The sequence below is a fragment of the Dipteris shenzhenensis genome, chromosome 18 (genome assembly GCF_047967505.1).
Source record: "Dipteris shenzhenensis isolate YYH24624 ecotype China chromosome 18, Dip_SZ_1.0, whole genome shotgun sequence".
NCBI classification, from domain to species: Eukaryota; Viridiplantae; Streptophyta; class Polypodiopsida; order Gleicheniales; family Dipteridaceae; genus Dipteris; species Dipteris shenzhenensis.
The window spans coordinates 53,294,921-53,424,647 of NC_141613.1; the positions used below are offsets into that span (position 1 = coordinate 53,294,921).

Consider the following 129,727-nt stretch of genomic DNA (forward strand, 5'->3'; position numbering starts at 1 on the left):
AAGGGACCATAGGATTTAGGGGCAAACTTAGCTACAGGGTGTGTCTCAACACTCTTAAGTATGCGCTTCTCAATACGTAACATAACTAGGTCACCTTCAGAAAATACAACTTTCTTTCTACCCTTGTTTGCACATGCAGTATACACAGCTTGAGCATGCTCGATATTCTTTTTGATAGTAGCCAAAATGCAAGAGAAATCTTTAGTAAATCGATCAATAGCCTCTACTTGGTGCTTAAGGTGGGTCAATGGAGTAGAAATGGTCTTTCCATAGACAATTTGGAATGGAGATTTGCTTGTAGCAGAGTGCTTAGTGTTGTTGTAGGCAAATTGTAATATGTGTATAAATTTGTCCCAGTTGCTTGGCTGACTAGACACGTAAGCACGTAACATGTCACAAATAGTTTTTCGTGTGACCTCAATTTGGCCATTAGACTCGAGATGAAAAGGAGTGGAAAAATCTAACTTTGTACCAAGATTGTTAAAGAGTGCGGTCCAAAAGTTACTACAAAATTTACTATCTTGGTTTGACATGATTACTTTTGGAAGGCCATGGTGTATAAAGATGTGCTTGATGAACAAATGAGTAGCCTGAACTGCAAGGTCTTCTTACAAGGATTAAAGTAAGCCTGCTTACTAAATCTATCAATGATAGTCCAAATCATATCAAAACCTGAGCTAGTTGTAGGAAATCCAGTAATAAAGTCCATAGAAATCTGCTCCCATGGGCCATCAGGAATTGGTAAAGGCATAAGTAAACCTTGATATTTTCCCTTGTAACTCTTGACTTTTCTTATAGTTTTTCATGTAAGAAGAAAGTTAAGGACATGACATCCTAGTTGAACTCATTGAACCTATAACTTTACCACATGAGATAGGGAAAATTTTAGATAGACAAGAAAGTAAAACAAGACATATAGTATATTAAGAATGTTTGGTTAAGTGGAAAGATAGACCTGAATAAAGTTTAACATGGGAAAGGGTAAACAATCTCTAGAGAAGGTGTCCCAATTTTGTCTTCGAGGATGTAAACCATTCTTAAGGGGAAGGGAATGTTAGGCTGGCCATAATTGTGCAAGCCCATCAATTGGTTATGGTGAGGTGGGAAACTAGAGGGCTTGTATTAACGGGGGCTTGGTCTAAGGTTAATCATAGGGTTAAGCATTAATAATGAGGTGCAAAGGGTCCAGTAGGACACATGGCTTTAATGGAAGGGTCCTCTAGGACACATGGCACCAAATGAGCAAGCCAAGTGGCAAGCATTGGGCATGAGGGAGGTTTTTAGAGATCCATACATTTGAGAAGAATATGAATGGAGAGAACTTGAGTAAGACTATGATTGGTGGCAACTTGTAGAGAAGCCCTCGTTTTCTTTTGATCTAATGCTAGCAAGGGAATTGAGGAAGTCTTGTGAGGTGAGGAGCATTGTAGGAGCACACACTCAACGCCTTAGAAAGGAGTGGTTATTTTGAAAGCTTGAGGGGGGGATTGGGGTTTTGGATTCATAGGCAAGGACCACGGCATGGGTTATTTAAGTGGTTGGATGTGGTGGATGCTCCTAGGGCTTATTTGATGAGGTGGTGGCAAGGTCGGCAATTGGGAGCTTGACAAGCATTGAAAAGTGCTGTCTCACTTTTGTGTGGGGATTAAGGGGTTACTTAGAGATTGCAAAATTGTTGTTCAGGGCCTAGAAGAAGTTAGTTCCCTTGTTGCTATGGAAAGGGAGGTCCATAGGGGATGGCATATGTGGTTTAGAGCAAAGGGGCGAGGGAGCACTTTGCCTCATTGTTGGGGTAGAAAGCTAAGAAACTGGAACAATAAGGGGCCAAAGAAGTGGCTACAATTATGGGATGGGAGAAAAGTAGATTGGAAAAGCATTTCAATTTCAGTTGAAGAGTCATACAAGGGTTAGTTCGAGGAGTTGACGATGCAAGTTGGGGTTGCTAACGAGCATGGTTAATGATGCCAAAGGTTGGATTAAGCAATGGTTAATGCATCGTTGTGTAGAGCGTTAATGGTAGTGTTTTATAGCAGGGGTGTATAGATTGGTGATGCTGGGCAAAGAGATGATTGGGAGGTTGAACACACAACGGGGACCTTGGATTCCTTAGGCGTTTTGTGGAAACCATGGCAATTGTTTTAGGCTCCAAAATTGAGGAGGTTTCATGTTGAAGATGATGGGGAATGGGCATTGATACAAGGTTGCTCTTTGCAAGGGAACAAAGAGGACAATAGTTGTGAAGTCAGTTGAGAGGGGTCCCAAAAGACATCCCTTGCTCTTTCACCATGCATTCTTGACTATGCACAATCCCTGCATGGGGTGGCTTGGGGCGGGTTTAGACGAAGATGTGACCGCTTCACCTCTTGGCAACCCTTTGTTGCCTAGAAAGGGTTGCTTGATTGAGGTTTGCCAATCGTTGCATTCACATGTCTTGCTCACCAACCAATGTCTAGCCAACCACATGTGCCACTTGTGTTGTTCACCACGTTCGCTGTTGGCTTGTGATTGGTTCTACACAGAGCGTCGAGGGGTGGGTAAGGGTGCTAGGTTGGAAGCAATCTCCCCATATGAGGCTGTGAGGTGTGTATCCATGCCATGGATGTTGCTGCTCCAGGTTCTCAATGGTGATTTTCCAGCTACATGAATTTGATGGGCTGTTGTGAGTCTAAACCCGGCTTGACACTTGTGTTGAGGTTTCCTCATGTTAAGGTGTCTTTTGAGGTGGATAGGGTTAGTGGTATGGTGTGCGGAGGGGCAATGAGGACTTGAGGACTTTTTTTAAAACCAAACAATCATCTCCCTGGCTCGTTCTCTCTCTCTCTCTCTCTCTCTTGCTCGCGCGCTCTTGCGTTGGTTGTGATTGCTTCTCCCGTCCGCATTTGCACCAGGATTCATTCTTCCATTCATCATCCCCTGCTTCTTCTTCACCAGTTCGCATTCGCACTCTCTTGGTATGAGATCGATTTTCTCATACGGCAATTCTGCTCTTGGTGTCAAGATCTGTTACAACATCCATCTGTATCAGCTGCCCACCCGCATCTGCAATGCTCCCCAGGTGATTTTGGAGTTTGTATGTTCTCTAGTCAATTCTGCTTGTTGGCAATCCCCCTGAGTACGTGCACATGGAAGATCGGTTCTGGCTTCATGTTAGATACATCTCGATCCAAGTTCCGGCTTTGGTAGGCGTCTTAAGACATGTTTCTCAATGTCAATGACAGAATGATAGCGAGATAGCACGGAGGACGGTACAGGATGGAAAATTTTCCGTCGAGCAAGAGGCTAAGCGCCCATGCTAACCCGGTGTCTCTGAGAAGTTTCGACTCCACTCGGCTTTTTTCGACTCCCAGGCCATCTGCTGATACCCAGTTAGCCACTCAGTCATTTCCCGAAAAGAAACAAAGTACAGATCTCGATCCGGAAGTGTATAGCGCGGGACAAAGTCTTGCCTCCATTCTGAACAACCCGCATTTGGGGAAGGCAGGTGTTTACAGTTCTGATACGTCATGGGGTGCATGGTTTTCCTCTTCTTCTGCCGATATTGCAGAGGCCATTCCAGTAACACCTTTGAAGCTTATTCCCGAAGTGAACCGAGCAGATTTTCAAACATACTTGGACTCCATTTCGGAATCTTACGGTCGCTTTGCGGATGTGCGGGAGCATTCTAACTGGGAACGTAGCAATCAAGTGACTGGAGCTGTTGCAAATGACAAAGAGGAGGGCGAGGCGGTATCAGAGAGTGAAGGGCTTGTAGCTTGTCTTCGTGAGATCCCCTCTCTCTATTTTAATGAGGATTTTGCTTTGGAAGATGGATCGACTTTTCAGGCAGCATGTCCGTACTCCTCGATTCCTCAGAATATGATGCTACAAGAAAAGTTGTCTCACTACTTGGACATCATTGAAGTCCATCTCGTGAAAGAAATTGCGGCTCGTTCAGAGTCCTTTTACGAAGCACAGGGTCAGCTTGAAGGCTTGAACAGCGACATTCTAAGGGCTTGTGAGCGGATCGGGGAACTCAAAGCTGTAGTGAGGCTTTCAGACGTGCATGTTGTGGAGACTGCACAACGCATCCAGCGTCTGGGCCAGCAGCGTGATAGTCTACTCTCTCTGCATCAGAAGCTCAAACTCATGTCCTACGTCAATCAAGCCCTCAGTGACCTTCCTTCGGTGAGCTTAAGCATCTTCTGAACCGTGCCTGTCGATTTAGGCATGTTTAGTTGTCCCAATCCTCCTCTTTTCAAACTTTGGCATAGGGATTGTATCACTACATTCCTTTTATGTCACCTTAGTATCTCACCATTCCGTCCTTGAAGTATTCAATATTATTCCAGATGTCATTCAGATTTTCGGCAATTTTGTGCAATCTTTTTCTTTCCCTTTTTTTGTTTGTGAATGGGGAGTACTTTGAACGAGCAGCTGGTTTGCTTAGGGAGGATTTCCCGTTACAATTGATTGAACTGAAAGTTTGTCATATTCACAGCTTGTGGCAGCGGCAGATTGCGGAGGTGCCCTCGATATGATTGACGTCTTACAGCACTTGCTGGTGCGTGGAAACTTATTGATTTCTTATTTGTCATGGGTGCTGGTACTAGGCAATAGTTTGTAAGCAGGTGGTTCCTGCTGTCTGCCCTTCTAGCAGATGGCTGGGATAAGTCACATTTCAAAGTTGAAATGGAGACAGGATGGCCAGACTAGTAAGAATCATCTTAACCTGAACTGAGTTATTATGACCTTGGTTAACCTTCGTTTTATCCGTTGTAAACCAAGCTAGTGCGTAAGACTATCCGTCTATTGGTAAAGGTTTTTGCATGTCTGCCCTTGCTCATAATATGGCAGGTTCTAGGCAGGTGGTAGAGTTAAGATCCTACCATACTTGAGTGGAGTTGTTACATTCATGAATCATGGCTATTGATTGATAAACAAGGCTAGGAAGAGTCATAGGGCTTAGGTTGGTTATAAGAAGAGAGACTTCTTCCCCAAAAAATTAGAACGATCTTTGTAGCTCAATGCCATGGGATATAGCTGGGGAAACTTTGATAATGTGGCAAAAGTTTACCTAGTGTCTGAATTGGTCAAAGCTTTATTTCTTGAAATGCTATAGCTTAATGATAATGGTTCGTTACATCCAAAAATGAGAACTTTATATATGCTTGCTATGCTCTGCTGCAAGCGTATATTTAGCTAACTGCTGTGCCATGTCCAGGATTTCGTTACGGTGCCCTAGGATTTTCTTTATGAAGGCACCTAGTAGGTGGGCCTGCATCCCCAGGAGGTTTTTCAGGCTGGTGAGTTGGCGACATTGCTGCTGTTTTTTCCCTCAGCAATAGAGAAGCGCATGTTCCTCATTTTCGATCTCCGCTGTGTGACAGATTTTACATAGCCTTGCATTCCGGGGGGTTATGGGTCTTGTTCTCCTGCCCTGCCCTTCTCCACCTCTAGTTCATGATCTCATCAATGTAGATCCCAAAGAGTGTCAGTGAAGGGGGGCATCCTTGCTTCACCCCAACTGTGCTCTCAACCAATTTGACAGACCTCTTGGGGCATGAACTCTCCTTGTGACTGACTCATAGCATCCTTGTTTCACTCCGATTGTGAAGAGAGTTTGAACTCACTGTATATCTTATCTACTGGTCTCTCCAACGAATAAAGAAATACCGAAAGGGGCACCAAGGGTTTGGGGCCAATCTGTGTCCTTGTTCTTGAACAGGAGCACTCTGGCTCCCAATTTGTGTTTGAGTTATTTGCTGAATATATTTAATGAGAAAGCATTGGCTGGTAATCTTGCATGTCCACATGTAAGTTCAAACTCACGTCCTCGTGACATACCCTCTTGAAACATGGCAAGTGACCTCGATTGCATCTGGATTTTACAAGGATATGCAATAATTGAAATACATGTGAATATATCATCAAAGAAGCATGTATTACAAACTGACATAGCATACATGATTGTTTAGAGCCTAGGATAGCAGTCCATATACATTGTACAAACCATCTCATAGTTACTAGTACATTGATCATACTAGTCCCCAAGGCAGATATACTGTCAGCAAGCAGTACCTTGGGTGAACATCCAATGTCACCAAGCAACCTCTAGATATATGAGCCTATCTGTACAAAAACAATTGAGGTACTACCTTTCTCTTGAGCATCAGGCAATGCTCCAAACCTACGCTATACTGGGCCTGAAGGAGCCACAACTGAAGTCGGCTCAAGTTGAAAAGCTTCTAGGTAGAGTTGTAACAAATGAGATGTATCTGCCAGATCATCCTCTTCCAGCGACTTTGCATGCAATGATGAATAGTTCCTTAATTCCACCAAGTAGCGACAGGAAACTCCACTCCTAATCTTCCTTTCCTTATGTGCCAAAATCTGCTCTGGAACTAGGATCTCATCCAGCTCCTCAACCTCTGGTTGCATATTAAAAGGCATATCCTCTGGTGCATCCCCCTTGAAAGGCTTAAGGAGGCTTACGTGGAAGGTACTATGAAGCCTCCAAGGCTCTGGTAGCTTCAGCCTGTAAGCTACATCACTGAACTTTTCTGAAATTTGAAAAGGCCCATAGTATCTCATACTGAGCTTGGGGAATAACTGGTCTTTGCCCCTCTTCTTTTTCAGCCTTGCCTTTTCAAAACGCAAAAGAACCCAATCACCTGCTTGAAATACTAGTTCACGACGGTGATGATCAGCTGCCTCTTTTGCTTTGCTTGAGTCTTTTGGAGAGCCTGCTTCACCTTCTGATATGCCACATCCATGTTTTCAATGTACTTATCAGCCTATAAATTTATATCCTTAGTATGCAAGATAGGTGGACTTCCCTTCCTCTTTCCACTATTTCAAAAGGAGCTTTCCCAGAGGAAGTATGCACAGTATTGTTGTAAGCAAACTCCACTAAGAGCAAAGACTGCTCCCATTGTGTCTTATGCTCAGACACATAACAATTCAGCAAGTCAAGAACGGTGGAATTTGCCTCTTCAGACTGCTATCTGTCTGAGGATGAAAAGAAGATGAAAACTTCAATGTAGTACCCATATTCTCAAAGAGTCCTCTCCAAAACAGACTTGTCATGCGTGGATCTCTGTCACCCTTCGCGCATAAGAAGCAGCTGCCTCTTGGTTTGCCATGTGGGAAAACCTTCCCCTTTGAATTTCTGCACGAGCAAGAGTTGGAGGACAATGAAGTCATGATGGCAAGGAGCTTGATGAAAGCGGACAACAAGCCCAAGATGCAAGAAGGAGGCTAAAGAGAGCCAAAGGATGTTGGGGAACTGAAGGGAAAGCATGAAGTGAACACAAAATGAGAATGCTTGCTTATAGAATGAAGAAAGGTGAGGTCCTTATGTAGGCACCTCTTACATGATCAGTGACATCATTGATGACCTTTGAGCTCCACAATCATCTCCTCAATCTGCTCCTAGATTCTCTCAATCATCTTATGTGGCATCTACCACCACCTAACAGTGCTTATGGGCACCTAACTGTGCCTCTAGCACACACACATAGAAACCAAGGTGTGCATGGGGCATACACCTTGAGATATCCCATCATACCCCCCCTCAAGGGAATGCCTCAGGCTATGTCAAGGATACATCTAGTCTCATAGTTTCTCATGCCATCTCATGGTGGTCAAGGATAAATCTATGGCTAGGTTCTCATGCTACTCAATGTCTGCAGGAGGTACCATGGAGCAAAACACATACACATGGCCTACATCATATGGTGACCAGAGGTGTTTACAAAGAACACAATAGTTTATTTTATTCATTTTGGAGGACTATCCAGGCTGAGTACCTTGACTCAACATAAAAAATGGAGATCTGGAGCATATATGGAGATGATTCAAAAAGCATAATCTTCATAGGATCCCTCATCTTGTGGAGGCACATCAACTGAAAGTAGATTGGCAGTTTCTGACTTTGTAGTTGCTTCCTTTTTGGCTCTACAAAACTTTTCATGGTGATTGTTTTTGCCACAGTGTTTGCCCATATGGATTGATCTTGAAGCAGTCTTTTGAGAGGTGATTAGTCTTCCCACAATGTTTGCAAGGTGAAACCTTGCCCTTCTGGATTTTTATGGCATAGGCTGTCATTGCCTCTCCGGAGTTCCATGTGCCTTTCTTCTTCTTGAAGAGCAAAAATAAGACCTTCAAGATTAGGATTAGGAAGATTTTTCAAAGTGGTAACAACATGATCATAATCTTCAGGCATACTCTTGAGCAACACTGCCATTGCATCATTTGTAGTGATTGGAGAGTTGATAGAAGCAAGTTGAGTCATGAGACTCCGCATATGATTGACATGGGCAGCCAAAGGAGTGCCACTAACCATCTTCAATTCAAAGAAAGCAATCTTAAGTGACAATTTTGAGATGTGAGAGCTAGCACCAAAAATAATGTCAAGCTTCTGCCAAGCTTATGAAGGAGACTCTAAGTCGGAGATGTGATGAATATAGTCATCTCCTAAAGTAAGAGCAATGATGCCATAGGCTTTCCCTCTCTAGCAGGATCTCTTGCCGGGCGTGTCGGAGCTGAGGATTCTCCAGCATTGGAGGCTGTTGAAGAAGAAGTTGAAGCCGGTTTGACAAGCCCCCAGAGGTTTTCCCTCATCAATGCAAACTTAACCTTCATCTGCCATGTGTGAAAGCCTTTACCATTGAACTTATCCATATTCAAGATGGTAGCCATGAGAGGGTCTACCCAGAATGGGCAATGTCTACTCTCTTATAAGGCTAGAAAGAGTTGAAGAGCTTCAAAATACAAGCATTTAGAGTAGCAAAGGCTTGCAACCAAATTCCATGCTACAAAACATAATGGAAATGATGTTTTCATTTGCATGCTTCATAGAGGTGGCTAAATGAAAGCATTCCAAGCAAGTCCAGGTGTAGCAACTTAAAGCAAAGCTGTAGCCACAGTTGTACTGATGCTATTCAACACTTTAAAACATCAGAAATGCTAAAGTAGCATCTAATGTAGCATCAAACACACAACCTTGTCAAAACTGTCCAAAACAGAGGTCTGAACTTGGAGGGCTTGTATCTCACTCTTCAAAGCAAAGAAAACAGGGCTTTCTGAAGCAAAAGAAAGCTCATATACTAGAGAAGATCCACTGAGGAGGAGAGGCGCAATTCCATGTCACGTCGCCATAGCTAGCTGCTTCAAAGTCGACTGGTTTTTCCTTGTTTTCTCCTTGAATATGCAGCCATTGCTGCTCAAATTCCAACACAAGATAGCCCAAGGTATGGAGAAGCTTCCCCTAAAAGGAATTAGAGAAAGATGGAGCTGAAATAGAGAAAACGCAGAAGAAAGGTTCGACGATTTTCTGGAAATGGCGACCAGCAGCGACGTTTCTTCAGTTCCTTGCAGGTGAAGGTTCGCCCATTCGAGAGGTATCTCCAGCAGGAAGGGCTTGGAGAATGGCGGAGAAACGAGGGAGAACAAGCTCTAGCAAGATTTGGGAAGAAAGGGAAGAAATGGTGAAGATGGAGAAGGAGAAGATGATGTGGCACAAATGGGCTCAAGGAGGATCAAAGTGCTCTGATACCATGTTGGGGAACTGAAGGGAAAGCATGAAGTGAACGCAAAATGAGAATGCTTGCTTATAGAATGAAGAAAGGTGAGGTCCTTATGTAGGCACCTCTTACATGATCACTGACATCACTGATGACCTCTGAGCTCCACAATCATCTCCTCAATCTGCTCCTAGATTCTCTCAATCATCTTATGTGGCATCTACCTCCACCTAACAGTGCTTATGGGCACCTAACTGTGCCTCTAGCACACACACATAGAAACCAAGGTGTGCCTGGGGCATACACTTTGAGATATCCCATCAAAGGAGTGCTCCAAAATACAAAGCAGTGACCTAGAGCAGCCCCGGGATGAATGAGAGGTAAAGAGCAGCCCCGAAAATGAGTGTGAAGGAGGCAGCTCTACAACAGCAACCCTTAAAAACAGCTTGCAAATGCAAGCAGCTTCTCGAAAATAGGCCTCCAAATCACCCGAGAATCTGCAACTGACGTGCGTGAAGGAGCAGCTCTGCTGCAGCGGCCTGGAAACCCTAAAAACGGGACAGAAGAGGATGGCCTCCATGCAGCACTGGCAGGGCTGGAACTGCTCAGAAACACCTCGAAAAGTTGGAAAAGGTGGCCAGAAGTGTGCTGCCACAGGGCAGCTATGCAGCAGCAGCAAGCTGGCAGGAGGAGGTGCTCCAAACGGGTGCAGACAGCATGGAAAAGGATGCAAAATGAGCACAAAAGGAGACGGCTATGGAGAGGCAGGCTATGGTGGAGCTGAATGGGCTCAACGGAGGGCAAATGGCTGCAGGATAGAGGTGAAAAAGAGCAGAGGGTTGAGGCGGCTGCAGAAGTAAATCTCACGGGCCTATGGGACAAGGTACAAAGTACACCAAAGGATGATCTCATACAAGCCCCAGTGGGCTGGAGCAAAGGGCGCACTAAGGTCCTTGCTGAGTGCTAAGACTGCTAAACTGAAAAGGTTAGGGTGTGGGGAAGTGATGCTCAAATGAAGACATGATTCATTCATGAAGTATGACATGATAAGTGAAGTGCACACATGAACTAGTACTAGAAGTCCTAGTACTACACACCAACACATCACATCACCACACTCTTTGGCTATGATATCTCCAACATCGTGTCCTTTGCACGGTTTCCAAGTTTTTTTGCCAACTCGAGAGAGAGAGAGTTTGCACGAGCCCTTGGGTCAAAGAAGATCAATGTCATCTGATCTCTCACTTTTCCCCACGCTCTTCAAAGCTCCATAGCATCCCCATTGGGCTGCTCATGGATCACATCAGGAATTAGTCTTGTAGATGGTTTAGGCTTCTTGCCTTTCTGCTCATCCCTATCATCCATTTTCCCCTTAAGCTTGCGTTTTGGGCAATCCCTTGCCACATGCCCCTCTTCCTTGCAGCGAAAGCATTTATTGGCCTCCATCAAAGCTTTTCTCTCCTCACATGACGACCAATTGGAGCTTGCCTATTACGCTTCTTCCCTTGGTTAAATGGAGCTGTGGAAGCATTTCGTGGCTTCCCTGCTTTCTTGAAGCTCTCAGACTTACTGCTTTTATATCGAGTGGTCTTTCCAAGCAACAATGCATCAGCTGTGGTAGCATTTTCAGTTAGCTGAGACATGTTGGTTACCCGTGTCTTTGTGTAGTAGTCTCTGATTTTCTTGGGCAGCCCACAACAATGTTTTTCAAGCTGCTCTGACAAAGGCACATGCCGATAAGAGCTAACCGGCAAGAGGGCTTCCCAAAACTTTTTATTATACTTTTTCAAGTTATGACAGTTGGCTGCATCCAACTTTCGTTGGGACTTACCATTTTCTGAGCTAAAACTCCCGAGCTTCCAAGCTTTTGGAAGTTTTAAAGGCTGAATATGTTGGCTTTATCATGGTTTTTACATGACAGCTTCACAATATTTTTTTAAGAAATAGGTAGGAATTTAACAAAAATCAAAAGGGGAACCAACACAAAAGGCATTGTAACTTGCAAACCATACCTTGGAACGAGGAGGTGGAAAAATAAAAAATGTTGATTTGTTCATGCTTAGCCCAATGATGGATTCAAATTTGAAATTTGAGAAGCCCCAACACTATTTCTTTGGTGAAATAGGGATGGGAGCTAACACAAAAAGCATCATAACTTGCAAACCGCACCTCAGAATGAGAAGGTGTAAAAAACAAAAATGCTCAAATTTTCATGCTCTATCTAACGATAGCTTCAAAATTGAAATTTGAGAGGCCCCAATCACTATTTTGCTGGTGAAGGGGGGGGGGGGGGCTGGGGGAGCTCACGCAAAAGGTATCATAACTTGCAAACCATACATCGAAATGAGGTGGTGTAAAAAGCAAAAATGCCAAAATTTTCATGCTCTATCCAATGGTGGATTAAAAATTGGAATTTAAGAATCCCAAAGCACTATTTACTGACAAAATATGGAGGAGAGATGAGAAAAAGGGATTATAACTTGCAAACTAGTCTTATGTTGGGTTAATTGGAGCTATACATGTGCATTTGTACGTGTTCATGGTTGTATGAGAATGAAAGTAAGTGAAGCGTTTTGTGCAATCTACAACAATATGTGTACATCTATGTTTTCATTTTGTTCTCTTTTCCTTGTTTTTCATGACCCTTCATTGACTCTTTAGAGTCCCTTATTGCATTAAGTGGAGCTACACATGTGCATTTGTACGTGTTCATGGTTGTATGAGAATGAAAGTAAGTGAAGCGTTTTGTGCAATCTACAACAATATGTGTACAGATGCAAACCTCGCCCATTCCTCAGACACTCTTGCATCAGTTGTTGTCACGAGGGCGTGAGCTTGAACTTACATGTGGACATGCAAGATCTCCCTTAGAGAAATTGTGCCTTGGGGGTGAACTTGGGGTTGGGCCCCAAAAAGGGAGCAAAACACCCTTAGAAATTCAAGTTAGTAATTGGAATGGTCCCCATAGACGGGGCAAGGGGCAAATGAACTTCAAGTTGATCCTTGGAGTTGACCTTGGGGGAAAATTAAATTGTGGGCTGCCACGTGGCTTGCCCATGCAAATGCATGGAAGGTCCCAAGAAGCACAACGTCACGTAAGGTAGAGGTGCCAATGGAAAGTTCACGGGAAGGAAAGGAGATGTATTTTGTGATCACAGGCTGTGTATGGACGGTGCGGCGACTGTTGGCATGGGCTGGTTGAAGGATTGAGAATTGCCTCATAAGACGTGCAAGAGGGGCTAAGGGATAGCGTATGCAGCTGTACGGCACACATGGGCTGACGAGGACAACACAAGGTGCACGGGCTGATGCACACGAGCTGAACGAGGCCCACTTGCTGATGGGATTGGTCCATACGTGTGATCATGGGCTGGCTGAGGCTGCAAGGGAGGTCCGTACTTGCATTCAAGGGGTGGCTGCTGATTGATGTGTTGGAGCATGAGCTGTCCATACATGCCCTTGGGTTGGTCAAGGTCGTGACTTTGGAGCTCAAGCTGAGTGATTGAGCACGGGATGATCACAAGGAGCTGCTCCAACTAGCTGTGAGCTATCTTGGAGAGCGGGCTAAGCGCACGCCCTGTGTCTTGCTTTATATATGAGCTGCGTTTGGAGAGGCCTAGTGGGCAAGGAGGTCCATTGTGGATGCTAGCAGTTCAAGTTCTGGTTTCCGAGGTTGTGGGCAGACCAGTTTTGCTTTCACCCATTGCTTGGGTATTTCAGTAAATCCGTGGACACCTGTGGCAGTAATGGCAGTTGTGTGACCCATCATGGCTGCTAGCAGCAACTCCAAGTCTTATGCAAGTCTTTGAACAGAGATGGATGCCTTTTGCCACTGGGGTATGAGAGCAAAGCCCAGCAGGGTTATTGCTTGGGATACTAAGGTCTACCAAGAGTGGGAAATGCATTGAATGCAAGAGAGTTTGAATTCACTGTGTATCTTATTTGCAGGTCTCTCCAATTAATAAAGAGATACCAAAGAGATACCAAAAGGGCGCCAAGGGTTTGGGCCAATCAGTGTCCTTGTTCTTGAGCAGGAGCACTCTAGCTCCCGATTTGTAATTGAGTTATTTGCTGAATATATTTAATGTGAAAGCATTGGCTGGTTAGTTGTCTAATACCGCCCTCTTGTTGGCCTTGAGGCTGGTTTCATGGTTCCGTTGCAGGACATCACCATCTTCTTTAAGGAGGTGAGCTTGTGATTGTCTCTAATGAAGTATTGCCTACTGTAATTGGATTACAGCAAGGAGAAACTCAGCAAATATGTCTCTAACAGATAGCGATTGGGATATGGAGGGGCAGTCCTCCCAAGACGAGCAAGAAGAGCAATCTATGCATGAGGGAGCATCCGAGGATGACCAAAACGTTGAGGCACAGCAAGCTGTAAATCCTTTTGGTGTGCGTGCCTCTCAGTCAAAAGGGTCAAAAGAGGTTGAGGAGGCAGAGGATGCTGATGCTATGTTTAAGAGTTTATGCAGGCTTCTTTGAGGTCTAAGGAGAGAAAGAGGCATTCTCATGCAGGAGAGCCCTGTGGGGTCCAAAAACAGTCACTTGGCGTGATGCTGTTGAATGGACAGCCCTCAGTAATGCCAAATGCACAGGGTGCTCCATTGCAGCAATCTTTCCCTGGTCAAGGTATGGATATGCATGGCCAAGGGAATAATTTCCAGAATGTAAATCAGGGGCAGCAAGCTTTTCCCCAACCCTCTTTGCATCCAAGGTATTTTGGTGGAGGTTCGGTGTGTCAGGCTATGGCTGGCCAAGCTGTAGATGTCCCTGGAATGCTTGGAAACTACCCAGTGGCATCTCAGCATGGTATGCAAGGAATGCAAGGGAATGTATCTGGGGGTATGCAGCCCGGAACGTCTAACATAATGTACAGCAATATTGGCATGCACCCAGGAATGCAAGGTGGAATCTCAGCGAGTTTTGGAGCTCCCATGGGTATGGCTGATATGGTTGGGGCTGGTTTGGCAAATCCTCTAATGGCAAAGCGGGACAAGCTGGAGCGAATGCTATGCATCCTACATTTTGCAGCCACCTGTTTATGACAATCTGACTCCCAAACAGAAGGTAAAGGATTACAAGGAATTTGGGGCAACAGTGAATTTTGAGACCTTTAATGGGGCTCAGTTGGCTTTAACTTTTATGCAACAGTTTGATGCACCCTTCTCAGGAGGGAACTTCACTGAGTCCTCTAAAATGCGAAAGGCAACCACCTTTCTGAAGGGAAATGCTTTACGGTGGTGGACGAATTTGTTAACAAAGCACCAACCAGTTGTGTTTAGTTCAAACAGGTGTTTTCAGCTACTTGGTTTACCACTACCTTCGAGGTGGATGTTATGACAGCATGGCACAAGTGGGTATGCAAGATCACCGAGCTAAAACCCTCGAGCTAAATTCTCCAAGCTACCATTTATAGGGACCTACCGAAGCATGTATTTCTCAAAGAAATGCCAATTCCAAACATGGATAATATAATTGTTTTGAGATCCTCCGGCACTATTGTAGTATTTAAATATGAGGAGCCTTCCACTTCCTCAAATTTGAGAAACCTAGAGAATATTTTCATAAGGGAGATATGTTGCAATAAGGGTCTCTAAAGAGTCAATGAAGGGTCATGAAAAACAAGGAAAAGAGAACAAAATGAATGAGGCGATGGGAGAGCAGCTGTAAAGAAGCGATGGTGGAGTGCGTGACAAGAGCAGATGGCAAGGAAAGGGAGAGGCTGTGGTGGGCAGCACCCTGCCCTTTATAGGGCAAAGGGGCAGCCTGGTCAGCCACAAGGCCCAGCACACAGCCCCAAAATAGGGGGGCGGGGAAGGGGCCAGCCAACCAGCTGGCACACAAAGCAAGGGGGCTGGGCCCCCACATAAATGCAGAGGGTACACAGCCCAAGAAGAGCTGCCCACAGCCCAATATGTAGGGCTTGGTGGGGGCGGTTCTGGGACAGACTGAGTCGTCCAGGAGGCCTGCTCCAGTCGGTCATCTCATAAGGATTTTGGGCCTATAAAAGAAGAGGCTAGGAGCCTCATAACACATCCAGCAGTCCAGCAAAACAAGGAGCAGCAGGAGCAGCAGTTCACTCACCCTCAGGCCTACATCCAGGAGGCATAGGAGTCTAAGGAAGGCTGCAGACTGAGCTCACATAGGGCTGGTGTCTTGGCTGTCTTCTAGGGCAGCAAGGAGTTGAGGTTAAAGGACGGAGAGTCTACATACGCTCTTGGTGGAGCACGTGGGCTCAAGTTCTAGAGATATCCGGCAGATAGTAGAAGTACGTGGTGGTAAGATCAAAGGACCACGCTCTGGTGGGACTTTGAATTTATCTCTCTTTGTATTGTGTCCATAGTTTTGGTCGGAAATATATTCTTTTGGTAGCTTCTATATCTGGCTTGATCATTGTGTATTGATGAGTCTGTAGATCTATTTGAAGCACATAAATTTAAGATGTTTGTGATTCCACACCCCACACACACACACAGTGTGAGCTCCTGGGCTATTCTATCAGTCTTCCGCTGTGCGTTCCTTTCGCTGGTCGACTAACAGTGGGGGCAAGAGGATTCCGTCATGTTGAATGCCAGGTAGGAATGGTCAGCGCCAAGTAGGAGGGGAGGGAATTGTAAAAACATGTACTCGCGAGACAAAGGTTATAGAAGCCATCATGTAGTCCATTGTACAATGTCGCCCCTCCATGTGCAAAACAAATGATCCCTTTGGATAATGGCCATATCTGAAGACCGTTATATATGATCAGGTTGTCTGCGATGTGGATACATGTGCTTACTCTACGGTGGCCATCATGACTACCACCGCGCTTATTGGAATCAAGATTTTTAGTTGGTTTGCTACCATGTGGGGAGGCTCAATATAATACAAAACACTCACGTCACCTTCAATAGGGTTCATCTCATCGTCCGCCAAGGAGGACTTATTGGTATAGTCTCGGCTAATTTGGTATCACGACCTTGAATATTCCTTCTATCCTAGAGGTACCTTATTCGAGGCTTGTTCTTCCCTGTTCTAGAAGCATTAGGTGCTTCTGTTCACGAGCTCCATCTTGGAGTTTCTTTGGAGCTGCAATTTGGTAGCTTATTGATTGGAGCATGGCCAATTTAGTGCTATCTAGCTATTGAACAATTGCCTTGAGTGGATCTTATAGAACCCTCACCTTCACAAATGATGTTGCAGCTTCCCTATCATTTGTAGCTAGTATGAACAACTGGTTTTGGAGAGTCACAATCCATTGGTATCGTTGGACTTAGATAGATCACACAAGATCGTTTAGGCTTGTGATGCGGTTAATACCAATCAAATGTGTGAAAGCCCTCAATCCATTTGTTGTCCTAATTAAAAGAGACAGTGCCTTGGAATCCTTGACCATCTAGTCTTTTACAATTGAATGTGTGGAATCACTCAATCCGTTGTTGTCTTAATGAAAAGAGATAGTGCCTTGAAATCCTTGAGCATCGAGTCTTTTACATTTGTAGGATCTGTGGCTATGATGACTTTGCGTGTGGCATCCACTTGATCCATGGGCTTCTTTTCCACTGCTTCACTAATCCCCCATATTACACATTGAACAAGATGGCTTTGAATATTTATCTTCCAAGTCGGATAGTTGGTTCCATCCAACACACCCACCTCACCAAAGTATGGAAAGGGATGTGGGACGCCATTGCGGATGTCATGTGCACGGATTGGTATCTGACGTGTACTAGGTACACAAGACTAGCTCAGGTTAGCCTGGGGAGGCTTAGAGCTAGGCAGGCTTGATTCTCGGGTTGAGTGGCAAGGGTACGAACTATTTATAGGTCTTCGCTATTTTTGGCGCTTGGGGCCCGAGTCTATAAAAGGGGCCCAGAGGTTCAGTTCTCAGTGTGTAGTTTGGAGCAAGTTTCGTTCCCAGGTGCCAGGTCTGTTCCTGGATTGAGTCGCGGATGCGCGCCTGCATCTTAGCGTAGCCCAAGGCCCAGTGGCAGATCCAGGGCTTCACAGCGCCACCCGGTGGTATGGGACACCAGGTGTCACCACAATGTAAATATCCTAAGTCAAAGTACAGTTGACCATTTATTTGATCATAATTAAAGAGTTTTATATGTGTTAATTATGATCAAAGAGTTATTTTAATGGTCAAAGGATTGACCACGGTCAAAGATACTTGACTCTAGTCAAGTAAACCTGACTTCGGTCAAGGAGACTTAGTTTATTACCAAGAGGGTTAACCCCGGTTAACCAAGATGTGCCAACTTCGGTTGGAGAGACTTGGCTATAATTAAGGCGCCTTGACCTTTGGTCAAAGCTCTTTAATTATAATCAAGAGTGTTGGCTCCGGTCAACCAGAGAATATATATATATATATATATTTATATATATATATTTGTTTAGATGTGCACATGTGTTTAGTGGGGACGCCCACCGTGACTAGGATTAGTCCACAGTGTGTTATTTGCATGCAAAGCGCTAACAATTAATGGGTACCATGGTGGTGCGCTTTAATTAATTGTTGCAGGTACTAGGAAGGATTATTTTTCCTAAGCGAAATGGGAGCCTGACAAGCATCTAGGAGGCGGTTCGTGTGACCGAGAGCTTTGAAGACTCCAGAATGGCCCTTAGTGGCATGTAATAGGATTTAATCTAGATTTTAGACAAGTGGCATGTTGCCAATTTGAATGGAGCTTGAAGCTCTTGTAAGAAAATGGATTATTCACGTTTTGTAATAGAGATTTTTACGAGATAGCTCTACGCTGAACTCCTGTAACAGATTTTTCTTGGATGAATAAAGACCTTCGGGGGGTCCAGCCCGACGATTTGTCCTGGGCCCTAGTGCATCTTCAGAGAGAGGAGTGAGGGAGAGCTTTTGAGAGCATAAATCGCATCGTTTAAAGAGGGGTGATAGCTGTCTTTCACCATCAGTCTGGTTTTATTGGTATCAGAGCTTGGCTCGCCTTCTTTTTGAAGGGGGTGACGATCTAAAGCTTGAAGCTGTAAGAACGACACGTCGGTAAAACTAAGGCCTGAATTACAAGAGTGGGTGTGAGCGTAGCGTGTAGCACAGGCGGCACTTCTCCTTCTTGGATGATTCGCTCGCTTGCAGACCTTGCCCCAAGCGATGACGAAGATTGAAGGCATCAACGCTTTTGTTCGTGGGCTGAATCTCTACCGATGAGTATTCGACTGATAATCCCTGCTAGAGGAGTCACTCGAAACAAGGAGTTTCCATGGGTGTTTGTACGGTGAACTACACGTAGGGTAGTCCGTGAGGGGACGCACCTGTTATCATACGAATTACGTATGCTTGGCGCCATCATGGAAATTACCTCTGCAAATCTTTCGTGAAGCAGGGCATATCTGACGGAATTAATTGGTAGGCTTGGGATCTCCTACGCAACAACGAACAAAATGCTTTTGTCCTGTCAGGAGGCGCGACACGCAACGCTGATTGCCCAAAGCTTCAACCTTTGGCTTTTGATGACGTGGCGCAAGAGCTGACGTGGCCAAGGAGCTACCAAGAGTACACGTGGCAGATACGTGGATGCTGACTCAGCAAATGACGTGGTGGTGCATATTTGTGACACGTGGCATATAGCTAGAGCTTGCTGATGTGGCAGACAATTGCAGGTCTGAGTGGATGCTGACGTGGCACACATGTGACCTGGTGCTGGCCTGACAGCTAACCTTGGTACAGTTAAATCTTGGTTGGTTGACCTGTGTTAGTGAAACCTTGGTCAAGTTAACTACAGCTAGTTAACTCTGGTTAGTTGAACCAGTACCCAGTTAGTTCGACCTTGGTCCAGTTAATCTGGCCTAACCAGACCAGTCTGGTTGGTATAACTAGACTGTGACCAGTCCAGTCAGTCTAGTTGCAGACTAACCAGACTAGAACCAGTCAGTCACACTCACGATTCAAGATACCGTTGGAGCTGGATGGTACTAGCAGTTGCAATATTAAGGTTAATAGTCAACTTGCAGATGTTTTGAAGATGGCTAGGCTGATAATATGGGATGAGGCACCCATGACTCACCGGTTTGCTTTCGAGGCACTAGACAGAACTTTACGAGATATCATGTCCAATGAGCAACTTTTTGGTGGGAAGGTGGTATTGTTGGGGGGGGATTTTAGGCAAGTCTTGCCAGTTCTTCCAAAGGCAGGACGAGAGGACATTATCAATGCTACCTTATGCCACTCAAGGATTTGGGGTCACACTACAATATTGAAGTTGACGCAAAATATGCGGGTCCTTCAGAATGGTGATAATTAACCAGCCGGTTACCTATCTGGTTACTGTCTCCAACCAAAAAAAAAAAAAAAAAAAGAAGACAGTTGCAGAGACTGTTTCTGCTAGCAATTTTCACCTGCTTGTCAGACTTTTACTGTCAGAAAAGCAGCAGAAAAACAGAGAAAGCAGAGAAAACAGAGAAAGTAGATCTCTACTATCAGAAAACAGCAGACCGTTTGGCCGGAGCGAAGTATTTCACTAAGATTGATTTGCGTACGGGTTATCATCAAATCCGTATCTATGCTAAACACATAGATAGGACCGCATTCCGAACTAGGTATGGTCATTACGAGTTCCTCGTATTACCTTTTGGTTTGACCAATGCTCCTGCTACTTTTCAGTAGATGATGAACGATTTGTTCAGGGATTTTCTGGGCAAATTTGTTGTAGTGTTCTTAGATGACATCTTGGTATATTGTCGAACGCTTGAGGATCACATAGGACACCTTCGGGTTATCTTAGTTGTTCTAAGACAGCATAAGCTCTATGCTTAGATGAGTAAATGTGACTTCTTTATGAAGGAGATCATTTACTCAGGACACAAGATTTCTTCTGAAGGTATTAGCATTGATCTGGATCGTATCTAGAAGGTTTTAGAATGGCCTATCCCTCAGACTGTGAAACAACTTCGTTCTTTCCTAGGATTTACGGTATTTCTTCGAAAGTCTGTGCGTGATTATTCACATATCACGGCACCCCTGACAAACATATTGAAAGGTCGTGGATGCAGGTCTACTCAGCCGATCCCTTGGAATGATGCAATGAACAAGGCTTTTGAAACCTTGAAGTTCTCTATCAAGGAAGCACCCGTTCTTGCATTACCCTATCCTACCCGGCCTTATGTTTTAGAGGCCGATGCGAGTGATTATGCGATTGGGGCAGCTCTATTCCAAGAGGGCAGACCTGTAGCTTTCGAGAGTAAGAAGCTAGACGACACTCAATATCGTGAGCCCACACTCGAGAAGCAACTTTATGCGGTAGTGTATGCCCTAAAGGTTTGGAGACACTACTTGTATGGTTCAAAGTTCCTTGTATTGACTGATCATCAGTCAATTAAGTATGTGTGTGATGGATCAGAATTGAGGGGAAGGAAAGCTAGATGGGTAGAATTAATGCAGGATTTTGATTTTGAAATCTGTTATCGTAAGGGTTCGTTGAATAGTGTGGCGGATGCCTTAAGTCGAGTTAAGTTTGTAAATGCTCTGTCATTTACGGAAATATCCTCAGACCTATTTCAATCCTTGAGAGGGCTATACATAACTGATAGTTATTTCAGTTCTTATTGGCAGAGAGTCCAGGATGGGAGCTCCATGGTTGACCAGGACTCAGGGATTGTGCCACCTATGGTACAGGCGGAATGGATGATTAGGAACGGCTTGCTGTTCCGGAATGAAAAGATTTGTGTGCCAGATGTTTCGGACCTTAAATCTAAGATTCTCTGGGAGTGTCATGATGCTCCTAGTGTTGGACATCCGGGTATACATAGGACTCTGTCTCTTGTGAAGCATACCTTTTATTGGCCTAAGATGCGTGCATTTATTGAGAACTATGTAGTAGGTTGCCGAGTTTGTCAGGTTACTAAGGCAGAACGCCTTAGAAGCGTGGGCTTATTACAGCCATTACAGATTCCAGGTAATAAATGGGAAAGTATTTCCATGGATTTTATTACTGGTTTGCCTCGAACGCGCAAGGGTCATGACTCCATTTGGGTCATAGTCGACCGTTTGACAAAAATGGCTAGATTCTTACCTACTAGAATAACTATTTCAGCTGTTCAGCTGGCTCACGAGTTTGTGGACCACTTGTTTAAGCTGTATGGTTTGCCCTCTGACATAGTTAGTGACAGGGACTCAAAGTTTACAAGTAACTTTTGGACACTTGTTTTTGAGAAGTTAGAAACTACTCTAAGTATGAGTTCCTCGGATCATGCACAATCCGATGGCAGTACAGAGAAGGTCAACCAGTTGGTTGAAGACATGCTTCGGGCATATGTATCTAAGAGACAGTCTTCATGGGAAGATTATCTACCTATGATTGAATTTGCTTACAACAGTGCAAAGCATTCTAGTACTGGTTACAGTCCTTTTATGCTTATGTACGGGTTTCAACCTAAGTCACCAGTTATGGTTGGATTAAAAGGGATTCAAAATGATGCTGCTAAGAACTTCTTGCTAGATATGCAGGAAACGTTGCAGTTTGCCAAGGAGTCTATTAGAAGTGCCCAAGATCGGGACAGATTTTATGCTAATAGACATCGTTCACCTAGAGAGTTCTCCAAAGGAACGATGGTATATTTGTGAATTCCCAAGGAATCCAACAGCCTAAGTACTGGTTTGGTTCCGAAGTTATCCCCCAGATACTGTGGTCCGTTCAAGGTTATTAAACAAATTGGACCAGTTGCATATAGACTAGAATTGCCTCCTAATGTTCAAGTACATCCAGTATTTCATGTCAGTAGACTGAAAGAGTTACTGGGTGCGGATGATCAACTTGTGTCTCCTCAAGAGATAATAGAAGTTACAGATTTGACTTTTATTCCACACAAACCTGAGAGTATTCTTGAATTTCAGGATAGACAGATTCATAATAGAACTATCACGGAATACAAGATCAAGTGGAAGGATCGTGTTGAGGAGGATGCAACACGGGAGACATTACAGAACCTCCAGAGGACATTCCTGGGTTTTTTGGGGAATGTTGGTATATTTGCGAATTCCGAAGGAATCCAAGAGCCTAAGTATTGGTTTGGTTTCGAAATTATCCCCAAGATACTGTGGTCTGTTCAAGGTCATTAAAAGAATTGGACCAGTTGCATATCGACTAGAATTGCCTCCTGATGTTAAGGTACATCTAGTCTTTCATGTCAGTAGACTGAAAGAAGTCTTGGGTGCAGATGATCAACTTGTTTCTCCTCATGGGATTATAGAAGTTACAGATTTGACTTTTATTCCTCACGAACCTGAGTGTATTCTTAAATTTCGTGAAAGACAGATTCAAAATAGAACTATCACGGAATACAAGATCAAGTGGAAGGATCGTGTTGAGGAGGATGCAACATGGGAGACATTACAAAACCTCCAAAGAACATTTGCGGGTTTTGTAGCGAACTCAGGAGTGAGTTCTTAGAGGAGGGGGAGTATGTCATGTGCACGGATTGGTATCTGACGTGTACTAGGTACACAGGACTAGCTCAGGTTAGCCTGGGGAGGCTTAGAGCTAGGCAGGCTTGATTCTCGGGTTGAGTGGCAAGGGTACGAACTATTTATAGGTCTTCGCTATTTTTGGCGCTGGGGCCCGAGTCTATAAAAGGGGCCCAGAGGTTCAGTTCTCAGTGTGCAGTTGGGAGCAAGTTTCGTTCCCAGGTGCCAGGTCTGTTCCTGGATTGAGTCGCGGACGCGCGCCTGCATCTTAGGGTAGCCCAAGGCCCAGTGGCAGATCCAGGGCTTCACAGCGCCACCCGGTGGTATGGGACACTAGGCTGGTTTGGATCTGATTGGAAGTTCGTGCCAGTAGCTCAGCTCGTGGCTGGGGGGGGACATCTCCTGATTCGGGATCACATCCCGTAGATGTCATGGTTGGGTGGTGAGCAGCCTGCTCAGATCTCACTTGGTGTGTGTTTGTTTTGCAGATCAGAGGTTTCAGGAGTGCTGGGATGTGTCAGCGGAACCATGATAACGACTTCAAGTAGAATTCCAATCCACAACACACTGCAAGCAATTTGACATAGGTAGCTGATCTGAAGTCCGCCTTCCTTTCTTCAAGCAAAGGCCTTTGTTCTCATTTGTCGGACTAAGTGTCTAATATTAGTCTTTTGTGCTTTTACACCATGCTAGAATAAAGAGACTAGTGTCTTACATCTAAACTGGTAGTGGAACCTAGGTTAACCAACAATCAAGGTCCTACGGCTAGTGAGATATGCATAAGTAAACTGAAAACAAACACATACGTCTAGAGAGTTTTAACAGCAAATAGCATAGCCAAAATACAAAATGTGTACCTCACCAAAATGGGCCAATTTCTTAAAGACATGCACCTTAATACACTTGAGATACTTGTAGCTTAAAATAAGGAACCAAGGGCTCAATTCTCCGTAGAGAGGGACATGTTCATGCTCAATAGTGTGTCGTCTGGTGCCCATTGTTATGGCTCAAGCCTTCTCTAAGGTGGGAGCAGCAGAGAATTGAAGTGAAGCCATCATTCACGTTGGCTTTGGGTGAAGCTTAGTGTGCTGCTTTTGGGTTTTCCTAGAGGTGCTACATTTAAGGTAATTGGTTGTCAATATGCCTATTATTAGTAGTTTAAAGGAATGCCATCTTTTTGGTAGCTTGTGCTTGCTAATACACTTTGATTTAAATGAGTAACTTGCACTTTCTTAATCTTTGATAAATAAGTAGCTTTGACTTGGAATAGTACTTGCTGGTTCTCCCTGTATTGCCTTAGCAGGGGGGAAGAGCACATTTTGTGCTTGTTACTTCTTGCATTGTGTGAGCCAAGTTATTCAAGTATTGCCTTCATATTGGGCGGGTATGGGCACTCCATCATGCACATGTCGTAAAGTGATGTGCTTGTGGCTAACAATCAAGGAGGAATTACACAACCTAGCTTAACTTGAGGAGGAATGAGAAGCATAAATCAAATGTAGATGATAACTTGCCCTAGTTTTCTGCAAAATGTGAATGACATTAGCCATAACAATAGTGATTAAGCTAATTGTTGTGAAAAGGAGGACTTGGATTCATAGTTTTTTCCATACGTTACCATACTGCATACGGGTACGGAAGTATGATTGGAGGATGGATGAGCTGTAATATAATAGCTAGATTCTCAATGAAGTTGTATGATAGCTCTAAAACAACATTGTAGGTAATATAGAGGTTTTTATATCATTGTAGCAAAACATTAATGCAGCTAAATAATGGAGGGATTTTGTTCTTATGTAGTAATAAAAGCTTTAGCTAAATTGTTTGTGGATGCATTTCGTTGATGATCTTATTGTTGGAGGTCAATGCACCATCTTCTATTACCCTTCAGGCTTCACCGTGCGTGTGTGTGCCCGCATGTTCAAAGGCATTTATGCCTCCGTTGGCCTTGCAGGTGAGAAGGATGCGGAGGTGGCACACAACCACCTGAGATGGTTATGTGGCATCATGGCCATGTGGACAGCAGTCCGAGGTGCTAATGTGGCCCACGTGACACGTCACTCAATGGAGCAGTACAGTGCTGACTAGCATTAAGTCCTAGCTGCTGACACCGCATTCAGCTACGTGGACTCTATGGTGTTGATGGCAGCATTACACAGCAGATGCTGACATGGCAGCAATTGCTGGTGTGATAGTTGGCTGGTGATGTGGCAGTTGGCCTGCCACGTGTCATATAGGGCTCAGTTGGCTGTCTGTTGGTTGGCTGGCTGGTCAGTTGGGGCTTTTTGTGCCGTGCCCATCTCATGAGCTATATAAGTGGGAGTCCCCCTCCCACTCGCATCACATCGTGGTGTCTCTTCCCTCTTCATCCCTTGACGAGAGCAAGACTCAAGAGTGTTCAAGCATAATCCACATTTGCATTTTGTTCCTTTCACGTCCCATCTGAGGGCTTGTGCAGGGAAGGCCACTCATATTTAGTAGAACAGCGTGGTTTCTAGGAATTGTACTTGTGGTGGAGCTCCATTTTTAGTCCGTTTGGGCTGTTTCTATACAGATCTTTCTTTCACGTGTAAACCATTCTCTTGGTGAAGGATCGCTTTTGCTGTTTTACATTATTTGCATGGTGAATCCTCTCACTAGGATTCACGTGGTATTAGAGCCAAGTCGATTCAACTGTGAAAGTTGACTTGAAGAAGATCACGGATCAGTCCGCATGCCTCTCCACACCTGAAGGAAGCTGATCTACATCAGCCCAATTGAAGACGTCAACCAAGGAAGGCCTAGGCTTGACAAGTGAAGTAGATTTGCATGAGATGGGACAACACCACGAGTTTAAGCAAGCAGAACCTTCCAGATCTAGTCAGCAATTTGGGAGAAGGAGCTGCAGAAAACAAGGGCAGCAAGCCCTAGATCCAGTTATCCATTTGAGTAGAGGAGTATTGAGTCTGCTATGTATTTGGACATTAGGTGTCCAGCCTTTTGTTTATGTTTTTTTAGCAAGCAGTAGAGCAGGAATGGCATCAACCAAGTACCTTCTCATCCCTAACTTCAGGAAGCGTTAAGTGTGATGTATCTAACTACCCCTATGGAATATCAAGTTGAAGAGTCTCCTTAATTCATGGAGTCTGTGGAAGGTGACAGATGGTACTTTCACAAAAACCTAGGCAAGGGAGATAGGTGCTAAAACAATACTATTGGATCTAACTTTGTTGCAAGCATGGAAGGAGCAAGATGCAAACACATTTACAGTGTATTAATACATACCACAAAGTACAATGTGATGCCATTGATCCATCCAGGAGATAGTGTCCATGGTGCTTGGACTATTTCGAAGAATTGGTACCAAACCAACAATTCACAAGGATCTTGAATCCATAGAGAGTGAGGAGGTCAAGGAGTTCCTCTACAAGATTAAGGTAGTGTAGGATGACTTAGTCCTCAACAAGATTAAGATAGTGTTCCTCAACACCAAGAACGTGGCAAAGCTTGTGCAAGGGTTCGTATTGGTTAGAGGAGCAGCCCAACCTTTCAGGAGCTTGGAGCCATGATCTTATGTCACATGCACCCCTGCACTTGGGTGCAAAGTGACACACTGGCTACATCGACAAGTGCGTAATAGTTCCCTAATAGGAGTTTTTGTCGTATGCTGTGACCCCTTTGTGAGCCCTTGTCCAGGGATAGTCAGGCACAAGCTACATAAGTTAGTCTCTCAGCCTTAGGTCAAGCAAGAAGATCAGTCCTTGTTCACTAGTACCCACTGGAGAACCGTAGGGTAGTGTTTCCGTCTTAGGTTTAGGGATAGGTTTAGGTCCAGCGTAGGATAGGAAGAGAATGGCAGGGGAAGGGCTGCCTTTATAGGCTACCCTGCACCCCTCCCTAGGCTGCCATTTATGGGGCCTAGGGCTGGAATTTATGGGGCCTAGGGCTGGCATTTATGGGGCCTAGCGCTGCCTTTATGGGGCCAAGGGACAAGCCAACCAGCCCCAAAAGCCCTATAAATAGGGGGCCTCCAGGCCCTCTTTCCTCATTCAGTTCTCCCAGCACTTCAGCCTCCTACAGCTCCTCCTCAGCCCCTCTGAACAGCCTAACATCCAGTAGAGGAAAGCGTGGATTCTAGGAATTGTACTTGTTGTGGATCTCCATTTTCAGCCTGATTGGCCTGTGTTTATACAGATTTACTTGCTCTCTTCAATATCGCTCTCTCATCATTCATGTGTGAACTATTCTTGGTGAAAGATTGCCATGCATGGTGAATTGTCTCACATTGGTATCTCAAGAGATTTGAACAAGTTGGATGAAAGGTTAAGGACGGGGAAGGAAACGACTGTGGCTAGCCAAGGACGTCTACAAATGGGTTGTCGGATTTCCAAGCTTGAAGCTCATTGTAGAAGCTCACTGCTTGACAAGTGTTTTAAGTGAAGTAAAGTAGCGGCAAGCTCTGGAAGGATAACCTAATATGGCTCATAGGAGTTCCCATAATCATCTTAAAGCACATAAGGCCCTTAAAGTCCTACATACGTTTTGATTGGTCTTACCAGCACTCGAATTTTATTTTCACTTTTGAGTGTATGCATTTGCCTGAAAATAAGCTCAAAAAGGTATACATGGAAGCCTTTGCTCTTGCCCATGCTTTTGTTTGATTGATTTTGCAATATGCTGCCTAACTTTGTGATCAAGATTCAAAACACGCATTTATCGAGACCTCACTAACGCACCATCGTGCTAGAAATGCGTATACTGATCATAGCTCGGTGATGGAAGGCTGTTGCTTATTCTTTGCTATTTGTGCAGGAGAGTGGTGAACTACTTGGCCTTCATTCCTTTCGCCACCTTGGCAATCGATTAACATTTTTCATGGATTCAGTAAATAGGTAAATGATGTGGACAATTTTAGCACTGTGCAGAAATGAATGATGGCTTTCATATGACTTTTATGTTGGTATGCGAAGGAGGTTCTGTTAGTCAAGTCCTCGTTGAAGGTTCTGCTTTGTCTGAGGGTATTGTTTGATTGTTTTGTAAGACACTTTGCCATTCTCGAAAGGTTGATGTGCCACTTCTGAAGGTGTTTTGTTGACAGCATGCTTGCTGCAGACTTTGTAAGGGTGGCAATTCATGGTACCAAGGACCTTGAGACTTCGGTGATCACAGAAAAATACAGAAATGGAGACCTTTTGTACATAACAAATGCCAAAGAGAACGTCGTGATTGAGGTATACTGTGATATGTGATTTGTCTTTCCCTGGCCTCTTGCTGAGTGGTTTTGAGAATAGCTTCTTTCTCCATCCCTGATCTGGTTCCTTTTTGGCATGGAGAGCATAACTTTGTTTTTTCCTTCAAGTTTAAGGTTTGCTGGTAGTTGTTATTAGCTGGAATTAAAGCTCATTAAGCACTTGGTGTGGTTTCCCCTTACCTTTCGGAACAGCTCAACCTTAAATGCAGTTGTTTTCTGAAAGCATGATCTATATGTGATTTCAGACCCGGCCAAGATTGTTTGAAGTTTCATATCCGTTAGTGCATGAATCTATTAACGGAATTTGCAGAGTTGCTTGCTGCAACAAGTTGTCTTATCCTCTATGCTACAAGTTGATGGCGAAATCTTATTTTGTGCTACCATCACTAATTGGTGTGATCCTTAGTCTTGAAAAATAAGATGAACATACACACACTCACACACACACTCTTTTTTTTGGTAATATCTAGTGCAGTATATTTATATGCTCATAAATTTACATGATGGGAGGTCTCCGAAATGGAGAGTATCCCAAAGATCAGAAACATAAAAAGAAAAGCTCTATGCAAGAAGCATCCATATCACCCTCATGGCAGGCATCATATAAGGATTGCCGCAATGAGGCTCGGAAAGATTCATATGACTTGTGAATCTGCCGACCCAAGTATGCCAAATTATGCTCACTCCAGATTGTCCAAAGAGCCCAATATCTCACCCAAGAGAGAAATAGTGAGTATTGAGACAAAGATCTCATAAATCTGCCAAAGAGTCAGAAATGTTTCCCAAATCTGTGACTCGGGAAACGGAGCTGAAGATTATCTGAAATTCTCCTGAGGAGGATCCTAGAACACGGGCAGTGCCAAAGCAAATGAAGAACAGTCTCTGAAGGAGCCTGACATCTTAAACATGTGGAAGGTGCAATGCGACGTTTAGCAAGTGTGACCCCCACTGACAATGTGCTTGTCATACATCTCCAAAGAAAAAGTCTTTGTTTCAATGGCATTTTACACTTCCATAACATCCTGAGATTCTTCCACCACCATGAGAGGGGCTTCCTTATATGCCACAGAGAATTAGCATATTGCTGAATCCATGGAGCAGGCTGAAGAAGCCTGTAGGCTTTGATGGAGGTTAAGGCAGGAAGAGGAACAGGATGAGTGCATGTAGCAGAGGGTTGCAATTGCCAATCGGTGTGTCAGCCACAGGAGGAATAGGTAGAAAAGGATGTAATAAATCAGCAATTTTCTTCCATATAGACCTATGATGCATTCCCAATGCATAGGAAGCAGTGGCCTGAGGAAAACATAAGACATAGCCCTGATCATCTACCACATCATGTATGTATCTAATTCCCAATTTCATGAGATTGTATGCCCGAACAGGTTCTTGTAAAGCGAGTGGAATGTCAAAGATGGCACTCCAATGAATACTTTCTTTCCTCATTGAGTTTGTCCCTGAGCAATTATCAGGAGCCCATTTGACCTTAGAAAGTTCTTGTTTCCAATCAAGTATTAGAGCAGTAGAGAAAGGACAGCCATGTATCTTCCCTACAAATTTCCCAATGAGAACCTCCCAATGATCAGTAGTCCAATGACCATAAGCACAAGTCCTCATGTTGACACACATGGATGCTAGCATACAAGTCCATGGCTGTTGCTGACGGAAAAAAGTATGCAGCATAGTCGCCTTCCTTGCAAGTACATGATATCTTATATTGAGGACGTTAAGTCCACCATGCATCCTAGGAGAGCACACCATTTTCATCTTCATCAGTCTCAATGCTTTCACAGCAGTTTTTGTCCTCCATAACATCTCCATAGCTTGAGACATAAAGGCTGAAATATCCCTGGAGGACCAATGCAGCAAAGGCAAATAGAACTGCACATAGGACATTAAAATGGACTGTACTATTCTGAGCCTGACATGAAGAGGCCAAGTAGAAATCTTCCAGTATTCTAGTTTATGTTGAAGTCTGTGGAAGATCCATTTTAGCTGCTGCTTCCTGGTGATATGCCATCCTATGGGATATCCCAAATGCTTGACTGCATCTTTGGAATGCACCACGTGACCTGGCCAAAGAATAGAATGCCAGTCACATTGTTCAGGGCAAGTAATTTAGATTTGTCAAAATTAACATGCAATCCTGCTGCCAAACCATACAATGAAAGAGTGGTCATAAGCATGTGAACTTCCGGGGAGAATTCTATGGCATAAAGAAGGAATCATCAGCATATGCTTGTGCCAAAAAAGATGCAGCCCCAGGGATTTTAAGACCAGTCATCTGTCTTGTGGTTGTAAGATGATCAAGATACATTAAGAGGGGATGGGTCGCAATGGCATAGAAGAGAGCACTAAGAGGGCAGCCTTGTCTAAGTGATCTACCCAATGTCCATGACCGGGATAGATGACCCCCAAGAATGCACTGAGAAGTAGAGCGAGAATAAAGCTAGTAAACTGCATTTGCTATCTTGGGACCAAAGCCCAACTTTGTCATGATTTGAGAGATAAAATCCCATTGAACAGTGTCAAATGCCTTAGTAATATCCACCTGCAATATAAGCACATCTTGATGCGAATACTTAGCATATTCAATTGCAGTCAAGGCATTGGATATATTGTCATGGATTTGTCTTCGCGGCACAAACCCATACTGATGAGGATGAAGTCCCGCATCCAGTATCTTGTGAAGCCTATGCACAATCATTTTGGCAATGAGTTTGTAAACTACAGGCATCAAAGTAATAGGCCTCCAATCTGACATATGGTCGCACAGATGTTTTTTGGGCACAAGTTTGACTATGCCATGCTTCCAAGAGTGCGGCAACTGATTTTCTTGCCAGGCAACATTGATCATTTGCAAGAGGACATCTTTCAAATCATCCCAAAAAGAAATATAAAGTTCCACCGTAAGGCCATCCCAGCCAGGGGACTTGTATTTGCTGAGGTGGAACAATGCATTATCAAGTTCTGTGTTAGTAAAAGGTCTCTCCAAGGTAAGAGCATCATCCATTTCCACTATTCCAGAAACATATTGGAGAAATTCAGTCCTAGCATCAGTCATTTGATTTGACGGGGAACCAGGAGCGGAGAACAATTTGTTGGAAATAATTTTGGCATTCATCTTGGAGATCAGAGAAAGAGTGCGTTCAAGAGCCATCTAGCTTCCTTACTCTTAGACATGAGTTTTTCTTTCGAGTAGCATGCAAGCCTTGGAAAAAGGCTTTTGATGAACAGCCCTTATCCATGAGGGGCTTCATTCTTGCCCAAGATGCCATTTGTGGAATTTCCTCTGATCATTAACAGTCAATTTAATCTGAGCATGTGAAAGGGAATCGTTTTCTGAATCTGAGAGAGGCCTTAACTGAGAAAATTCAGTCAATTGTTGTGCTGTCCTTTTTGCCCATTTAACCTCATTCCTCCATTCAGTCATATGCCAGTTGCCATACTCCCTAGTGACATTCTGCATACGAGAGACAAAACTGTCCCAAGCATAATTCATGTCCTCCTGGGCATGCAAAGGCAAGGGATGAATTGCAAGTCTGATCATTTGCTGGAAATGGTGATGTCGGAAATAAGCCTGATTAACATGCAATAATCTATTGGAAAGGGGTGGCAAATCATCCAGAGGCATGCCAAGCTGCAAATTCATCCACAATGGGGCATGATCTGACAAGCCCAATGAGAGATCTATAAGGAGATGAGGGCTAAAATCTGCAAATTGTTGTGGGTAAAACAAATACCATTTGTCAAGCCTTGCCCAGTATGTAGTAAGTGCATTATGATGAAAAGTATATCGAGGCACTGACCCTTGGAGAAGCAGCCATAAATCTTCAGCCTGCACAGAAAGAAGCATGCTATCCCATTTCTGCCTTTCCAATGATAGCATATGAGATCTTGAAGTGGTGTTATCTCTTGGCAGAGGGGAATTATTAAAATCTCCACAGATGAATGCATTGAATCTCCATGGATATCTGCATAAAGAATCCCATAATGAAGCCGTCATGGCAAAGGTATGGTAAGCATAGACTGATGCAAACTCAAGAATATCACCATTGACATTACATTGTATGACCAGCCATTTGCCACTGCTGTCATTGAAGGCTAACTGAGGTTCCAGCTCATGTCTAACCAGTATGCATACACCTGAGTAGGTAGTGGTACCAGCATAATATATATCATAACCGCCAAAATAACCATGATGACCAACCATGGAGTGTTGATTATGCTCTTGCAAACAAACAATATCTGGCTGCATTTTATGTACATAGTTCCATAAAAGCCTCCACTTGGAGACATTGCAGAGGCTCTGTACATTGTATGTAAAGCATGAAAGAGGTATATACAACAAAGTATCAGAATAAAACAAGACATCAGAGAGGCATGAAAGAGGTATATACAACAAAGTATCAGAATAAAACAAGACATCAGAGAGGCAAAGCCTCTGCCTGCATGGGCTGCATTCCTTCATGATCTATGAAAGACATAGCATTCTCCCCTTCTGCTGAATCACATATGGGGATGCCCTTCTTCAATACCCCCACCCAATTTTGAAGGACATGAGCTGAAGTAGAAGCCTGTCCTGGTGAGGGAGAAGAAGCATCCCATTGACGAGATTGAAGGGGGCGTTGCTTCAATACAACCACCTTCTTAGGTTGTTGAAAACCATCCTGATCAATCCCCGCGGATTCCTTCATCTTCTCTTTTCCTTTATCTTTTCCTTTTCCAGCAAGTGACTGTACCTGATTGATTGGTTTGGCATTCTTTGCTCCATTTCTATTTGCTGTCTTAGCTTGCAAATTCTCATTCTGTTCTCGTGTCTGGGGCGGCAAGGCATTGGGAGGGGGCTGATGCAGAACCATTGGGCATTAAGAGGCTAGATGCCCAAACTTGTGGCAGGCAAAACAAGCTCCTGCAAACACTCCTTACTTCAATTCAAAATACTTTTTTCCCAATCGCACTGCCTCAACTTCCACTGCAATGAAGGAGGGGTAGGTGTATCAGTGTCCCAGAGAATGCAGAACCTGTTACGGTTTCCCATGGGGCGTGGAGGACAAATGACCTGTCCCAAAGAAGCAGCCAGGCCAGGCAACTCTTCACGCATATAGTCCGGGAAGTTAACAACCTCAACCCATATAGGACAATGATGTCGTATAAGACTTTGATAATCCTTGTTTGGGGACCAGGGCATAGCATGTACCATCTGCTTTCTGTAAAACAGGGGAGAGAACTCAAGAAGCCTCTGCTTGCACGAAGCATGTGATAAATGCACCTCATAAAAGCCTGTGGAAGCAAAATACACTCCCTCTACAAAGCATCCTCCAAGGATGGACTTAATCCACTGCGCGACATCACTGGCCGCTGGGATTCTTCCTGGAAAGAAAATTATATTTATACGTGACCTCTGGAATCGGTTTGCTCCATTCCTGTCGTGACTGCTGAAAGTCATCCTTAAGGGTGTCAAACACGTACTGAGCTTCCATAGTAAGTTCATCATCTTTTGATGCAGGCTCTGATTGGCGGCGCTTAGCATCTGCGGGTCTTTCTTTTCGAGCATATGTACAAACATCCAAACCTGAAGCCATGATTGAAATACGACAAGACAAGAAGGAAAAAAAGAGCGTACAGACACAGGACACTACGGAGAAGCACAAAAACAACAAACGTGTATGGAGCTGCAGACGTGGTCTTCCTGAAATCTGTACGTAGATGCAGACGGGACTGTATGGAACTGCGAGCAGAACTGCACGGAGGTACGTCCACCTAACCTATACGAAATTTGCAACCTAGGTTTCTACGGACGTACGAATAGCGTGCGAACGCTGTACGGGGACTGTACATGTGTATGGACAGAAGGGGCAGGCTGTACGGAAACCTTGACGAGGCTGAACAGCAGAGGTCCACACTCGCACAAAACACTGCTCACACACACACACACACACACTTTTTTTTTTTTTGTAAAACCACATCTTAAATTATCAAAGACTATGTAATACAGAAGGTGAACTCCGTGATGGAGTCAACCTTTGAAAGTCAAAAGCAGTGGAAAAAAACATCCAAGACCAAAGTATTCAGATCTCCCTGTTGAATACAATCATAGAGTGACTGACGAAGGGATCCTCGAAAGAAATAAAATGGATCAAAGGAACCAGAGCCAAATGATAGATGAGTCCTCTGCAACCAAATGCTCCATAATGACCAGAAACGGACTCAGGCGAGGAACAAGGCAAACGAGCGAAGTCGGGGAGGGGTGCAACCAAAGATCCAATAGAAGCGGCCAAAAACCACCGAAGGAAATCGGAGCCGAAGACAGTGCGAAATCCGATGAATAAGATCCCTGGAGGTGGAGCACGACCATAATAAATGTGGGATGGTCTCCAATGAAGAAGCACAACGCTGACATCGAGAAGAAGCAATGCCGCGACGAGCCAAAGTAGTGCCCACCGGTAGAGCTCCAACCAAACAACACCAGAGGAAAAGGCGTTGTTTGAGCGGCAAAGAACTTTTCCAAAGAGATTCGAGAGTTCGTTGCCACCAAATCAAAGGCTTTGAAAGATGCCAGAGTCGATTACCATGATCATGAATCCATGGCACTCCAGAAGGGGAGCGCGGAAGGAGACACCAATCCTGTAGCCGATGAAGAGGCTGCAAAGAAGGGGCCGTCAAAAAAGGGGCAAGCATGAGACCAATAGCATGCCAGAGAGCGCGATGATTTAAACGGAGAGCATAAGTTTGGCAAGCGACAGGAAAGGAAAGGAAATAACCCTGCTGGTCGACCACATCTCCCACAAAATGAATACCTGTCTTCATTAGATTATAAGCCTTGATGGGATACCGCAAGGCTAAGAGAGGATACGATGGTGAAATCTTATATTTTTGTGTGGGAAACCCCAAAAAGAGGTAAAAACCCACCAATAAGTACAAAGGAAAAATTTACAAGTAAAGCCTCAGAGCAAAAGTCATGAAGCAGCCAAGTAAAAAGTTACAAGATCAAACTGGAGGAGAATCAAACACAACATCCTCTGGTTTAAGATTGTTGCTTTGTAAAAAGAGATGTAGTGAAGAAACTGCACTGTCAATAAAAACCACCTGTTTTTTGCCCTTGTGATTCTTCTTAATATAAGCCGTGTTAGAACATACCCAACAGAGGGTACACGCAGCGGAAGACTTATAGTAATGCCCAGGAGCTCACACAGTGTGCGGTGGGTGTGGAATCACAAACTTCTTAACTTAATGTGCATAAAATAGGTGTGCAGACTCATCAATAGACAATGAACCAACCAGATAGAGAAACCACCAAAATATATATTTCCGTCCAGTGTGTTCTTCTCCACCTTATTGCCTGTGAATCAGCCTAGGTGGGCAGCCCCTGCCAAGCTTTGTCTGCAGCACACAGGTCCCTGTTCCACTGCTCCAACCTACCTGCTTGTGAATGGCTGCTCCAGAAGGTATGATGATCTCAGCACCTTGCTGCCCTCGAAGACAGCCAAGGTCCAGCCTCTTCCTGGCAAAGTCTGCAGCACTTGTTGCATTCTTTCACCTCCTGTAGATAGGCCCAGAGAGTAGGCTCCCTGCTGCTCCTTTCTGCCCTCCTGGAACTGCTGGCTATGCTGGATGCTAAAATGAGGCAAGAGCCTCTCCTTTTATAGGCCTAGGGCCTTGCTGAAAAAACCGACCAGTCTGACCTGACTGGGCCGACTGGACAGACTAGGTTGGCTGGCCCAACCGACCTGGTTGGCTCAGCCCAACCAGCCCTATATAAGGGTCCTAGCCAGGCCCTTTTGGGCTGCTGCTAGGCTCCCCTTTTCTGCTGCTGCCGAACAGTGAGTTAGAAGAGAGGCCGACGGATCGAAGAGCGGATCCTAGGGCATCACATAAGCAAAAAAACCAGCCCCAGGAACATCAGCACGACTGACCAGTCGCTCCTTCACATCGGTTGAAGAACAGTGAGCATAATAGAACCCTTTGCCCAGAAAGACAAAGGAAGAAATACAACCGGACCCACGGCAACTTCAGTGTAATGACGAAGATGAGCTGCAGAGAGAATCCTGCCCATAAAATAAAGACAGACCCCAAACTGCTGAGCCTGGTGAAGACCAGAGACCAGAGGGGCAGAATCCAGAGAGCAAACAAGGGGAGAACCCGAAGTAGGAACTTTCGTGACTAAGGCCGCACATAGATGTCGAAGAAGATCCAACTGGAGTGAAGAAGAAGGACGATCCGCAACATCCAATTTGGCCGAACCATCCGCAACATCCAATTTGGCCGATTTGAAAGAACGCGAGGGAACCAAACCACCATGCTTCTGCTGAATAAAAACATGTGCAGGAGAAGGCAAGGCAGGAGGAGGGGCTGATGCTGAGAACACAAAGGAATCAGATGAGGGAGTGACAGGAAGAAAGGAGGAAGAAGTGTCATGAATAGGTGGAACAAGAAAAAGCTGTACAGAAGGAAAGAGAGGTACAGCCAGGTTAGGTACAGCCTGTACGGGCTGAAGAGAAACAGGAAATAGGGCAGATTATATGGACGAAGCGTTGGCAGCAGGCTGTATGGACGGAGCAAGACAAGGGAATCGTATGGGCGCATTAAATGCAGATTGCTGTACGGACAAAACAGGGACATGAGGTACGGAAAGAAGACGGGACAGAAACATGATGTGTAGGCGTAGGCCGTACAGAGGGCTGTACGGGCTGCAAGTCGACATGCTGAGAAGGTGCGGACGGTGAATCAGTAGGCTGTACGGACGGCGAATCAGCAGGCTGTACGGACGCTGGGGCTGGTACGGATGAAGAGACAGCAGAAACTGAAGATGGCGAGGTAGACATGGTATGGACAGGGAAGAGGGAGGCAGAGGAGCTCTCACCACACACACACACACCCCTCTCTCTCTCTCTCACACACACCTCTCTCTCTCTCACACACACACACACACACTTTTTTTAAAAGTAATATCCAGTGCTGTATTTATATGCTCATAAAGAAGCATCTATATCACCCTCATGGCAGGCATCATATAAGGATTGCCGCAATGAGGCTCGGAAAGATTCATATGACTTGTGAATCTGCCGACCCAAGTATGCCAAATTATGCTCACTCTAGTTTGTCCAAAGAGCCCAATATCTCACCCAAGAGAGAAATAGTAAGTATTGAGACAAAGACCTTATAAATTCGCCAAATAGCCAAAAATGTTTCCTAAAATTGTGACTCGGGAAACGGAGCCGAAGATGATCTGAAATTCTCTCGAGGAGGTTCCGAGAACACGGGCAGTGCCAAAGCAAATGAGGGACAGTCTCTGAAGGAGCCTGACATCTTAAACATGTGGAAGGTGCAATGCGACGTTTGGCAAGTGTGACTCCCACTGACAATGTGCCTGTCATGCATCTCCAAAGAAAAAGTCTTTGTTTCAAAGGCATTTTACACTTCCATAATATCCTGAGATTCTTCCACCACCATGAGAGGGGCTTCCTGATATGCCACAGAGTATTAGCATGTTGCTGAATCCATGGAGTAGGCTGAAGAAGCCTGTATGCTTTGATGGAGGTCAAGGCAGGCAGGGAAACATGATGAGAGCATGTAGCAGAGGGTTGCAATTGCCAATCAAATAGCCTGTTTGTGTCAGCCACAAGGGGAACAGGTAGAAAAGGATGTAACAAATCAGCAATTTTCTTCCATATCGACCTATGGTGCATTCCCAATGCGTAGGAAGCAGTAGCCTGAGGAAAAGATAAAACATAGCCTTGATTATCTATCTACCAATCATGTATATATCTGATTCCCAATTTCATGAGATTGTATGCCCGAACAGGTTCCTGTAAAGCAAGTGGAATGTCAAAGATGGCACTCCAATGAATACTTTCTTTCCTCATTGAGTTTGTCGCCGAGCAATTATCAGGAGCCCATTTGATCTTAGAAAGTACTTGTTTCCAATCAAGTATCAGAGCAGTAGAGAAAGGACAGCCAGGTATCTTCCCTACAAATCTCCCAATAACAACCTCCCAATGATCAGTAGTCCAATGTCCATATGCAGAAGTCCTCATGTTGACACACATGGATGCTATCATACAAGTCCATGGCTGTTGTTGGCGGAAAAAAGTATGGAGCATAGTCGCCTTCCTTGCAAGTACAGGATATCTTATATTGAGGATATTAAGTCCACCATGCATCCTAGGAGAGCACACCATTTCCATCTTCATCAGTCTCAATGCTTTCACATCAGTTTTTGTCCTCCATAACATCTCCATAGCTTGAGACATAAAGGCTGAAATATCTCTGGAGGACCAATGCAACAACGGCAAAAAGAAGTGGACATAGGACATTACAATGGACTGTACTATTCTGAGCCTGACATGAAGTGGCCAAGTAGAAATTTTCTAGTATTCCAGTTTATGTTGAAGTCTTTGGAAGATCCATTTTAACTGCTGCTTCCTGGTGATATGCCATCCTATAGGATATCCCAAATGCTTGACTACATCTTTGGAATGCACCACCTGACCTGGCCAGAGAATAGAATGCCAGTCACATTGTTTCAGGGGAAGCAATTTAGATTTGTCAAAATTAACATGCAATCACGCTGCCAATCCATACAATGATAGAGTGGTCATAAGCATGTGAACTTCTTGGGGAGAGTTCTGTGGCAAAAAGAAGGAATCATCAGCATATGCTTATGCTAAAAAAGATGCAGCCCCAAGGATTTTAAGACCAGTCATCTGTCCTGTGGTTGTAAGATGATCAAGATACATTAAGAGGGGATGGATCGCAATGGTCAAGATACATTAAGAGGGGATGGGTCGCAATGGCATAGAAGAGAGCACTAAGAGGGCAGCCTTGTCTAACTGATCTACCCAATGTCCATGACCGGGATAGATGACCCCCAAGAATGCACTGAGAAGTAGAGCGAGAATAAAGCCAGTAAACTGCATTTGCTATCTTTGGACCAAAGCCCAACTTTGTCATGATGTGAAAGATAAAATCCCATTGAACAGTGTCAAATGCCTTAGCAATATCTACCTGCAATATGAGCACATCTTGATGCGAGTACTTAGCATATTTAGTTGCAGTCAATGCATTGGAGATAGTGTCATGGATTTGTCTTCGCGGCACAAATCCATACTGATGAGGATGAAGGCCCGCATTCAGTATCCCGTGAAGCCTATACACAATCATTTTGGCAATGAGTTTGTAAACTACAGGCATCAAAGTAATAGGCCTCCAATCTGACATATGGTCACACAGGTGTTTTTTGGGCACAGGTTTGACTATGCCATGCTTCCAAGAGTGCGGTAACTGATTTTCTTGCCAGGCAACATTGATCATTTGCAAGAGGACATCTTTCAAATCATCCCAAAAAGAAATATAAAATTGCACCGTAAGGCCATCCCAGCCAGGGGACTTGTATTTGTTGAGGTGGAACAATGCATTATCAAGTTCTGTATCAGTAAAAGGTCTCTCCAGGGTAAGAGCATCATCCATTTCCACTATTTCAGAAACATATTGAAGGAATTCAGTCCTCGCATCAGTCATTTGATTTGACGGGGAACCAGGAGCAGAGAACAATTTCTGAAAATAATTTTGGCATTCATCTTGGAGATCAGAGAAAGAGTGCGTCCAAGAGCCATCTAGCTTCCTTATTTTTAGACATGAGTTTTTCTGTCGAGTAGCATGCAGGCCCTGGAAAAAGGCTTTTGATGAGCAGCCCTTATCCATGAGGGGCTTCATTCTTGCTCTAATATGCCCTTTGTGCAATTTCCTCTGATCATTAGTAGTCAATTTAATCCGAGCATGGGAAAGGGAATCATTTTCTGATTCAGAGAGAGGCCTTAAATGTGAAAATTCAGTCAATTGTTGTGCTGTCCTTTTTGCCCATTTAACCTCATTCCTCCATTTAGTCATATGCTAGTTTCCATACTCCCTAATGACATTCTGTATACGAGAGACAAAGCTGTCCCAAGCATAATTCATGTCCTCCTGGGCATGCAAAGGCAAGGGATGAATTGCAAGTCTGATCATTTGCTGGAAATAGTGATGTCGGAAATAAGCCTGATTAACATGTAATAATCGACTGGAAAAAGGTGGCAAATCATCCAGTGGCATACCAAGGTGCAGATTCATCCATATTGGGGCATGATCTGACAAGCCCAATGAGAAATCTATGAGGAGATGAGGGCTAAAATCTGCATATTGTTGTGGGTAAAACAAGTACCATCTGTCAAGCCTTGCCTAGTATGTAGTAAGTGCATTATGATGAAAAGTATATCCAGGCATTGACCCTTGGAGAAGCAGCCATAAATCTTCAGCCTGCACAGAAAGAAGCATGCTATTCCATTTCTGCCTTTCCGATGATAGCATATGAGATTTGGAAGTAGTGTTATATAACTCTTGGCAGAGGGGAATTATTAAAATCTCCACAGATGAATGCATTAGATCTCCATGGATATTTGCTTAAAGAATCCCATAAAGAAGCCCTGATGGCAGAGGTTTGGGAGGCATAGACTGATGCAAACTCAAGAATATCACCATTGACATTACATTGTATGACCATGCATCTGCCACTGCTGTCATTGAAGGCTTTTTGAGGCTTCAGCTCATGTCTAACCATTATGCATACACCTGAGTAGGTAGTGGTACTAGCATAGTATATGTCATAACCATCAAAATAATCATGATGACCAGCCTTAGAGTGTTGATTATGCTCTTGCAAACAAACAATATGTGGCTGCATTTTATGTACATAATTCCATAAAAGCCTCCACTTTGAAACATTGCAGAGGCTCTGTACATTGTATGTAAAGCACTTAAGTGTTTGATGCATGAAAGAGGTATATACAGTAAAGTATAAGTATAGAACAAGATGTCAGAGAGGCAAAGCCTCTACCTGCATGGGTCACACACACACACACACACACACACTTTTTTGGTAAAATCCATTGTATTTATATCCTCATAAATTTACAATATGGGAAGTCTCCCACACACTAGCAATGAACTCCGAAAGAGAGCCCAATAGAAGAACTCAGAAACAAGTAGAGAACACTTCAAGGCTAATAGCATCCAAATCCCTTGCAGCAAGACTGTCATGTAAGGATTGCTTGAGGGACATTCTGAAGAAAATATATGCCTGAGGAAACTGCTGACCCATCCTAGAATGCAGTCTCTGTGTCCAAATGGTCCATAATACCCAAAAGCGAGTCCAGTGAAAGAAAAGGAGTAATGGAGACATCTGAGATGAAAGGCATCCAAACATCCAGAAAAGTTTCCCAAATCTGATAGAAGGGAACCGAAGCCGCAGTAAATGAGAGACATGAGTGATCAATGTGCGAGAGTGCGGGCAAAACCATAATAAGTGAGGAACTGTCTCGCGGGGATGAGAGCAACGAGGGCAAAAAGGAGAAGCAATGCGGCGTGCTGCCAATTTCACCCCAATGGAAAAGGCTCCCACTATACATCTCCAAAAGAAAAGCCTCTGTTTCAATGGCAATTTGGCTTTCCAGATTTTCATGAGTCGGGATTGCCACCAAGATAAAGGCCTATCCAAATTCCAAAGAGTGTTGGCATGCTTGTCAATCCATGGCTGTGGAAGAAGAAATCTGTAAACCTTCGAGGAGGTCAGATTGTGTATTGAGAGCGTATGGGTAGCAGGAGGTATGGAAGTCAAATTCCAGTCCATTAATCTGTCCTGTGCAAATAGTGGAGGAACCGGAACAAATGGCTGCAACATAGTTGAAAGTGTTCTCCAAATGGATCTATGATGCAGACCCAAGGAGAATGTCCTGCAAGCTTGTGGAAATGAAAGTATATAGCCTTGTTGATCCACAACATCACCAACAAATCTTATGCCCAATTTCATGAGATTGTATGTTTTGATAGGTGCCTGTAAAGCGAGAGGCGATGCAAACACACACTCGCACACACTCGCACACACACTCTTTTTGTTTTGTGAAGTCTATGTAGCTTTAGCCCTTACATTACAAAGAGCAGTCCCCAGATAAGGAACATGCAATCACATCATCCGAAAATGGCATTTTGTGACAAGTATGATAATCTATCTGATCAGCACAGAGACAATCAAAGATCGATCTCCCAAAGTGACATTCGGAAGAAATGATACTTGGCTGGAATCAAATCACCAAATAATCTATGGTTTCTTTCTTTCCATAGAGTCTAGAGTCCCCAATCATGAACTCAAGTGAAAAAAAGATCCAAACCTTGCCTCTGGGGGTGGATCCCAAATAACCAAAACTGCTTGCCAAAGCACGCAGCAGCAAAATGTGCCTGGAGAAGTAGTTGCAGATAATGTAAAAAATCACAAGTCTTAGGCCAATGCTGAAAGAGGTGAGGCATAGATTCCCTCGGAGCCAGACGTCTGTGACAAGGAGTAGGAGCGATATGTCTGCGTGCCTAGAGTTTGCCAAATGGATTAACTGCATGCATAACCTGCCACAAAAAAACCTGTGGATGAAAAAGTTTGTAGTTCCAAATTTGCTGCAATCTTTCCTGCCACCACTTGGCATTATGATTTCATAGAACAAATATGATTTGCACGTTTTGACATCCAATGTGGAGGCAGCAATACCTTATGCAACTTGGCAACTATGACATCAGCCAGCAGTAATGGATGACTGTCTGGACCCTAGCAATTAAGGGCCCGATCCTTAAGGCGTTACGTGAGCTCAAGGTTAGGCATTGATAGAAAACATTAAGGCATTTGAGAAAGATTATGCCAAGGAGATCGATAATGCTATCCCAATGCATACTGTCTAACTGTTAAAGAAAAGATAGCAAAGTACCAACATCATGAATCACGTCTCCCACAACATGAATCCGTAGAAGATGATGCCATTCTTTAGCATGTAACCGCAGAAGCTTAGATTTTCAAAAGTTCACTTGTAGACCAGTAGCCAACCCATACAGGGATTAAGCACACATGAGTTGCGAAAGATCCTTCTTTGTATTCTTATGAGTGAAGAACGAATTATCAGCATATGCATACACAATAATCAGCTTTCTTCCATGGCCACACGATGATCTATGTATTGAAGCATTGGATGAGTGGCTATTGCATATAACAACGCATTGAGTGGGCATCGGATGAGTGGCTATTACATATAACAACGCACTGAACGATGGAGAGTCCATTGATAGAAAGATCCCTAGATAGAAAGCAAGCAGGTTTACTGTCACAAGATGGCCATGCTGCATTTTCCCCCCAAACTCCAACAAATGCTTGGTTTGCAAGATGTAATCCCATTGTGCAGAATCAAATGCTTTAGCAATGTCCACTTGTAGTAAAGTACATCTTGATGAGTGTACTTTGCATATTCAATCCCAACATAGGCATTGGCAATACTCTCCATGATATTTTTGTGAGGAATGAACCCGTATAGAGTAGGATATAGACCATATGCAGGAAACCTTTTGTTTGATTAACTACCATTTTAACAACTGTCTTATTAATGACAGGCATTTGTGTAATGGGTCTCCAATCAGCAAATGATTTACACAAGTTTTTTGAATAGTTTGACCAGCCCTTTTGTCTAACATCTGGTGTTTACTAAGTTTGCCAAACATGATTGATCATATGGAATAATGAAGAGTAGATGAAATGACATCTAAGTATGCAAGAAAGAACTCTACAATGAGACCATCCCAACCAGGAGACTTCCATTTGTCACATGATTTTATTGTATCAGTCAGTTCTCTTTCTTTGAAAGGTGCCTCAAGATGCATAGCTTGTGTAGGAGACATAATGGGACGGACATGCTGTAGAATCTCTTGTTGTGCTGACAGCATCTCATGTGAGTGGAAACCAAGATGCCTAAACTATTTCATAAAGTGACTCAGACAAGCCACAACCAACTGCAGCCATGAGACCACCAGGTGCTTTAACCTTGCAAATGTTTTCAGATTGTCTCTTACAGTGCAAACTTTAGCAAAAGTCTTAGACAAACAGCCCTTATCGAGGAAGGCCATTTGCTGGGCCTTAATTGTTGGAATCGGAGTCCTAGTGTGTGTGGTCCTAGTGTGCGTGATCCTAGAGTCCTAGGAGTGTCCTATAGTTGTGTGAGTGTGAAGAGTCTTGAGGCCACTTGTGCCACCTCATGTGGTAGGTGTGATTCCTTCCCTAGATTATAGGATCTAGATTCTCTTGTGTGTGACCTCATCTATGAGGTGTTTGTGTGGGAAGATAAGGCTTGCCCTGCCTATAAAAGAGGCTATGTACTTGCTGTGATAATCCAACGATCAATGTCAGCTATTGTGCCTCAGCTTTTGTCTCCAATCATGTGATGAGTGTCTCTCACCCTCTCCCCATTTTCAACAAATGGTATCAGAGCCTCGTTTCCTACTCCTTCCCGAGCCTCTCCTATGGAGACCTGCTCATCATACTCGTGGAGCTGCTGTCTGAGACCTGCGCCATACACAAAGAGGACGGCGTGACGACATAAACTAAAGAAAGAGCCAGCCATGTTCCTTCCTGACTCTCCCTTGTTGAAGTGCGCTCACTCTCTCCTCTTTCTGCCCGCTATCTTCCCTGATGCTGCGCCATTCTGCCCGCCATTTCCTCCTCATTCTGCTCACCACCTTCCTTCTCTTTTTGCTCGTCATGTGCTCGCACAACAGGCCTGATTTGTTGCTCCTACGCGTGCCATATAGCCTCTGATGCTTGCCTGCCGTTCGTATTGATGGGCCATACTGTCACAACTGCTGCATGAAGGAGCTGATCTATATCGACATGTGCTACTGATACTCACGCTGGATGTTGCGCCCCTTTATCTCTAGTTCCTGCCTGACATATCCTTTGAAGTTGCATCGCTTATCTGCAGCTGTTCATCGCGTATCTCTTGGGCTGATCTCCTGAGTACAAGTCGCGAGGTAGGCAAAGGTTTTCTATGTTGCTGCTGTGCGTTTGCATTCTTCCCACGCTTTCCTCTGCAAACTACCCAGTTCGTGATTACCTATTTTGCAAGCTGGAGTCTAGATTATGATCTAATGACGTTCCTCTTTCTCTATTTGGAGCTACGCTGTTGATCTTCTTCGTTCGCCTCTCCACATGAGCTCCTACCCAAGCCTCATCATTGACTACTCTTTAGCCTCAGCATCAGTGTACAAGAGCCCGTATCAGCCCGGACCTATGCCTCTCCATTTACCAGCAAACAGACCGTACAGCCGTACGGACTGTTGCGCCGTACAAACAGGCCTACTGTCCGTACAGCCGGCCTTGAAATATACGCTATATTCTGCCTACTCTCATGCTCACACTTTTCCAGCCCCTTTTTGAGCCCAAAACCCTAAATTGCGATTTTGAAGATTTTTGCCCCATTTTGGGTGAATTTGTTGGGGCTTTTATCGTCTGAAGCTTCCCTAGTATTGCTAGAACACTATGCTCTAGGAAATTTTGAAAAGCCCCAATTTTCTGCAAACCCTAATTTTGCAGCAACCCTAACCCTAAAATTTAGGGCTTTTCTGTTATGTGTCTTCCTTTGGCATAATTGAAGCTTCTACCATGTAAAATTTGGGCCTTTTTTGAAATCTGAGTAAACATTGTAAGGGATTTAGACACTGGCTGTAATAACAGTTAAGACCTTCCCACAGTTAAGACCTTCCCACCAATGGATAGCATAAAAAACTCCTCGTTCATCGAGAAATTCTCAGGGAGCAATTTCCCAACTTGGCAGACAAAACTCCAGCTTCTTCTTATGCGAGAAGGGTATGATCTGGAATGTGCTATGGCCTTGCTTGTATTGGTCATACAGTTGATTCCCATGTGCCCATGTGGAATTTTGATCTATGACTTGAACAACAATCTATTGTATGGTGCCATTAGAGACATTTGGAGGTTGTGACTCTAGAGTCGTGGAGTTATCAATATTGGTGACTTGTGATTCCTGGAGAGGTATGTTACTTGGCTCTTTTGCCCCTCTGCATGGCCCCCTAAATCAATGCTGTATGGTGAGAGGATTGAGGAGCATAAACTAAGGTAAACTCAAGTATCTCCCCTCGGACAAGACATTCCATAATGATCATTAGCCTTCCCTATCATTAAAAGCGACAATAGGCTGAAGGGCACGTTTTTCTAGAAAAAGCACACCCGAAAATGAATGGCCTACTTGACTCCTCTCGGGCCATTTCGGTTCGACATCATCGGGTTGAGCTCTGCTCGTTGGATGTGGTTCCACACCGTCCTTTTACAGCTGTACATGCCTCTGTGGATACTTCTTGGGAGATTATAGCGAGCATAGCAGCCTGGCATATCTGGAGATCCAGATGCACAGAGGCTATGGAGGGTACTCAGGTTCATCCCTCGCACACATTGGCTAGTATCTGGACAGACATCGTACACACTCTGATAGCCGTATGGCGGGTATGCAGGGGGACTCCCGTGCAGCCTCAGCTAGGAGGGCTTCTTTCTTCAGGGAATGGAAGGATTCTCCTTTCTTCTCTGAATCTACTACAGGGTTGAGATGGCACTTTCAGCCTCAGCCTTGGTTTCTTTCCACCTCACTCTGAGGGGGTTTTTTATTATCCTCATGATTTCATGATGTATTCCGCTTTGAGCTTGCTCTCGCGGGTTTTTGTTCTTACTTAATAGAAGTCTTTTTCATGGAAAATGAATGCTCTCTCATATGAAAAATTCATAACCAGCAACGTGCCCTTTCCGGGCTGCATACACATGCTGATTATTTTGTATTTGAATGCATCATATTGTAGCCTACTTAACATATACCAACGATCTAAATGTTCTCGGTAAGATCACCTAGCATTATGTTGAAAAGTTTAACTAGGAAGGTTTTCTTTCCAAAGGTCAGAAAGACGAAACTGGAGGAGAAGTCGAGCCTACTGCACCCGCTCCGAAGCTAGCATGTGCATGTGACCAGAAGCAATATCTCTGGGCTGCGGAGCATTATTGAAGTCTCTGCACAAAAAAACATTTTGCCTCCATGGTATTGCAGCATAGCCTGCTAGATTATTGCTCTATGATTTGATGATTGCAGCGCATAGATTGAAGCAAATTTATTTATTTCTCCTTGAAGGAGAGATTGCACCATCGACCTTCTCGGTCATTATAGGGCACAATTGGTTGAAGAGCATGCTTCACAAGCACGACTAGACTAGAGAAAGAAGTCTCCCCTCACACACACACGCGCGCGCACGTGCACACATCTGCACACATCTACATGTGCGTGCGAGTGTGTCTATAAAACAAACACACACTCATACACACATCTTTTGTAATAAGCATTATTTCATTTAAGAAAATATACATTCATAGATGTTTCAAAGAGAAACAATTACTAAAAGCAGTGATGAAACACTTCTAATTGGGCCATAGAAAGGTCTCCATGTGAAGCACATCTTGGAGAGACTGATACAAAGATGAACGGAGAAGTGATACACATCTAGCATAGGGTGCTCGTACAATCGAATTATACGAGCATGATGATACGACCACAAAGTCCAATATCGACACCAATAGAAGATTTGGGCATACTCTGGCTTGGAGGCACATTTGCCAAACAACCAAAATTGCTTGCCAAAAGAAATTCGAGGAAAACGAGCACGAAGGCAAGTCCTCAGCCTGGGAAGAAAAACACAAGGAATAGGATAGGTCCAAAAAAATGTAACCGTCTCCTTGGGATGTGAACAAGTAGGGCATGCCGAAGAAGCTATGCACCTGGCAACCAATAAAGATGCCACCGGTAATGCTCCCACCAAAGAGCAGAAAGCTTACTGCCTGAGATGCGGTGAAGACAAACCTTCCACCAATCTAGAGACTTATCAAGATGGCAAAAATGATTCCCATACTGTTGTATCCATGGTAGTGGAAGTAAGAAATAATAAGTCTTCTTAGCAGAAAGGTTTGCAAATGAAAAGGAGAGTAACGTGGAAGTGCTCTATCAAACTTCCAATTCAGGAGAGGGAGAGTGGTAAATATGTGAAGGTACAAGCTGAAAAGGTTGCAGGTTAGGGTGATGCAAACCGAGTCAATATTGCTTGGGAAAGAAAGATTGCAGCCCCGATCATCCACCACATCTTCCACTATAGAAACTGCCAAGCAATGGAAAAACCACACCTTGTTGGGCTGAAGATGAGTCAAAGGGGAATTAAACACGTGACTCCAATGCAAACTCTGCAAACGGAGGGTGTTATTAGGATCCGGACGTCGATGTAACCAATGCCAATAAGTCAAAAGCTGCTGTCAATCATGAATCAGGGGATTAGAAAAGGGACAGCTTGGAATACGACCATGCAAGTAGCCAAAAATAACATCAGAGATGGTAGGAATCCAATGGCTGAAAGCATCTATATGGAGAGAGCCAACCATACAGGAAAGCATAAGAGCCTATGGCTGATGCTACTCCAAAAAGGAGATCAAGACAGCCTTGTGAGCTAACATATGAGTATGGATGTTAAGAATGTTGAAACCCCCATGCATCCTCGGCAAAAAACTTAGTTGTATTTGAGAAGACAGAGCACCTTACGATCATGTCTGGTGTGCCAAAGGCATTTAGTAACCTTAGTAATCAATTTTTGAATATCCAAAGAAGACTAGGGAATAACTAGCAACTAAAACTCAACATATGCCGTGGGAACGGATTGCACAATCCAAAGGCGAACATGTAGTGGCCAAGTAGACAATTTTGAATAATTGAGCTTACGAAAAGATTTTGTAGTACCCAAAGTCTCTCTTGTGACAAAGAAATATGCCAACCAATTGGATAACCAAGATGCCAACCAATAGGATAACCCCAAATGGTGCACCACTTGATCAGGAGGGAGCAAGAGGCCAGGCCACAAATGGGATTCCAATCATACTTATGTAGAGGCCAAAGTTTTGATTTATTGAAATTCACTTTCAATCGAGTAGCCCTAACATTTGCTTTTGAGTTCGGCACAAAGAAAAAGAACTATCAGCATAGGCCTGGCTTACAAAAGGTGTGCCTCCAAGAAACTCAATACCATGCAAACACTGCTACAAAACCAAGGCATCCATATGCATCAACAATGGATGTGTAGCAATTGCAAAAAGCAAAGCACTAAGAGGACAGCCTTGATGAACAGGACAGCCGAAGGTCCAGGAAGATGAAAGGGTATTAGACAAAAGACAACAAGTTGTGCCATCTTCATAAAGCGAGTATACCACCTTTTGCATCTTGGGACCAAAGCCCAACCGTCACATAACAGCTGGATAAAATCCCATTTGATAGTGTAAAATACGTTTTCAATATCGACCTACATAATCAGAACATCTTGGTGGGTGTATTTGGCATATTCAACGTGCACATAAGCATTTGCAATATTATCGATGATCTACCTACAAGGCACGAATCCATATTGAGCAGGGTGCAAGCCCATATATAAGAAATGGGATATGCGCAGTACCAACATTTCAGAAAGCAGCTTATACACGATAGGCATTTGTGTGATCGGCCACCAATCCGACAAATATTGGCATACGGGCTTTTTTGGGATCAAACACGGCAATCCCTTTTTCTACAAGGAAGGCATATTGCCAAAGAGCCAAGCTATGTGCAATAAAACAGGACTGAGATGACAGCAAAGGTTTCGACTATGAGGCCATCCCAACCTAGGGATCTAGAGTGCCCCAACTTAGACAATGCCGCTTTCAATTCTTGATCCATTAAAGGCAATTTCGCATTCTCTTGGGAGAGAATCATTCGAACGTTACAAAGAAATGTTTCTTGCATCAACCTTTGCAGGTAAAGGAGGAGGGGCTGCAAATATATCGAATAGTATTGCTGCACCACATCATCAAGTTGTTGCCTGTTCATTGTCCACGAACTCTTCAGACGCTGCACCAGATGCAAAGTATGCGTAGGGCAGGAAGTATGAAGGAATTTGAAGAAAGCCTTGGAATAGCAGCCGGTGTCTTGCATGGCTTGTTGATGAGAATGAAGCTGCCATTTTCTTAGCTTGTGTTGATAACTCTCAGTCAACAATGAAGGCTGCCTGAAAAGCAGATTGGTCATCCTTGGACAATTGGTGCTGCTGTACACACACACACACACACACACACACACACACACACATTTTTTGGGTGAGAATTTTGTTTTATATTATAGAGATCATCCCAAAGCAAGATGTGCTCAAAAACATCAAGGGAAGATCTCAATATAGGACTAATATACATCTTGATCTATACACCCTGTTTGCAAGCAATCATAAAAAGATTGCTACAAAGAGTCACTGAAGAAAAATGTGAGGTGAGAAAAGTGGATCACCAAAAAACTCTATGATTTCTGTCTTTCCAGAGAGTCCAAAGTGCCCAATATCTAATCCAAAGAAAAAACACATCAAAATCCCGTCTAGGTGGGTGAATCCCAAACAACCACAAGCATTTTCCAAAAATAAAACGTGGAAATCTGGTTCTCAAACGCTGTCCCAGCAATCCAAGAAAATCATGTGTATCAGAGCAGTGCCAAAGAAGGTGAGGCGCTGTCTCCCGAGGAGCTAAGCATTTGCGACAAATGGCTAGAGCAATATGTGTGCGCGTCAGAACTTGCCCAGATGGAAAAACTCCCAATAAAACTCTCCACATAAACACTAGTCTTCGAAGATGAAGTTTTGATTTCCAAATCCCACATAATCTACGTCGCCACCACTTTGCAGGACAATTCATATGCCAAAGGTTATTTGCCGGCTGCGAAACCCAAGGTAAGGGAAAAAGAACTTTGTAAAGCGAAGAAAGTGTAATACAAGACAGCCGCAAAGGACAGCATGTTGACCTTGGCAAATGAGTACACACACACTTTTTTTTTTGGGGTGAAATCTTTGATTGATTATATTATATGAGTAGCAACCTCAAAATAAGGTTCTACAATTACATCAACTGAAAATTTCAGTATATGCCAAAAAGACTTCATGATCTATGCAGCGGGTTTGCAAGCAATCAAAGAAAGATTGCTGCAGAGAACGCCTAAAAAAGCCAAACAGAGAGAAAGTAGGATCACCAACGACTTTACAATTCCTATATGTCCATAAAGTCCATAGTGCCCAGTAGCGAACCCAAAGGAAGAAAAGATGAAACTCCGGTCTGGATGGATGAAATCCAAATAGCCAGAAGAACTTCCCAAACGAAACAGATGGGAATCTCGCTCGCAGGCATTGTCGAAGTAGATAAAAAAACTCACGAGAGCACGGACAATGTCAAAACAAGTGAGACACAGTCTCCTAAGAAGCAGAACATCTGTGGCAAAGTGCAAGAGCAATGTGTCGATGAGCTAATAGCTGTCCAGATGGAAACACTCCCAAAAGAACTCGCCAAAAGAAAACCTGTTGTTGAAGCGGTACTTTATAGGCCCAAAGTTGCTGTAATCTTTTTCTCCACTACTTGGCTAGGCGATGCATTTGCCAAACAGAATCACCTTTCTCTGAAACCCAAGGTTGAGGCAAAAGGATTTTATACAATGCAGATATAGTAATCTGAGATAGCCTCAAAGGACGAGAAGAGGACCCTGGAGAAGTCAAAGTCCAATCTTCCAGCCGGTCCTGAAGTTCCAAAAGGCGAAAGCATAGAAGTAATTTGTCGCCACAAAGGACGATAATGATAGCCCAATCCATATATAGTGGCTGCGAGAGAAAAGGGGAGCACGGTACAGGCATCATCTATAACATTAGAATCCGAGGTGATGCCTTTAAACGAGACAAAGTAGGACGTTGAGGTTCCTGTAAAGCCAAGGGAGGTTGAAAGACTTTCGACCAGTGAATGCTTTCAGCTCTCAAAGAATTCCAAAGCAAAGATTGCCGTCCATTCCATTTCAGATGAGAAAGAACATGCTTCCAGTCAGGATGGACTGCACTATTCGAAGACGAACGTGCAAAGGCCAGGTTGCCAGTTTCCAATACTCAATAATTTTTCGAATCTTAGCCAAAACCCAATTAGTTTGTTGTCGGCGAGTGAGTTCCCACCCCAAAGGGTAACCAAGATGACGAACAAACTAAGTGGGTGGAATGATATCCCGGGGCCATAATAGACTATGTTAGAGTCTTTGGAATGCAAAGGTAGCAGCTTAGAGTTCTGAAAATTAACATGAAGACTAGCTGCGAAACCATAAACAGAGAGGGCCTGCATCAAGGCACCAAGATCATGGGGCGTATTCTTTGGGGTAAAGAAAGAATCATCAGGATAAGCTTGAGCAACCATGCTGCGATTAGCATCCAATTGCAAGCCATGAAGTGATCCTGTAGCCACAAGATGATCAATATATTGCAGCATAGGATGAGTAGCAATGGCATACAATAAAGCACTGAGAGGGCATCCGCGGCGGACCGAACAACGAAGAGTCCACTCATCAGAGATATCCCTAGAAAGAATGCAAGCCTTATTGCTATCTCTGTAAAGCCAGGAAATGACCTGCTGTATTTTTGGTCCAAACCCCAAAGCTCGCATAGTTTGCGAGATGAAATCCCATTGAATTGTGTCAAAGGCTTTTGCAATATCAACTTGCAAGAGTAGAACATCCTGCTGCGTGTATTTGGCATATTCAATCCCAATATAAGCATTGGCAATGTTATCTGTGATATGGCGACGTGGAACAAAGCCATATTGGGAGGCAACCCATCATGCAAATAACCTTTAATCCGATCAACCACCATTTTGGCAATAATCTTGTAAATGACTGGCATGAGCGTGATTAGCCTCCAATGACCAAGTGAGTCACATAGCTGCTTCTTTGGAATCAGCTTGAGAAGACCCTTTTTCCATGATAGAGGCGTCTGCTGATTTTGCCATGCTGTATTTACCATTTGCAGCAAGGTGAATTAAAGAAGATCCCAGAATGCAAGAAAAAATTTAACAGTGAGACCATCCCATCCTGGAGATTTCCATCTGCCACAGGATCTTAGTGCATCTGACAATTCCCTTTCAGTGAAGGGAATATGTTGCAAAAGAAGCTGACGTGCAGACACGACCCGAGGAGAAAGAGTATCCAGATGCCCACAATGAGTGGAGAAGTGCTGCACACATAAATCAGCAAGCTCTGAATGAGATGTTGACCAAGAACCATCAGGCATCCGGATCCGACAGATATTGGCAGCCTGTCTTTTGTAGTGTAAACTCTCAAAAAATTGATTGGAAGAGCAGCCTTTATCCAAAAAAGCCCATTGTCTGGATCGAGTTTCCCATTTAACAAGCTGTCTGCGATCATTGGATTGAAGAGAGAATTGAGCCTGACATAAGAGCATGCTTTCCTCTGAAGACAAAGGGCGAAGATGAGCAAGCTTACTCAAACTCTGACAAGTAAATTTGGCATGTGCTACAGTCTCCCTTGTGGCTTGCATAGAGGATTTGCGATAATCTCGAATAATTGCTTGCATCCGAGCAACAAAAGCTTGCCAGGCATAATCCAAACCAATGCGTATCTGACGAGAGAGAGGCTGAATAGCATCAAAGAGGAAGGCTTTAAAGTCATTATGCTCCAGATAACTATCATTAATCAGCAAAAGCCTTCGGCAAGGCAATCTGTCAGTGGGAAATTCATGTAAGGAAAGCCTCAACCAAAGAGGAGCATGATGTCAATGTGTGAAAGCATAATCAACCCAAATTTGACAAGTAAAGGCATCACAATGCTGTGGATCAATCTGATACCATCTGTTTAAGTGTGCGCGAGTTATGGGACAGGTATGTACAGCAACTAACGGGCTGTCTACGTCTACATTTCCACCTCAATGTCCAGGCCTCTGCCCTGGGATGAAGCAACAGCCTGAGGAGAGGAGAAAAGTGCAGCAACTTCTTCTTCAGGAAACAAGGTCGGATTTGCAGTCACAACAGCCCAGGTCAAGCCAACACCAAAGTTTTCAGCAGGTGTTTTTCCATGAGAGGATGCACCACTCCAAGTCCGAGAAGGCAAAGGTCGCCTGGGGGAGATCACTTTGCGAGGAGTTTGCCGTCCATCAGTCAAAAATTTTCCCCCCTTCCCCTGAGGTGGAGAGAACAAAGGCACAGGAAATTACAATTTTCTTTCCAAGACGGATGCCTGCTGCAGCAGATGTTGGGAATTCGTTGACTCGAACCCTAGGTGGTTCTTATGTCAAAAAATTTCATTATGCAACGGGGCTTTTTTGAGATCATCATGGCTCATCAGAAGCACCGTCAGGTTTTGCTGGAGCACTCTCCTCTCTTCTATGGCCAGCAAATGGTCCATGTTCTGCCTTGGTCTCCCACTCGGGATTATCAGGCATTGATTCGGCATCGTTGCCCTGTTTGGGTAGAAGTTGTGGATTTTCCTCAATGCTTGTCTTCTCTTCTACCTAAAATTGCAGCTTCCCTCGGTAAGGTGGTATGTCCACTGCGACCCAATGGAAATTCGAATCACTTCTGCATTTTGTGGGATACGGATCATCCCACTCCAACATTATATTCGGTTACTGTCAATAATGTCAGTGGGGGCCGTTTGCAGGTGCTTGCTTTGAATGCAAGCAATTTGGCCACATGGCTTCACAATGCCGTTCCCGAGCTTCACGGATGCCAGTGCAAGCTGAAATGGTTCAGCCTTTGAATAAGAATGCAAATGCCTCTTCTGTGGTAAAAAACAAAGGGGTCAAACAGTTTTGCTATGTTCAAGACAAAGGCAAAGCCCCGGCTGTCTCAAATGGTAATGCTCATGCTTTGCATACTCCTTAACTGGATCAAATATATCATCCACTTTCACCATAATGCCAGTGGTGGGAAGTGGGATCTTTCCAACCTTTGCGGGTGTTTCAAACCCTTCATGCATAACCTCATAAACAAGCTGAGCCTCAGCAGAGTCATGAAGGGAATCATCTGAATCCATCACCTGCTTTTGTTTCTTGTTGGAAACCGACTTGTCTTTGTAAAAGTTTTTCTCATAGGAATAATCCGCCATTCGAGTTAAGGAAAAGGCTTGGAAGCAGCAACGCTTTACAAGGAGGAAAGCACAGTAGGTACAAAACTGTACGGATTTTTCTTGGCTGTACGGACAAAATCGTACAGATTTTTGACAGTGCGATTTATATATATATATATATATATATGTATGTATGTATGTCAGAAAAAAAATAAAAAAATAAATAAATAAATAAATAAATAAATAAATAAATAAATAAATATATTTTTCTGACAGCATAACTGTACGGATTTCCCCGACTGTACGGACTGTATGGACAAAACTGTATGGATTTTTCCTGACTGTACGGACAAAATTGTACGGATTTTTGATAGTACGATTTTAGTATTTTTTTTTCACACACACACACACACACAATGCACATACACACAATTTTTTTAAGGGGTGAAATTCATGTGTTATTATATTACTAAGAACAGTCCCTACACACGCCTACACACATGCAATGCACACACACACATAGTAAAAATCTGGTCTAGCTGTAGACAAATTTGTTTGCATGTCCTCTTTGGTTGTAGACTTTCGTAAAGAAATTGTTGAATGAGTAATGAAAAATATTTACGGCTAAGTTTAGATCAGCTAAAGGGATGAATATTAATGCAGATATTGAGTACTGAGATAAGCCTCAAGGTGATTTTTGATTGAGCTCAATTCACAGTGAAAGTTGAAAGATTACTGCGTTGCACTGCAAGGAGCCTGAAATGAAAAAACTGCATGCATATCCAAGGAGTTCTTATTCAAGCATATGGAGTTGCTTGTGCAGATTCATCATGGTGTCTCTGATTTATGTGTGTCAGTGGTGGAGAGGGCATAACTTAAGAGCCTGGACCAAGGCAATGACCTAGTCTAGGTAATTCCAAAGTATGAAGCCATGCTTTTCCAAACTAAGTCCAAATTGGAGCATAAAGTGCAATGCTGCTACATTTGTTCAGTTCCCCCAAAACAGCAGATTTGGATGTTCCAATGAGGGTCTAGTGTCTATTTGTGCAAATTTCATTAGTGGCTCACAGAAAAACCCTAGAAACATTCATAGAATGATGAGCTATTTCGAGCAAGCAGTCCTGCACATATATGACACAAATCTTAGACCTTAAAGTGATGCCTTTGAAGTCTTGCTGTGTGCCCATTGAAAAAGCTATCCTAGGCACTGATTTATATGTGTCAAAGCTCTTTTACTTATGAACGGAAGGCAGATGCAGAATACTTGCAGAGACTCCATTTACAACTGGTTGTTGCAGGAACAGGGCAAAGAAGATGATGAAGTAGGCCTTCGAGATCAACTTCTTCCCCTTGTCATTGGCTTGCTGCGAACAGTAAGGATTCCATTGGCTTTTCTGGTTTTGTAGTTTTCAAAATCAGGTTTTGTGGTATGAAAGAGATTTTGTCGTGGAAAACGTGTGTCTGTTCTCTTATCTTATTAGACTTTGTATTGCTAATACTTTTCTTGGAAAGCAAATCAATCTGTGTTTTCAGCTTTTTATCGTCATTTGTTTAATGTGTGAAAAACGAATGGAACTTATGAGCTTGTAATTGATCTTCAAGTACAGTCAAAACTTCCGGCAGTTTTGAGGGTTTACAGGGATACTCTTATAACAGACATTAAAGCAGCCATCAAAGTTGTAGTGGCAGAGCTGCTTTCCCTTTTAATTACTAGGCCGCTGGACACAGATGTTCCATCCAGTGAAAGACAAAGTGATATTGAAGGTAAGGAGTTTGTTCAGACATTTGACGTCTGCATATAGGTCTACTGCTGATCTCTGTTATGCTCTTTTTTTAAAAATAACAAAATACATCTGCGGTAGCATGGACAGAGAGGCCGGTTTTGATTTTTTACAGAATATGGGAATCTTTTGCAGGTGGGGGTGTTTCTCTTGCAAGCAAGTTACGTAGCCTATCAGCTGAAAGCTTTGTTCACCTTCTTACAGGAGTTTTTAATGTAATCCAGGTAAAACAATGATGTTTTCAAACTTTTTAGACGTCATTTACTTTTTTCTTTTGGCAAGAAGTAAATTCTAATAATGCTTGAAAAAACCATACAACCAGCTTCCAATAGAAGCTGTCGCTGAAAATAAAGAAAAGAGCTGGTTGCCAGCTACAATAACCATCTGTTTCTGGATCTCACGGCTCCTCGCCTATAGGGACTCCGAAACAGGAGCTAGCATCCATACTACCGGCCATGTTTGGCAGAAACGTTTCCGCCTCTCGATGGTCGCTTTTGAGCCTGGAGTACTGCGCTCCCAAATGGCGCGCAATGTGCAGATGATGTCCTGCCAAATGGCTACCAGAGTAGCCATCGGAGGGATCGACTGGGCCCCCATCCCCAAGTGAAAGTTTTTATACATAAGGGATACCTTAATCATCTGAAAATTTATAGAAGGGGTGTATATAGGTTATAAAACTTACATCCACCAGACATCTCATGGAGAACTCTTTCCCCCCACCTTATTTATTCGGTGCCACCTCAAGTGTGACATCTTCTGACACATAATTAGTTTGTTGAACATTGCTCGACTGCTTTTGCACATTGCTTGACACATGGTTACTTTGTTGAACATTGCTCAACTGCTTTTGCATTCATGCTTTGTTTGCTTTCCTTGACCTTTATCTTCTCTGCTTTTCCACATTTATTCTCACAATAGTGATGCTTGCTCCTTTTATAGGTCTTTGTTCCATTGCTTGAACCATGAGTATTGTGGCTAGCATTTGGATTGCCACAACCAATTCCCCCTACATGAGAGTTATGAGTAGGAGAACAAATTTTGACAACTTTTCCTTTGTTTGGTGGCCACCCGGATTAGGGGTGGCAGATGGTACATTGGGGAAGCTTCTAGTCATAGAAGATTTTTCGGTTTTGAGCTGCCATGACTGGGTGGTACCAGATTGCGAAACATAGCGTAGTATGTAGTCTGGTAACGCAATAGTGACCAAGGACTGTCAAAGAGCAAGTATGCTGGTCGAGGCTTATGACAAGCACAAAGGCTAGAAAAATGGACAAATAGTTGGTAGTTGAAATAGGAAAGGAGTGACATAGGTAGATGTTAGAAACATGGTGGTGAGAGAGATAGAGAGAGAAGGTTAGGGTGTGAGGAAATGATGCTCAAATGAAGACATGAAGGCTTTCATTCATTCATCAAGTATGACAAGATTGGACTCATTCTAGTCTTACAAAGGTATATATATATATGGGACTTATCCCATATGCACTAGGTGCTAGTGTGTGAGTGAGTATCCTATATAAGGCTTGTATGACAAGATTGGACTCATTCTAGTCTTACAAAGGTATATATATATATATATATATATGGGACTTATCCCATATGCACTAGGTGCTAGTGTGTGAGTGAGTAGCCTATATAAGGCTTGTATATATATATATATATATATATATATATACAAGCCTTATATAGGCTACTCTATATATATATATATATATATATATACAAGCCTTATATAGGCTACTCACTCACACACTAGCACCTAGTGCATATGGGATAAGTCCCATAATGACACGTGGCACTCACACATGACTCACACACATGAACTAGTACTAGATCACCTAGTACTTCACACCAACACATCACACCAACACTCTTTGGCTATGATATCTCCAATACCCCCTTCAGAGCAAAGAGTGTGAGACCCAACACACAATAGTAGACCGATCCCCCCTCCACCACAATTCTGCAAAGAGCAAGTCCAACTATCCAACACCTCTCGTGTGATAGCGACTTCTCAGTCACCTTGCGACCGGCAAGGGCAAACCATCACTTATCATCCCCCCTTACTTTGAATTGGGTGGTCAATACCATCAAACAAAAGTTAAAAACCATACAATAATTTTTGGGGGATAACCCAGGCAGAGTACCTCTTATTGACTCCAAATACATTCATTGTAGAGGGACAACTCAAGGCTGAGAACCGTTATTTGACTCTACACAAACACACATAGCATAGGGGCCTAGAAAGCCGAACCCTAGTCGAAAGGATGCTCGTCCTCAAGAGAGAGCCGTGAACCTCTGCTGTAGTGGCATGTATCTCCTCCGGGGGCTCTTGAGGTTCAGCTTCTTCTTCAGCAAGGAGATTGACATGGTGCTTCTCTTGTTCTTGTTCCTTCTTGTTGAAGCAATGGGCTTCAATGTGTTCTTTCCTCTTGTAAAATGTGCAAATAATGTTCTTGTTGGTCTTCCATTTGCTTCTGGAAGCAAATGCTTGATAACCAGGAGAGGCAAGAGAGGCTTGCTTATTGCGATGGTCCTTCTCAATGAGGAGTGCCACCATATCATCAAACGTGATAGTATAAGACGAAGGACTTCAAGAGTTTGCTAAAAGCAAGAAATTTCATGCATACTCTTCATAAGGACAGCCTGGTTATCTTCATCATCAGGCACACTTTTCAAACTTGAGAGTTGTTAAACAAGAGATTGAAATAGGGCTAGATGATCACTCAACTCATCACTCTCTTCCCTTTTCAAATCATAAAACTTGAGCTTTAGAAAGACTTTAGAGTTTGTGATTTTATTACCAACGAGGTCTCGAGGCAATTCGAAATCTGCTTAGATGTCGACTTGAAGTCCACATGATGTGGATGAGAGAGTCGGCTAAGCAAAGACCAATGAGGGCAATGGCCTTAGCATTCTACTGCTCTCAAATCCTTTGGTGTTGTTGATGAAGTGACTCAACCTGGTCATCCTCTACAACATCCCAAACTCCTTCACGCATAAGCAGCAATTGCATCTTGGTTTGCCACGTGGGAAAGCCTTTCCCCTTGAACTTCTCTACGAGCAGGGAACTTGAAGACAACGAAGTCATGATTGAAGAGGGCTTTGTGACGGCGGGCAGCAGCCTGAAATAAAACATGAGCAAGTGAGTCGGCTGGTTTAGGGCTTTGAAATGGAACAACGAACTCCATGTAGTAAGACGGCTGAAGAAATGCTTCGGTGGGCGTTTCCAGCAGCTGGTCGAAGGGCTGAGAGGCTTCAAAATGCAGACACAAGTCGGAAATATGGAAGGCGGCTCAGCAGGACAGCTCCGAATTGTTGCCGCAGGCGGCAGGTCATCAAAGCAGAAGTTGGCTGTTGTAGAGGTCTGCAGCAGATATTCGGAGGCTTGGTGTGCTCCGAAATGCACACAGCAGCAAGAGAATGCTCCGAAATGCAGAGCCATACCAGTACGCAGCACTTGGAGGCGTGGAAACTGCTCGGAGGTGGCGAGTATGGCGCTGGAGCTACTTGCAAGTGGTCTGGTTTGCAGCAGCAGCAAGTTGAGGCTGCCTTGGGTGTCGAAAAGCTCTGCCCTGGAAACCCTCATGTGCAGAAGTAAGTGACGACCAGCAAGCAAGGAGAGGAAAATGAACGCCTAAAATATTCGCAAGGAGAGGACAAAGGAGGCAGCAGGAGATGAGGTGGTGGCTGGCTGTGATGGAGGCAGAAAATGGAGACTAAAGGCTGCAGGGAGAGGTAGAATGAGGCAGGGCTGAGGCGAGAGATGTAGGCTAAAACTTGATTAGGGTTAGGGGTAGGGTGACGTGGCAGCTATTGAAGGTGGCTCTGATACCATGTTAGAAACGTGGTGGAGAGAGAGAGATTGAGATGAACGTCCACGGGAGGCCTCGCGGGCCTATGGGACAAAGTACATAGAAAGTGAACTCATACAAGCCTCAGTGGGCTGAAGCAAAGGGCACGCTAGGACCCTTGCTGAGTACTAATTTATGCTAACAAAGTCATAATCATAGAAATAGTCAATTGCAACTGTATAGTTGGCCAGATTAATCGATTCAGTACCAGGAACAGACTGAAAAACAAGTCAGCCTCGGCGTTGGGACTCAAAAACAAGATAAAAAACGGAAGCCTGGTACTTTGATGGCTCTCTGGTGGGCTGCAAAGATGTCTCGTATCTGTGTTAGTTGAGCTGTCTCACGTTGTGGTGGGGACGCGGTCTCCTCGCTCTATGGACTCTCTGGGCTATGTCCAAAGTGACCCCTCGTCTCTGCCGGTCCCCCTTGAGGAAAGCTGTGATAGGTTGGACAGAGAGAGAGAGAAAGAAAGAAAGAAAGAAAGTGTATTATTGTCCACTAGAGGCCAAAATGGGCCCATGGGACATCAAGAACTCTGCATACAAGATAGCACAAAATCAACGTGCCCCAAAGAAGAGGCATCGTCGAATATCATCTAAGTGCTACGCAATATAATGCAAGTGAAAGTACATAATGTCAAATCTGAGCCTAAATACACAGAGAGAGAGAGAGAGAGAGAGAGAGAGAGAGAGAGAGAGAGAGAGAGAGAGAGGTGTATCAACGTCTTTGGGAGACCTCGCGGGTCTATGAGACAAAGTACAAAATATAAGTAACCCATACAAGCCACTGTGGGCTGAAAGCAAAGGGCACACTTAGGCCCTTGCCGAGTATTAATTGCTAAGAATGCAAAAAGCAGAGAGAGAGAGAGAGAGAGAGAGAGAGAGAGAGAGAGAGAGGGTTAGGTATGAGGAAATGATGGTCAAATGAAGACATGAAGGCATTCATTCATTCATCACGTATGACAAGATAAGTGAAGTACAAGCCTTACATAGGCTACTCACTCAACCCCTTGCAGCAAGTGCATATGGGACGAGTCCTATAACGACACGTGGCACTCACATATTAGTCACACACATGAACTAGTACTAGATCACCTAGTACTTCACACCAACACATCACACCAACACACTCTTTGGTGATGATATCTCCATCAGTAGAGGCAGCCATAGATTTAGAAAGTGCACATGCAAGGGTTGCATGTATAGACAGATGACTCTTGTAGGATCGATGAATAGAAAGAGAGAGAGAGCAAGGTACAAAGAGTCGATAGAGTTTGCCGTCAGGTCAAAACTAGGATAATGAAAATAGAGAGTACAAGGTACTTGTACCTAGACCTAGGACTAAGTGTCCTAGGTGTCACATAGGACTAAGTGTCCTATGTAGCCTAAAAGGCACTAACACTACAAGTGCCTATATTTATGCCTACAAGGCACATACTATGGCTTATAGGGCATCACTACAACCACCAGGAGATGGCCTACAAACCCCCCTCCATGGGATGGGCTGAAGTACTCTGGAAACGTCTCAGAATACCTGGTATTTTCTGGTCATGGTGGCACCTGTTCATCCAAAAGGATATAGCCACCTATGAATGTACAAGGGATGTCAGATCATGTAACAAAGGGAACCAAGTGTAAAGCCTGTCGGAAGACTTCGAACTTGGGACGAGAATGTGCCTTTGTAAACATATCTGCTATGTTGTCCTCTGTGGGAAGATAGGACAACTCTATGTCTCCTGCTGACAACTGCTCCCGAACATAATGATAGTGAACTTCAATATGCTTGGTACGTGCATGAAACAGTGGGTTACGCGCAATGGCTAAAGCACTCTGGCTGTCAGTGTAGACAATAGTGGAGGATGTTTGACGAATACCAAGATCTGTAAGTAACTGTCGAAGCCAAACACACTCTACTGTAGCTGTGAAAGCTGCCCTGTACTCAGCCTCACAGCTAGATGTGGCAACTGTTGGTTGCTTCTTGCTGAGCCAAGAGATACATGAATTGCTAACCAAAAAACAATTGCCAGTATGTGACACTCTGGTGTCAGAACATCCTGCCCAGTCACTATCCGTGTAAGCATGCATGGTAAGTGAACCTTGATTACCATAGAAGAGGGCTAAATCCTGAGTGCCTCTGAGATATCTGAAGACTCTCTTCACTGCCTGCCAATGCTGTGAAGTGGGCATGTGCATGAATCTGCCGAGATGAGATACTACATACTGTAAGTCAGGTCTGGTGTGACATAAATAAATAAGGCATCCAACAGCCTGCTGATAAAGAGTGATATCACATAGTGGGCTCCCATCATGAGCTGAGAATTTGAAGCCAGGGTCCACTGGAGTAGAGATTGGCTTGCAATCCTCAAACTGAAAACGATCAAGGAGCTGTCCAATATACTTGGACTGAGACATCATGATACCCCCCTCAACATGAGCAAACTGAATGCCCAAATAATAATGGAGCTGTCCCATCTCTGACATGTCAAAAATCTCCTGCAAATCAGCCTTGAAAGCTGCAATTGGCTGAGTAGCTAGGCCCATGATGAGCATATCATCCACATATAAAATCAGCACTAAAAAATCAGATCCACTCCCACGGACATAAAGAGTGGGTTCTGTGGGACTATTCTAGAAACCAAGGGATAGTAAGTGTGCATGAATTTTGGCATACCATGCCGTGGGTGCTTGCTTCAAACCATAAAGGGCTTTTCTAAGCCGGCATACCTTATTTTCAGAATTAACAACCTCAAAGCCAGGAGGTTGTGTGACATAGACTTCTTTCTGCAGATCCCCATGAAGAAAAGCAGTCTTGATGTCAAGTTGGTGCACTTGCCAATGATGATGGGCTGCAATGGCAATGACACATCTAATGGTAGTAATCCTGGATGTGGGAGCAAATGTGTCTTCAAAGTCAATGCCTTGTTGTTGGGCATACCCTTTTGCAACAAGATGGGCTTTGTGTTGATCTATACTGCCATTAGATTTCCTTTTTAATTTATAGACCCACCGGGTACCAATGGCATGCTTGCCGGGAGGGAGATCTATCAATTCCCATGTGTCATTTTTGGCAATGGATTGTAACTCAGCTCTCATTGCATCCATCCACTCTTTGCTGTGAAAAGCATCTTTATGGCACAAGGGCTCTTCATTGCAAGCTGTAGCAAGGAGTGCAAACTCAAGAAAGTGACCAGCCATCTGGGAACTTGCCTCTGCTGTCTATTGACAGCTCTTTCTTCAATGACTGCATCATGAGTAGTGGGATCATTTTGTGCTGGAAGAGAAACCTGCAAATCAGCATGGGGTAGTGGCTGATTATTGCTTGGTGGAGGGCCTGCAGGAGGCTCATAATGCTCGTCAAAGTTCTCTTTTGAGGATGGCAGAGGTAACCAAGATTCAAAGGCATCAAACATGTCAACATCTGGCTTAGCTTTGCAGTCCACAAGAGGAGAAGCTGAATGTTCAGTGAAGATTACATCTCTACTGACAATAATCTTCCCAGGATTTGGTTGATATAACTGATACCCTCTGCTCTCCTGGCTCTAACCAATAAATATGCCTTTGATTGCCTTGTCATCAAGCTTATGTCTTAGCTGAGATGGTACATGCGCTCTCCTGGCTCTAACCAATAAATATGCCTTTGATTGCCTTGTCATCAAGCTTATGTCTTAGCTGAGATGGTACATGCAAGAGACCCAAAAACTCTCATGTGTGAAAGTGAAGGCTTCTTGCCTTTCCATGCTTTATAAGGTGTAACAGTCTTCAATGTCCGTGCAGGTGATCTATTCAGCACATAGTTGGCACACATCATTGCATCAAGCCAAAATTTATTGGGCAAAGACTTGGCCTTAAGCATGCATCTGGCCATCTCCATTGTGGACCTGCTTTTCCTTTCAGAAAGAGGATTCTGTTGAGGAGTGTAAGGAGTAGTGCATGAGTGAATAATGCCCCGTGAAGACAGAAATGCATCAAACTCCTTTCACATATCCTTGCCCCCCCTATCTGTGTTGAGGGTGACAGGCTTGCATCCTGATTCATTCTCAACCATATTCAGCCACCTTTGAAAGCATAAGAAAACTTCAGATTTGGCTTTTAAAGGATATATCCAGCAATATCTTGTGAAATCATCAATGAGAGTCATGAAATATCTGTACCCTCCAATGGCATTTGTCCTCATTGGGCCACAGACATCACTGTGTACTAGTTGCAATTTCCTTTGTGAGAGTTTTGGACAATTCTTTTGAAGAGGAAACCGATGCATCTTACCCAAAAGACAACCCTCACACACTTTTTTGGGAACTGTGTGAGTTTGAGGTACATCATTTGCCATCTGATGTGAATGTGGCTTTGCAAGAGCTCTATAATTGAGATGACCCATTCTCTCATGCCAAAGATGAGTTTCAGCAAGCTGTGAATCTGAAATAGCAAATGCCTCAATAGAAAGTGCAGCTGAGTGATGATCAAGGTGATAAAGCCCCTTTTGCAAAGTGCTAGTGAGAACTATGGCATTGTCATCACGAAGATCATATACTAGGCATCTGTAGCCATCAAAAATCACTCTGAAACCTGAAGTAGCAATTGCTGAAATTGAGATCAAGTTGACTTCAATTCCAGGCACAAAGAGAACATTTGTCAAATTGACAGGATGACTTGAAAAAGATGTGAGCTGCACATCTCCAATTCCTTTTACAGCATATGAAGCATTATTAGCACATGTGACAGTCCCCCCTCGAGGTGCATCAGCTAAAGAGTGAAACAAATGTCTACAAGATGTGACATGCTCGGAAGCACCACTATCAAAGTACCAGGACTGAGCATCATTAGTAGTAAAGAATGCATCAGCTTTGGAGGGATCAAATGAGTCAATGGACAGCCCATGCCCAATCATCCTGAAGAGCATGTGCATGTGAAGCATCTGCTGGCTCATGGGATTCAATAGCATGTGAGGCATTAACTGTCAATCCTGCTTTCTTTTTCTCCGAAGCAATGCGCTTCCTGCATTCTGAAATGTCATGTCCAGGCTTGCGACAATAGTTGCATCTTTTCTTCTTTGACTTATCTGCTGTATTTTTAGATGCATGGGAGGAATTGCATCTGCTATGCGTAGATTTTGGCTTACCCATAGGCTTGGAAGCCTTGCCTCTTCTTGTCTGCTGTGAAGCAAATGCATGATCAGGAATAAGGGCTTGTCTATTAGCTCTACTTTGCTCTTCGTGCAAAAGCAAAGTAACTAGCTCATCAAAAGAATAGTGGTCTGGATTACCCGAAGGGTTGTAGCAAACCCTTGATATGTATCTGGCAGTCCATTCAATGTGGTATTGACAAGCTGTGAATTTGGCACCACCTCATCAATGTTGGCAAGTTGTTTCATGAGGTCCTTGACCTTTGTCAGGTATGCATCCATAGAGTCACCTTCATTCATGCTGACTTCATTAATAGTCAATCCTGCTTTCTTTTTCTCCAAAGCAATGCGCTTCCTACATTTTGAAATGTCATGTCTAGGCTTGCGACAATAGTTGCATCTTTTCTTCTTTGACTTATCTGCTGTATTTTTAGATGCATGGGAGGAATTGCAGCTGCTCTGCGCAGATTTTGGCTTGGCCATAGGCTTGGAAGCCTTGCCTCTTCCTGTCTGCTGTGAAGCAAATGCATGATCAGGAATAATGGCTTGTCTATTAGCTAGACTTTGCTCTTCCTGCAAAAGCAAAGTAACTAGCTGATCAAAAGAATAGTGGTCTGGATTACCCATGGCCACTAATCGAAGGGTTGTAGCAAACCGTTGGTATGTATCTGGCAGTCCATAGAGTCACCTTCATTCATAGAGTCAGGTATGCATCCATAGAGTCACCTTCATTCATACTGACTTCCTGTAATTGCCTTCTCAAATATGCAACACGAGCTTCATTGCGAATCTGATAGAGAGAAGCCAATTTATCCCAAGCATCCTTTGCTGTCTTGCAAGACCGGATGTGTGGAATATTGATTCTCTTGCATGATAAAGCAATACATGAATGTCCATTTGCAGCTCTTGCATCCCATCTTAACTGTTCATGAGTTGGAAGAGCAGCAGCACGAGTGCTAGAAGATGAGGCATCAGGAGAAGTACCCCCTGCAGAGGGACCAACAGTAGAGGCAACCACTGTAGCATTGGTTGGCCTCAGATCAACCCCAGAAGCAATATTCCACAAATGCTTTGCAACTAGAATATGTTTCATAATATAAGACCACATCGGATAGTTGGTGCCATCCAACTTATCATCTTCACGAAGAACGCCAAATAAATCTTGATTGTTCCCAGCCATAGCAAATGTGATACCCTGAAAGAGACCTGAAAACCCAAAAGCCTCAAGGCTATCACTGCAAAAGCTGGCTGTCCAAAAAATGACAGTAAATATCTACAAATTTCTAACCCAAATCAAAGGGCAAATGCAGATCTGACCCAAATATGACTGTGGCAGGCAATGTTGACTGCAAAAACAGCAAATCTGGCAAAAGCCCCAAATTTAATGAGGGCAAATAGGCCAAAAAGAGGGCAAATGCAGAAAAGCCCCAAATTTTGGTGAAATTTTGCAAATGTGACCCAATGTATGCGAATCTGATTCAATGTCGTGTAGAAAAGACTCAATGTCTGAAAATCTGACTCAATGTCCTGTCCCAAAGTATGAACCTCAAAATGTAGGCTTTTGGCTTGAGAAGATTTCAAACAGTAGAAGGAAGATAAGGAGAGCAAAAGCCTTGAAAAGCCCCAAATATTGAGAATACTCTGCAAATGATTTCACACGTGCAAAGGCTGTACCAAATCCCAAAGCAAATACAACGCAAGTATAACGTACGGTGAGCTGTACAATTGTACGGATCGGCTACTCAAGTACGTTGTACGGGACACATGTATGCTCACACGTGCAAGTACGGCGTGGCAAGTACGGAATGGGTACAATACCTCCCGTACGCTTGTACGGAAGATGTACGGTGCAGTACGGGCCTGTATGCAGGCTTTCAGTACAATCGTCTGTACAGTCGTATGGACTGTACGAAAGGGGGTGCAGGGAGTCCGGGGGCAGGAAGACGAGTCAAACGTGGCTCTGATACCATTGTAGGATGGATGAATAGAAAGAGAGAGAGAGAGAGAGCAAGGTACAAAGAGTCGATAGAGTTTGCCGTCACGTCAAAACTAGGATAATGAAAATAGAGAGTACAAGGTACTTGTACCTAGACCTAGGACTAAGTGTCCTAGGTGGCCTAAAAGGCACTAACACTACAAGTGCCTATATTTATGCCTACAAGGCTTATACCATGGCTTATAGGGCATCACTAGAACCACCAGGAGATGGCCTACAACTCTGACACATGCAAGAAAAGGTGGCATGCTAGCCACATAGTTCAATGAATTGTAGGGAAAGTCTTTTATGGTTAAGCCCTCCAAAAGTACAATTGAAGTACTTTTAGAACGAACGCTAGGTGTTGGAAAAGGAATGTTAAAAGTACTAGTACTAACGTGCATGCATGCAATCATGCATGCTCATAGGCACTGGAACGCCTACATGGACACATGTATGCAGCCGTAAAGTATGCCAAATAACCCACATGCAAGTCTTCGTTTGCATGACAACTTTTAGAGACTAACTTGCAACGCATGCATGCAAATCAAGTGGCCACTCAAGCAAGGGGAAAAGTAGAGGTTTCTAGTAGTCACAATTTCTAACACCTCCTTCTATGTCCAAATCCTAAAAGAAGAAAGCACAAGCACCCTCCTTTCCATGCATGTAGACTCAGCTTTGCCTTGCCAAGAACTGATGACGAAGGTTCAAGGCATAGCTGCTAGACGTTTGGAAGTTTGCAAACGATTAGAATTTTCTCTAAACCTGTTTCGAATCAAAACTTTTTCCAAGTGCCTGTTTTATAAAAGTTATTTTGCCTAGTACAAAATAACACATGCCTAGGTCCTAAAATGCATGATTTCATGCACTAAGGGCACCCAGATCACTCAGGAAGAAAACATTTCCAATAATCAACAAAAAGCACATAGTTGAATAGCCCGTTTTTTTTTAAGTTTCAAAAGAGAGTTTGATTGAGTATGCTTGTGCTTTCTAAGTTAGGATTGTAATTTTTCCTCTTTGAATAAGTGTAAAGGGTCCATTTAGTTTTTTTTTTTGGTTTTGTTTTGAATGAGAGAGAGAGAGAGAGAGAGAGATTCTTGTTTTTGGGAAGATTTTGTTTCGTGACTTGCTTGTTTATTTTTGCTTAGTCACCTTCTTCCTTTCTTCTTTATTCTCTTTTATTGACGTATTTTAGTAAGCACTGGGTTTGTTGAAGAGACTCCGCGGGTCTTTAGAAACCCTGTATAGCTGCTTATGCTTGGGCACTGATGACTGCTTTGCTTGCTAAGTATGTCTTCATTTTGTTTTTCATAAAAGTTTTTGTTTACCTCTTTTTCCTTCTTTTTCATTTTCTCTTTTATTTTCAGTGCAGATTTTTGGTCTTTAGAACAACAAAAAATCTAAATTTGTATGATTGGACTTATTCTAGTCTTACAAAGGTTTATAAAAAAATCAACTATGATGGCCTCATGTTTCAACACTCAGGTGTGAGCCCACGAAAGTAACAATTATAAATTGAAAGCAAGTTGCAAAATGCGTTATGTAAATATTACCCTACGACATACATGATATGATACTATCTTGATACATGTAACATGATATTATCCTACAAACATATGGGTGTACGGACGTGCAGGCTTGAGGACTGCATGGGACCTGTTTTCTGAGCGCAGCTAATTGTGACCGCTTCTCCAAGGGATTTGAAGTACAAAGGGGTAAAAAATTGACCTTAACCCCTTTTGCGTCAAAAACACCGTCTAGAAAAACGTGTTTCAAAAACCCAAACGGTCGTCAATATTTAGAAATGTTCCCAAAAATAAAAAACACGTTTCATTGCAAATATGCTGCAAGGTGTCGATTAGCTCATGCTTCCTGCCTCCAGCAAAACCCTAATGAAGCCAAAACGTTATCAGCCTCTGCTAGAGCACGCGCCTACATGCAAAGTCATCAGCAAAGTTTTTTCGTAGCAGCCTGCTAGAAGCCACCACAATTTGGTACAATGTTCAAGCTTTCATCAACAGCCCTGTTTCTGCCAAAACAACGCAGACAGGTTAAGTTTGCTGCATCTAGCAAAACAGCTAGAAGGGCTGTGTGCAAACAGCTCCTTCTGCCACAACCATGCACAATGCAATCTCCTATCCACAAGCTACTTGCAAACACCATTAGGAGTTAGAACATAGACATAGGGACACACATGATGTAAGCTCGTATGACACCACCCAACCAGAGATCCTTAAGGATCCTCTTTGTTGGCTAGGGCAAGCAATGGAAGCTCAAAAATGGAGGTGAGAAGGAGAAAAACGAGATGCTGTAATGAATTTGCTGCAAAAACTGAGTGTGGAGGCTCAAGAGAGAGCCAACATTGCAAAACCCTAGGGCTAAATGCCCTAATTGGACTAAGTGTCCTAACTGTCCTAAGTGGTACATGTACTTACTGTACCAACTGACCTCACTGATCGTAACTAGGCCTACAAGGCACATACCACGGAATGAGTGGCACCTATGGATAGCCCATAGAATGGCCTACAAACCCCCCTCCATGGTATGGGCTGAAGTATCCTGGATATGACTCAAGACACTTGAATATCTAATATCATGGTTGCACATGTTCATCTTGTAGGGATATAGCAACCTATGACTATACAGACTACAACAGATCAAGTCACAAAAGGTACTAAGTTTAAAGCTTGCCTAAAAGCTTCAAACTTAGGTCGAGGTACAGCCTTCGTAAAAAGATGTGCCGAGTTGTCTTCAGTGGGAACATAAGACAATTGAATATCACTTGCTGATAATCTCTCTCTGACATAGTGATAGTGAACCTCAATATGCTTTGTGCGAGCATGGAAAACTGAATTCCATGCAACAGCTAAAACACTCTGACTATCAGTAAAGATGATGGTAGAGGAGTTTGACATGCATAAAGATCTGCAAGTAACTTCCAAAGCCAACCACACTCCACTGTAGCTATAAAAGCTGCTCTGTACTCAGCTTCGCAGCTTGAAGTAGCAACTGTACTCTGCTTCTTGCTGAACCAAGAAATGGATGAAGTACGAAGCATGAAACAGTTGCCTTTACATGGCACACGGGTGTCCGGATGAAGTACCAAGCATCAAACAGTTGCCACTATGTGACACACGAGTGTCCGAAGAGCCAGCCCAATCACTATCAGTGAATCCATGCATCACAAGTGAAGAATCAGCCTTATAAAGGAGGCCCAAATGCTGAGTGCCTTTGAGATATGTGAAGACACACTTCACAGCATGCCAATGGTGCGTAGATGGGTTGTGCATATATCTGCTCAACTTTGAGACAGCATATTGTAGTTCGGGTCTCGTATGGCATAAGTAAATCAAACAACCAACTACCTGCTGATAGAGAGTGACATCACATGCACCGTTGCCATCCTCAGAAGAGAAGTGAAAACCAGACTCTAATGGTGTGGATACTGGCTTGCAATCCTCAAACTGAAAACGCCGCAAAAGCTGTCCACTGCTAGCAAATTGGATGCCCACATAGTAGTGCAAAAGAGCAAGATCAGACATAGCAAATGTCTTCTGCAAGTCAAGCTTAAAAGCTGCAATTTGCTCAGCATGTGTCTCAGTCACAAGCATGTCATCCACATAAAGGACCAAAATCAGCAAATCTGTCCCACTCTTGCGGATGTAAAGGGTAGCCTCTGTGGGGTTAATCTGAAAGCCAAGTGTGAGCAAATGAGTATGTATCCTGGAATACCAAGCCCGAGGTTCTTGCTTCAATCCATAGAGGGCTTTCTTGAAGCGGTAGACCTTACTTTTAGAACCTTCAGCCTCAAAGCCAGGAGGTTGGAAAACATAGACCTCTTCCTGCAAATGCCCATGAAGGAAAACTGTCTTGATATCAAGTTGATGGACCCCAATGAAAGTGGGCAGCAAAGGCAATAGCAATGTGAATAGTAGTGATCCTAGAATTGGGGGCAAAACTCTCCTCAAAGTCAATGCCTTGTAGCTGAGCATAGCCCTTAGCAATAAGATGGGCTTTGTAACGATCCACTCAACCAGTAGCTTTTCGTTTAATCTTATAAACCCACTTAGTTCTGATGGCATTCTTGCCAGGAGGCAAGTCACACAACTCCCAAGTGTGATTCTGATAGATAGAATCCAATTAAGCTTTGTATAGCCTTCAACCAACAATCATTATGAAAGGCATCTTTATGGCATAAGGGCTCTTCATTGCATGCTGTAGCAACCAATGCACAAGCAACACAATTAGCATGCTCTTTCCGGATAGCTGCTCTAGTATGGGCTGGCAGAGGAGTATTTTGTTTGCTGTCTTTTAAGGTGTCAAGGAGCCAACAGGGGACCTTTTTGGGCTCCTGTATTTCAGCTCTTTCTTGGTCAAGAGCCCAGGCATATCAGGCTGAATATCTGGCTGCACATGTGGCTGCATATGACCAATAGGTGGAGGAGGTACAACCTCAGATGTGACATCATCATGAGCATCTGATGGAAACAAAGGCATCAAGCTGTCAAAGAGATTTGGGGCATTAACAGCAGTTTTTGACAGTCCAGCAAAGTCGTAGTGGAGGATTCATCAAACACAACATCCGTACTGACAAAACACTTGCCCGTGCAGGGCTGATAGAGCTTATAACCCTTGATCTCTGAGCTATACCCAATAAAAATGCACTTGACAGGCTACAGCTTTATATCCAACTTGGTGCGTGCCTGAGAAGGCACATGGGCATATGCCCTAAATGCTCTAACTGGACTAAGTGTCCTAACTGTCCTAAGTGGTACATGTACTAACTGTACCAACTGACCTAAGTGACCGTAACTAGGCCTACAGGGCACATACCAAGGAATGACTGACACCTATGGATAGCCCATAGAATGGCCTACACTCTCGTGTTAGAGGTCAGGCAACTCAAACTAGAGATCTCCTACATAAGACTACGTGTCTCATGGTCGGTGCTCCCAAATGAGTTGAGGGTCACATTACAAGGATGTCTCAACCCTAAGACTACCTCCATGTTATGACCTAATTGTCTCAAGGTTAGGTTATATGACCCTAGGCTAACTTGACCTCCATAAATTTGGCCATGTTATGTCTAGACGTGGACATAACAATACATAACCAGCCATGCTACATCAGTTGGGTTTGTGTAATGAATGCTGTATGCGACAAACCTTTCCTCGTTCTACACTATTTACATTGGTTTGGTTTTGCAATGGATGCCGAGATGCTTGTCGGCCCCTATGTATTTACTGCTTGGCAATCTTGTAGTAGGGGATGCAGAAGACACACAGGGACAAGGGCACTAAGAATCAGCAGCATGCATGCTTGTCTGCGTTCCCGGCTGTAGGTCTCCTGCTGACACATGCATGCATGTGTGTGTGCTTTTTTTTTGGGGTGGACGGGGGGGGGCACATGGGACTGGGAGTAGGTGCTTAGGGGAAGACTTATTTTTGACTTGTACACTTTCAGTTTGCTACGTGGTAGGAGATGAAAGTTTGGGCATGTGTTAGCGTGTACGTGTGTGTGTTTGTCCTTTGTAGTTCTTAGTCCCTTTCTTTGGGATTGTTTTTTGTAATATAATAACAAATGGATTTCACCAAAAAGAAAAAAGTGTGTGTGTGTGTGGTAGCGGCTTCAGGCACGTTTCCCTAGTGCTTTCTTTGGCAATAATTTTTGGCTGTTTTCATCCTATGAGGCAGGGCTATGATCTTCTCTTTTGTTACTGGGCACTATGGACCCTATGGAAGGACTGCAATCATCGGGTCTTTGTTGATCCCTCTCTCGCTAAATAGTAGTTCTTCCGTGCATCTTTATGACAATCATTTTATGATTGTCTACAGGCATGAGACTTAGATTATCCAGCCTTTTTGTCATATAATCATGTCTTCTGATATTTGTAGTTGATTGTCCTTTTTCTTTGGGACTGTTCTTTTGTAATATAATTGCAACTGGATTTCACCCAAAAAAAAAACCTCTGTGTGCGTGTGTGATGCATATATACTGTATACATATCTATATACATACACACATGTTTGGCACATGCAGAAGTGGCTGACTAACAATGTTTTTTTGTGTGGGTTTCTCCTTGTAGGTCCGTTTACTGCGTGCTGCAGAGATTCGCAAAATAATAGAACAAATCATTGGAGGGCTTCATGGCAGCTATGCAGAGGCTGCAGTGGCAGCGGCTTTTGCATCTGGTGCAGCAGCTGCTGCTGCTGCAGAGGCTGCTCAAGAAGACCAAATGCAGTCAGTTCTCCCTGTTCAATCTGAGAAGGCTAGTCCTTACTATGGATCATTGCTAATCAGGGGGATGGAAGCACCCAGCCCCACATCTATCTCAAGAAATTTCAGGTATTTAAAGTGGGAATTTTCTGGGGCTGCCCTAATGTTTAGTTTTGCAGTAAGTCACCTGTTTCTAGCAGGAGCTCTTACTTATATTTCATGTTTGGACGTACAAACCCAGTAAAGTTAACCTGGGTGTTTCTATTAGTCTCTCTAGCACGTGGTAGGGTGAGTGCTAACTTGCAGGGATACTGAAAGCATCACTGAAGAAAAGTATTTGCTCATGCTATACTTGAATTGTTGTATTTGCATTTCCGATGATATTTTTGAAGTGTGATGTATATGTACTTTGCATGGTCATAGACTTTTCTTCGCAGCATATGAACAGATTTGCTCTTTTGATTTGGTTATTTTATTCCATGAGGAATTAAAAACTTTGATGCATCGTAGACACATAGAGAAGTGCCAAATAATTGCAAGCCAGTCAAGGTAAGTTAATTGCAAATGTACGAAGATCTCTACTCAACATGCTGTTGCTCAGAGAAAGGTCTGCAAATGCAGGGCAGATGTTCTTCGTGAGAATACGGAAGCTGTGTGTGCAGCCTGTCATGCTGCTCATGAGAGATGGGCTAAATTGCTAGGTGTGCGTGCTTTGATTCATCCTAAACTGCGATTACAGGAATTTGTCAACATTCATAATATCACTCAAATCTTCATGCTGGCTACAGAGAAGGTATTTTTTCCTTTGTTTACTTGGAACATTCTGTCTGTTAGCATCTTTTCAGCATGGGTTTATGAGTCTGCTTCTTTATGAGTTGGCTTGAGTTTCTTTGATGGTATCATGGCCTTTTTAGATGTGGCATGACTGTTTGTGGATGGCAGATTGGGGGTCGCTATGCGTCAAGCATAAGGGGCACCTTGCATTCACAATCCAAGGCTTTTGTTGATGTTCAGCACAACATACGTGTACGTATTCGTGCCATGAGTGCTGTATTATTTGGGGCAATCATATTTTTATTCTTGTTACACTTAGATTTTCCAATCGTTGCCCTCCCAGATGTCAAAGATCTCTGCTGTGCTAGAACAAGAGACATGGGTCAGCATTGATGCACCTGATGAGTTTCAGGCAATTGTGGATATGTTCACTCAGAAGGAGCACTTGAAAAACGGGAAGTTATTAACCCAAAAGTCACCTGTTTTGGATGGTTCAGACAAGTCAGAGTACTTGCTCAATCAATCTGCCAGTGGTGAATCAGTTGAAGACGTTTTTGATCTAGACAAGAACAGAAGTCCAATGGGGAGATTATCAAGGCATGATTTTGATTCTGTTGTGTCCTCCAAACTTACAGTTGAAAGTATAGAACATCAAGAATACCAGAAATCAGAGCTTGTGGGGCATTTGGGTGAATCACAAATGACATCAGCAAACAATATTATTAGTCCTCAACCTCTTATTCATGAGGGTGACGGCAATGCAAATGGAGTTGAGCCCAGGAATTCAAAATCCCGTTCTAATGCTCAGACTGAGGATGGTGCAATTGCAGACGGAGCTGCAAGAAGTAAGAAGGGTCGGGAAAAGCCAAACGTAAAAACCCTTCAAATCCGAGGTGTCGGGTTTCACATGGTCAACAGGTACGCTTTTGATAAATCAACAGGGGTAAATGGAGACAGTCTTGCATGTTTATTGGTGGAATTTCCCTTCTCAGCAATTTTAATTCAAGCCCTTAGCAAGAGATTGCTTTAATCACGCAGTGGACTTATACTCCTTAAGATGGTTGCTGAATATGTGGAGATCAGTACTGCACTCCCTAGCTTGGCTGCTGAGCTTGTACACAGGGTTGCAGATCTATTAAAACTTTTCAATTCCCGTACATGCCAGCTTGTCCTCGGTGCAGGAGCCATGCAGGTTGTATGTTGTATCCCTTCAATTTCTATATTTTATCTCAGTAAGCTATTAAATAGAAGTCTAATATGTGTCCATTTTTCTTAAATTTTAATGAAACTTGAAACTTACACGTGCCTAGTACATGTACTGCAAAGGCAGGTGTCTGGATTAAAATCAATAACAGCAAAGCACTTGGCGTTAGCTAGTCAAAGCATCAGCTTTTTCCATGTACTCATAGCAGGTAAAATGTTTCAAATGTTGTTTCTGTCATCATTCCATTTAAGCAGAATTTTTAGTTTCTGGTTGAAAAGGGTTTGGAATGTACTCCGGAATTTTTGTGCAGCTACCTGTTATTTTCTTGATGAAGTAGAGATTATGCATACAGAAATTCGTGAAAGTCAGGTTTGCAAAAGGAGGACCAATACAAACTTGTTTTTGTCCTAAATGAGGCGTCCTCATTTCTGCGCTCATTGCTGCTGCTGTAGCCTCTAACACTCCGCCCCCCAGATGATGGCCATCTCTGAAGGCTATTGTAGATGATGAGATCATGGATTGCTCCCAACTCAAGTAAAAATCACCCGTATGCTGTCACATTAATTAGGGCATCTGCAGAATGTCTCAGGGTCCCGAGCTCTGCTGCATCTAGCTCTGGGACCACGTGGGATCTCTCTCGTATGCAAAATCTAGTAAGCCCACTTGCCTATCTGCTGTTTTTGCATTGAAGTCCCCCAAAAGGACAGTGTCTCCCTGCCTGGAGAGCTCTATGATGTCATCATGTATTGTCTCAAATGGGCTGTGTTCCTCTGTAGTGACCTCATGAGCATATGATGATGTGTCGGGGGGAAGTAGCATACTGCAATGAAGACCGGTTGGGTACCTAGCAGCTGTATTCGTATCCACATATGACGTGCATGCTCCTCTTTTCGTACCACAGATATGAATGGTCTCAGGTGTGTTTTGAAGAGAGCAACCACTCCTCCAGAACGTCGTACCCCACTATCTCTCCTCAGCTCTCCCCTGTGAGTTGTCTCCCAGGTGTACCTTGTCACTGTGGGCAGCCCTCTTTCTAGGCTCTCATGTGTGTCGGTGTAGAAAACAATGTCTCCATCTGTATATGTCTCTGAAAAGCCGCCTGGATTGGACCAGAGAGTGCCATTACCGTTTCATACAGCCATATGCAATCTGCCCTATGTCTCTGTCTCATAGGCTCGACACCGTCATGCACTATCTGTGTCGCCTCCACCTCTTTCTATCCTTTCTCGAATGATAACCTTACCATCTCAATATACAGCCCATTTTCCTTCCTGCTTCGCAGCCAGCACTCGGGTCATCCCTTCCCTTTTGTGCTCTTGTTGTAAGAGTGTGAGATCATCATCCAAGTATGTTCTAGTCCCCTTCAGAGCTGCCCTCATGCTCATGAAGGTAGAACGGTCTGCTAGTGTCCAGAACCTCACAATCATAGGTCTCGTTGGTGCATCATCCTTTCCTATCCTCCAAGCTGCCTTGGAGGTGAGATTGGCCCCCATCTTAGTGATCAAAACTTCAGCATCTGCCATGGTGGTGTTCCCAACTGCTAGACCTGTAACCATGAGAACGCTCAGTGCTTTACTATTCCTTCTCTTTTCTTCTTGTAAGGGATCAGAAATAAGCTCTGCTTTATTGGGGCTGCTTTTCCCTTAGCAATCACTTCTCTCAGCATTCTTTCATTTCAGCTTGCCCTTTATCTATCTGCTTGAAGAACTCCTCATGCTTCCCTTGTATTGCCATTTGTAAGGCAGCCATCTCTTCCTTGAGTATTGCATTTTCTGTTTTCAGCATGCTCAACTCCTCATTGAGAGGTGGCTGGATTTCCCCCTCTTTCAAAAGTTCATTCTCTTCCTTGAGCTTGGCAACCTGCTTTTCTAGTTCTTTGATCATCACTGTGTGATGGTTAGTTTTGGCATCAACCATGGAGGTCATCTCCTCATGTACTTTACCAATCTGGATTCCCATTTGTGTATACATATTTGACTTCGATTTGTTCATTTCCTCTTCCATGGAAGTACGTATGTTCTGCATCATGGCATTAAGGTCCATGTCATTGCTGCCCCCAAGTATCTTCTGTAGGTTTTCAATGTCACCATCATGCATCTTGGAAATGTCCCGCAGTATTTAGACAAGTTTTGACCTGCTGGTCACCTATCTTCTGTGCACTGGCCCAAATGACACTATATTAATTTTCGTTCCTTTTCTCCCCTTGTCTTTCTGTTAGGTAAACAGTCCATGCTAGACATGTGGCTCTGCATGTTTTTCCTCCCTTGGATCTTGTGCTAGAGAATCTGAAATCGGAAGTTTGAAGTTTTTACCTCGACTCCTGATTCTGATTTTGCTGCTCTTTGTGCTTGATTCTTGACTCTTTTCTTCTTCCTTTTCATTTCTTGAACTGTTTGATGGGCTGGTCTGTGTTTTTGCAGGCTAGTGGGTTCGGGGTCTGTTGGAGAAGTGTGCGTACCAATTAAAGTCCACCAAGAGTCGCCTACAACCTGTTGATTCGCCATTGCCAAGAGGCATCACAACCAACTCTCATGGGAGAGGCAAGAACTCACGAGTCGACCGAGGAAGAGAGCTTCTCAAGGTGACCAAAGCTCACCTAAAAAGAACAACGTAGAATAGTGCATGCAAGACTGCCCACATGTCTCCTCCATTTTCGACCCCTCCATCAACCTTAGAGTTTATTAGCTAAACATGAGGACGACCTTGTAATCACCAACTTCCTACAAGCCCTCCCTCGGCCAAAATGGGGAGAAGCATAAAAACCATAACACGAAATCTACTAATGCTCACAAAGAGCTATATCAATGACCTACTTACAAAGAGCAATCACAATAGCATCATACGCTCACAACAAGAGCGTCTCAAAGATAACGTTCACACAGAACTAGTAGCTCACAAAGAGCTAAAAAATGCAGGATTGTTCACAAACAACATGATAACCGACTGCTCACGAAGAGCATGCATTCGATGGAGCATGTGATGGTGGCGGTTCTCTCCAGCTCTTAGGTTGTTGTCTCTCTGTGTGTGTTAGTCTTTTTGCGTAGAGCCTTTGTGGTTGAGAGTCGGGGTGTTTGTTGCCCATAGCAGAGTCTTTTTTATCTTTGTAGCTTAACACGGTCTTGTAAGCTACAAAAAACCCGGTAGGGGTGAGTAGCAGTGTCTTGCAATACCAAGTCGGTTTTGTAGTTTGTCTTTGGCTTCTTGTTCATCATTTTATGTGAAGCTATTGCCATTTTATGTGGAGACTTCTAGTTGCATGCAATATCCATCAAGTCTATCCATGTGGAGCCCAATTCGCTCAAACCATCTCTCTGTGCGTGCATACCTGCATCTCTGTCACCTACTGCTGCTGATAGTGCCATAGAAGAGGACAATGCTAGCCATAGTAATCTGTTGCGCCCAGAAGTGCAATCCCGTACCCCCTGACCCGGTATAGGTAGGTGATAACTTGAAATACTGCATCCAACTGTAGTGGAGATGACCCAAACTCAGCCTGAATGATCTGGTGAGGGACAGATGGCTTATTGCGGATCATCCGCGATAGCATGAGGGCTTGTAGCCGCTCCACACGAGCCCAATCTATATATGACAGCTCTGGCCCCCAACAAGGGCTGCGGTGCATATGCCTACTAGACAGACTAAGGAGTCAAACAACAATCCCTTCGTCTGCAGATCCTGAAAGTGTGAGCGGAAGCACCACCTCTCTAATCTGGCCAATGAAGCGTATCCCTTGCTTAGGCGGGCCCTCATCGCAGTTATCATAGTGAAGATAGGTCCAGAGAAGAAAACCCAAGGTATGTATATGATGAAACAATCTCAACAAGCAACCCGTCAAATGTGAACTGCGCCCGGTGCATAACGGATCGAGATGTATTGAAGATCACGACCTTGTTTTTACCAAGGTTGACCTTCAAATCATGGGACTAACAAAAGGACTGTAGTGCATCAAGGTGTCTCTAGAGGCCCTTTGCTGATGAAGACAAAAGTGCCACGTCATCTGCATATAGCAATATCCGGATCAGTGTGCCAGCAAGAGAGTCCATCCCTCCCCAGTGTTTGCATAACCATCTCAGGCTGGTCAATGTAGAGGCCAAACATGATGGGTGATAAAGGACACCCTTAAAAAGAAAGTGTGTGCGCGCATGTGTCTCTCTTGGAGACATTCCTTTGGTCTAGCTCGAAGTCTCTTACTACTGCTTTTAGTTCCAAGTAGTAGCTGTCTCATTTTGAGACAACTATGAATGTATATTTTTTCTAAGGAATATTGCTTCTTACCCAAAAAAAATGTGTGTGTGTAATCTGGAAAATCAAGACCAAATCACATGATCTAGAGGTGGACAAGGGCAGGTGGGCAAGACCCAGGATGCGCATAGAAAAAAGTACCTGCAAAATCTACTCCAAAGGGGAGGTGGAAAATGAGCAGCATGTACTCTTGAGATGTAGAGCCTATTGACACATCAAAGAAGGTTATGGAGGCAAAAGAAATAGTTTAAAAATGTAATCAAGGGTAGAGTGCTCCCTCTCCAGAACCTGGCTTGTCCCAAAGCTCGCTGACCTTGTGCCTCTGTGTAAGAGCTGATCCCTCTCCCTAGTATCGATCCATAAATCTTCGCCAATGTGTGGCCAATCATGAGAGTACGGTCGTTTCGAGTGTCCATCGGGTCCCTCACTTTGTGTATCGGCACAATGGTGGTGGTTCTCGAAGCAAGTGCGAAGCCATGGCATACAACATAATTGAACATATGCACTAGGATTGGAGCCAAGACCTCTTGTCCATGTGGAAAAGGTCGAGTCCGCAATCCCTCATGATATTGGGTTCTTCTTTTGTGGAGCTAACGCAAGGCAGCTTGCACATTTTGTGTGATGAACAAGAGAGATGTGTTGGTGGGCTTGGGTCAGGACATATTAGCCATTGCCTGGATCGGAACATTGTAGAGGAATGTTGTGTATGTATGCCAGACACTTGGATCCGTGATGGGGATAGGTGGCTTCCCCTCAGAGAGAAGCCTCGATGCAATCGTGGGGTCCCCTTTTCGAAAAGATCGGATCACCTTATCCATCCTATGTGAGAAAAAAGCCGACCTCTTTTGGCATGTCAAGCGGCGTGAGATCCGTTGTACCTCGAGTGTTGTCAAGTGCCCTAAACCTCGCTAACACATGAGGTGAGATCTCATCTGTTGACACTCATCATCAAACCATGGGTTTTGGAGCATCTTCCTAGCTGAGGGGCGTGGTGTATATCGGGTCGTAGGGAATGATCTGGGGGCAGCATCATGAACTAAGACAAGAGTGTTTGAGGCATGGGTAAAATCTGCATCATCTCCAAGTGAGGTCGATAGCCCATGAGACAAGGGCTCATATATAATGCATCAAGGGCATGATCGAAATGTAGTTACACTTTTTTTTTTGTGAAATCTTATATTTCTGTGTGGGAAACCCTAAAAGAGGTAAAAACCCACCAGTAAGTACAAATTAAAAATTTACAAGTAAAGCCTAAGAGAAAAGGTCATGAGGCAGCCAAGTAAAAAGTTACATATCAAGCTGGAGGAGGATCAACCACAACATCCTCCAGCTTCAGATTATTGCTTTGTAAAAACTGATGCAATGTAGAAACCACACCATCAATAAAAACAAGTTGTTTTTTGCCCTTGTGATTCTTCTTGATATAGCCCGACACCCAAAATTTCTGAATCACAGGGTCAAAAACCTGTTGTAACATGGGATGAAAAGAATCCAATGAAAAGGGCACATCTGCATCCCGAACAGAAGAAGACTCTGGCATAGGCATCAGAGGCAAAGGAGCTAGATCAACATTTGTATCCTCCGATGAAAGAGTTGCATCTAATAAAGCAGGACTCAACATTTCAGCTTCACTCCGAGGATCAGCCTAAGAAAAAGCATGTGCAGCATCCTGTATGATCCCCTCTGCAAGGGGCACATCCATATCTTGAGGAGATGGAGGTTGATGATGCTCACTAGGAGTCGGATCTTGAACTTCTTCAGCAAGAGAAAGATTGGCCTGTGATTTTTCTACCTACCTCCAGTAATGCTTTGGAGCAGTAAAAGAAGGCTTATCCAGTAAAGACTTAGCATAAACCGGAGGAGAAGGAAGAGTAACCTTCACAGTTGAAGAAGGAGCAGGAGGAGCGGTCATGGAAGCAGAAGGGCAAGCACGTGCAAAAGGACCAACCTGTCGGCACCGATAACATGCTGTAGGAAAAGAGGCAAAATGTAGCCTGATGCGCATTAGATGGGCAAATTCCAACTCAAGATCCAGAGTAGAGGGCACAGGTTGCATCATATCCCATAAAATACAAAGGCGAACATCCTGGGTAGCCTGCAAAAACTCTCATCTCGGAACATATAGAGGCCTTTCCAAAAAAGCTGCAAGAGTACGAAGATGCTGAAGAAGAGGCAGAGGCAACGCTTTGAGGGTAATCTAGACTAGACAATGAGTCAGAAGAGAGGCAGATGGATCAAAAAGCGGATCCCGGGGCATCAGATAAGCAAAGAAACCAGTCCCATGAATACCAACACGACTAACAAGTCGCGCCACCACATCAGTCGAAGAGCAGTGGGCATAATAAAAACCTTTGCTCAGAAAGACAGGAAAGGCAATCCTGACCCACTGCAACTTCAGCCCAACGACGAAGTTGAGCTGCAGGTAAAATCCTGTCCATAAAGTAGAGACAGACCCCAAACTGCTGAGCTTGTCAAGGACCAGAAACCAGAAGGGTAGAGTCCAAAGAACAAACAAGTGGTGAACCCAATGAAGGAAGATATGTGACAGAAGCAAAACACACTTTTTTTTTTTTGGTGAAAAATTTCATTGATTATATTATATGAGTAGCAACCTCAAAATAAGGTGCTACAATTATGTCAACTGAAAATTTCTGTATATGCCAAAAAGACCTCATCATCTATGCAGCGGGTCTGCAAACAATCAAAGAAAGATTGCTACAGAGAACACCTAAAAAAGCCAAACAGAGAGAAAGTAGGATCACCAAAGACTTTACAATTCCTATATGTCCATAAAGTCCATAGTGCCCAGTAGTGAACCCAAACGAACAAAAGATGAAACTCCAGTCTGGATGGATGAAACCCAAATAGCCAAAAGAACTTTTTTATGTTGACTCATTGGACATTGCGAAGCCATGTGCCCAAATTTTTTACATTCAAAACAAGCCCCTACAAATAATCCCCATTTTAATTTATAAAATGCACTTCCCATGTCAACATTGTTTACCGTGACTGAATAAGGCTCCGGTGTGGGATTATCAGTATCCCAGAGAATACAAAATCGATTAAAGTTGCTGTTAGGCCGCGGTGGGCAAACCACTTTGCCTAAAGTTGCTGCAATTTTAGGCAATAGTGAAGCCATGCATTGCGGGAAGTCTACAACTTCAACCCAGACCGGACATCGATGTCGAATCAGAGCCTGATAATCCCTCATGGGGGACCATGGGAAAACGTGCACCATTTGCTGCCCAAAAAAGAGTGGCGAATGTTCCAAAAGCATTTGCCTGTGAACCTCATCTACCATAATGACCTCAAAAAAGCCTCTGGCTGCATAGTGTACCTTACGAACAAACGAGCTAGCCAGTGTTTAGGTCAGCCAATTGCCTACCTCTGCAACAGGTGTCATCCGACCTGGGAAAATTAAAATGATTGCATTTTAGGCATATTCTCTAACTGGATCCACAATTTCATCCACTTCAACCATGAGACCAATCGATGGAACAAAGTCTTTCCACTCTTTCTTGGTGTCTGCAAATCTTTCGTGCATGACATCATAGACGAGTTGTGCTTCAACAGAATCATGCACGGGGTCATGCTGACCCTCAGCCTGCTTTTGCTTTTTGCATTGAGCCGATCGATCCTTTTGAAAAGTTTTTTCATAAGAGTATTCAGCCATGTCTTCTGAAGAAGATGGAACCCAAAAAAGGGGTACTTGTAAAGTGATAAAAGAGAGAAAACAGTCCCGAAAAAACAGCCCACAATAAAGAAAGAAATAGTGTATTTGCAAGGAGAAGAAGATGAAAGAGATATTTAGGGATTTAGAGAGAAGAAAAGACAAGTTCTAGAGAAGGAAAAGAGAAAAAACCAGAAAAAGATCCAAGATGAACTAGAAATCAAAGAAAAAAGAGAAGTTCTGGCGATGGAAAGAGTACACAAGACCCAGGAACCAAAAAGGAGAGAAAGGAGGAAGAGAGAACCCTCAGAACCAGCGCTTAGAAGCAGCCCGTAAGCAAACCCGGCACAACAGCAATCCAGGAGCAGGAAACGAGCCGGCAGCAGCAGCCTGAACAGGGCGAAAATGTCCGTACAGGTCCGTACACCTGTACGGAATTGTACGGAACTATGGCAGGCCCGTACGGCAGGGAATTATGACGCCAAACAGCTGTTTTGGGTCGCTGAGTTAGAGCAATAGGTAGCCGAGGCAGACGGGCTTGTCTGAGGAGGCTAAAGAGCTGATGGGAGGGCTGGAGCAAGGGCTGCAGGTCTTCTTCTCTCTCTCTCACACAACACCCCTTCCCCCCCCCAACACACACACACACACATGCACACTCTGTACACACACACACACACACACACACACACACACACTTTTTTTTTTTGTGAAGCCATTGACTATATTATTAACATGAGATCAATGTACATGACATTAGACTCAAAAAGAGAGCCTAATGGAAAAACCCAAAAACAGTCAGAAAACACTTCAAGGCTAGTAGCATCCAAGTCCCTCGCAGCATAACTATCATATAAAGATTGCTTGAGGGACATTCTGAAGAAAGCATATGCCTGAGGAAACTGTTGTCCCATCCTAGAATGCAATCTCTGTGTCCAAATAGTCCAGAGTATCCAAAAACGAGTCCAGTGAAAGAAAAGGAGGAATGGAGACATCTGGGATGAGAAGCATCCAAACATCCAGAAGAGTTTCCCAAATCTGATAGAGGGAAACCGAAGCCGCAGCAAGTGAGAAACATGAGTGATCATACAGACACAGATTGCCGCGACACACTTTTTTTTTTTTTTTGGTAAAATCCAGTGTATCTATATTCTCATAAATTTACAAGATGGGAAGTCTCCCACACACTGACATTAGACTCCAAACTAGAGCCCAATGTAAAAAACTCAAAAACAGATACATTGCGACACACACACACACACACATACATGCATACATACATGCGCGCACGCTTTTTTTTTTTGGGGGGGGGGGGGGTGAAAACCCTGAATGCTTTATATTACAAGAAATCTATCCCAAATCTGGGAAGCTGGCAAAGTACATCAAGAGAAAATCTCCATGTAGGACAAATATACATAATTTTCTATGTAGTGAGTTTGCAGGCAATCAAAGAGTGATTCTTGCAAAGAATGACGAAAGAAAACAAAAGGAGAAAACATAGGATCACCAAAGAAAAATGTACATTCAAAGTTGCGCCAAGGAGGCAAGATACGGACACACGCGCGCGCATGCGCACACACACACATACATGTATGTGTATTATACACACTTTTTTTTTGTAAGAAAGATATTTCATTCAAGAAAATATACATTCATAGTTGTCCAAAATGGAACAGCTACTACTCAAAACTAGAAACATCAATACAAGAATTCCAGTTGTGGGCCCGAGGAAGATCTCCAAGGGAATGACTCATGAGCATCTTGAAGAGATCAAAACAAGGAAGCTCAAAATAGGGAAACACATCCATTAAAGAGTGCTCATATAGTTGTCTGGTACAAGCACCACACAATGGCCAGAGAGCCCATTAGCAACCCCAGGAGAAGAAGTGATCATAGTCCAGCATAGCAACGTTTTTGCCAAACAACCAAAACTACTTGCCAAACGAAATCGTGGGAAGTCTTGTCATTGGTTTGGAAAGAAAATCAAGAGCTAGAGGAGAGGTCCAAGATCGATGTAAGACCGTCTCCCGTAGATGAGAACAAGTGGGGCAAGCTGAAGAATCGATCCGCCTAGAAGCCAAGAAAGATCCCACTTGAAGAGCCCCAACCAAACAGTGCCATAGGAAGACCTGCTGCTTGAGAGGTAGCTTACTACTCCAAATGCGCCAAATAGAAGTCTTCCACCAAGAAAGATGTTGGAATTTGATGGTGGGAGAGAGGAGAAGATGCGAGGCAATCTGGAATTGTTTTAATGCATTGTGAATGAACTGATTACAACCGCCTCATTTTATAGGCTGAGGGCAACATTTTCTTATGTCTACTGACCAATCACATATAACCTAATGACATACCACTGACCAATGATGAATCACATAGAAGCTAGTGACACCCTATGACACCTCATCTCCTATAATCACTCAAGGTCAATTGACTCTTGACCCTTCACAAAGGACAAGGTGCACACATCATTAAGTACCTTCACACTGACACTCTAACCTTAGAACCTTAGTCACACACACCTTAGGCTCTGATTTATCCAACAAAAGAGACTTATTCAGATGCACAGAGAGAGAGAGAGAGAGAGAGAGAGAGACCTGTATGTAGATGTAAAGTCAAAACACCAATTTTAAGGGCTACCAATACTAATCTTTGTCTGATGTTTGAAGAGTTTGTGTCAATGGTGTTATGATTTGGAGTCATTTGCAGTTATCAGCAAAACTGGTAAATCAGTTGCCTTTTTGCAGATTTGAAACAACTCTTAGCAGCCCATATACCAGATACACGAAAGGCTCTGTTATTTACAGAGATTGACCATGTTGCCCAGGTATTTTTTATTTTTTTTAAACGAAAGTCCTATTGCATGGGATTTAGCTTCATAAATCCTCGTTTGATGGTTTCTATACCTGAACCTTTTTTATCTGATTGTTATCTACCAAGGTAATGCCATGTAGAAAGATGTATGTTTGAAGGCTTGAGGAAGCAGAAACTACATTCTGAGGTTGTTTTTAAAAGGTGCTATCTAAGAGATAAGATCTAGTAATATGTCCTTGTCATTGTGTTGCATATTTGAGCTACATTTTGAGAAGGTAGAATGAAATATCATAAGCTCGATAGTCAGGGTTTCTCTTAGGGCATGAAAAAATGTTACCTTATATGATGAGGACTTACACATGAAGACATTGGTTGGTAAGTTGATGCAGGTGGTGCATGTTTGGCGGATTCGTAAGTACCATGCTCAAGCTATAGTCTAAACTCAACGTTAGTTTATTCGGCATCATATTACTGCCATCCTGATCCAGTAGTCTCCCTGTGTTAGCATATCTGCAAAAAATTTGGATTGTTAGAATAGCCTATGTGTAAAGATCCTTTCATCAGACATTGGACAAACCTTATGGTTTGGAGCTCACCAATGTGATCGCAGTTTTTTTGCATGCAATGTCTTGTAATCAGCTTCGCCTTGACCACTTCCTGTGGATTGGGAATTGCATTAGCATAGACTTCTGTTCGTACACAAACACGTGTAAAAACGCATTCGAATCTTGATCACTCAAAGATGGGGCCTGAAGCTAGAGTGTTTTCCATATTACATGTGAAGGCTGGCAAGTGAAAGGGATTCTATACTGAATATGAGGAAGGTGAACCTAAATTTTACAAATTAAGAGCTAGATATCTTTTCATAGAGATGGTACTGTTATAACCTAGTCAGGACAGCCTGAAGGTGTTCAACCTGCTTTCTTGAATCACTTTCAAAATACTAGGACACCATAATAATTTTGGTGAAATGGTTACGAGGTTTTTAATAATCCGAGGGAGAGACCTTGTAACCCCGAGTGACATGATTTGATCCAAAACCTACCTCTCTTGGTGGTTCTGATCTCTGCCTCACTTTGTTGATGCTCTGATTGAAAATAGAACTTCCTTGTACTTCATTTTTTCACAATTGCATTTAATCATTTACTATTTTGGTGGCCAGTTTTTCACTTCTTTAAGTATATAATATATGCCAAAAAGTTCCCCTTCCTGGGGCAATCGGATCTGCTGTTCACATGGAGATCTTTTGCTTCTTTCTACCCTTTTAAAACTTCGAACCAGACATAGGGATTTTCTACAGAACTTGCGAAAAAGTCCCCATGCTTTGGGTGTTCCAGTTGGTTGGCGGAAGGGGATTTGCTGCGTATCTACCACCTCCCCCAAAGGATACCCATCACCGTGGACTGTGAGTGTGCAGGAGCAAGTGAAGGAGCTCCATGTATGCAGAAAATCCCAATCTCTACTCTTAGGCAATTATGGAAAAAAAATGCATCATGAAATCTGTGTACCACATATCATTTTAATGCTCACCCGTGTTGAAATTTCCTAACTGAAGCAGAAAGACCATTGAGTCATGGCTTTCGACCTGCATAATCTACTTGCTAGTTTTTGTTGGCGACTGCAATTCTAAATGAATGGCTGAGCTGGAAAAGTAAAAAATGCCAAGAAAGACGGGAAATTGGCCTTCATGAAAGATGGCAAGCAGTAAATGTTGAACAAAGACAAAAAACGAACACAAAACCTAGGGACTTGAGACCATGAGGATCAGATATGTAATTTAGAAGGGTTACCTCTGGATAAGACTTTGACAATGGCTGATACGTTTGCAGGGACTGAGGTTTTCATAGCACTAGAAACAGGTTGGGACAAGGCACTAGAAACAGGTTCGGAGTCTTCAGCCTTTGGCAGTCCTTCTCTTGGACTTTGAGAAGGCATATGACAAGGTGGAGTGGGCTTTTTGGGAGGGCACAATGCAAAATTTGGGTTTCTCGGACCAGTGGATTTGGGGCTAAACTGCCCTGCTCGCCATTGATTTGCCATCCGTACCGTGAACAAAATTGGCTCCCAAATGGAGAATCCGAGCCTTCGGCACATAGAATCAAACATAATATTTACACTGGAACCATCGACAAGTAGCACGCTTGAAATAGCTTGGCCCTATAGTGTCGCTGTGATTTCTACAATGTTCTCATCGTACACCGGTCCCTCAGGGCCGTTTGGGTATAGGGCGAGTTTGATAGCACGTGCATGTGGACTATCACCCGTTGGTCCTACATCACATAATATAGGAACCTTCTAGTTGGAGGTGGTCTCCTTTGGGAGTGGTACAATCAGCTCACTGGGAGCAAGGAGTGTATTGCAGAGTTGTTGGCAGAAGGTTGGCACAAGGTTAGTAGTTTCCAACTGACATGCTCATGTTTGGGCTCCTTCAATGTGTCCCATACATCTGAACCGTGGTGGTCGGATGTTGACTAACTACCCTCTCCAAGGCACATACATGAAGGAGTGTACTTCACTTGTCTTGGTACACTTGATGAATGAATGAAAGCCTTCTTCATGTGTTCATTTGAGCATTATTTCCTCACACCCTAACTCGCTCTCTCTCTCTCTCTCTCTCCCCCTTCACCATGTTTCTAACATATCTATCTATCTACCTTAATGTGTGTGTGTGTGTGTGTGTTATAGATAGATTGATAGATAGATAGATAGTACACATACACACACACACACACATTTTTTTATTTAGTGAAAACTTTGATTAATTATATTACAAGAATAGTCACCTTAGAAAAGAGGCGCTAGAAAATACATCAAGTGAAGATCTCAGTATAAGCCAAATATACATCCTGATCTATCTGGCGAGTCTGCAAGCAGTCAAAGAAAGATTGCTGCAGAGAACGATTAAAGAAAGCAAACAAAGAAAAATTGGAATCACTAAAGACTTTACAATTGCGGTTTTTCCATAAAGTCCAAAGTGCCCAATAGCAAGCCCAAACAAAGAAAAGATGAAACTCCGGTCGCTGTGGATGAAAACCAAAGAGCCAGAAAAATTTCCCGAAGAGAAGAGTTGGGAATCTTGCTCGTAGCCTCTGTTGAAGAGAATCCAGAAACTACAGAAAAGACGGGCAATGCCAAAATAAATGAGGCACAGTCTTTTGAGAAATCAGACACCATAAAGCAAGAGCAATGTGCCTACGAGCTAGCAACTGTCCAGATGGAAAAATTCCTAGAAGCACTCGTCATAAAAAAAGATGTCGCCAAAGTTGCCGGAGTCTTTCTCTCCACCACTTAGCAGGTTGATGCATTCACCAAAGAGAATTACCCCTTTCTGAAACACAGGGTTGAGGCAAATGGATTTTGTATAATGCAGGCACAGTAATCTGAGATAGCCTCAAAGGACGAGAGGAGGACCCACAGAAGTCAATGTCCTATCCTCTAATCGATCCTGCAGTTCCAAAGGGGGAATCGGAACCAAAGGGGAAAGCATACAAGTGATTTGCTGCCACAAAGTACGATAACCCAAACCATACTGTGTGGCTGCAAGAGAGAAGGGAAGCATAGAGTCATCATCATGAATAACATCAGCAACAATATTGATCCCTTTAAAAGAAATAAAGTAAGAACGGCGAGGTTCCTGTCAAGCAAGCGGAGGACGAAAAAACTTTGGACCAGTGAATGCTTTCAGTCCGCAAGGAATTACCCATCAAAGACTGTCGACCATGCCATTCCAGGTGAGACAGAATATGCTTCAAGTCAAGAAGCAAGTTGGAGACCGTAGGGCAGCCATGCAAAGTGCCATCAATGCACCCAACAAGAAATCCCACTGAGTGGGTTGCCAATGACCAAAAGCAGGAGTACTGATATGTGTGACTAGCGATTGAATCATGAGAGCCCAAGGCCGATCACCTTTTAGAAATTGCAGCAACATTTTTCCCCTGTGAGTAAGGATGTGTACTTGGATATTAGTGTTAAAAATGACCCAACAGAGGGTACTGTTGGAATTATAGATATAATTCAGCAGTGACCAATGTAATATAATAAGTTAGTTAGGGGCACTTTTCCCTCATTTAGAGGTTTTTCCCCCTAACTGCAGTTAGTTCACTAACTATGGTTAGTGACTACTAAGGTTTTGTCACTATGACAAAACCTTATCAACTCTACTTTGTGTTGTACTCTTTACACTCTATTTTGCAACTACAGCTTTCAAGCTATCGACTCTCTCACTCTCTCTAGCTCTCACTCTCTCCATCTCCTTCATTTGGTATCAGAGCCAGTCCAAGAGCCTGGTGCTCCTTGCTCCCTCTAGTTTCAACCTCAGCCTCGACTTTCAACCTACACAAATCTGCCCGTACAGTCCGTACGACTGTACGGAATTCTGACGCCTGCCGTACAGCTCCGAGCTTCCGTACTTCGCCGTACCTCGCCGTACCTGCAGCCGTACTGCGCCATACCTACACAAATCTGCCCGTACAGTCCGTACGACTGTACGGAATTCTGACGCCTGCCGTACGATTTCGCCTGCCGTACAGCTCCGAGCTTCCGTACTTCGCCGTACCTACAGCCGTACCTCGCCGTACCTGCAGCCGTACTGCGCCGTACCTGCAGCCGTACCTCGCCGTACCTGCAGCCGTACTTCGCCGTACCTGTTTGTCGTGGAGCTCTCGTATCTGCTCGTTGTACCTGCGCAGGGCCGTACAAGTCGACCGTACAGCTCTTACTTCCCGTACTGCACGGCCTGTTCCGTACTTTCCGTACAGAACGTCCAATCAGTATAGACCGTACAGTTTGGACTTACCATCTGTACTTGCAGATATAGACCGGTTGTTGTCAGCCTCGGGTGTTCTTTGACAGGCTTCTCTTGCAGAAAACTACAGTTTGGTGCAGTTGTTTTGGAGTACATTTGGGGCATTTTTGCAGATTGCAGTCATTGCAATCATTGGGCAAGTTTGGAGCTATATCAAGAGCAAAATTGCAGATTTGTCTGAAATTTGGGGCTTTTGTATTAAAATTCCAGATTTGGGGCTTTTAGCTTTTTTACCCCTTTCTGACTGCAATTTCTAGCCACAAATTGGGGCTTTTGTGTTTGGGAGCATTTTTTGGAGTATTCAGTACATACTGCCTTTCTTGGAGTGTTTGGAACACTTTTGGCAGATTTTGGAGAGTGTTTTATGCTTGGACAGATTTCTGACAGCTCAAGTGCAGAAATCTAAGTTGCATATACAGCCCGTGCTTGGGTGTGGTTTTTGGGAGTTGTGCATTCTCTTCCCAGTAAGGGAATTCAGCTTTGTATCTGCTTCAATTCCTTTTTCAGATATGGCCCATCAAAATCAGAATGATTTTCAGTTCGGTGGTCTTTCTCAGGAAGACAAATTGGATGGTACCAACTACTCCCTCTGGAGTTTCATGGTACGTAATATTCTGATTTCTCGCAATTTATGGGATTATGTCAATGGGGATGAAATCCGACCAGCAGATATTGCACCTGCTACCCCTCCTCACCAAGGAGGTGGAAGAGGTCGTGCCCAAGGTGCAGCTGCAGGACAAGTTGTTGGTGCAGCTACAGTCAATACTCCTGAGCAAAAGAGATGGGATTCACGGGATGCCTTAGCCTTGTCTTGCATCTCTCTTTCAGTGAAAAGATCAATCATTCCGCATATCCAGTCGTGTAAGACCTCCAGGGCAGCGTGGGATATTTTGGAAAGCATGTATGCAGCACGGAATGATGCCAGGGTATCTTTTTTAAAAAGAGAGTTGAGCAATACACATATGGAGGAGGGTGACTCCATGTCAGCCCACCTCACTAAGCTACAGGATCTCAGAGAGCAGTTGTTAAACATAGATGAAATTATTCGTGATTCAGAGATGATTACAATCACTCTGAATTCTCTTCCTGAGTCTTATCTCAGCTTTCATACTTCGCTGAATTTATCATTGAGGGGGGGTGCAAATCCCCTTTCTTTTCATGAGCTGATAGGACTTCTGCTTCAGGAAGAGCAGACCAGGAAAAATTTGGCTTCACGTGCAGGTGAACAAGCCATGCTCTCAAAATTCAAATCAAAAACAAAGGGACAGGCAAAAACAGCAGCAAATCAGCCTTCCAGTGGGTCAGGACAGCCTTCACAAAAGGCTAAAAGTGATGCAAGCAAGCCCAAAAAGAAGGGTTTTTGTCACTACTGCAAAAAGCCCGGTCATCACATAGCAGAATGCAGGAAAAGGATTGCAAAAGAAAAGAAAAACAGCTCAGGAATGGCTGTTTCAGATTCAGCCCCTTGTGCATCTGACAGTGGGGATGCTGCAGCCAACTTTGTTGGTCAAGATTATGCCTTTTTATCTTGCATTTCTGATTCTAGGTTGGCTGTTCCAGATGCTCGGGATAGTACAGCTTCTTGCAGTGATGATACATATGCATTTTTGACTTGCAGTTTTGACTCTCCTTCAGATGCATCTGCTTTCAGTGTTGATGAAACACTGAACACATGGTATTTTGACAGCGGTGCATCCAAGCACATCACTTCGAGGAAGTGTCTCTTTACTTCCTTACATCCACCTCCTGTTGGTAAGAAAGTCACTTGTGCCAACAACTCCTCATATTCAGTACGTGGCACAGGAGAAGTTGAGCTCACTGCAATTGATGGCTCAATTTTCAGACTTTCTGATGTCTTATATGTGCCTGGCATAACCAAAAATCTCCTTTCAGTGTCCACTCTTAACAGAGGAGGATTTCAGGTCATCTTTGAGGATGACAAATGTGCTGTCCGGGACAGGGAAGCTAACTATGCCTTAATGTTATCTGGTACTCTGCTGCGTGGGCTTTTTCAACTTGATATTTTTCAGAAAAGAGCAGCTCATGCTTTGGCAATTTCTACCCCTACAGTTGCCATGCAAAATGCAGAATTATGGCATGCCAGATATGGCCACATGCATTACAACAGCTTAATGATACTTCAGAAATTTTCAATGGTTGATGCATTGCCACCTCTTGAGATACCTCCTCCACATGCCTGTGAAGGGTGCATTTTAGGTAAAATGCATAGATTTCCCTTCAAGAAGGATGGTTCAGTTAAAGCTGTTCGCAAATTGCAGCTTATACACAGTGATGTCTGTGGTCCCATGAGGACTCCTTCATTGGGTGGTCATCTCTACTTTGTCACATTTATTGATGACTACTCCAATTTTACTTGGGTTTATGGACTGAAAAAGAAATCTGAAGTGTTCACAGTGTTTAAACACTTTTCAGCCATGGTTGAAAATGAAACCGGGCTCAAAATACAGACATTACGCACGGATAGAGGTGGGGAATACCTATCTGCAGAATTTGATGCTTTTCTCAAACAAAAGGGTATTGTGCATCAGCTCACAGTCAGGCTGACCCCTCAGCAAAATGGCAAAGCTGAGAGGAAAAATAGAACCCTCATGGAGATGGACAGATGTATGCTGAAAAGCAAACACATGCCTCATAAATTCTGGTTAGAGGGTTTGATGTGTGCCAATTACATTTTGAACAGGGCTCCCACTAAGGCTTTAAAAACAAAAACTCCTTTTGAGGTCTGGAATGACAGGAAGCCTTCAGTGAATCACTTCCGAGTCTTTGGATGCCTTGCCTATGCACATGTGCCAGTTGAATTTAGGCACAAATTGTCAGATAAAGCCATCAAATGCATATTTGTTGGATACAGTGCAGAAAGCAAGGGGTATCGTCTCTATAATCCTGCTACACGCAAAATCATTGTAAGTAGAGATGTGATATTTTCTGAAAATTCAGCTCACACTCAGGCTGATTTTCAAATGCCTTCACCTTCAGAGGATGTCTTTCAAGGGTTGCTACCCATTGCTTTGGGTTCCCCTGCTGATTTTTCTGATCCAAATCAAAATTTACAGCAACCTTCAAATGCTTCAGTTCCGCCACGGGATGTCATGCCTCCTCCACAGGAAATGGAACAAGTGGTACAGCAAGAAATTGCAGACATACATGCAGCAAAAACAGTCCCAAACTGGCTGTTACAGACTCTCCGGGAGAGTAAACTTGATGCTCCGTTACCTGGCAGGACTCGCAGTGCAGCAAGGCACATGGAAGGTGCTAATTCAGTGGAATCAGCATATGCAGGTACTCTCCTTGATGAAGACGAACCTGCCACATTTGAAGAGGCACAAGGTAATGTGCATTGGATGAATGCCATGCACGATGAGTTGCAGTCCATTGCAAAAAATAAGACTTGGGATGTTGTGGACTTGCCACAGGGTAAACATGCTATTGGCACACGATGGGTATTTAAAGTCAAACGGAAGCCAGATGGCTCCATTGACAGATATAAAGCCAGGCTGGTTGCTAAAGGCTATGCTCAGAAAAAGGGCATAGATTATGAGGAGACTTTTGCTCCTACATCCCGGATGACCACCATCCGATCAGTAATTGCAATGGCTGCACATTTTGAGTGGAATGTTCATCAGTTGGACATCAAAACAGCCTTCTTAAATGGGGACTTGCTGGAAGAGGTGTATGTCAAACCACCTCCGGGTTTTGAAATTACAGCAAATGCACTTCAAGTCTGCAAGCTTAATAAAGCTTTATATGGGCTGAAACAGGCCCCTCGTGCATGGTATGCCAAGATACATGCCTTTTTGACCAGCAAGGGGCTGCACAATAGTCCTACTGAGAGCACCCTCTACATTAAGATGGATGGGGGGGAAATATTAGTCATCCTTCTTTATGTTGATGACTTACTGCTCACAGGGTCCAATGACAACAAAATTGCAGATTTCAAAACTGATTTGCAGACCCACTTTGATATGTCAGATTTGGGGCTGCTTCACTTTTATTTGGGGATCCAGTTCTCTCATGAGAGACGTGGCACTGTTATGTCTCAGTCCAAGTATGTTCAGAAACTTTTGGACAGATTTAACATGCAAGAGTGTAAGCCCATATCTACTCCTATGGAACCGGGGCTGAAACTCACAATGCATGATGCAGGAGAATCAGTTGATGCCACACTTTACAGTCAAGCTGTTGGATGCCTCATATATCTCTGCAATACTAGGCCTGATATTCAGTTTGCAGTATCTCAGGTGAGCAGGTACATGCACAGCCCCAAAACTATGCATTGGCAGGCAGTTAAGCGCATCTTCCGTTATTTGCAAGGCACCAAGTCTTTTGGCTTACTATTTCCCAGGGGGGGTGACTTGCAGATGCATGCCTACAGTGATTCAGATTGGGCTGGTGATTATGACACTAGGCAGTCCACTAGTGGCAATTGTTTCTTTTTGGGAAAATCTTGCATTTCATGGCTGAGCAAGAAACAATCTACAGTGGCTACCTCATCATGTGAAGCTGAGTACAGGGCAGCTTTCACAGCAACAGTTGAATGTGTCTGGCTGAGACGTTTATTTGCTGATCTTCATCTGTCTTTGGAGGGTCCTTCTCCAATTCTCACTGATAGTCAAGGTGCCATTGCAGTGGCAAAGAATCCAGTGTTTCATGCTCGCACGAAGCACATTGAGGTTCACTATCACTACGTCAGAGAGAAGTTGCATGCAGGAGAGATCAGTATGATCTTTGTGTCCACACATGACAACGTTGCAGATATTTTCACCAAAGCACTACCACGTGAGAAGTTCGAGGCATTTCGCAGTGCCCTGAACTTATATCCGTTTGGTGATTGATCAGCCTTGTACATGACATTGGCACTGCAGGGGGGTGTTGGAATTATAGATATAATTCAGCAGTGACCAATGTAATATAATAAGTTAGTTAGGGGCACTTTTCCCTCATTTAGAGGTTTTTCCCCCTAACTGCAGTTAGTTCACTAACTATGGTTAGTGACTACTAAGGTTTTGTCACTATGACAAAACCTTATCAACTCTACTTTGTGTTGTACTCTTTACACTCTATTTTGCAACTACAGCTTTCAAGCTATCGACTCTCTCACTCTCTCTAGCTCTCACTCTCTCCATCTCCTTCAGGTACACACAGCGGAAGACTTATAGTAATGCCCAGGAGCTCACATAGTGTGGTGTGGGGTGTGGAATCAGAAACTTCTTAACTTTTGTGCATAAAATAGGTGTGCAGACTCATCATTAGACAATGAACCAGCCAGATAGAGAAGACACCAAAATAATATGTTTCCGTCCAAAACTATGGACACAATACAAAATAGATAGATCCAGAGTCCCACCAATGGTGTGGTCCTCTGATCTAACCACAAGGTCGTTCTCCAATCTGCTGGCTATCTCTAGACTCGAGCCCGCGTGCTCCACCTCGAGCATCTGTAGACTTTCCGTCCAGAACGATCCTCTCCACCTTGCTGTCTGAAAACCAGCGTAGGTGGGCTGCCACTCAAGCTCAGTTCGCAGCTCCTTCAGGGTCACCTTCACCTCATGCGTATAGGCCCAAGGCTTGCCTTCTTTCTGCTCCTGTCTGCTGTCAGAGGGCTGCTCCAGAGAATGTGATCACAACACCTTGCTGCCTTAGAAGACAGCCAAGGTCCAGCCTCTAGGAACTCAGTCTGCAGCTCACCTTCAACTCTCCTTCACCCCCAGTGTGAGGCCCAAGGGAGTGGCTCTTGGCTGCTCCTGTCTGCTCCTGCTTTTGCTGAACTGTTGGATGATGAATGAGGGCTGGAGGCCCTCCTTTTATAGGCCCAAGGGCCTGTCATAAAAACCGACCAGCCTGCCTCATACTGGCCAACCAGTCTGCTGCTGGTCCAGCCATTTAAGGCCTCACAACCCGGGGCTTTTGGCCCCACACTTCTAGGGCCTTTGGCCCTCCAATCTAGGCAAGGGCCCAGCCCTATATAAGGCATGCCACTGCCCATTGGCAGCCCCATTTGCTGCTCTCTTCTCTTGTGAGGTGCTGCCCATGTGGCAGCCTCCTCTCTCTCTCTTCTCTGGGCATCTTCTGTCCTAGATCTCCCTCCCCCACGCTCTCCTCATTTGGGGGCTTACAGATGGGGAGGTGACCTTTCCAACAATTAGTGATATTCAAACCTCCATGCATTTTAGGGGAACAAATTCGATGCACCAAAAGCAGTCTGAGACTTTTTCTCCCATGTTTGGAACACCAAAAGATTTCCATAATGACATACATAAAGGAATCAAGATCTGCCTAGCTGAACATGATCTCCCCTGGCCATAAGAGACTGTGACAGTCTTTAAGATGCAATGGGAGCAGCTTAGACTTCTGAAAGTTAACATGAAGGCCAGCTACCAAACCATAAACTGAAAGGGCTTGCATCAAAGCAGAAAGATCAGGCAGAGTATTCCTTGGAGTAAAGAAAGAATCATCAGCATAGGCATGAGCAACCATGTTGCTATTTTCATCCAGTTCCAAACCATGGGGAGAATCTGTGGCCATAGGATGAGTAGCAATAGCATACAGTAAGGCACTAAGGGGACAGCCTTGACGAGCCCAATTGCAAAGAGTCCATTCTTCAAAGATGTCTCCAGAAAGAATACAAGCAGCATTGCTATCCCTGTAGAGCCAATAAATAGCCTGCTGCATTTTTATTCCAAAGCCTAAGGATCACATTGTGTGCGAGATGAACTCCCATTGAACTGCGTCAAAAGCTTTGGCAATGCCAATCTGTAAGAGCAAAACATCTTGCTGCGTGTACTTGGCATGTTCAATCCCAACATAAGCATTGGCAATATTGTCCATGATATGCCTACGAGGAACAAAGCCATATTGAGAAGAATGCAACCCATCATGCAGATAGCCTTTGATACGGTCAACAAGCATTTTAGCTATGATCTTGTAAATGACCGGCATGAGCGTGATTGGTCTCCAATCAGTGATAAAATCAGAAATCTGCTTCTTAGGAAGGAGCTTTACCAGTCCCTTTTTCCATGACAGGGGCATTTGTTGATTTTCCCAAGCTGAATTAGCCATTTGCAGTACAGGGGATTTGAGGCTATCCCAAAAAGCAAGAAATAATTCAACAATGAGGCCATCCCATCTTGGAGATTTCCATCTACCACAAGATTTAACTACATCTAACAATTCCCTTTCAGTGAAGAGAAGTTCCAGTTCCAAAGCCTGAGCTTCAGAAAGAATTGGATGGACATGCTGTAAAAGAAGCTGACGTGCGGACAAAATCTCAAGAGAAGGAAAGTCCACATGCTCAGAATGGGAGGAGAAGTGCTGCACAGTAAAATCAGCAAGTTAAGAGCGAGATGAAGACCAAGAACCATGAGGCATCCGGACCCGACAAATATTTGCAGCCTATCGTTTGTTATGCAAACTTTTGAAAAATTGCTTTGAAGAGCAGCCTTTATCCAAAAAAGCCATTGGGCTTCCCATTTAGCAAGCTTTCTTCGATCATTTGATTGGAGACAAAATTTGGCCCGACATAAGTGCATGCTTTCATTAGAAGACAAAGGCCGAAGGTGACTAAGCTTAGTCAGACTCGGGCAAGTGAGTATATCATGCACAACACTCTCCCATGTGGCTCGCATAAATGATTTACCATAATCCCGAATCACAGCTTGCATTCGAGCATCAAAAGCCTGCCATGCATAATCCAGATCAAAAAGCATCTGAGAAGAGAGAGGGTAAATGGCATTAGAAACCATAGCTTTAAAATCAGCATGTTCCAGATGACTGTTATTCAACAACAAAAGCCTTCTGCAAGGCAATTTGTCATCAGGAAAGTCATGCATGGAGAGCCTCAACCAAAGAGGTGCATGATCAGAATACGTGAAGGCATGATTAACCCAAAGTTGACAAGTAAAGGCATCACAATGCTGCGGATCAACCTGATACCATCTATCAACGCGTGCCTGATAGAAAGATTGAGCATTGTGTTGAAAGCTATAGCCCGGGAGTGTGGGCTGTAATTCCTTCAACAGATCCACCAAACGCAGCTGAACCAAAAAGTCAGACCATGGGTGTTGTTCACAAAATGAGATCGTTTAGACTTCACAAGCAGTTGTAGCTTGAATGAAGAGATATTGGACTACTTTTTTATTAGCCTTCTCCTTTAGTGCTAGCCTTTGTCATGGCTGAGTCTAGCCTTCACCTCCGAAGTGCCGACAGAAACTCAGTACGAAGACTTTGTATAAATGGATGCTCAAGTATGTGTGGTTGTGTGGATTTTTATGTGTGAGAGCATATTTTTATATGATGGTCTACACTCACTATTGGGCGCTGATGATGTCAGTGGGGATGTCAGAGTAGCTAGTCCCTGCTATGCGTGAGATTGAAACTGCACTATGTTGTGTTTTTAGAGGATGAGTTTGGGAATGTTCCTGGATTCATCTAGATACATGCTTGCTGTTCAGAAGCCAACATATGAGTATGGCCCGAAGTAATTATCTCCCGGTTGCGGAGCATTGTTGAAATCACCACAGATGAATGCATAGCGTCTCCACGGATAATTATGCATGGCATCCCAAATCAACGCTCAACCATTGGGAGATTGAGGGGCATAAACCGATGCAAATTCAAATATTTCTCTTTGAAAGAGGCATTGCATAATAATCCATCTACCATGGTGATCATTGAGAGCCACAACGGGCTGAAGATCATGCCTCACCAAAAAGGCCACTCCAGAGAAAGAGTGCTCTCCAACATAGAAAATATCATAACCAACAAAATGTCCTGTGTGACCAGTATACATGTGCTGATTATGTTCTTGCAAAGCCACTATGTGTGGCTGCAATTGTCTGATAGACATCCACACAAGTTTCCACTTTCTACGATCTCACAAACCTTGTACATTGAGTGTAACCAATTTGATGTGATCAAGCATATTTACAGGTATGGGACAGTTATGTACAGCAATAAACAAACTGACTATGTCTACATCTCCACCTCAATATGTGGACCTTTGCCCTGAGAAGAGGAATCAGCGTGAGGGGAAGACAATAGAGAAGCAACGTCCTCTTCTGGAAAGAGGGTACGATTGGCAGTGAGTGCAGCCCAAGTCAAGCCTATGCCAGAGTTTTCAGCTGATGTCTTGGTCTATGAAGATGCACCATTCCAAGTCTTGGATGGCAAAAGTCTCCTACGAGAGAGAACTTTGTGAGGGGTTTGCTATCCTTCATCCAAATTTTTACCCTTCACTTAAGACGGAGAGGCCAAAGGCATAGGAAGAGAAGCAGTAGCATTCGAGACAGCCGGGGCTCTACCTTTGTCTTGAACAGCAAAAAACTGTTTTACCCCTTTGTTTTTTACTACAAAAGAGGCATTGGCATTCTTACTCTGAGGTGGAACCATTTCAGCTTGTACTGGCATTCTGGGAGCTCGGGAAGGGCATTGTGAAGCCATATGCCCAAATTGCTTGCATTCAAAGCAAGCACCTGCAAACAGCCCCCATTTCAGCTTGTAGAAAGTACTGCCCATGGAAACATTATTGACAGTAACTGAATAAGAAACCAGTGTGGGATTATCTGTGTCCCAGAAAATGCAAAAGCGATTCGAATTGCCATTTGGTCTCGGTCGACAAACCACCTTACTAAGAGAGGCTGCAATTTTTGGCAATAGAGAAGGCATGCACTGAGAAAAATCCACAACTTCTACCCATACAGGGCAGTGATGCCGAATCAATGCCTGATTATCCCTGGTAGGAGACCAGGGCAAGACATGGACCATCTGTTAGCCATAGAAGAGTGGAGAGTGCTCTAGCAAAATCTGTTTATGCTCTTCATCAGCCATTATTTCTTCAAGAAAACCCCTCGCTGCATAATGCACTTTCTTGACATAGCAACCACCCAGGGTTCTAGTCAACCAATTGCCAACATCTGCAGCAGCAGGCATCCGTCCCGGAAACAAAATAATGATGGCATGTTTGGCATAATCCTTAACGGGGTCGAAGATATCGTCTACCTCAATCATGATACCTGTGGTAGGAACTGGATGATTCCAACTTTTCCTTGTATCCTCAAAGCCCTCATGCATTATGCATATACCAGCTGAGCCTATGCAGAGGCATGTAGGGGGTCATCCTAACCCATTACCTGCTTTGGCTTTTTGATCTGAAGCGATCTTTCTTTGTGAAAGGTCTTCTCGTATGGACAATCCACCATTGTAGCAGACGAAGAGAAGGAACAAAAAAAGGACAGCAGGACAAGAGATGAAAGAAGGGCAGTAGGAAAGAAATAAAGAAAATACAGCAGCAGCCCAAAGGAGTACGGAGAGTATGGAGAAACGAACGAATGAAAAAAGTACATCACGGCTGTACGGACTAATAGTATGGACAAGTACGAACAGAAAACAGAAAAGCAAAGAAACATACGGGCAAAGTTCAGTACGACTGTGCAAACAGTACGTACGGACTAACTATAGACACACACGCACACATATCTATATATATTGATATGATATAGACATATCTATGTGTGTGTGTCTATAGTTAGATAGATAGATATAGAGAGAGAGTTGTATTAACGTATTTGGGAGGCCTGGTGGGGCTATTAGACAAAGTACAATCAATAGACTAACTCATACAAGCCACTGTGGGCTGAAGCAAAGGACTTTGCTTAGGCCTTTGCTGAGTACTAAGCTAATATTCTCAACAATCTCAAAATTTGTAAAACTTAGACATGCAAAGTTATTACTCCAAATACATATCCGTGGGTCATGGTGGCTCTCCGATGAGACACTAGGATTGTTAGAAACGAGAGAGTGTGAGAGCAAGAGAGCTGAACGTAGTACTTGCAATAGAAGAAGTGACTTATACAAGAAGTGGGATGGGTTTTGTCTAAGTGACAAAACCTTATTCTTCACTAACCGTAGTTAGTGAACTAACTGTGGTTAGGGGGAAAAACCTCTAAATGAGGGAAAAGTGCCCCTAACCTACTTATTACATTACATTGGTCACTGCTGAATTATAATAATAATTCTAACACCCCCGTGCAGTGCCTATGTCATGTACAAGGAAATGATCAATCGCCAAAAGGAGATAAGTTTAGGGCACTGCGAAATGCCTCAAACTTTTCACGTGGAAGTGCTTTGGTGAAGATGTCTGCAACATTGTCATGTGTTGACACATAGATCATACTGATCTCTCCTGCATGCAACTTCTCTCTGACATAGTGATAGTGAACCTCAATGTGCTTCGTGCGAGCATGAAACACAGGATTCTTTGCCACTGCTATAGCACTCTGACTATCAGTGAGAATCGGAGAAGGACTCTCCAATGAAAGATGAAGATCAGCAAATAAACGACGCAACCAAACACATTCAACTTTTGATGTGAAAGCTGCCCTGTACTCAGCTTCACATGAGGAGGTAGCCACTGTAGACTGTTTCTTGCTCAACCAAGAAATGCAAGCATGTCCTAGAAAGAAACAATTCCCAGTGGTGGACTGCCTAGTATCATAGTCTCCAGCCCAATCTGAGTCAGTGTAAGCATGCATCTGCAAGTCACCCCCCTGGGAAACATCAAGCAGACTTTGTACCTTGCAAGTAACGGAAGATGCGTTTTACAGCCTGCCAATGCATAATCTTTGGGCTGTGCATATACCTGCTCACCTGAGAAACTGAAAACTGAATATCAGGTCGTGTATTGCAGAGATAAATGAGGCATCCAACAGCTTGACTATAGAGTGCGACATCAATTGATTCACCCGCATCATGCATTGTAAGCTTCAGCCCCGGCTCCATGGGAGTGGACATAGGCTTGCAATCATGCATGTTGAATCTGTCCAAGAGCTTTTGAACGTACTTGGACTGAGACATAACAATGCCACGTTTCTCTTGAATAAACTGGATCCCCAAAAAGAAATGTAACAAGCCCAAGTCTGACATATCAAATGTAGCTTTCAATTGGGCCTTGAAATCTGCAATTACTTCCTCATTTGATCCGGTGAGCAGCATGTCATCTACATAAAGAATGATGACCAGAATATCCCCCCCATCCTTCTTGATGTAGAGGGTGCTCTCAGTTGGACTATTGTGCAGCCCCTTGCTGGTTAGAAAGGCATCAATTTTGGCATACCATGCACGTGGGGCTTGTTTCAGCCATACAAAGCTTTATTCAGCTTGCATACGTGAAGTGCATTTCCTGAAATTTCAAAGCCCGGAGGTTGTTTGACATAAACCTCTTCCAACAAGTCTCCATTAAGGAAAGCTGTTTTAATGTCCAACTGATGAACATTCCATTCAAAATTTGCAGCCATGGCTATAACTGACCTGATGTTTGTCATCTTGGATGTAGGAGCAAAAGTCTCCTCATAATCTATGCGCTTTTTTTGAGCATATCCTTTTGCAACCAGCCTTGCCTTGTACCGATCAATGGACCCATCTGGCTTTCTTTTGACTTTGAAAACCCACCGTGTACCTATGGCATTTTTACCTGGTGGCAAATGCACAACATCCCAAGTCTGATTTTTATGAATGGACCGCAACTCATCGTGCATGGCATTCATCCAATGCACATTATCTTTTGCTTCTTCAAATGTCTCAGGTTTCTCCTCATCAAGAAGAGTTAAGCTGATTCAACTGAATGAGCTTCCTCCATGTGCCTTACTGCACTACGAGTTCTGCCAGGCAATGGAGCTTCAAGCCTACTCTCCCTGAGAGTCTGAAGCAACCAATGCGGGACTGTTTTGGCTGCGTGTATCTCTTGAATTTCTTGCCTGACAACTTCATCCACACCCTGAGGTTGTACCAAATCAGTTGGGGGCTGAATCTGTACTTGTGGAGCTGGCGGAGGTTGCTGTAAATTCTGATTTTCAGCGGGGGAACCAAATGCTATAGGAAGCATCCCCTCAAACACATCATCTGAAGAGGCCAGAATCTGAAATTCAGCATTTGTATGTGCAGAATTTTCAGAGAATATGACATCTCTATTGACAAAAATCTTGCGTGTAGCAGGATTGTAGAGACGATAGCCTTTGCTTTGTGAACTATATCCCACAAAAATGAATTTTAGTGCCTTATCTGACAACTTGTGTCTGAACTCCACAGGCACGTGGGCATATGCAACACAACCAAAAACTCTGAAGTGGTCCACTGAAGGCTTTCTCCCATGCCATGCCTCATAGGGAGTGATTGTCTTCAAAGCCTTTCTAGGAGCCCGATTCAAAATATAGTTTGCACACATGAGGCCTTCTAGCCAAAACCTGTGAGGCAACTTCTTACTTGTGAGCATGCATCTATCCATTTCCATGGCGGTGCGATTCTTCTGTTCAGCTTTGCCATTCTGTTGAGGTGTAAGCCTCACTGTAAGCTGATGCATAATGCGTTTTTCTTTCAGAAATGTCTCAAATTCATGAGACATGTACTGCCCCCCTCGATCTGTGCGAAGTGTCTGCACCTTGAGTCCTGTCTCATTTTCAACCATAGCCACAAAGTGTTTGAAATGCATAAACACTTCTAATTTTCCCTTGAGACCACAGACCCAAGTATAGTCGGCAAAGTCATCTATGAATGTAACAAAATAGAGATAACCCCCAAAAGCAGGTGTCCTCATGGGACCGCAGACATCACTGTGAATAAGCTGTAATTTTCTTGTAGCTTTCACTGCACCATCCTTCTTGAAGGGAAGCCTATGCATTTTGCCAAGAATGCAACCTTCACATGCATGAGGAGGAGGCAACTCCAAAGGAGGTAATGCATCAATCATATCATGCCTCTGAAGTGTCATTAAGCTGCCATAGCTCATGTGCCCATACTTGGCATGCCGTAACTCCGCATTGTGCATCGCAGCAGTGGGAGTGCTAACTGATAATGCAAGATGGGATCTTTTTTCATATAAATCAAGCTGAAAAAGAACCCGATACAAAGTGCCAGACAACCTCAAAGCATATTCATTTTCTTTGTCTGTGACTGCACACTTGTCATCATAAAAAACAACCTAAAATCCTCCTCTATTGAGTGAGGACACTGAAAGCAAATTCTTCTTTATACGTGGCACATAGAGTAATCTGAAATTTTGAAATCTGTGCCATCAGTGGATGTGAGAATAATGTCTCCCACTCCACACACTGAATGATAAGAATTATTTGCACAAGTTACCTTCTTCTTGGTGGGTGAAGAATGCAAAGTTACAAACAGATTTTTCTTGGAAGTGATGTGCTTTGAAGCACCACTATCAAAATACCAAGTATATCAAAATACCAAGTATGTAGTGTTTCATCAACACTGAAAGAGCATTCATCCTTTGAAGGATCGTAATTGCAAGTCAAAAAAGCATATGGGTCATCATGATTAGTGGCTGTAGTATCTGAACTACCCACTGAAAAATCTGAAGTGCAAGTCAAAAAGGCATAGTGCTCTTCAACCAAGTTGGCTGCAACATCTCCTCCATCATGGCAATGTGGACATGATGCATCTGATACAGCCATACCGGAATCCCTTTTCTTTTCTTTGGCTATGCGCTTCTTGCATTCTCCAATATAATGACCTGGCTTCTTGCAATAATGACAGATGCCCTTCTTTTTCTTCTTGTTTGTATCACCCTGTGCCTTATAAGAAGGTTGTCCAGAATCAGCTTTATGCTGGTGTGTGGGCTGATTGGCATGTGGCTTATGCTGCCCTTTACCCTTGGGCTTGAACTTGGAGAGCATAGCATGCTCGCCAGCTTTGCGTGTTTTTTCCTCTTGCAACAGAAGTCCTACCAACTCGTGAAAGGAGAGAGGATTGCTGCCCCTCCTCAATGACAAATTCAGTGAGGTGTGGAAACCGAGATAGGACTCAGGAAGAGAGTTCAGAGTGGTGGAGATCATCTCTGAATCCGGAATGACTTCATCAATGTTCAGCAATTGTTCCCTAAGATCCTGAAGCTTCGTGAGGTGAGTTTTCATGGAATCTCCCTCCTCCATATGTGTATGGGAGAGTTCTCGCTTCAGAAAGGAAACTCTGGCATCGTTTCTTGTTGCAAACATACTCTCTAGTATTACCCAAGCTGCCATAGATGTCTTGCATGACCGAATATGAGGTATAATGAACCTCTTGACAGAAAGAGAAATTACTGAAAGAGCTTGTGCATCTCTAGAGTCCCATCTTTTCGGCTTTGCTATGGGAGCTTCTGGAGCGGCTGCTCCAATCACATGTGCTGTATTTGTACCTCTACCCCTACCTCCAGCTGTAGGAGTGACAGGTGTAGGCGTTGTATCTTGTCTTTCTTCATCTCCATTGACATAATCCCAAAGATTTCTGCCAACTAAGATATTTCGAACCATGAAACTCCACAAGGAGTAGTTGGTGCCATCCAACTTATCCTCCTGTGTGAGAACCCCGAACACCTCATTTGAGTTGTTCTGTGCCATTTTTGCCAGATAAACTCAGAAATACAGCAAACTGAACAAGTAAAGTCCCTTCTTGGGATGTAAGATGCACAAATAAAATCTGCCAAAGAAAATCTGCCCTCAGTGACAAATATTGTCACAGCCGATCAAAGGCTCAAAATGCACCACAATGCTCTACTCAATGCCTAAAAATCTGCAAATAGAATCTGCAAAAGGTGGCAAAAGTCTGCAATTTAACTCGTACTGAGTCCAAAACTGTTTGCAAACTTCCAAAATGCCCTTTTACCTGCAAAATTGCAACCCAAATGCAAAAGTCCCAATTTCTTGTGGGAAATTGCATACAAAAGAGGGCAAATGGTCTGAAAGCCGCAAATGTTGCACAAATTGCAGTCTGCCTGCAAAAGCCCCAAATTTCACTGCAAAATTGTAGTGTAATTGCAAAAGCCCCAATTTCTTGGACGACCTGCAACCCAACTGCAGTATCTGTCCACAAATACAGAATGCTCCAAATTCTCTGCAAGATCTAAGCCAAACAATGGCTATCTGCAGATAATGCCTGCCAGAAAACAACTGCTCGAGTACCTGCAAGAATATAACTTGCACAAAAGTGCGGATGCCAACCAAAAGTACAAGGGCATGCAAAATGTACGAAAATCCGTACGTGTACGGATTTGCAGAAACCTGTACGGATGGTAGCTGTACGGAGTACGGACAACCAGCGCAATCAGGTACGGATGTCTGTGTGCGGATGTACGGCACAGGGCAATTGGCAGTACGGATACTGATAGCGACAATGTACGAACACTGTACGGGCTGGCGCAGATGTACGGAGTGCTGGTGGGCTAGTCGATGGTACAGACACTATACTGAATGTACGAAAACATACGCAGATGTACGGATAGCGGGAGCTCCGTGAGTTTGTACGGCTGTACGACAGTACGAACGAAAGGTACGGCTCAAGTACGGGCTCTATGGAATCAGTCCATACGACTCGTACGGACAGAAAAGTACGGACGGGAGCTTGCGGGAGCAGGGATCAGGGAGTAGAGAGCAGGGAGCTTGCGGGCTAAGAAACAGAGAGTAGGATCTCGCTCTGATACCAAATGTTAGAAACGAGAGAGTGTGAGAGCAAGAGAGCTGAATGTAGTACTTGCAATAGAAGAAGTGACTAATACAAGAAGTGGGATGGGTTTTGTCTAAGTAACAAAACCTTATCCTTCACTAACCGTAGTTAGTGAACTAACTGTGGTTAGGGGGAAAAACCTCTAAATGAGGGAAAAGTGCCCCTAACCTACTTATTACGTTACATTGGTCACTACTGAATTATAATAATAATTCTAACAAAAATGTCATGGATCTGTGTCTATTGAGCCGTCTCTGGCTACGGGCCGGGGGGCATGGTCTCTTTGATCTCTTTATCTAGGGCCATATCAAGAGTGACACCTGAACTCGGACGTCTCCTTTAAATAGAAGAATGATGGGCTGGACATTTATCGTGCATGCTCTGGTCATTTTTTGTGTCGTTGGCTCCACCACTTCGCGTCGTTTCTTTTCATTGATCATGATGTCCTTATCTCGGCTATCTTCTCCTCTACCCTAATGTGTCTTGGGGCTACCTCAAAGTCTTTGACATGTTGTAGTGTGCGGTCAGTCTCCTATGGCACTATCACCTCATGGTGCATGATCTGGTGCAATAAAGTCTCTCTATGTCGCTTCATCCCTAGCAGTGCAAACCTGGTCATGAAAGTGAATCAACTGGGAGATTGGCCCAAAACTGTGATCCTCTTGGAGGAGACAGTGGTATTGCCCTTGAATCTCATAGTATGCTAGGCAATTGCATAGGAAGTCCTATTGTGTCTCAACCTCTGCTATATGCATAGCTTGCATATCCTTTACTCCCTAGGCATGTCTATGGCTCTCCCTATCTCGATCCTTAGCTGGTGGGACGAGACCCATATCTGGATTCTGTCCAATGGCAATCCTTAATGCATGTGAGACCCATTTGTTCTCTAGATATTGAGGCCTGTCAATCACCCCATCCTTTGATAGAGGAGATCAATCGCATCATAAGGTTGGACCTACTTCAGCTCTACACATCACAGATTGGGGTGGGGGGGATCAGGAGCTCCCCACCAAGACACAGTTCTATCGAGACTATTTCTTGAGAGTGTCAATAGAAGAAGTGATTATCAAACCCCAGTACTTGGACGATAGACAAGTTTCACATCACATCCCATCAACTTTGGATTGAGATAGGGAGAGCTGCAAGTACGCCTCGAGGCAACGGATTTGCACGCTATGCAAGTTGGGAGAGATGGAGTCAAACGAGCACTTCTTGCGCACCTGCCCAGTATACAATGGTACCACAGTCTCTTCTAGGAGGGGTCCAGTTTTAGGCCTCTCTCCCGGCTGATTCAATTCCATGACCAGGTTTGCATCAGTCTCTACCTGATGGAGGTGCAGCAACACACAGAGACTATTACACCATGCTAGGCAACAAGATGAGTTTGGGACACAAGAGACAGAGATGGACCATACTCAGGGACATATCACTTTTCTACATTTTCGACTCCGTCCAGGGGCATAGAGACGTAGAGGAGGAGATAGATGATTTGCGGGGCCATGTAGACCAGTGAGAGGAGACGTCAAGGTGAGGCACAGCTATAACACGTAGGGACCACTTGTGACGCAGAGGCAGACCAAGGCAACCACGATGGAGGTCCAGCTCATTCCTACCTTGTTTGTAGGGAACTCTCGAGCATAGGTGTCACTCTAGATATGGCCCGTAGCATACAGAAATCCCAAAGACCATGCCCACTGCCACGGCAAGAGACGACTTGATAGATGCAAATACGAGATATCCTCGCGGCCCATAGGGCAGCTACTAGGGCACCTGGCTTTGTATTCCGATTCTGAGTTTGAGTATTTGATATTGAGTACTAGTTTAGTTTTGCTTTTTTGTTTTAGCCTAGTACTCGGGAAGAGCCTTAGCGAGCCCTTGCCCCAGCCCCACAGCGGCTTCTATGGGTCAGCTTTTGTTTATACTTTGTCAAATTGTCTCATAGGCCCGAGGGGCCTCCCACAAACATTAATACCTTCCTCTCTCTCTCTCTCTCTCTCTCTCACTCATGTGGGGAACACCCTATTTGGTTGGGGCAGCAATCGACAGAATGTTCAATTGAGAATTGCAGCTGTAATAGTTGAAATGATGTTTTTCACACTATGGAGAGAGAGATGCTGGAAAAAAATTCTGGTGTGATTTCTCGTTTGTGAAGGACAGAGAAGAAGGCAGTTGTTATTAAGATGAAGGAGACATGTTGGTTGAGAAACACGGGGAGGGCCTATCTCTAGGATGGTGTTCATTTATATAAGTGATACCTTTGTTTAAGCACAGTGCACATTGCTTAACATTCTTTTGATAGAGCTTCAAGGCACTTCCTAGTGAAACATAAGAGACACCTTTCTCTAAGCATATTGAAAATGGCATAACATTCCCCTTGTTAGAGCTTCGAGGGACTTATAAGTGAAATCTAAAATATGATCTCTTCCTTTTGAAAGTTATATGAAGCTCCTGCAGAGTTCAGACTTGCGTAGTCAAGCAACCAACTAGCCGTCACTCCCAATTAACAATCCTGCTGGCCATGTTTTGGCCATGAGAAGGGACCCTAAACATCTAAAGAATATGTTCGTCTTGGAGAGACTAAAATGAAATCGTCTAGTCCTCACAAAGAGTTGTAGCTTGAATGAAGAGATTTTAGACTACTTTTTGATTAGCCTTCTCCTGTAGTGCTAGCCATCGTCATGGCTGATTTTTCCCTTCACCTCCGTAGTGCCCACAGATACTCAGTACGAAGACTGTGTATAAATGGATGCTCAAGCATGTGTGGGTGTGTGGATTTGTATGTGTGAGAGCATATGTTTATACTATGGTCTACACCCGCTGTTGGGCGCTGATGACGTCAGTGGGGATGTCATAGTAGCTTAGCCTCGGCTATGCATGATGGTATGGTTTTCAACCTTATGAGTGACTATCATGAGATTGAAACTGCACTATGTTGTGTTTTTAGAGGATGAGTTTGGGCATGTTCCCGGATTCATCTAGATATATGCTCATATTAATATCGCCCCATAAGGCATATTGCTTGTAATATTCTAGTTTTAATGGTCAAAACGCCTTCTTAAAGATCTTCACATTGCCATAACTCCATCATTCGACTCAAATTGGTTGTTGGCTGAGTCCTGCCAAAAAATTGTTTTCACTGCTGTTTATCATAAAGAAGTCTGGTTAGATGTGATATTGATTGCTGAAAATGTACCTGGGTAGGAAATTGAGACTTTCTGTGCAAGTAAGATTGTATACATTCTTTCAGTTTCGGAAGGCAGGCTGGTCTGATCATTAACCTGCAAAGTCAGCATTTAATTATCCTGGGGGCCCAAAGGGGAGGCTTGTTGAAGGTCGGTTGTTCGGGAAGGGGAAATCCAATATTATGAAGTGAAATAACTTTCAAGCATTCATTTACTATTATTGAAAATTGAATTTTCTACTCTTACATAATATCTCTGGCACCTCAGGATTACAAGGTGCACAGAGATGAAATTCATTTAAAGCTTGTTCAAATCATGAAGGAGAGGCTACTGGTGCACTTACGGACATTACCACAGATTACTGAAACCTGGAATAAGTCAGATGACCAAGATGCTCAGCCCAGTCAGTTTGCTCGTGCCTTAACTAAGGTGCTGAATTTTTTTTAAAATTTGTTCTCAGATCTGACTACAGAACTTGGGCCATAGTGATATCACAAGTTCCAAAGAACTGTAATTGTTCTGTCTGACTGCAATTATGTATGCTAAAAGCCATTCTGTACAGGAGGTTGGTGTCTTGCATCGAGTGTTGTCTCCATTGCTTCTGGAGTCAGATGTGCACTATATTTTCACGTAAGCTTTCTTGTGCTTTAGAAATCTAAGTTTGTAGCATGCAGTATATGTTGTTCTGTTTTACTGAATTCCATTTGAATGGAAATTTGACTTTTCATGTGTAAGGTCCATTTATTAATGCTAAGAATACAAGTTTTTCATGAGGACCAAAATTTCCTTTTAGTTTCTCATATGCCATTTGCACATTGGCCAGTGAATGTCCATCTAACCACTTTTGGTCAAATAATTCTCATCTTCACATCAATAGAGATTGAATCACATTGGTACATGAAATTGGAGACTAGTGTACCACTGTTTCTAGGAAAATCCAATGTCTGACTATTTTCTTCTGTGTGTTTATCTTAATCTCTATGGTACTGGTGTGTTGTTTGTTAAGTGCCAGCAGAAAAAATTGATAAGCCTACTGATTATTTGTGTGTTCTCACGGTTTATGGTTTTACTCTCAACTAGCAGCCTACTGATTATTTGTGTGTCCTCTCAGGGACGTGGTTGCATTGTTTCACTCTCAACTAGCAGAGGCATTTTCCAAACTCGAGTTAAATTCTCCTTCTGCAAAAGAAAGGTCCGGCCCGATGCATTCTTTCTTTCTCCTTTTTATGAGGGACTTTTATCTTTAGTAAGATGTAATGTATATATAGCGAGGTTTTGCTTTTCCTAGGGGGAGAAATTGTTTTGTGTTGAGGTATTGTCATCGGTATGGTCCATCCTATGTATATGTGGTGACACATATGTTGTATGGTTGGGGTAGAGTTTCATGATTAAAGAAACCCTACTGGACGTGGGTCATGGTGTGGATAGTCCTTATGGTTTTAGGGCAACACACAATAAGGATTATTTATATTGTATCATGTTGCTGCTTTTCAAGTAGGAAAGGTCTACATTTGTATAGCATGATGGTTGTCTCTGCTCTCCCATGCTTATGTGAGTTGTTTCCCCTGATTTTAACATGTTATCAGAGTTGTGTGCTACTTTCAACATTGTATTAGAGCCCATAGTGAATTCCAAGGATGAGTAATGCAACGAAGAGTCTGTGTGACCTTCTATCCCACATGATGGTGAATGCAAAGGAGAGAGCTTCAGTTTTTCACACCATCTCTAGGGATAGGCTATGTTTTATCTTTGGAATTTTGATAGTTTCTAGCAGCTGAAAAGAGGGTAATTGTCAGTGTGTGAGGGATAATTGTGAGAGGAAGAAGAGAGGTCCTCTTAGTTCTTGTGTTAGGAATCTCGTTTTTAAAGTGTGCATTGTCACATATCATCCCCCTTGTTTCTCTCTTTACTTCCATCAAAAGATATCTCTTTGTTAGTTTTGGAAAATTATTTATGAGGGAGATTTTTAAAAACCAAGTGGTATGTTGTTATGCTCTAGTCGTATGACCTCCTAAGGGTCAGCGGAAGTGAGAAACTGGGCCGAATCAACTTGAGGTATTCTTCTAGTTGCCTTCGCATCTCGGCTTCTTTAGTAAAGCTCAGCTTAACCTATAGGGAAGCCCATTTGTAGGTTCTGGCCCCATGATAATTTCTATCTTGTACTGAGAATTTTGCAATGGAGGTAACCCATAAGGCAACTCATCCCTAAAGCAATCAGAGAATTCCTTTGCGATCTGATTAGCCAACTTCGGACTTCCCAGCTTGGGTAGTGCTACTGCTAATTGATGCGTCCTTGATCAACTCTACTGAGGTTGTATAAAGAAATAAAACTCTTTCAAAGTTTTTCAAACTGCATCACATAGACTAACAATCTTGCAATCAATGGATGGATTCTTCATAGAATACCATGCCATTCTTAGGGCTATATTTACGTGAGCAAGCCTAGTTAATTAAAAGTCCAACTTCCTCGCCTAGATTGAATACGGAGCTCGGGTCCCATACTTCAATAGAATGTTAATTTGCTAATGTGACTAGTATACGCGCAGTCAAATGGGCTGGTTTTTAGTTTTAGCCTCTTCACGAGCTTGGAGTTAATTACAGTGTGTGTTGACGCTGAGTCAAACATCACAACGACATAATGGTTGGCTACTTGCCCTTTCACTCAACTAGCTCCGTACCATTAAAGGTTGTATACCATGTTGCTACAGGCTTAGGTAAGATGGTATCATGTGCTTGCATAAAGTTACCGCAAGTAAATAAGGATGCCTATGATGTGCCAAGGTCACGGACATTTTCAGAACATGCTTGAAGAATACAATTTTCGCCCGTAGTGATGCATCTAAGAAATGCATCAGAGGTATGGAAGGCCTTGATTTCATCTTTTGTGGGCAAAACACTGATTATACTTCCCAACCTCAAGATACAATTTGCAAAATTGAAGATGTGGGATGGTGATGCCATGATGGACCCTTTGAATAAGATGAAGGCATTGAAGGGTAATTTGGACACCTTTTACATGGAAGAGTTGTCTCTAAGGTTTGCCTCCATCCCTAGAAGGCCTCCACATAGCAATGATTGCTAGAATCCCGGCTACAAAAGATGATTTGGTCAGCCTAGTGATCCGAGGAGGGGATCAGAAAAAAGGTTATGGGTATGTTCTTTTGCTTGTTTCTTCAAAAATTGCAATTTGTAAGATTGGATATATTCTAGTCTTAAGAAGGCATAGATGATACAGCTGAAAAGCAAGATGCCTATAAGGAATGCATAGCATGGCCATTCCATGTCAAGATAGGTAAGGATTGGTTACTTAGTAGTAGCACCTGTAGTCAATAAAGTATGGGAGCATTGGGCATCCCCAAAGTATTCTGCAAACACTCGTTTAGATGGTGCATGCTTTGGTTGGAATAACCAGGAAGCCTCTTCATTTAAGCCAATGCTAAAATGGGAGATGCAAAGAAGACTCCAAGCGCTCTGTAGGTAATGTGTGGCGTACTTGTCACTTGCCGAGAGGTAGTACAGTCCAAGTAGTAGGTACATGCCATTAAAGAAGAGTATAATGATATTCTAAAAAATTATCATCATGAGGAAAATGCAGAGTGCTTCATTTTGAGATTGCAAACTATATTAGCAAGAAATTGATCAAGTTGATCAATATGGTGACTTGAACACGGCCAGATATATGCTATGCCGTCATGGCAAAGTTGTGTGCTCATCATGGTAATGGGATGATGTTAGAAATATTTATCTCTAAGGCATTGGCCAATGTTATAAGGAGCTAGGGGCACTTTATAACCTAGGGTTTTGCCGCTATGACTACCTAGTGTTCTCTTTCATTCTCGTTGCTGCAATCTCATTTCAGCTTCATGTCCTATTACACACGCGCTTCCATTTCTAAGATTTGGTATCAGAGCCCTTGACTCCCAGCACCTCCCCCACACTCTTGAATTGTTTTGTCGGGAGAACCTTCATTTTTGTCACGAAAACTTTCAGCCTCCATCTCATTTTTTAGGCAAGCTGCATTTATAAGTTGTCCCCGGCAAGGTGACCAGCTGTTTCCAGGCTGGGCTACTCTCTACAACAGAGTTCGGCTGATTTTGGAGCTGTTCTGGAGCATTTCGGCCTATTTCCAAGCTGGAAATCAACATCTGTTGCTGTACGCCTGTTTGTGGAGACTTCTGGCTCCTTCTGGGTCTGTGAGACTGATTTTGGAGGTGCTTTCTTTGCTGGTTTACCGATTTCAGCAACTTTTTGGATCCTTCTTGATGTCGAAATCAGCTGCCTCCTAGGTGACTTGATTTCTAGATCAGTTGCAGTCATCTGGTGCTGATTTCTCAGCAGGCGACTAGTTTTTGGTAGTTTTGAAGCTGTTTTGTAGTCCCAGAACAGGTTGAACTGTTCTTTTGCAGTTTGTTCACCTCTTGCAGGGTTTCTGCAGGAGGGCGACTCTTTCTTGAGGAGGTTTGCTTGCTGTTTTGACAACTTTGGACCTGCAGTATCAGTTCAAAGGCTGCTTGAACCTGTTTTCCACACGCAGCGCGTGTTCCAAGGTCGTTTTGGGACTGTTTTGCTGTTTGCCAGCTGTTGCACTCATTTGGCGACTGTTTTTAGGCTTTCGGAGCTGCCATTTTACTGGTTTGGACTTGTTTCCAGCAGTCTTGTGAAGGGACAGTTTGTTGTTGCACCCCTGAGTGCATAAACAGCCCATTGAGTTCAGATATTTGCTGTTTTGGTGGATTTTCAGTGGGATATATGATTTGTTTTGCCACGTACTGGCTAAGCTTGGGAAGAGATTCTGTGTTCGCAATATACCTCCCAGCAAGGGGTCTTTTGGATTGTTTTGAGGTGCATCCTTGAGCCAAGCATTGGCTTTGAAAGTGGGCATTTTTTGCCTGTGCAGGGTGTTTACAGCACGTGAACTTGTTTAAATTTTTTGCCCCTTTTTCATTTGCTCAATGTGGCACAGAATAATCGAAATGATATTTTTGGTGGGAGTTTTATGGTCAGGAATCTTTTGGTTGCCAAAGGACCTTTGGGACGTTTTATCATTTCTCATATTCAGTTCTGCCGACCTTCGAAAGCTGCTTGGGATAATTTGGAACCCTTTGGAACGCATGTATCAAGCTCGCAATGAGGCTAGAGTCTCTCATTCTTGCGCAGGGAACTTGATTTGGTGCACATGGATGTAGGGGATTCTATGGCAGACCATGTCACTTAAATTCCAGATAAAGATCTTTCTATAATGCTTGAATATAGATAAACATATCTATATATCGCTTGAATATATATAAAGTCATTCCAGATAAGCAGCTTGTTTCCACTACTCTGAACTCTTTACCGGAGTCTTATCCTTCTTTCCATACATCGCTTAATTTATCTATAAGGGGAAGTCAGAATCCTCTCAATTTTTAGGATTTGTTGGGACTCTTGTTGCTAGAGGAGTATACGAGAAAGAATATGTCATCACATGCTCATAGTCTGGAGCAAGATTTTTCCCAAAGGATAAGGGAATCAGTGATCTTTACTTTAAATGTAACTGACCAAAAGGGCTGTACAGGTCATGGCTCGCAAAACCAGCAAAAACATCTAGAAACCACCTCCAAAATCATCCTAGAATGAGACGACCAGCTCCCAAAATAAGGTGCCCTGCTGTATGAAAGTTCCAGGAGCAGAGTGACAAAAAACAATTTTAGGAAGCATGATACACAAGTTGCTTCCCATGATCCTATCAGTAGTTTTTCCTTGGAGGACATGTATCCCATGTTGTAACAAGTTTTCGACCCAGTAATACAAAAGTTTCGCCTTATTACTTATGAATGTCAAGAAGAACCGCAAGGGTAAAAAAAATTTACATTTTATTGATGGCACCACTACTTTACTCGGTGGTTTCTTGGTTTAGTAGGCGATCACATTGGAGGATAATGTCTTTATGTCACCACCTGTTGGCATGTAATCTCATATTTTCCTCCTTTTATCTTGACCTCCTGTCTGCATTGACAGGTATTGCTCTTGTATTTTTTCCTCGTATACTTCATGGTGGGTTTTTACCTTGTTTGAGGTTTCCCACACAGTAATATAAAGTTATGTCAAAAAGGTGCATGGTTGGGAGTGCAAATGAGAGTTGGGATTATAAGCTTTCTAAAGGGACCTTTGTTAGTCTATGTATATAATCTTTATGGACTTGGGGCGACCTACAGTTAGGGTTGTATGTATTGTATCATGTTCTTTATTTTGAAATATAGAAGTTTACATTTTGTTCTTCATTTTGAAATAGAGAGGTATCAAAGCTCTGTGCTTATTTTAATACTTTGCTCGCTGATCCTTATTTCTTCTCATTGTAAGTCAAAATTTTTAGGTGCAAGGGTTTTTTGGCTTGCATATGTATCTTAACCAATAACCATGACATGATCTGACCAGGTTGTATTGGGATATACAACACATTCTCGCATGCATGCACGGATTGCCTTCAAATGCCGTGAATAGCAATGGTGTGCAGAAATTAGGAGAGTTGGATGATTTTTTGCAACAAAGATATGGAAATGACAAACCAGATTAGTTTGTCATCGACTCAACTTTTGAGGTGCTGATGCATTATGCAAAGATAGTTCCAAATCGAGTTTAAGCCTCCAATGCCATGATGTGGGTCTTCACTGCAAATATAGACTGTTATTAAGATTGTAGCCATGTGGAATGCGAGGTCAATTTTAATCATGCTCTTTCAAGCTCGCCATGGCAAACATCAGGTAATTGTTTTTAGTTCTAATATCTAGAGTTTGGCAATTCACATCATGATTTAGCAATTGGGGTTGACTTATTTAATTCCATTACATTGATTTTGCTGATAAGACACTGGTTTAAGCAAGAACTTTATAGATACTATACAAACGTCATTGACAATTTGGGACTTGTGTGTATGTCGCAGGAAGCAGGTGGAAATTCTCATGTGCCACCATTTAGCTCTGTAAAACATGGGTCAAAAAGTCATTTTAGCTATATCAAGTGGGTTTTGAGCACATTCTGAATGCTCTTTTCGATTTTGTAACATATATAGAGGCAATGTTGCATTGTGTAATTTATGTTGTTGATGATTCTTATGTCTACGAGTCTTTACAATATGTGAAGGGTCTATCAAAGTCTCATTGAAGAGCTATTGTTAGTTGCTAAGAGTTTTAGAGAATTTTGTCTCTACAAATATTCATAACTTTCAAGTAGGGCTAGAAGTACCTTAATATGCACGGTGTAACAGAGGTTTCATTTAAATCTATGGGAGGTTTGCTTCTACAAGGTATGCAAGACATATTGATGCAAACCATTTTCCCACGAGTTTTGGCACAATAATGTCTACTTTCCTTTTACATGGAAACACTTGAAATACCGATTCTAATTGAAGGAAGTTAATTGAAACAAAGGGAAAACGCAAGAGTTTTGTCATCGTGATAAAAATGAGATTTTGCGCATTATTCCGATCTCTTTTACTGTAAGGCCCATTCACTTGATCCAATCCAAGCTTTTTCATAGATGCATAATTAAAGAGTAAAGATCTTGTGAGGTGTTGTGGAGGCCTTATAGATCTTTCTTTCTTTCTTTCTCCCTTGCCTCTCCCTCAGCTCTTTGCCTCACTTTGACAAGACATACAACACAATCACCCACACTATCGCATGACACCCATATGCCAGAACACATCCTTGCAATAAATACACACAAATAATCACAAGACAATGGCCACGGTAAACACACACAAAACTCTTAACACAAATACATATATACAACTATGACTCACATAGACTGAACACAATGCACTCAAGCGCACGCATGCCCACACAATCATGGCAGTAGTGCAACTCGTGCACACTCCCACATACCAAACCAATACACACATTGTCGCTCGTTGCACCCAAACCCATTGATACTCGCAACTCACACACACATACATAGGGTTATGGCTCACACAAACATAAAACACCCACACACCGACTTACTCCCACACATGCGTAGCCATGTGGAAGAACTCCAACTCACACACACACACAATGTAATTCATGCCTAATCAAACTTAGGGTGAAAATTAGTCTTTTGAGGAGTCTTTGACCTTTGAGGTTAGAATTCAATATACCTTATTCTTTTGAGGACTCTATTGTGCTCAAACTAACAAGTGAAGGTTGGTTTAATTAGATTAAGACAAGCATAGTAAGATTGCTATTTTCTAAGGTTAGTTCCATACCTACTATGTGTTAAGAAGAGAAGAGAAATGATGTGTCCTCTCTCTCTCTCTCTCTCTCTCTTTCTCTCCATATCCATGTATCATTGCCATCCATTGGGGGGTTGTTTCTTAGTTTGAGTTACAACCATTTTTACATATGTGTGTGTGTGTTTGAAGACTTAATAAAACCTTATTTCATAGTGAAATGAAAATAATTTTGGTAATGGAAGCGAAAGAGAAAACTACTATGAGGCATTAAAAAATTTGAGAGGAGTGTAAATTGCAAAAGGTTTGTAAAATGCATGACTGTACAAACAAGTTTTTCTTTGATTAGTTGTCACAAGCATCAATTTATTGAAAAGGGGAGTCTACATACCGACCACCATCTAACAAGAAAATTGATAAGAATCATATTTTAACTTAGTTGGGAAAACAGGTGTCATAAATATCTCTCCCTTGTTGTCACGATTTTAAAAAAAATAGTTGTTCATGCTACAGACTTATAAATCTAAATTTTGATACTATGTTTTAAGTGTAAATGTAATTGGGTGACTTGAAGGAAAAGTGAATAAATGGTTATGTAAGGAGGAAAGAAAATTAATGTATTAGGTATGAGAACATAAAAGGAAGAAATTAGGGGGAAAATGGGAGGGTAAGTTGAGAAAAGGTGAGGGAAATTAGGAGAAAGAGAGGGAAAATAGTAGAGAGTGTGGAATGAAATTTTATTTGAAGAGAGAGATGAGAGAGGTAGTTAAAAATGTTTTACTAAAGGGATAAAAAGGAAAGGAATGTAAGTTGTATGGAAAAGGAAAGACAATAATTCCTTTTGCATAGTGAAAAGATAAAAGAGTCAGGGTAAAGGATAGAAAGAGAACATTATAGAATTAAGGAAGAGTTTGAGTATGTAAGTAAAGCATCGACGAAATTGCATAAAAAGTATATAAGAGCTTTGATAAGAAATGACAATAATGTTTTTGCAAAAAAAATAGGAGCTTAGTGAAGTCCTGATAAGCATCTCTTTCATTGAAGATGAGAGTTTGTATACCTGTCACCATCCAACAAGAAAACATGGTAAGAATGAGCTTAACTTCAATTGGGAAAGCAGGTGTTATAAACACCCCTCCCTTGTTATTAGAGTCATAATAAAATAGGAGCTTAAACAGGACAAAAATGTAAAAAAAGGAGCCTAGAGAGAATTTGAAAAAAAAAGAAAAAGGATTTTAAAAGTTAGTTTTAAAACATTAATAAAAATAATTGAGGGGAAATCAAGTGAAATTAGGGAAAATTATGGGAGAGAGAGAGAGAGAGAGAGCTTTAAGAAAGAAATTGAAAACAAAAAGGAGGAATTATGAAAAATTAGGGAGTGTTTGTAAGATTGAAGGAAAAGAAATTAGAAAAAATAGGAAATGGGAAATTAAGAAATTAAATGGATGCAAAAGAAAAAGGAGAATAGTAAGTGTGTGTGTGTTTGTAGAGACAGTAGGTCATCACCTAGTGTGATAACCTGAAAAGGACTAGTAATGTTTTAGAAGTGTCAAATAAGCAGTAGAAAAATGAGTAAGAGAAGTGCTTGAGTAAGACATGCGATTTTGGAGCAATGGGAGTTGTTGGTTTTGCAAGTAACGAGGGAGAAAAAAGAGTTTATATGATAGCCATAACAGGGATGGAGTGGGCTAAATTTGTTTGGAGTGGAAGACTTCTTAGAAAGAAAAAAAAAACAAAAGAAAGAGAAAATTGCTCGGTGAGAAATGAAGTGAGTCAAAAGGCAACGCCATGATGACTTAAATGTAATAAGCGCAACCATTCAAAGATGATTGGGATGAGGAAGAAGGAGCCGAAAAAGGGTTGTTGAAAGAATCTGATTGGAGCGAAACATCCCATGAAAATTTTTGAAAGGAAACCAAGACACGAATTAGAGAAAGGAGTCAAGAAGCCAAAAAAGACCTTAATGACTTAAGTGTACTATGTGATGTTGAAGATGCATGTTGAGGGTTCCTAAGAGAGATTATTCCTAGCCTTACACAAGTACAAGCGAAGCTTTGCCACTACTCTACATCCAGAGTTGCAGGGGAAAGGACGTGTGTGGAAGACTAGACAACAACCCCTTTTACATAGTGAAAAGACAAAAGAGTCAGGGTAAAGGATAGAAAGAGAACATTATAGAATTAAGGAAGAGTTCGAGTATGTAAGTAAAGCACCTACAAAATTGCATTAAAAGTATATAAGAGCTTTAATAAGAAATGACAATAATGTTTTTGCAAAAAAAAAAGGAGCTTAGTGAAGTCCTGATAACCATCTCTTTTATTGAAGAGGAGAGTCTGCATACCTACCACCATTCAAGAAGAAAAGATGATAAGAACCAGCTTAACTTTAATTGGGAAGGCAAGTGTTATAAACACCCCTCCATTGTTATCAGGGACACAATAAAATAGTAGCTTAAACACATACTTAAACAACTCAATGTGGACTTTAAAGGTGTAAAAAAAGGACCCTAGAGAGAATTTGAAAAAAAGGAAAAAGGATTTTAAAAGTTAGTTTTAAAACATTAATAAAAATAATTGGGGGGAAATCAAGAAAAATTATGGAGAATGAAGATGAAAAAATAGGGAAGAAAATAGGAGAAAATTGGCTAAAGATGACGGGAGAGAGAGAGAGAGAGAGAGATTTAGATCTTTAAGAAAGAAATTGAAAAAAAAAAGGAGGAATCATGAAAAATTAGGAGTGTTTGTGAGATAGAAGGAAAAGGAATTAGAAAAAATAGGAAAGGGAAATTTAAGAAATTAAATAGATGCAAAAGAAAAAGGAGAATAGTAAGTGTGTGTGTGTTTTGCCTAGCTAAAGACATCCCTAACTTCAATGATGGGCGATTTCATTCAAAGTTGGAACCCAACATGAGAGTATAAAATAATAGTTGTTGCCCTTTCACTATAAAACATGAGATCCACCTGTTAAAGCATGTCCATCTATAGTCCATTGCAATTCATAAGTGATAGTGGCATTTTAATCCATGGTAAGCACCATAAGATTGAAAGAGTCTTTATTAGATTGCTTCCTTATGTTTAAATAGTACTCACTGTGTAGGGTTATTTCCTAAAAAATAAAAAGCATTAATCAAAAGATTTAATTTTACAACCAGTATAATAAAAAAAGGTTCTTATCCTCTATAAAACATCAAATTAGAGAATTTGTCAAAATGCTCTTATATAATGTAATTTGAGATGACACAAAGCGAAATACGAACGGTCAAATAAAGCTCATAAGGTAAGTTGTAGCTTAGATACATGCATTGTTGTCCAAAACTGATTCGTTGAAAACATAGAACGCTAGGATATAAGGGAGGTTTTCTCTAAGAAAAAGAAAGTAAGGGGAGAAGTGTAAGTCGAAACGTTCCATAGCCTAGGCGGGTAGAATCATGTGAAAAGAATGTCCACAAAACATACCTGAAAGGTGCTTGTGTCTCCCAAATGTGACTCCATGGCATCTTCACCCACTAGCTACAAAAGCAGTAAGAGTCCGACCAATTTTGAAGATGGGCTCCAATACTGGTCCTTCCTCTGCACTCGCTAGAGTGCTCCTCGGTATGCCCATAGCTCAAGCCTTGAAAAATGTTACAAGTGCAATATCCATATAAGGATTAATCTTATCATCTATTACTACTTCACTCTCCCACCAACTCAAAGAAGGTCCTGCACATGGGCATGATCTCCCATCTATCTTAATAATATGTCCTAGATTCTAGCTAAGTACAAATGTCTCTTGTGCAGGCTATGTTTCCCTATATGCATCATTTGTGTGAAAGACAAGACAACAACCCCTTTTTCATAGTAAAAAGACAAAATAGTCAGGGTAAAGGATAGAAAGAGAACATTATAAAATTAAGACTTTGAGTATGTAGGCAAAGCACCTCCGAAATTGCATAAAAAGTATATAAGAGCTTTGATAAGAAATGACAATAATGTTTTTGCAAAAAAAAAGGATCTTGGTGAAGTCTTGATAAGCATCTCTTTTATTGAAGAGGAGAGTCTGCATACTTGCCACCACCATCCAACAAGAAAACATGGTAAGAACCAGCTTAACTTTAATTGAAAACACAAGTGTCATAAACACCCCTCCCTTGGTATCAGGGTCACAATAAAATAGTGGCCTAAACACAGACTTAAATAGCTCGATGTAGACTTTAAAGGTGTAAAAAAAGGAGCCTAGAAAGAATTTGAAAAAAAGGAAAAAGGATTTTAATTTTTAATTTTAAAAATTAATAAAAATAATTAGGGAAAATCAAGTGAAATTAGGAAAAATTATGGGGAAGGAAGAGGAAAAAATAGGGAAGAAAATACGAGAAAATTGGTTAAAGATGCAGAGAGAGAGAGAGAGAGATAGAGCTTTAAGAAAGAAATTGGAAAAAAACTAGGAGGAATCAAGAAAAATTAGGGAGTGTTTGTGAGATAGAAGGAAAATAAATTAGGAAAAATAGAAAAAATATAAAATTAAGAAATGAATTGGATGCAAAAGAAAAAGGAGAATAGTAAGTGTGTGTGTATACCCACCCTTGCCCTAGTAGGATGCAACAAACTAGGCGAGACAATAGGTCATCACCTAGTGTGATGAGCTACTAGTAGTCTACTTTTGAAAAGGACTAGTAATGTTTTAGAAGTGTCAAATAAGTAGTGGAAAAAGAGTAAGATAAGTGCTTGAGTAAGACATGTGATTTTAGAGCAATGGGAGCTATTGGTTTTGTAAGTAACCAGGGGGGACAAAGAGTCTATATGATAGCCCTAACAAGGATGGAGTGGGCTAATCTGGGAATTGTTTAAGGTGGAAGACTTCTTAGAAAGAAGAAAAAACCAAAAGAAAGAGAAAATTACTCGGCGAGCAATGAAGTGAGTCAAAAGACAATGCCATGATTACTTAAATATAATAAGTGCAGCCATCCAAAGATGCTTGAAATGATGGAGAAGGAGCTGGAAGAGGGTTGTTATGAGCTTATGATTGGAACGAAACATCTATATGATGAGGTTGTGGATTACTACTTGTTGAGATGCTCTTTGGTAAAGAGTGTGATCAACAAAGATGTGATGGATGGACATGGGATGTCTTATGATGCTCACAGCATGGTGGTTGGTGGCTATTACTTCCAAGAGCTACGGAGGCATGGCTCCAGGTTCAGCAAAACATGGCTAATTGCGATACAAGTATTCACATATTGTTATTGCAATCAAGCTTCCATTGCATTGTGTCATCTCTCCCGCTCCATGTTGGTGCCTTGCTATATATGATCATAAGAGCATACTTGTGACTATTGCCATGAGAGTAGATCCAAAGGAGTAGTTCATTGTATTGTTATTTCATTATATATTTCATTATTGTCACTCATCATATGTAACCTTGTCACATGAATTCAACGAAAGGTTATTTTTAATTCCTAAATTTCACAAAAATTAGTTTACATAAGGGAATATTTAAAGTAAATTTGGGAAAATTTTATAGATTTGTATAGAAAAAGGGTACATTTTATTAAGGAAAATTTTACTATAAGGGATTTTACAAATAGGCATTGAATGCATGTGATATAGAGGTTTCCCCCCCCCCCCCCCCTCGAGTTACTGATCTATGATCTCATGCTCTGGGATATCATTGTATTGTGGATCTTTGTTATCCTTACATACCATTGCACTGGTGATGTATGGTTTCATGCACTCCGCATATCATTTTATTTTTATCATGGTTTTCCATTTCCCCTTTTATCATTTTTATCTTGGCGAGGTTTCGATGGTAGAACATATGGATCACCTTTTCCCTTGTTTTTCTCTCTTTTTGTTTCCGCATTTCTGCATTTTTGCATTTCCATTTCCACATTTCCACATATCTGTTTCCATATTTCTGCATTTTTGCTTTTTTTTTTTTGCATTTTTGCTCTCCATTTCCACATTTTGTATTTTTCTTTCTGCATTTTGCATCTCCATTCTTGCATTTCCGCTTATGTATTCCTGTTTTTGTATTTTTGCATTTCCACATCTCCATTTCCCCATTTCTGCATTTCTGTTGGCTCTTTCCTACTGCTTTCGTAGGAAGAGCTGGGTTATCTCTGTATGCAGAGTTTCAAGGCTTTTTGTCACCTACAGATATATTGGGGTTGTCAGTTGTAGTATGCATGTAGCTTAGGACCTCGAGTGGTGTTCCAGTGAGAGACGTAGGCTTAAGTGTGGTAAGCAAACAAAGTGCATGCATGTGTAAAAGGAACGTAAATCATCTTTGTTGAGGTAATGAAGGCTTTTGCCTTCATTGGGGGTTGTAGGGTTTAGGAGGAGTTTAAGGGTTAGAAGGAAATTTAAGGGTTAAAGGAGGTTCCAGGGTTGAGAAGGATGTTCCAGGGTTGAGAAGGAGGTTCTAGGGTTTAGAAGGAGTCCAGGGTTAGAAGGAGGATCGGTTCAAAAGGAGGTTCTAGGGTTTAGAAGGAGGTTCCAGGGTTTAGAAGGAGGTTCCAAGGTTCAGGGTAGAGTACATGGTAGAGAACTCATCTCCCTCGTAGATCATGGAGTTTTAAGGGTTGAGAAACAAAGGGTTTAGGGGGAGCATAGGAGTGGAAGAGGAAGAAGGTGTATTAGCATGGGGGAAAGAAGAGAGAGGAGGGAGGAGGAGGAGGGAGGAGGAGGAGAGAGGAGTAGGAGGAAGAGGGAGGAGGAGGAGGAGGAGGAAAGAGGAGGAGGAGGGAAGAGGAGAGGGAGAGGATGGGTTACAAGGTTGGAGGAGAGGGAAGGAGGAGTTGCAAGGTTAGGACATGCTTTTGGACGTGGAGTGCAAGGAAGCATGGACACTTGAGACAAATGCTTGGAATACCAAAGTAGACTCAACACAATGCCCGAAAGAGTGTGGGCTTCATTCCATTATGGGGTATTTATACAAGTTGGAGAGCTTCTCTCTCTGCACAAAGTTGTATCACAAAGTTGTAACACAAAGTTGTATCACAAAGTTGTAACAAAAAGTTGTAACACAAAGTTGTATCACAAAGTTGTAACACAAAGTTGTAACACATTCTCTTTCTACATGTAGAAGTTGTAACACAAAGTTGTAACAAAAAGTTGTATCACATTCTCTTTCTACATGTAGAAGTCGTATGTAGAAGTTGTAACACAAAGTTGTATCACAAAGTTGTAACACAAAGTTGTATCACATTCTCTTTCTACATAAGTTCATGTTGGCACAGAGTCGACATACTCCCGGATCCATTTTATTACCCGTCCTCGGGTTATGGCTTATTTTGATTTCAAAGTTGGGATGCCATGTGTGTAATCCGGTGGCTGTTTAACTTGTGGCATGCGAGTCATTCCTGCTGTAATGCTTTTGCACTAGACAATTTGTAGTCTGTAGTCAAGAAGCTTATCTCCTCTTAAGAAGGGGTATATGGCTGTGAATTTTAGAGGGGATATCATTGCTGAGGTTACGGACTCTGCCATCGAATCTTCTTGGGAAGAGGTTTGGTGAGGGTCTCATTGTTGAGGCTGGCATTTCTTGCTATCTTGCATACACGTTGGATGCGATTGCACATGCAATTGCACCCGTATCATTGAGCTTGTAGATAATTAGTATGCAAGTCGGATATTTTTGCATATAGGAGATGGTTGTGATGTTTGGCGGGGGTCTCATTGGGGAGGCTGCAGCCTCTTTAGCCAATTCATCTAGAGTTTTGGCAGAGCTTCGTGTCATGCTTGTGAATTCATTGCATGCTTTGAGAGTATGGAATGAGAGTGTGTGATACTATTATTGATGCAATCTATTATGTGCCTATGCAAAATCGTGTGAGTGCATGTGATGTGTCTAACTACTTATTGGTGGGTTTCTACCTCTTTTTGGGGTTTCCCACACATAAATATAAGATTTCACTAAAAAAAAGTGTGTGTGTGTGTGTGAGAGAGAGAGAGAGAAAACTGGGTTAATTTTGAGCATAGCATCAGACGATATAGGTGTGATTCAAACATGTTGTCCTTGTCAGGGGTAAGGGCCAGGGAAAACTAAAGTATCTAGGTCAAGGACCATACCGAGTACGAAAGATGAATCCCATCGAAGCTATGCTGCTAGAAACATTGTATGGAGTCCAATTCAACACAATAGTAAACGGGAGCCGATTGAAGTGCTACTACATCAACACGGATTGTATCATGAGCACTCACTAGCATATGCATGTTTTTGCACATATAATTTCCACTAGATTGTTACATGCACACTCACTAGCATATGCATGTTTTTGCACATGTAGGAAGACTAAAAATTTCTGAAAGGAAAACAGGACATAAGTTAGAGAAAGGAGTCGAGAAGCCAAAAAAGACCTTAGTGACTTAAGTGTACTATGTGCAACCATCCAGAGTTGCAGGGGAAAGGACATGTGTGTGGAAGACAAGACAACCCCCCCTTTTGCATAGTGAAAAGACAAAAGAGTCAGGGTGAAGGATAGAAATAGAACATTATAAAATTAAGGAAGAGTTTGAGTATGTAGGTAAAGCACCTACAAAATTGCATAAAAAGCATATAAGAGCTTTAATAAGAAATGACAATAATGTTTTTGTAAAAAAAAAAGGAGCTTGGTGAAGTCTTAATAAGCATCTCTTTTATTGAAGAGGAGAGTCTACATACCTACCACCATCCAACAAGACTCTCCTCTTTTATTGAAGAGGAGAGTCTGCATACCTACCACCATCCAACATGAAAACAATAAGAACTAACTTAACTTTAATTGGGAAGACAGGTGTCACAAACACCCCTCCCTTGTTATCAAGGTCACAATAAAATAGTGGCTTAAATAGCTCGATGTAGACTTTAAAGGTGTAAAAAAAGAGGCCTAGAGAGAATTTGAAAAAAAAGAAAAAAGGATTTTAAAAAGTTATCTTTTAAAAATTAATAAAAATAATTGGGGGAAATCAAGTGAAATTAGGAAAAATTATGGGGAAAGAAGAGGGGAAAATAAGGAAGAAAGTAGAAACATTTTGGTTAAAGATGTGGGTGGGGAGAGAGAGAGAGAGAGAGAGCTTTAAGAAAGATTTGAAAAAAATTAGGAGGAATCAATAAAAATTAGGGAGTCTTTGGGAGATAGAAGGAAAAGGAATTAGAAAAAAATAGAAAATTGGAAAATTAAGAAATTAAGTGGATGTAAAAGAAAAAGAAATTAAGTGGATGCAAAAGTTAGAACCCATTATTCAAGTGCATGAGAGTATACTATTGTCCTTCACTATAAATCATGAGTCATCGACTTGCTAAAGCCTATCCATCTGCAGTCCAAAGGAATTATAAGTGATAGTGGCATCTTAATCCATGATAATTGCAATAAGTTGGAAAAAGATTAAAGGAGTCTCCATTAGATTACTTCAATAGTACTCACCATGTAGGGGTATTTTTGCTATCTCAAAAATACAATACATTCATCGAAAGGTTCAATTCTACAACCATGGATACAAGAACGATGGCATCAATAAAGGTTCTCATCCTCTATAAAATATCAAATTAGAGAAATTGTCAAAAAGCTATTATATAATGTTTCCATCTCAATGTTCACAATATTGACAAATCTCATGTTTCAAGAGGATCATGGAATATACATGATCCTTCTATAATGCAAATATACAAAATCCAAAAGAAATAGTCAATGGATTGACCAGATGGCTGTTTTGCCACCCAAAAACACGCTAGGGACTTTTCATTACAAAGCTATTAGAGAAATGGTTTGACTCACCACAAGCATAGCCATGGTAGGACATGCACACTACATATTGTGGGACTTCAAACTTCACTACCAACCTATAATTGTTGTATATGTCCCTCCCTCTGTTAAGCAATAAAGTCTTTAGGTTCCCCAATTTTCCGCACATGAGTGGTAAAAAAGCTTTCAAATTATTACTATTCCAAAAAGCATTCTCATTGAAAGTAGAGACTGCAAAGTAAATTCTAGATTTTAGGAATTTTAATATCTCTTGTATATATACTTGCAATAAAAAACCATTAAAGTCAATTTACTACATCGCTATCCGATCATGAAGTGTCAAAAAATGTATCTATAAGAAGGGCCTCTACAGGGATATTGCAGAATTGTCCCACAAAGGTAGCAGGTATCTTTTTGCATTCCGCTATCAAACCATGAAGTAACTCCTATTCTATGTAAAACTTATTGTCCAATAGGCCATAAATAAAAGTAAAAATGCTCACAGATATAGATCTTTCAAAAAATTAATTAAGTGTTAATGTTGTTTAACCCGTTCCTATCACTATTCTTGTCAAGATTTGAGTCTCAACCTCCACTCCCTTCTCATACAAGATATGTGTTTTAATAAAAGGAAAATAAATTTATGTATATAGAAGTCCTATGATCATAAAGTTGCAATATAGGCAATGATAAGTATTCATATGTTGTATCCTCTTGAACAATATCACCACTAAGTAAAAAGATACATATAAAG

At 42.8% G+C, this 129,727-nt stretch overlaps 1 protein-coding gene across 3 annotated transcripts; it reads left to right on the forward strand.

Annotated features, from left to right (window-relative positions):
- The first annotated feature begins 2,778 nt into the window (after positions 1-2,778).
- Positions 2,779-118,477, forward strand: VPS54. Of its 3 annotated transcripts, none has more exons than XM_087389332.1 (20): positions 2,779-3,055; positions 3,219-4,164; positions 4,478-4,540; positions 27,709-27,788; positions 27,995-28,127; positions 56,262-56,336; positions 56,571-56,727; positions 56,880-56,968; positions 73,774-74,033; positions 74,526-74,697; positions 74,847-74,930; positions 75,022-75,596; positions 75,717-75,870; positions 76,009-76,090; positions 86,536-86,615; positions 111,359-111,520; positions 111,654-111,721; positions 112,203-112,283; positions 117,506-117,831; positions 118,011-118,477. In XM_087389332.1, the coding sequence occupies exons 2-19, from the start codon at positions 3,253-3,255 to the stop codon at positions 117,642-117,644; spliced, it is 3,366 nt and encodes a 1,121-aa protein (XP_087245458.1). In that variant the 5' UTR covers positions 2,779-3,055; positions 3,219-3,252; the 3' UTR covers positions 117,645-117,831; positions 118,011-118,477. The 3 variants fall into 3 exon arrangements, with proteins under 3 accessions (XP_087245458.1, XP_087245459.1, XP_087245460.1); XM_087389333.1 differs by having other exon boundaries at positions 75,762-75,870; XM_087389334.1 differs by lacking the exons at positions 111,359-111,520; positions 111,654-111,721.
- The last annotated feature ends 11,250 nt before the right edge of the window (positions 118,478-129,727 follow it).

Bases quoted from the DNA above. Each gene is read 5' to 3' on its own strand.
- VPS54 (XM_087389332.1), top strand. From the start codon at position 3,253: ATGGAAAATTTTCCGTCGAGCAAGAGGCTAAGCGCCCATGCTAACCCG. The intron at 111,722-112,202 runs GTAAGCTTTCTT...GTGTCCTCTCAG, and splicing joins GATGTGCACTATATTTTCAC to GGACGTGGTTGCATTGTTTC. The intron at 112,284-117,505 runs GTCCGGCCCGAT...TGATCTGACCAG, and splicing joins TCTCCTTCTGCAAAAGAAAG to GTTGTATTGGGATATACAAC.